At 41.6% G+C, this 110935-nt stretch overlaps 2 protein-coding genes across 2 annotated transcripts; one reads left to right on the plus strand and one right to left on the minus strand.

Annotated features, from left to right (window-relative positions):
• The first annotated feature begins 305 nt into the window (after positions 1 to 305).
• YPEL1 (yippee like 1) lies at positions 306 to 17281 on the plus strand. The gene is made up of 5 exons (XM_032198772.1): positions 306 to 526; positions 3048 to 3330; positions 13687 to 13730; positions 15176 to 15284; positions 16388 to 17281. The coding sequence occupies exons 2-5, from the start codon at positions 3214 to 3216 to the stop codon at positions 16475 to 16477; spliced, it is 360 nt and encodes a 119-aa protein (XP_032054663.1). The 5' UTR covers positions 306 to 526; positions 3048 to 3213; the 3' UTR covers positions 16478 to 17281.
• Positions 17282 to 38168: 20887 nt separating this feature from the next.
• Positions 38169 to 110339, minus strand: PPIL2 (peptidylprolyl isomerase like 2). Its single transcript, XM_032199171.1, has 20 exons — positions 110235 to 110339; positions 110086 to 110135; positions 109285 to 109330; positions 108334 to 108396; positions 108110 to 108161; positions 94002 to 94053; positions 91718 to 91809; positions 91067 to 91156; positions 82572 to 82647; positions 81044 to 81204; positions 79385 to 79460; positions 78055 to 78161; positions 64879 to 64968; positions 62945 to 62978; positions 54095 to 54212; positions 51408 to 51464; positions 42220 to 42292; positions 42009 to 42071; positions 41373 to 41512; positions 38169 to 39558 (listed from the first exon to the last, which is right to left on the minus strand). Exons 1-20 carry the CDS (start codon positions 110264 to 110266, stop codon positions 39465 to 39467), a joined length of 1566 nt encoding a protein of 521 aa, XP_032055062.1. The 5' UTR covers positions 110267 to 110339; the 3' UTR covers positions 38169 to 39464.
• Positions 110340 to 110935: the final 596 nt, after the last annotated feature.

Raw genomic sequence — 110935 nt, forward strand, 5'->3', positions numbered from 1 at the left:
ACGCGCCCAACGGCCCGGCGGGTGGGCGGAGCCACGGGGCCCGCCCTCCGCGTTGACCCCGCCCCTCCCTCCCCCACCAAAGCCGGGGGGGGCGGAGCTCCGCGCTCCCCTCCCCACCACTCAGGGGGCGGGGCGGGCGCGAGGGCGGGCGCGCGCGCGCGGTGATTGGCTGGCGGCGGCGGTGGGAGCGCGTTTAACGGCCGCTGCGCCCCCGGGCCCGGGGAAACACAACAAAGGCGGCGGCGGGCGCGCAGCGCGGCGGGGCCCCCGGCACCATGCCTCGGCCGGGCCTCGGCCCTCAGGCGAGGAGACCCGCGCCCGGCTCCCGGCCCCGCTGATGCCCCTCCGGTTCCCCCGGCGCGCACGCAGCCGCCCCGCTTTGTCGGTCGGTGCCCGTTCGGTGCCCGCTGGACGGTGCTGACCCCCCCCCCCTCACACCGGCTGCACCGCCACCCCGCCTGAGGGAAGGGGCCCGGGGCTGCTGCTCGCGGTCCCGGCTGGGGAGCGGAGCCGGCAGGGCGCAGCGGTGAGTACCCGGAGCGGGCGGGCGGGCGGGGAGCCAGCCCCTCTCCCTCTTTTTTTTTTATATTATTTAATTAATTTATTTATTTTTAACGGCCCCGCGCGGCGCCCCCGGCCCTGGGGGCCGCGGTTTCCTGTGTATGCGTGGGGCCGGAGGGGAGGCGAGGGGAGGGGAAGGGGGGCCGCCGGGGCAAGTCCTTTGGAGGAGGAGGAGGAGGGCTCGGCCGCTATTTATAGCGCCTGGAAGTGACGGCAGCGCTGCCTGCCTGCAGCCCGCCCGGTGCGGGGCGGGGGGCGGCCCCTTACATAACGGGGGGGGGGGGGGGCGCGGCGGGGCCGGGGGTGCCCGCGGGCAGCTCCCTGCTGGGCACGGAGGGGAGGGAGAGCTCCCAGCCCCCCCCCCCCCGGCTGCGAACAGCGGTGTCTGGCCCTGCCGCTGCCTTTCCCCGGGGGCTCCGGGCAGCCCGGCCCCGTCCGGGGGCAGCGAGCGGCGCCGCGAAGGGCTCCCGGGGCTCCTGCAGGCGGCGCGGTGCCGCCCCGCGGGGGGGGAGCCCGGCTGCCCGCGGCCTGCCCCGCGCCGCCCCCCCGGCACGCTCGGTGTTTGTTTACACATCCGGGAGCCGCGCGGGGCGGGGCCGGGCACGCCCCCCGCCGGGCTGCCCCGCCCCCTGTCACCGCCGGCCACGCCCCCCGCGTGACGTCACGGCGCGCCCCCCCCTCCCGGGCGGCGGGCGCGGGTCCCGGCCCCGACTGCGCCGCTTCCTGCAGCCGGGAGTTCGGGCAGGGGGCTTAAGGGGGGGAGCTCTCTGTGCGTGGCTTCCAGGGTTGCATTTCTGCACCTCTTCTCCTTCTCCCACATTTATTTATTCCCCGTAATAAATGCAGCTTAATAGCGAGGTGTTCTACAAAAGCAAGCTGTTTTCTGTATTTGTTCTTCCCTTACAACCCTAATTATACATCCGTCTTCCCAAGATAATGCAATAATTATTAATGCAGTCATTTAAAGAAGTAAGTTTGGCTCTTCATGCTGATATGGTTAATATTTCAAACATATGATGTAAAATCTATATTTTTCTTTCCAGTGACTTGGAAAAGCCTTTCGGGCTTGTAGATACATGCTTTGCTCGGTAGCTAGTTCCTGTTGCTGCTTTACTTTTAGGGCTGCATATGCTCTGCTCCATGTCATGTCTATGTGGCTTACCTCTGCCTGTACAGTCAGACTGATTGTAAGATTAGTAACAATTCTTTTGTGGCAAGTCCTTCAGTTTTCGAGTTCCTTCCACTTCTACTATGACAAGCTAGAGATTCAAACAATAAACCCGTCGGATCTTGCTATGGTCCTCTTCTGTGCAGCTTGCTGTACAGATCACTTTCTCTAGACTTCGTTAGAAGCACAATGACTACTTCCTATAAACAACTCTTAATTTATGTGGCTTTCATTATCTTTGTTTGTGTTACTAGTGTCCTACTGCTATAGTAGTGGTTAACTGCTGCACTGCACACAGTTTACAACTGTGATAAGTATTTTGCATGCTTGTTTGAATAGCTGGATCAAGATAGTGTAAATTCTTTCTATTGGCTCTCGTTTCTGTGCTTGTGCTATTGACCTACTCCGTCTGTCACCTGATGGCTGATGACATAAGTGGCTGTGCAGTGTTCGTGTTTGGATTGCTCATTAGCCTGACACGCAGTGTGGTAGCTGATGGCCTTTGGCAGATCAATAAATGTCGCTCTGAATATTTAGTCTGCAATTTTTAGGGGAAGAAAAGCTTGCTTTCCAGCATAGCAGGAAGGTCTGGCCTTCTGTTTATGCAAGTAGGGTTTCTTAAAGGCAGCCTGGGGATTAAAGCAGTTGTGTATTCCCTGTGTAGAACTTAGCATTTGCTATCTGACTGATTTCAGCAGCATACATTAAAATTATTTTGGTAGAGTAAGGAAGTATCTAATTAGCTTTGATCAGGACAGTAGTCAAAAGGTTTTTGCCTAAAGGCATAATTCCTCTGAGCTGGAAAGAGGAGGATACACAGCCTCTCTAGCAAAGGTGGCAGCATCTTACTTGGTATTCGACTCAAAGCCAGATACGATATAGCTGAAAGCTGCAGTGTAAATACCTGCTGTATGTTTATTGTTGGTCATAGCAAATATCTTCTAAGATGCCTCGTTGTGTATTGTATTGGAACTGACCACTGGAATGTCAAGGAAATAATTCTCTAGTCCCCTGCCTTTATGCTGTAACTTCTGCATGCATTTCATAGAGTATACCTGATACACTGTTGACAGTGATTTTCAAGGAGAAACATTTGAATCTCTGCCTTCATTAGAAACGTGATCAAGTAGAAGCCACTAGTAGAACAAACTGCTTGTTGCTATGTCACGTGGAATTTGAGGGGCTTTACGGAAACAAGTGTACCATAGTACAGCCAGACACTTGCTCTATATAACACCTCATTTTGTGTTTAAGGTTGAATAACAAGTTTATTGTGGCCTTTTAAAGCTGTTAATTTTTCTGTTCTTTTCACCTACAGGTTGTGACTGTTTCTCTTCTGTCATTTGTGTGGAAAGTGCCACACACACTCCAGAACAACAACGGCTTTTGCTTGCATATTCCAGTGTTTCTTTTGTCAGCGAGTTCAGCAAAGTTGTAATTCTTCAAGTGCCAGCCCTGAGCTGAGTGAGGAGCCACCAGCAGAGATGGTAAAAATGACAAAATCAAAAACGTTCCAGGCTTACCTGCCGAACTGTCACCGAACCTACAGCTGTATCCACTGCAGAGCCCATCTAGCCAATCATGATGAATTGATCTCCAAGGCAAGTGGTTTGTTTAGAGACCTCATGAATTATTTCTCAACCAAAATGGTTATCATTGCATCACTGCTCCCAGTAGATAAGGGATGCAAATCCAATGCATACTTCAAAGCGTCTTTCCTGGGTTCGTTCTTGGGTCATAGGCATTGCATAATTAGGACTAGATACATTCTGAAAACTATTAAGTGTGGCATAAAGACTGATCTAATAGTTCCCATGTTTGCAACCTCCATCTATTGTCTGGTAGGTATTATTTGTGAGATTCCATATCTCAAAGTCTGCTAAGGAGAAAGAAAACATCTTGGAGGGTGGGAATTACTCTAGTTATGGTTATTCCATGTAAAGGTTATTTTTGACTACTTGATTGAAAGTCACAAAACTGGTTGTTTCCAGAGTTTTTCACTGATGTTACAGAATCTGTAAATGCACTTTCCTTTCCTGTGTACCAGTCCCTAAAGAATGTGATACATCTGAGATGTTCAAAATGGTTCTGTCTAAATGTAGAGGATGTGTGGATCACTGAAACAGCCTAGGCCTATCCTTACCTGTTGCTGAAAGAAACAGATTTGTGGTGTGTGAAATGCATGGGAAAACTTGAAGTTTGGGGTAAATACTTAGCAAACGGGTTAATTCTTTGCTTCAGAATAAGTTCCTGAGGAATTTGCTCTTAATGGTGTGGTGTGGTGGTGGAGAACAGCTGCTTCTCAAACCTCTTTAATACAAAATTCCTTATATATTAGCTGTTCTGCTGAATAAAAGTTTTTAGTGCCTTTAGCGGTTTTTCTGTTACTGTCTGCTTGTGCTTTCAGCAACAGCACTAAGGTGCTCTTGAGTGCTGAAGAGATGAGGGTGAGAAAGCTGCCACTTAACTGAGGTTTTCTTTGAGTGGAGGGGAAGTATGCTTGCTCACTTATCCTTTAAAGGGCTATGAGAAAATACTGTGCTTTCTCAATACATTTTTTTTTCCAACCATTTAAATCTTTATCTAGATACCAAGAAACATTTTTGACTCAGTAAAATTGATGATTGTTTTTTGGCTATTCTGTATTGCTTGCTTATTCTTCTGCCTTTGCTTTATTCCCCTAAGCAACTGTTTCCCTCAACTTAGTGCATGTTTGGGGCATATCTAAAATGATATGAGGGAAGACTTGTTTTTACTTGTAATAAATGGAAGAAAGTTCCTTGTCTTCTCCATAGTGATTGTACATGTACTTGTTTCTTTTTAAGGTCAACAAAAAGCAAGAGGAACATGCAGATAGTAATATGAATTTGAATTGTTTCCATCTTGACTTAGAGTTTGAATAAAAGGGATCATATTGGCATCATTTGATTGTGAACTACAAGCAGTCTACACAGCTTCATTTACCATGTGTCCTGGGCTAAAAACCAGTAGGAAGGGATTACATATTTCTTGAACTTCAGGTTGTAGGTGTATACAGAAAGAATGAACTCCACTAGCTGTATCTCTTGAGAGAGAAATTCATTGAGGAAATGCAACCTAAGCACACATACCTAAAGGAAGCTGTTCTTTCAGTGGACTTAAATTTTTTTTTTGTATGCTGACAAAAGTGCCACAGTTAGCACTGTGGCAATTGTAAGGCTGCTCTTCTCTGACATCTTGGGAGTTTTGCTCAGAAGAATGTTGAAAGTAATATTGAAGTAAATCATGTGCTCATATTATACTCAAATGTTTGAAATTATTTTTATAGAAATCTAGTAAATGCAAATATTGTAATTTGCTTCTAATTAGGTTGGAAGGGGTTTTAGATATGGATTTTAACTTAATCCTATCTTAATTGTAACTTTCAGTGAGGGCTTACAAATATTTGTATGTGATAATATGCTTATTTGACAGCTGGCCTACATTCTGTGGATTTAAGATTTCTTGTCCATATTTCCTCTGTTTGTGAGACTGAGAAATACATTAAATGTCAGGTATCTATTTTGTATGTTTGTAAAATAAAAGCTATTCTGATCTATTGTACTTTTATTTGGAAAATAGGTTTGGAAAAAAAACAACACCTTCCTGTGAAGTTAATTTGCATCCTTTCCTACTTTCAATAAGTTCTTCTGATAGAAACAAATGTAAAGTAGTAAAGAAAGTTGAATAATAAAATTAACTAGTGATATACAAGGAGGAGGTGGGGAAGACACAAAAATAGATTTATTTTAAAAGAAAACACAGGTTAACCTGGAAAATAAGTGTAAGAATTATGCTAGAGAACGCATAGAAATTCCTCTTGGAACAGTAAGAAGACTAACAGATCCTAAACTGTGTATTCCATGAAGTGTTCTTACTGATACATGGTATGATTAAGGTAGCAATTTATACTACCATCTATGGAGTACTGGTTACCATATTGACTACCCAGCTGCAGCAAAAACACATAAAGCAGCCTAAAGTATAACACATTAATTGTACACAATCTAAAATTAAATGAAAATTGTGCTTTTGAGTTCTTAAACCTGATTTATGCTTATGCTAATGAGTAGTCATATACTGAAAACCCTAGAACACTTCTCCAGTGTTTTGCTCCTTTGGATTTTAAAGAGCATTGACTCTGTTATGGCCCCCTAGATCATATTTTGAAATGGTCTGGGGAAGAAGGAGGTGCAAATCTTCTGCTTATTTGCTATACTGTGTTCCTGTGCTGTTGTGGGTTTATTGATGGAGCAGAGAATTGGACTATTCAACCTGATTTTCTTTCTTCCCTGCCTCACTTCAAGAGTCTAGCTTAAAGCTGAACCTCTGGGAAACTTTCAGTAAATAGTTTTTAGCTATGGATTCCTGCTGTTTTTCCAAAATACTTACTAGGTAGTCTTACTCCAGAACCCTACTGTCACAGCTGTTCTGCAGCAAATACAGGCAAACACTACTTGTTATCTAGCTATAACCACTCTGTTGTGGTTGTTTCCTGCTTTCTTTTTTCTGCATGGCTAGGGGAAAAAAAAGCCAAAATGCATGGTTCATGCTTAAATTAAAGCAGCTACAACATGATCTCAAGTGTGCTTTAGAGTATAAACATTTGTTATACCTGATACTGAAGTGTTTTCAACTTCAAGATGAGAAGACAAGCTGTGCTATGGCATGAGTGGTGTTGGTCTGTCATGGAAAGGCAGAGAGCACTATGTATTTCTGTCAATTGTCCCTTTGATTCTCTGCTTCAAAATACCAGACTTCAGTACAAATTTGCAATTCTCTTCCTTCTGAGAGTTGTTGATGTCAAATGTCTGACAAGGATGGCAGCATACACAATTCACCTTTTCCATTTGATTTCTCTTCTGAGCAGCAGGTTCTTCTTGCCTTAAAGTTAATCATGAAGGTCTATTTTATTGTGCCCTTGCTGATGGTAAAATGGCAACCAAGAGCATTAGCAGTAGCTTAGAAGTAAGAAGGCAAACTACTAAGACAGTATAAAAACGTGGTACCTGTATAAGTGAATTAATCTGTAGTTTCATTTTTCTCTGCCTTTATGAAAGGTTTATCTGTTGGAAGCCACATAGATAGAGAGTAGGGCATACACTTGTAGGTATTTTCTACTCCATAACCTTCTGCCTTCTGTGTCTAAGGGGGGAACTTGGGAAAGGGGAAGGCTGGCTGAAAACAGGAGTCCCAAACCAGGAAGTGGTCATCGGCAGAGGTATTGAAAAACAGTAGTCTGTGCAGCTAAATACGTGTGCACACACAGCAGCTGTCATAACTTATAACCTCTGTCACCCTGGGAAAATGCTGGTTTGGAGGATTGTGTAATAATAGAACAAATAAGTGGATGTAAGTGCCTATTAGACACTGCTTATTTACGTCTTTAACATAAGTATGCTAAGTTTCGTGGTTTTTTTTTTTTTTTTGCTCCTTTAGCGAAGTCTTTAGGGTGAATGGTAAACATTGAGCTTTTCTTTAGGTTTAACAAGGACTTTCTTTAGGATTAACAAGGAATATGTTAATCTCTATCTCTACATGGGAGGAGATTCTGAGGTCGAGGAAGGACGTACAGCTTTTCTTTTATAAAAAAGAAGTAAATGAATGTTTTTTAGACTTGTATCCTGTTACGACTGCACCCGAACACAGGAGAGGTAGCCTCTGTATCAGCCAGCAACCACAGACCTCAGTAAGGAGGAAGGCAAAATTGATGCTGTAAGAGGCACTTCTTGGAGTTGAGATACTTAAATATCACAGAAAGAGGAAAAAAATAAAAACAAACCCAAAAACATAAGTCTTAAGGGAGAGCTTCTAGCAGGCTCTGAAGTCTGGGAGAAGTTGCTACTTGTGTGGCCTCTAAAATGATAAATGTATGCTGCTTTTAAAGCAATTCTAAAATGTATTTTTTCAGTCTTTTTTTTTGCGATTTGTTTGTAAATGGTAGAGAATGGACAGTGGCTAGCAGCAGTAGTTAATCTTTCTAGGAGGCAACATGTTACTTGAATGTAGGCTCTAAAACACTTGAGAAGGGCATGTATCTTCTAAGTTGCAATAATTTCAAAATTCAGACAGGATCCAACAAATTTTGAAGAGATACAAATACCTAGTAGGGACCTTAGAACCTATAGATAAATTGCAATGGATAATACTTTGTTACTCAAGGTTGACCTTCGTGAAAGACTGTTGACTTATTATATGTCTTAATGCTGGCAACGGAAGAAAGTCTGCATTACTTTATATGGATGCCCATATATATACTGTCACTTTCTTCCATCCCATTCATTGCAAACCATATCTAGCCCAGAGGTGGAACGAGTTACATGAAGTCAAAGACAAGGCTACATGGGTCAATATTTTCAAGAGTAATTTCTGCATAAAGGTGTATATGTATATATGTAGCTGTCATTGACTTCACTGGGGAATCTTTGTACCTCGTGGGTAAAAGAAACAAAACAAAAAAAAAAACAAAAAACCACAACAATCTTAGTGATTAAATTCAGTTCTCCAAGTCATTCATCGGGTATGTCTGCTGTGGTGTTATTGATAAGAAGGAAAAGTCTTCAGCTTAAGTAGATACCAAAACAACTTCAGCCTTATTTAGCAATCTCTGTTTTTGTCTCTGCTGTTGTTTAATTGATGAGTTCAAGAGAATTTTTTTTAAGGGTTTATTGTCTTTAAGTGAATGTGCTGCTCTTAGCTTGATTCAATTTGGTAATCTCTCTGTATATGATGTAAGGAGTAATTGGAAAGATAGTTGGGCCTGTCATGTGCTTGGAGGCTGTTTTTGTTCCCTGCTGAAAAGTCTCAAAATGGGTCTAATTTCTCAAATATTCAGGAAAATGTCCGAGACTAGATCTAAGGGCTTAAAAGAGCTGGAGAGTGCACAAGGGAAGTGTTCTGCTCTACAGGTGTTTTGACATAGTTATTTCTGAAATAAATTCAAGATGCTGTATAACTCCGGATAACTTGCCTGACGAAGCCTTCAGTTCTGAAATTACCATTCGCCAAATCTTTGGGAATGCAGTTTTTGGAGTGGATTTTTTTAAGGTTGCTGTCTACATAGTGAATTCCATAACTCTATTAAAATCATTAAACAATTAAATGGAAATGTGTTTTTAAAACTTTTTTTTAATACTGAATTGTAATGGAATCCATTATCCAGGACTTGCCTGGTAAGCAGCTGAACAGCATTGTCTCTTGTTCACAGTATCACAGAATTAGATGTGAGAGAAATAGCAAATGAAACAATTTTTTTTCCTAAAAAAAAATTTTTCATCTGTAGCTTATGCTGAGTTGTTTTCTGAATTTATTTTGCAAATTTTGAAGACGCAAGAGATCATTACAGTCTCTGGTGCATGGTGCTGAGATGATAATTTCAGACATCAGAGCACTTACATATTTCTGGTTTACCTTAAGAATCCCACCTCTAAGAGGTACTGTCTTCTCAATTACTGAGCAATATTTCTCTGAATTGCATGTAAGCTCATAATACTGAGCTTGATCCATCTTCCCTTGTAAGGAGAACTCTACCAGATGACAGGAAATGAGCAAATGAAGCAAACAAACAAGACCCCTGTGGACTTCTTTCATTGCTGTTCTTTAAAACTCCTTTTCAGTGTTAGGAGTCGCTTGTAAGTTGTCCTTAAGGAAGGTACTGATAATGCCATTCTAATTGGCTTGTGCTAATGCCTGCCATACTTTAATACATGCTAAGTTAGTAGTTTCTCTAGATGTTTTCTGTGGAGCATCTAATTAATCCTGCCTGTGAGGAATATTTAATTACATGTTCAGCCCTTCAGTAGCTTCCCTTCCCCCACCCATGCTCTTAGGTATGCCTTAGAGCAGTAAATACGTGTTCTGTTTAACTGGTACTTCCTTTTCTCCTGGGTAAAACAGCTAATCCTGGTATTAGAGCTAATTACTGTTTAACTTAGAAACATAGTTCATATCTAATTCTGTGAGTATGTGCTAGTGTGCAAGTGAAACATTTCTAAAGCTTCTTTACTATAATATTTATTGATAATAGAGTTCTGTCAGATGACTTGAAATTATAACAATACCAAACTACTGTTATAGTTCACCTTAGTTTAGTTCCTAGGCACATTTTAAACAATTTTGGTTATGATATCAGATATTCTAGATGATTCCAGCTGAGCTGGACTGAGAAATAGTTATGGGTCTTACAGATCTGCTGCCTGTAGAACTAGGCAGTCAGTCAGAGATGTCAATTTTCTAGGGAAGAAGTTAACTCATAAATCAATACAAGGTTATTAATTGAGGACCATCAGAAAGCAGACTTAAAGCAAGTTTGTTTTAACAGAATTTCGGTTGAACTGGTAAATTGCTCAGCTCCTAATTAAAAATTCCATTTGCTCTGAGTCATTACTGATGACACTTGGTCACACTTGCTAATGCTTGGTCACTATCTTCTAATTCCTCTAGTGGATAAGACACATTTCAGACTCAGATGGTTGTAATAGAATATTCTGGTTTAGTTATGATTTCTGTGTAGTGCTAGCAGTCTGGTAAGTGCTGAACAAATCTTATGAAGCAAAGGTTTGCATTTGCATAGGTGATGTTTATTCTGCAGAGGAGCAGTTTGTCTGGAGACTGGTTTGAACAGTTATGCCTGTTAGTCCCTGCCATTTAACATGCTCTGCTCTTTTCGTTTCCGTGGAAGAGTTGACACACAAGGCGTTTAACCTGTCAGTCTCTTAAAATTCATATCAATATAACTGAATCATGCAGTGCAGGGTGTGAGAAACTCAGTGCAGGTACAACCAAATGTTTGTTCCGTATTAAATTTTTGTCTGGTTATGCAAAATACGCTTGTAACTTGGCTATATAGAGAGTAGCAAGCAGTTCAAGTGCCACAGTGACTTGTTCTCCCTTTAGTCCCGTTAATAGGATGCATCAGGAAGTACAACTCTGATAATAAACCTTTTTATACCTGTTAGTAGATGGGTGCCCTATGTCAACACTCTAATTTGATGGGTGCCTTAATCAACACTCCTGGGTCAAGACAATGGGTGTGCGACAGATGTATACCTTGTTGTGGGTTTTGAGTACAGTTTTTTTTGGAAAAACAAACTCTTTAGCTATTCATGTAAGCAAGGAAGTGTGGCAGCCAAGCTCTGACAAGTTAAGAAGTTCATTAGACAAGTCAAAAGCCCAGGAATTTTTAAGGATTGATATCCTTGCAGTGCTTTTACTTCAGTCCTGCATATAAAAGTTGTGCATGGATGTATTGCAGACTTGACTGCACAGTGACACGTTGATGTGGTCTGACACTGATTCTAAGGGAAAATGTCACTGAAATGACAAGATGCAAATTCTGTATTGCAGAGCACAGCAGTACAAGTTGTCACAGGTTGCTCTCAAGTTATCTGTGAGTGGTGTAAATGTGGAGGAGCTCACCCTTCCCAGCTGGGCAACAAAGCACTCATTCTATGACATGTAAATACTGAATTTAGCCTCTAAACGTGTTTGCAGATGAGAAAGATTGTATCGAATGAATCAACCACTGCTAACAGAAGTTAGTCTGAAGTTTCTCAGGAGAAACGAACTAGTGGTGCTTGTTTGTTTATTTTATTTTATTTTTTTTAGGGGAGGTGCAAGGATTGCTTTCTCTCAGAGCTGTTCAGATTGTACTGAACTGAGTCTCTCCTCTCAGCGTCATTAGTATTTGAAGTTTTAGCTTTCACTACTACATAACCTTCTTTTTTCCTCACTTTGTTAAAAATAAGACTTGCAGTTCTGGGAAATGGAGAGTGTACTTCTTTTGTCATAGATACAATAAAACAATTCAATTTTTCCAACTTAAAATCCCCATTTATTGATTATTTAAATGGTACTAAAATAAAACATAAATGTTAACTCTATAGGCTGCCCAGTAGAACTTCTCATATTAAGGTGAGATTTTATGAGTAGCTAAGCACTGTATACAACTACACTGCCACTAGTGCTGTGCACAGAAGTCCGGAGTTGTGGATTTCTTTCAAAATTCTTTGGTGCTATATATAATCTGGTTATTGCTGATCAAAAAGTGTTCATTTACATACATGTTTTCATTTTACACTTTTTGCAAACTGTTCTAAGTAGTTAATATATTAGGTCTGGAATACAAGGCCCATGAGGTGCAGCTGAGGGCATTGGGGGTGTTTCCTCTGGAAAGAGGAGGCTCAGGGCAGACCTCATTGCCCTCTACAACTACCCGAAAGAAAGCTGTGGGGAGCTGGGGGTTGGCCTCTTCTCACAGATAACTAGTGATAGGACCAGAGGGAATGGCCTCAAGTTGTGCCAGGGGAGGTCCATGTTGGAAATTAGGAGATGTTTCTTTTCAGAAAGAGCAGTCAGGCACTGGGACGGGTTGCCCGGGGAAGTGGTGGAGTCACCGTCCCTGGGGGTGTTCAAGGAAAGGTTGGATGTGGTGCTTAGGGACATGGTTGACATTGGTAGTAGGGTGATGGTTGGACCAGATATCTTGAAGGTCTTTTCCAACTTTAATGATTCTGTGATTCTGTATTACTGGTATTGATGTTCCATTGCTAATCATTAGACTGGCACAATATCTGTTTTGGCATCAAGTGACTTCTAGTTATATAACTATAAATACATGTCAGAAGAAGCATCCATTGCAGCAAGAGCCTTCGGCCTGTTTTCATGCCTAATGTTAGTAAAACCATTCCAAAGAAAGCATTCAAACATATTCAAGCTGAGATATTCTTTGCAAAAATCTTCCATGTTGATCTAATGCAGCTTTCAGAAAAGTTGGTCTTCGATCTTCAGTACTAGAACTTAAAGGATTCTTAAGATATTTGAGAACAAATGTGCAAAAAATGACTAAGTTTCACTGAAAGTATGTTAGGTAAGGAAAATTGTGGGAGAAAAAATAAGGAAGAAGGTTTAGAGATCTTTTCAATGGAGCTCAGTACTGCAGAAAGAAAGAAAATCTCTAGTGTGATATTCTTTGGGAAATTATTGCTATGTCTAAATTATCAAGTAATTTAATACAGAAGGAACAAATCAACAGATAAAACAGTGATGTGTTATGTAAGATTTGAATGTTTTACCTATGCTTGCGTCTAGTCTGCTTGCAAGTTCTGCAGGCATGCTTGTAGCTCAAGGCTATCTGGTAATGGGTGCCAGCCTCTGTATCTTTATTATTAGCATTTGCAGAGTGCACAGTAGAAGAGCTGCTGGTTTAGTTTGGTGCAGAGGAACAAAGATGTAGTTCACATGCACTGAAACAGCTCTGCAAACCAACCCAACCCTTGGTAAGTGTGGTTAATTAGGGATTTTACTTCAAAATGTGCTACTGCTCTGAAGTAACACATCAACTTAGACCCAGGCAAGAATGTTTTCAGTCATCTTTTGTCCACAATCTATCAGGAATGTGAGAGAAATAAAAGTACATGGTGATAACAGTTGGTGATTAACAGTTTATTAATATAAAGCAAAGCTTATACATTTTTCATGTGTTTCCTGAATAGAGAGTTCAGGTTTTATGCGTGATCCAGAATTGTGTTGGTCTACATCGAATGACAAAATGAAATAAATCGTCTTTTGGGTGTAGCAGGAGAGAAGAAAGGAGTTGGAAATAATACCTTTTGAGTTAAGAGCAGACTATTTTACTTAGTATAAAGGATATCTAGGAACATGAGAATTGGTATGTTGGACAGAGACAAGTTATGAGCATGCTTTGTTTGCATTATGGGCCTCATTTTGAACAATACATAAGACAGTTGCTAAAATCTGAAGGAGGTGAAAATTTGGGTGCAGAAGAGGCTTTACAATAAAGAAAGAATTTATATAAATGTTTGACTTATTGTAACTTGTTCTAAATAATTTATTGTATTAAGTTTATATACTTGTCGATGCACCATTACTTAACTGTTTTTTTTAATAAATGCAATATTTTTTTTTTTTTTGAAATGCAGTCCTTCCAGGGAAGCCAGGGACGAGCCTACCTCTTTAATTCTGTGTAAGTATCTTACTACAGTTTTGCACGCTACCTAAGAGTGTAATTTTTTGGTATGCTCTGTAAGCAGAATTCAGTAGAAATCTATGTAAGGCACTTTAACCTCTTCTTTTAGCAGTGTTTTTACTCACCAGCAATAGTTATTAAAGAGCCACTGAGATGATTTTTTTTTTTTAAGTACCTACACACAGATATTAGTTTACTATACTTCAAATAATTCTGCTAATAGCTGAAAGTTTAGGGGAGGGTGTTAATGAAAAATTCCTCTTCTGTATGTAATGCTAACTATCTTGAGCAAAAGTTGCCACTCCGAGATATTACAGAAGTCAAAGCATTTCACAACTGTAAGTTTGCTTTAGACAACAATGCTGTAGTCTAAAAGAGAATTTTTCCATGTGATAGTTAGATAAATTTACATGGTAGTGTACCAGTATCCTCAGAATATCTTAAGTGACCTTGAATATTGCAAACCTGCTAGATGCAAAAGATTCTTTTGCAATTTTGCAATTTTAGGCACGCCCTTGCCATAACATAAGGCTCGTTCTTTGAATTTGCTTATGGATGTATTTTAAGCTTATACACAAGATTGAATTTTTGTCTTTATTTTTACAGCAGTTGATTGTGTTGCAGCATTTTTGGAAAAAGAAATGAAGTTAAGTGTCTTGGTCTATTTTAGACCAGGATAAGGGAACTATGACTGCAAAGGATTTGATTGCAGATCCTTGAGATTCATTTTATATGTAGTTGTCCAATGAAGACTTGGGATTTCCAGTGTAATTGCAGTACTAAGAAACTGGTAATAAAAGAGCAAAAATGGCAACATTTTGTCCTTCTGTAACACCATCAAAAACATTGTTTAACCTTGCCCGATCTTTTCTGCATAGATTTTTATTCATGAAGAAAATATTTTGATGCAGTACTTCATGGGATAATTTGTTTTTATCTTGCTGTTTGTTCATCATGGCTTAGTCTGCTCTGTAGCAAAGAAATGTTTATGAGGCTTTTTCCCTATTGCTATTTTGGAGTTGGATCTAAATTCAGCTGTTGGTGCTGATGTACTGGTACGGACATGTAGAGGTCACAAATTCTTTTTTGAAGAAAAGCTCCAAACTGAAGAGGCTTCCAGTTACTGCTTAGTGTTCTGTTCTCTGAAAATTTAACTACTTAGTGTGTCTTTGGTGGGAGCCAGTGGGCATAACCAACAGTGTGATGTGTAGTCTTAATAACTTGAAAAACAAAAATAATCCCCCCTTTTTTCTTTCATCCTTCAGCTAAGTGTAACTAAATAAGTTACTTTTACTGCAGTGTATAAGTTCGGCACCTATATTTGATTTTTTAAATTATTATTTTTTTGTGTTCTGGAGTAAAGGTCGGTGGCAGGTAAGAAAGAAAGCAGTCTCATGCAGTTAATTGTTGAGTCATTTCTCTCTCTCTTTCTCATCCCCCAGGGTAAATGTGGGCTGTGGTCCAGCAGAGGAGAGAGTTCTTCTGACAGGTTTACATGCTGTGGCAGATATCTATTGTGAAAACTGTAAAACCACTCTTGGATGGAAATATGTAAGCAATATACTTACATTTTTGATAAGTGTTTGTTTATATGCTGAAGTATGGCTATTTGAGTAGGTCCAGTGGTAGTGATGGTTTAGTTGATGTTAGCTCTAGTGCTTTTGCATACATCAGGCAGTAATGTCGTTTTGCTTTCTTGTATCTGCTGGAGCATTGTAGCAGTTAATAACTTTATTATGAAGACAGCAAAGTTAGCACGAGGCATGGATGCTATTATAGCTAATACTTTTGTAGTATCTCTTTCTGACATTACCAGCCACATACACTAAACCAGATGTAAGGAATTCACAAAATGGGTCTTAATTTTCTTGGTTTCAGAAGTTGTTTCATATAGCAAAAAAACCATGATGAATGGTACTGAGCATGTTTTCACTGCTTACTACTACTGTGAAGTAGATTCTGATGTTTGAAAAGTAGTCTGTGCACTTGCATGGTTGTGTGTAATGCTTGCAACTGTGCTGTGTGATTGACATTTATATTCTCAGTGGTGTATGTAGGATTTTTGTTGATTCGGTATATTTTCTGGTGTGCTATTAGCCTCACATTGTGACTTTAAGACATACAGTTATGTCTAGAAATAAATACAAAAGAAGAGCAAGAAATAAAACTGAGATCAGAATATCTTTAGTGGTTTGGCCCCAGCAACTGCATTGTAGTACATAAAAAAAAAAAAAAAAAAAATCTGATATTAGACCTTGAATCAGGAGTGTATCAATTTTAATGCTGGTTTTCAAAAAAAAAAAAAACAACGTCGCTCTTTCTTTAAACGCTATACATGTATGTTGTTAGGCACTCTAAAGACTGTCTGGGATAGTTACAAAAAATATTTAAGTGAATCCTATATTTAATGCATTTATGATTTTGTTTCATGTTGTGGACTACATATAGGCAATTCAGAGACCAAAATTGTCATCCATTAGAAAACTTGTAGCTCACCCAGGAAAGAGAGAATACACACAGAACACGAACAACTTTAAAAAAAACAAACAAACAAACAAAAAAAATGTTAATGTCTCTAATTTGTCATTTCAATGTAAGGTTGATGTTTAAAATACTTTACTTTCCCAACGTATTTCTTGATTTTTCTCTTCCAGGAACATGCTTTCGAGAGCAGTCAGAAATACAAAGAAGGAAAATTTATCATTGAACTTGCCCACATGATAAAAGACAATGGCTGGGAGTGAATCATAACCTTTTTCCTTCTGTTCGGACAATACTCTGTGGAACATGCTTTACAAAGACTAATGCAAAGTAAAGGAAGAGCTTGGCTAGAGTGGCCCTGAGAATATCACTGAACTCTGAAACCTCACAAATGAGTAGTGTAGTGTAAGTGGCTATTTCAGGCCATGTTTGCCTTTTCTCCTTGTGTAAGTTCCCTCTTTTTGTATGTGTATTATTGTGTGAACAGTTGTTTTGGAACATTTTGGATGACCTTTTTCTAAACTCTCAAACTAGAGAAACAGTTCACTAATTGAAAATGGATTTTACTGGTTAGCATCTATCTCTGACCTATGCCTTTAATGCTACCTTCTGCTGTGCATGCTTCTTGCCTAAACACCTACACTCCAATCCTGTATAAGTTCTATATCTGAGCAGTCTGAAAGAATGTATGGGATGGGGTGCTTTCTTATATGTAGCAATTTCTGACGTATTTGGCAGTGAAGGGGATGCAGTATTGTAGTTCTTAATTTCTCTTTTTTAAATTTGAGTGTACCACAACCTGTGTACATCTTGTAAGTGAATTTGGTTAAAGGTACAGTGCTCAGTTTAAAAATATTTCAATTGTACTGACTGAAATTAGCAGATCTTAAGTTTTTAGGACGAGTTATGCTAGAGGCTTGATATCGTAATGAAATACCCGTGAAGGATTTTAAATTAATAATGCTATAGAATATGTTCAATTAAGACCAACACATCCCCTAAGGAATTTCCAGGATAATAAATTTATAAAAGTATAGCTTGCAAGATAAAAAGACAGAAAAATATATACATCTTCTATTTTGGAAAAAAAAAAAAAATTAGTTGGTGTATTCAAAAAAAAAAAGTTTTGGTACTGTACCTTTGCCAGTAACAGGGACTTGTGCATCAGTGAAGTTTTATGGCTGGTTCCATGTAACTGTATAGTCCTAATGCACTGGACAAAGAGGTTGATATTAAGGAAACTTGCTGAGGTATTCTGCTTCTGCTACATTTGAACAAAAATATTTATTTTTGTGAGAAACGGTCAGAGCCTATGAGATGAAAATTAATATAGTACACATAGAAAAAGGAGGGGTAATAAGAGGGAAGGGAAGTTTGACTAAGTTTTTCATAAAATAACAAGATAGTTTTTAAAATTTGAGGGTGGGGGGGAAGGGGTTTATTGGTTTGCTGGCTAAATCATCCCCAAATACATTTTTATAACAAAAATTTATATGAAACTTACCTTCTCTTTTGATCTCCCACTATTTCTTAACTGGAATGAGTTAATGAGAGAATCATTTAAAAGGTGTATGTACGATGTTAGCTGTTGGTATTTGTGCATGCACATTCTCAGCATCTTTGAACGAAATGCTCTACAAAAATTTGCTAACTTTATTTTCAAATTAAACAGTTTCTGAAGACCTTTTGTATCTTAATCCATTTAATGCTTGAGAACAAGATGCTTGGAAAAAAAAATCCTTAACACTACATCAGTACTATAACTGAACAGTATGAAAGCCTTGCAATGCAAAATCATTTTCTTTCAAAAACAATTCTAATATCATGGCACCTACAAAGGTTAGTCATAGGTGCCATTGCTGCTGTTACGTTTTTGGGAATCTCCGATAGGCTTTCTGAATTCTACTGCACTTTAGAAATTTTGTCATGCATAAAAAAATATGCCAATGGGTAGGGGCAATACAGATCTTTAAAACCAGCTTTCCAGTCTCTTAGGAGTGAGACGAGTTCTCCCACGTGTAAGCATTCTCTGATGCAGGCTGGCTAAACTGCATTCCAGATGTTGTAATGATCTATACCTATGAATTAAATATGTAAAAATTAGAGAAGTGGTTAAAGCTGTTGGGTTTCAGTCCAGAGACCTGAGGTGGTACAGTTGTGTTCAATCTGGATTTTTGTGGCTTACGCTTTATGTTCACAAATAAGATCAAGCTTCAAAGTCTTGTTTTTAACAATGTCATTGATGCAAGATGGGCTTTGGTGTTGCCTGTCTTCTGATCTTTTTGACCTGGAATTCTTGAGATTTATTTTCCTCCATTGTAATGTATTTTGCTGACAAAAAAAAAAGGCACTGAAACTTCTATCAACAACAGTTTGTGCTGGCTTCAAAGTCCAGTTGTAATGTTAACACTTGTGAAAACGCTTATGTAAAGTTTGTGTATCTTTTGGCTTTTCATATTTCCTGACTACAGGCTCATTGAAGAAGTACACTGGACTGAAGACAAAAGTAATAGCTGCTTTTCAGTAGAGAGTTGAAATTAAAGAAAATATGTAAAGTATTAAATACTTTTCTCTATAAAATTGGGGGTTTGGCTCTCTCTTAGTTAATGCTGTCTGTAACAGTCTGATTCTTACTTAGAAATTCAACCTCTTTCTTCAGTGCATTGTTTGTATTTTAAACTGGACATTTTCACCAAAACCTTAATTAACTTTGATGCCAAAGGTTGGGACTTCATCAAGTGCTTAGCGCATAGAGCTTCAGACTGCTGGCATAAAGAGTTAATGACCTATATGTGATGTTTATGGCTTTTAAGAGAACCAAACAAAGCAATATTCTTTTTGGTCTTTTAAGAGTGGATGCTTAGAAGGAGTAGAACTAATACAGAATTGCAATTTCATGCTGCCATGTAACAGTTCTTTAGGCTCATTCTATTGAGGGAATAGGTGAATTTTCTTCCTGTGTTGCTTGGCAGTGTCAATGATTATTTTTTCCCCTTGTAAAGATGTAGAGAATTCTTGTTATTGGTTTTGGTGAAAGTAGAATCCAGATAGCGATGGCTGCTGGCTGATGTGAAGAGGTCAGTCTGGTCACTGAACCCTCCAGCAGTCATTTGAAAGAAAAACAAACTTACTTGAAAAAAAATTTTACTAAAGCATTTTCCCTCTAACCAATTTTTGTAATATATTAAAGATTATATTTAAAGTTTGTATGTGTTTGCTCTGGGCAAGTTTACTTCCCCTCCAACTTGAGCACTTTTGTTACTTGTACTGGTTATTTTTATTGTTGGTCTTAACATTTATTTTGTATTTTGTTTTTTACAACTGTAACAAAAAGCTTTTGTGAACCTTTGTTTCTTGCTGGCTCTTTCTTGGACCAAATGAACTGACTATGAGCTGGCTTAGAAGAAATGTTCATTGGGATGCATAGGAATTTGCTAGCAGAAATGTACATGTATTGAAAGCTTTCTTCCTCTGAACCTCTAAAGCCACACCTGTCCTAAAGTAATTAATCATAATTTTATGTGACTCTGGTAATCTGACCACACATTCTCTGTCTTGGTCCAAAAGAATGGATGTAACAGTGGTATTCCAGAACTAAGTCTACTTCCAGACGGTAGAATTACTCTTTGGCTGGTCGCTCTAACCACCTTTTTGATTAATAAAAGACAATGCTGCCATCTTTTACAATTCTGTTAATCGCAGACTTGCTGTGAAATAAGCTGCAGAATTAGTGAGGGATTGCGGACACGTCAGCTAAGAGTACACTATTGCTGTGTACTCTTAGCAATCTAGTAATTAAATTTTATCTGCCAGCAAAAAAGGGCCATTTGCCCTCATTTGCTGTGAACTATACAATGGCAAACTGTATTAACGAAGTTTGTTACAATTCAGTCTAGTTTCCCCCTAGCAAGGCCTAGTATAACTGTCAACCTGAGGGGTGTGCCCCGCCTGCTTCTGTAGCCTTTAGGAATCTGGGACAGGAGAGGAAATACAATTTATGAAATTTCTTTAAATTAAAATCTGGTCTCAGAGGTGCTGACAAGGTCATCGCTACACCCATAAACCAAATGGTCATCCGTATTTCTTATTGGTCTATCAAGGTGGTTCAAGAGTTTGTTGATGCCAAGTCCTGTTTTTGGCGGACTTGAGGCCTCCCTCTGAATAATGCTCATAAAGAGCTTTTTCTGCATGCTCATCGCAGCAGTCTGGTGGCAGCATCGGTGGCCTAGGGAGTCACAGACTAAATTTCTTACATCTCCATTCTTTGACAATGGAGATAAGTGGAAGAAGCTGTCAAATTGTTTAACTTTTGGACACTTTATTGTACTTCATTTAGACTCATGTTAAGCCAACCAGCAGTATAAACACTGCAAAAGGAACAGACACTTCAGAGGTTTCTTTTAAAAGGACTGTTACAAACGGTTTAAGGCCTAAAGCAGGAGTCAAAAATGGCAGTTGAGTTGTGCCTCATTGTTTCTTAAACTCTTTACAATGCTTTCTTTTACAGGTGACATGGCTGTGTTGCTGTTTTGTCCTAGCAATACTGTACATCATTTGTTGTTTCACTATATTGTATCTACTTGAGGTATCACAATAAAAGCTTTCAATTGTTTTGTTGAGTTACTTGTTATTTTTGTGCTGTCTTGTCTTGTTTTAGGTTCCTATGCTTTTTTTTTTTTTTTTTCTCTCTATCTAATAGGACCAGAGAGAAAAACCCAGAGATCTCAGTTGATCTTAAAAACTTGTAAGGTATGGGTTGAATCTGATTCACTAGGTTCTTGGAAGATTGTCTCTAAACATTTGATTTTTTTTTTTTTTTTTTCCTTTCACTAATCTTTCCAAAGTAAAGATGTATTCCTACTTCTAGAGCTCTAGCCCATTTTGAGCTAATCATGGGTCTTAAGCAAATGAAGTGCTTTTAAAGGGACAGTTGGTCCGTGCACACTCCAACACTAACTTTCAGTGGAATTGTAGGAAGCAGGGGTGTGCTTTCTGTTTTGTTATCTTGGTCATCTGGAGAGCAGAGCACACTGAGCACGGGCATTCAACCTGTTAGTTCTGCACTATCTGGAAGGAACGTCTGTAGTTCCTCTAACCACAGAAACAGTTTTCTCTTGCATTAGTGGAGCTAAAACCCCCACCCAAGTCAATAAGTAGGATGTGATGTGGATTGGTCAATGACAGAGATACTGAACAATATCAGCTTCTGTATTGATCTTCAGGGTACTGTGCTTGTTGGACATTGTGCTATTAATAAGTACCAGCTATTAATTAGTACCAGTAGCTTGGAAGCACTACCAATCTTCAGTGAATCTAATAGTCCATTTATCCAACTGTAATAGGCCACAGACTGCTATGGAAAGTGGTTTCAAGAGTCACTAAAACTAAAGCGTATTGCATCAACCATTCCCCACAGGCAGTTGGTTCATCACCGTGGCAATGATGTTAGTCAGATCTGGTCCATCCTTAAGACAATGTGGATGATTCCTGGTCACTTTCCTGTCCTCCACGTATTTTTGTGCTTCCATGAGCACTATGTGCTCTGAAATTGTCTTCCCTGCCTATCTCAGCAATAAGTCCTTGATGTTATATCCTGAAGATTAAGCTGAAAATGGTCATATTGATCTTAACAGTTATGATTACAAGCACAAAGGTTATCTGTGTCTTATTTATTTTAAAGACTAAATATTTCTTCTCTTAAAATTTCTGAATATTGTAGCATGGGACTATTGCAGTGATTTATTTTCTCCTATATCATGGCAGGTGTAGGACTGTCCTTAATTGCATTAAAGCAGTTCAGTGTAAATAAATTCAAAGAAATGTTTTGCATCAGACTTCCCTACTAGCACAAGTCATACATGTAGGTGTGTGTTATGTAATATTAAAGTGCTAGTGAAATGTTCCTGGAAATTCTGCTTACTCCAAGGAAGGTTAAATTGTGTGGTTGTGATCCTTTGATTATTTTTAGGATGTTAAATCAATAGGGTTTATAGAATGTAAATACAAAACATTAGTTGCTTGAGTTTGAACACTTTGAATGAAGTAAGAAATTGGTAGCAAAGACTCATGCAGTATTTAGGGGAGGAATTTGTTTTTTATTTGGTTTAATTCAATGTTGAGCAATTACTGAACATCGTCAATAGTGCATCTAATATGAGCCCTTTCGACTGACGGAGGTGGAGAATGAAGTCATTCAGTACAGGCTTATTCAGTCTCTTCAATAATCCATCATTTCATCTCACAAAGGGATGGGGATGCTCTACATATGAGATCAAACATAATATTTCCATCTTGAGAAAAACAGAAGATGGCCTGCTATCCTTTCTTTTATTCATGCTCCTATAAGCTGTCATCTCAGATAAACTCTTTTTTTTCTTTTAACCTTTTCTTGGCTTTATTCTTTTAGGGATGAAAAAATTATCTTTCTAGATTGGGGGGGAAAAGTAAGAAGAAAAATGGCATTTTTGAGAGGTGCATGATACTGAATAAAAAACTATTATTTTTTACATGGGTATAATCAAAGTAGTATAGATTTTGTATTCAAAATGTTCATAGTAACAACCCATTAAATTTTGATGAAGCAGAGGGACTGTAAAAACACCAACTACCAGCAATTAGATTACCAGAAGAAATTTGAAAATGTGAATTCCAGTCTTGTTTCTTACCAGCTGGAAAATACCTGGAGGATCTCTGACCTCCAGGTAAACAGAGATGGGCAGATGCCTTGTCAGAAAGTTGGAAATCTTCCACTAGATATTTTTTGTGCCTGTTAAATGTAATTAAGTGGACACCTGTGTTAGCTAAGGGTTCTTCATGCATGTGACACCGTAGTGCTAAGGTTAAGCCATAGTGGGACGTGTAGGTCTCTATTTACAAATCCCAGGTAGCCTAAACAGGAAAACAATCACAACAAAAGCAAGTTTATCCCGTGCTTGTGTTACGTCTAAATAATCTGATTGCTTGGTTATTCTACTTAATTGTAGAAAATACAGATTTTTCAGTTTTTAATGAAATAATACATGGTTTTTGCATGCTCAGATTTCCATATTTTTGTAGTAAATAACTAACTTAACTGCCCTTCTTGCTCAAGTAGGCTTCAGAGCTTTCCAGTTCAAGCAAAGACAATGGCAGGGCCAAAGTAAGCCTTTGTTCAAAACAGAGTTTGAATCCTGACATATATATATATATATGTATATATACACACACACACACACACATGTATACACGCACACATATGTGCAAACTCCATCACAGCATGGCTTGCCCTTTACCCATAAGGAGGGGTGCAAATGTTATTTAACTTTTAGAATACCTTTATGACATCTTTAGAAATAACCATCTGCTTTACTTTATAGCTGAAGAAAGTTAAGTTAGTTTTCCAAAAACATCTATGAGCAAAACCCTACTCCTTGGGACACGGAGCTGAGTCCAGCACTGTTGTATGAGCTTCTGAAAAAAAAATTTCTTGCTCATGTATTTCAAGTTGTGTAGAGACAAGACTTCAGTAGATTAAATAGTGCATTGCTATTTATTTTGCTGACCCTTCTATTTGGTGCAATATATATGTAGAAGCTGTTAGCCATGTATCTCACTGCATAAGGCAGCATGTTGAGGTTATAGTAACAGATAACAGCTGAAAGCATCTTTGAGTTTGGCTACACCCACTACTGAGCACACATTGGCTATCTTTGAGTCATCCTGTTGTTTCTTTGTCCTCAGAAGCGAGAGTTCACCTGTGCAGACAGTACAGTGCCTGTGTTTCCAGGATGAAAGCTCATGGTTCCAGTGAGAGAACAACAAAGGGGCGGGGGGTGGGGAGGGGGGGTGTTACAGACTGGTGAAAGTTTTTGTGTTTTTTTTTCTTTTGTGTGTGTGTGATTTGCATCAGGGAGGGTGAGTGGCATTAATAGTTGCGTTTGAACTGTGATTCAAGTTATTTGTCTGCTTATGAAATCAAACAAGCTGTATTCTGCAGTAAAGGTTGTTTAAAATTTACTGATGAATCATTTAAAAAAAATAAAAATACTCTCCCAGCAGTTGCAACACTTCAAGTGAAAAAAATAAATAAGAGCAGGAGTTCTGTGCATTGGCTGAGCAAACACTTCTTCAGAACTAAAAACCCATTAGAAGTCAGGGATCTTGTGACACAGAGCAGAGCTGCCAAGGGCGAGAAGATCTTATTTTGCAACTGGGCCCGGGTGGATTGCTACATCTGGGAAGCGGATTGCAGATGTAAAACACGTGCTTCTGAGGGCTGGGGGGCTTTTCTAAACAAACATTTCCTAAACAGAGAGATACGAAAGAGAAGAAAACACGAACAGAGAAATTGTTCACCATGCAGATGGGGAACCTGCTGATGTGATTGCAGCGAAGCTGCTGGCCTGTAGTTGCTGTACTCAGGTGGCATAAAGGCCGGGCGGGCAGGGTTTGTAGGCTGGTGGGATGGCGTGGTGGGGTCGGTGCTCAGCAGCCCCCCAAGGGGGCTGCTCCTGGGCAGAGCCACACCAAAGGGACATCTGTTACAGCCCGCCCTGCATCTCAGTGCCTTGCCTCAAGCTGCAAACACAGCAGAGCTGTGTATGTGCCTGGTGTGGGAGGTGGCCCCTGCACCCACACCCAGGCCCAGCTGAAGGTGGTCGGTGCTGGAAGGAGGTGATGCTCCTGCAGGGTGCTGGGCTCTTCTCTGCGCTGCCCCAGCCCCGGCTTGGCTGAGCAAATCGCAGCTCAGCCAACGTCTGCTCTTCGGGGGCAGGCGGCTGTTGCTGTACACATACACCATAATCTCCTTACAGGTCTGAATTAATCATCCGTTTCCCAATGATGCTCAAATAAGCACCGTTTCAGTGGGTGGCACGTTCCACTTCCTTACCTGGTATAGCTGATCTGACTATAAACCTGCTGCTGCTTGTCTGCTTGAATTATCCTCCCTCCCCTTCCTCCTCTTTCTCCCTCCTCAGTTCCCCCCTTTCTAATGAGATCCATAACAGCCCAAATTCTGCATCATTTCACATTTTTCACGGCCATTCCTCTTTGCCCTGAGCCCGCCTTAGCCCGAGGGCAGCCATAATAACCTGTGGCCCAGCACAGGACTGACGCCTCATGGCGGTCAGCGCGGGGCGGCCGCTGCCACCACGTCTCCGTCCTCCCTGCTCTGGTAGCGAGGGCAGAGGACACCAGGCTGCTCTTTGCTATTCCCCTGTCGCTATGCCACTGATTAAACTCCTCCAGCAAGCTTCAGGCCTAAATAATGTTTTTGTTTGTTTGTTTTGTTTTGTTTTGTCACGATACTTGACAGAAAATGTGTGTGTATGAACTGCGTCCCTGTAGTCCTGTGACACCGTGCTTTGTCAGGCTGACATACCAAAACTCCATTTGGTCTGTCAGCTTTTTTCCCATATTTTACCCCCTTTTTGCCTATTTTCTGTGGTGAAAATTTTCTCACAGCACAGAGGCTGCAGACACAAATGAATGCCCTTTAGTTGCCTACCCATAACACACAAAACCAAGAGGGTTTCTCAGCAGTCCTTCAGTGTTTACTAACACACAGACTTTGCTCTGGCAGCCCTCTCCTCCGCCAGCCCAAACTCACGCCGAAGGTTAACAGCTCCCCAAGTTAATGATTATCCTTCCCTGTTTGCGCAGTGTTTCACAGTTAAAACATGTAAATATGACTCCCCCGTGTAATTGCTGTGGTTATCCAGTGATGAGCTCTGCAGAGCACATAAACACAGCTATTAGCAGAGCGAAATGTCATTCCCTCGTCTGGCCTCCCCGAGATCACAGAAGTGTCCGCTGGCCCAGAAAACAGCCCGCGGACGATGAAATCGTTCCGGCTGTCACATGCGGCCCACAATGAAAACCCCCTCTCAAAATAGCAAAGTCTAATCTCTCCCGAGGCCGTTAATCAGGTTTCTAATCTAGCAAAGCTGGATCCATACTGTAACATGCGGCGATTCCCAGGCCTTTATTTCAAACCCAGCTCCATTTACTGGGTCAGGAGACTAAAATGTAAACATTTGCCTGGGAAGAAATCACTGCAAAGCACCTGCTCTGAGGGCTAACCCGTGACAGTGCCGGGTGCCATGACCCGCTGGCACGTTACCGACATCGCTGCCTGGAAGTGCAGCACAACACAGCCTCCTAATCGCATGTTCTCTGAGGGCTGAAGGCTATCTTTGCTTTTCTGAAGACAAACACAAAGGCTGGGCCTGTTAGGTCTCTTCCAAGTTGGGCAGCAATGGATTGAACAGGTGAGATAGAGATTTCTCCTCACAGGAGGAGAGCTTTTGCCCCCGCACCTTGGCCCAGCTCATGTAGTTGCCAGCACTCCCCTGGCTGTGCCGGGCCTGCCCCATGTCTCGGAGGACCCGCAGCCCTGCAGAGGGGGTGAAATGGCCGATGTGTACAGCTTGCGTGGAAGTAATTGTGTGATGGCTGTGGTATTAAGTGGGCTCCCTCCTTCAAAAGGTGCGGTACAAATGAAAGGTCGCACAGAGCTGCAGCACCCTCGTGCAGCACCACACACAATCAGGCTGTGTTAGCGAGCCATGGGCTGGTAAATCCCCTGCTATGGGCTCGGTAAGAGGCTCCTCTGAACCATGAGGCCACTCAGGCGCTGGTTGAAGAGGGTCAGGCTCCCAACCAGGCACAGGGATGGTGCTTGTGGCAACCAGGGAAAGCTGCCCCACTTCTCACTTCTGCAGCAAAGCCTGGGAAAGGAGCAGAGGTGTGTGAGGGCCGAGGCGTGCTGCACAGTGAAGTGGCTGCTGATCTCCAATGCGTGTTTGTGGGGAGGACAATATAGGTGGCGTGTTTTGGTCCTTGACTCAGGGACTTCCCACTGGGAGGCTCCAAGGCCTTGAACTTTGGCTTTTACTGAGCTTGTTGTTTGTCTGCCCGTGTGGATCTGTGTCTATGTGCACAGGGCTGGTCTGGTTCCCTCCCCCGGGCTTCTGCCTTGGTGTTTACTGTTGCTGTTTGTCAATATATTTTAGCCTCCTTTTGCTGTGCCTTTCCTCCCCTCATCTCTTTACTACCACCCTTGAGGCAATGCTCAGGAACTTTCCGATATCCTGTAGGGCCCAAAGACCCTTCTGATTCCCCAAGCCCTCCCTCGTGTCCCACTGGTGCCATGCCCCTCTCTGTGCTGCCATTTGTGCCTTCAGGTCCTGGCCCCAGCCCACTCAGCTCTGGACACCACGTGTTGGCTGGGCTCAAAATATGAGTAGTAAAAGGGGAAAAAATATATTTTCCCAAGCTTAACACAGAGGCAGGGCAGGTGTGGGACTGGCTCTGTCCTTTCCAAAGCTCCTTGCCCGTGCCCCCACACCACAAGTCCCCTTCCCAGGGCACTGGGCTGATGGAAGCTGAATGCTGTGGGGCTCCCCTGAAATACCAGAAGGGATAAAGATATTTCTATTACTGAATGCAGAAGGGTTCAGGTCACAGAGGGTGGGGACAAAGCCTACTTCCAGAGTGATAAGGGGGGGATAAGATGGATTTTGTCCCCATTTTGGGACATGAGCAGTCCTTTAGGCCACACTCTTCCCAGCACCCTGTCAGCAGATTACCCTCAAGGGTACTGGCCATACACAGATCTGCCTTGCTCACACTGCTATTTAATATCCCAATGCGAGATGGGGCAACGGAGGGAAGCACAAAGGGGCTTACAGTGGTGGTGACAAGTCCCCAAGGAGCTGCAGAGGCATCACTCCATGGCAGGCAGGGTGTGAGGACGCGGGCACTGCTACTTCTCTGTGATGGATGGGTGAGCTGCAGGCTGTGGGCACGGCCACTGGTTTAATGCTTTTGTGTGGATCTGTAGCACTGGATGTCATGCTGCTGTGTGCCCAGTTCCCCTTGTGCCCTGCTGTCCCCAGCATCCAGCATCCCCAGGCCCCTTTCCCCGGCTCCGTGCTGCCGGTTGCCATGACAATCCCAGGAGAGATTTCAGATGAGCGCTGAGCGCGTACCGAGCAGTGCTCGGTGCTTGCAAACCCGGAGGTGCAAAGGAATAAAATGCAAAAGCACCACACAGCTCTGGAGCAGGGAAGGGTTTGCTATGTGTGAGGCCTTGGGTGCCGATGTCCACTTGTTTCTCCCTGTGGCAGCAGCAGCTGCTCCTGGATGAAGGCTTCAGGGACCTACCCAGCTACACGAGAGGGTGGGGAGTTTTTTAACATCCCCTCCTCTTCCCTCCCCCCCCCTTTTTTTTTTTTTTCTTTTTCCATTTGATCTATAGAGTTGAAAACTTTATTTCCCATAGAGACAAGCCAGGGGTTCTGGCTGCAGGGCAGGACACAGCCCTGGAGCAGCAGGTGAAGGCTGCCGGTGGGTGCTTTCACTGCACACCCCACCCCAGCCAGGAAAGGTGGGCACCAGGTGCTGCACTCCCCCATTGGATGCTCGGGCACTGGAACCAACATGCTCTCAGCACAGTGACTTTAACCCAAATTGCAGCTGTGCCGATGGGAAGCACGTGGCGGGCACACCCCTTCCTGCCGGCCTGCCTGCACCTCTGACCAGGCCCCTTTGCTTCCCTTTGCACCTCTTAGCTTTAATTTTTCTTTTTCCTTTTTTTTTTTTTGTTTCCCCTTTTTTTTTTTTTTTAATCTTTTTCTTTGTTTTTTTTTTTTTTTTTTTTTTTTTTTTTTTTTTTTTTGGTTTTTTTTTTTTTTTCCCTCTCCTCTCCTTGCCTCTTCCTCCTTTTCGGTTGCTCTAGGTCATGGAGAGCCTGACTGCTGCGATGGGACAAGGGCAGAAAAAACACAAATGCCTCTTTTCTTCAGGGAGTTCAGGAAGAGGTGCAGAGGCATGGTCCAGAGCCTATGCCCAGGCTGCCCAGGAGGGAGCCTCGCCAGCTCCAGGTGCAGATCTGGAGCCCCACAAACTGCCCAGCTGCTGTTCATGCGCCTGTCAGAGTGTGTTCACACCTCATGGCTCCGAAATCCAGCCTTGTAACAAGAGCTGGGGCATTGCCACCACTGCCGGTGTGAAGGGCTTCATGGAAACTTCTCTGGTTTCTGTGGATGTGGGCTCTGAAAAACAAGCTTATCTCCTCCTGGCCCTGGAGTGGGCTCCGACTGAATTATGTACGAGAGGCACTGGCAGCAGAGGAGCTGTGCCTGCAGACACTCCTCACCCCGCACACTGAGAGCAGGTGAAATCTGCGTTGGCATGGCCCAGGTCTGGCTGGGGTTACCCCTTCTCCCCATCTTCTCCCCATTTCCTTGACAGAGCGAGCTGCCCCAGTGCTTGCTGCCAAAAATACACAAACCAGGCCAAACTCTAGCAACACGTAGCTTGCTTTGTTATAGATTAACTGCCTCAATAAACCAAGGGCAATTTTCCTCCCCAGCATCTGAACTGGCCTGTTAACCTACTCTCCCGATGCATTTTTTTTTTCCCAAGACAGATGCACTACAAATCGACAGCTGTGCTTTTATGGGGAGGGCAGGCTTCCCCAGCCTTGCCAAGGGCCTGCAAAAAACCCAGTGATTTGTTCCCAAGAGCTCTGCTGGGCAGAGAACAGACATGCTGATCTTTACATCCAGTCCTAGTTTTATTTTACGTTTTCTTACAGTGGAGGTTGCCAATAATAACACAGCTCCTGGCCCCATAGCCTCTGTTCTGTACCCATTTGCTCTAGGGGTGCCAGTGTGGTTTCTCACCCAACCAATGCCCACCGGATGGTGGGGACAAGGGGCGATACCTGGCCCTTGGTGTGGGTGCATGCCAAAATGCTCCCCCTATGCCAAAATGCTGGCTATGGAAATGCTGCTGGTGGAAACACAAATCCAGCACAGTGAGGGCCCAGGATGGCCACAGGATTCTCCAGGAACACATTTATTCTGGATGTACCATGCCAATTTCCAACCTTTCTTGCATCAGAGGGGTCCTGTAGGTTGGGGCTGGTCCGCTGGGGGGCTTTGTACCAGCACAGGTAAGTGTGGTGTTCACCTTATGGGGGAAAAACTAAAACCTGTGTGCCCCCCCCAGGTTATTCCCTGGATAAATACACTCTCTTAAATAAGCAAAGCTGTTAAAGTTAATTGATGTCTTCCCTGTGGCTCTGCTGCCCTTGCTGAGGATCCCTCAGGTCTGTGGCCTTGAAGAGACCCAGGGACAGGTGGGACACCAGCAGGACCCAGCCATGCTGCTGCCATCTCTGGGCAGAAGAAAGCAGCGTCCCCCTCAGTGCTGCAGCTCAGTGACCCCCTGTCCCCAGCCCCCTCCCCAGGCTGCCCCCATCACCCTCAGCCTCCCTGGCCCAGAAACCCAGACCCGGGCGGTGCGAGAGCTGAGCACTGGGAGGCTGGACCCATGCCAGGGACTTTGATCCGCGGCCATAAAATCCTCCTCCACAATCTGACTTCTCTTGCGAAACACAGCCTGGGGGTGGAAAGGAGGGGGGCTGAGAAAAGGCACGCTGCCCCCGCCTGCACAGCCCTGGGGAAGGAGCTTTACCAGGGGGTCACCTGCAGCTTCTCCCTGTAAATCTGTGGGGTCGGGGCTGGGCAGATGCCTGCTGCTGTACCAAATGTGTACACGTGTGGCCAAAGCCCAGCCATAAACGAAAGGGGCAGACACCTGCTGCTGAAGGGCACGACGATCCGCTGCTGAACGCTTCCTTTTCCCATTTTTGCCATCTTTATTTTAACTCCAACACCACCCAGCCTGCTGGCAAAGCTGGGCGCTTTATGTTATTTGGAGGCAAACATACAAAAGTGGATTTTTCGCAACGCCAGATTGCAGCTCGATGAAATGAAGGCCAAACAGGGGCTGCACAAGTGCAGAGGTGTAAAAAGACGGCAGAGGAGCATCTGCGGCTTCTGATGTGCCGGTCTGGCTGCGCATCCCGCAGAAGTGAGCACAAGCCCTGTCCTGTGGCCTGAAAAGCTCCTACAAGAGGGTGGCGTTTCCCCAGGAAATACTGGGGAAGGGCCAGGGCCAGCCCAGCCACCTGCTGCTTGCCATCCCCACTCCACAGCTAAACCCAGCGTGTCCTGGTCTTGCTCACCACTTTTGTTAGCGTTGCACAATGTCTTATAACATCACCCCCGCCTCCTGCACCCACAGACGCACACATAATTGGGGCTGAGCATCCTGGAGATCCTTTCCTTTGCCCTGTGGTTGGGCTGGACATTGTAATTTTGCAGACTGACCATTCCCTCCCTTCCATGTAGCACCTCGCTGTGTCCCAGTTTTGGGAGCACCCAGCCCCAGCGGCTCCGAGCACCAAGTGGTGGCACCAGGGGTGGGCTCACAGCAGCTGGGGCCGGCCAGCGGAGCAGGGACAGAGCGCAGCAGCTGGAAAACCTCGGCGAGCGTGTGGCTTCTTCCCCAGGGCAGGGAGGGCTTTCTCCAATTCACCAAAAAAATAAATAAATCCCAACCCCAAACGTATTTTTAAGGAGAAACAAAGATCAGAAATACTGTAAGCAGTGGAGACAAAGCACCAAAAATAGCATCTTAAGTTTCCTCTGTGCGCTCTCCCTGTAGGCAGCCTGCACTATATTTGTCTTCACTTGCCATTTCTGCTGCAATCAATTTGCAGTTGCCGCTGGCGAGGAACCCATCTATTAAAAGCTCGGCTGAGATCTGTGGTGAAGATGTCTGTAATACAAAAAATCTGGCCATTTTTGTAAATCAAAACAAACCCAAAACCAAGCACCCTCTGCATGTCTCCTGGCCCTGGCACTGCACTGAGGTCACCGCGTGGGCTCCGGTCGCTCTGCTCCCTCCTGCAGCCCTGGCACCCAGCGCCCAGCCAGGGGGGGTCACATTCTGCCGGTGCTTTGCCAGCCCAGCTTTTGGGGTTCCAGCACCACAGCCCCTGGCCAAGGTGCAGTTTGCTGGCGCTGGAGCACGTAGCAAAGTTTTGGGAGAAAGATTTGCTTTGCGGCTGCTCAGGCGCTTGGAAACATTTGGCGTTTTCTGCCTGGTGGTGCCTTATCTCAGCGATTTGCTGCAGGCCACCCTTGGGAGGCAGACTCCTCGAGGGTCAATTGCTTTTGTGGTAAATACAAATGTTTTCTATCATCATCTCTTTCATCCCGGGATGAAAGCACAGATAGAAATCGCGTGACTCCCCCTGCTCCCTTGGTGGGCTGCTGAGAAGCTGCTCTCGCTGCCCCAAAATGTCTCCATGGGGAGATTTGGGGCTTGGAAAACTGAGGTTGGGGCCGTACCCCTGAAAAATGCAATGGCAGCATTTCCAATAGGGTTTTGCTTCCTGGAGGCCAGCAGGGCCTGTTGGGCTGCACAGCTGGGACCCTCCCACCCATGGGGACACTGCACGGGGAAAACCTTTTTCCCATGGGGTTCTCCCTGCCCATGGTGCAGGCATGCCACTGCACACCAGGCTGGTCCCTGCACTCAGCATCCCTGGGATGCAGCCACCACGCTGCTCTCAGCCAAACCTGGCAAAAACCTCTTGAAAAAGAGGAGCCGAGGGAGGCAGGAGGGCGACGAGGCTGTTTTTAGGAGGCTGGAGGCACACAGCCTGTTTAGCCAAGCAAAACAGCGGCTGAGAGGGGATACAATTGCTGCCTATAAATAGCGCAGGGAAGCAAGCATTAGGGAGGGAAAAAAGCTATTCAAGCTAAAGGACAATGTTGGCACAAAAGCAAATAGATATAATTAGCCATTAATAAATGGAGGCCAAAGATTAGAGAAAGTATCGAATATCAGAAAAGTGAGAGCTTGGAAGGCTTTCCAGGGGGAAGGGTAGAGAACAACTCGACCTGCATTTAAAGCAGACTGTGGCTATTTTTTAAAAGCCATTAAGTTACAGGCTGTCAAATACAGCCTGCCATGATCGCAGATGAGCCTTTTCTTCTGTGCAAAAGGGAAGATTCAGCCTCTCCGTGACGTCAGGAGCACAGAAACCACGCACAACCCAGGGCAGCTGCCCAGTGCACAATGCTCCAGGGCAAAGTGCCGACCCCAGGGGCCCAGCGAGCCTCATCCTGCACCCCCAGCCCAGGGCCCCGCGTGGGCAGCAATGCCCCTGATCTGGAAAATATTGAAGCAAACAGGCTCAAGCTGTGTGTGCCAGCCCCTCTGGAGAGCAGCCCCTGGCCAGCAGCAGAGGAGGAGGCCGGCTGCTCCATGCTGAGCCCACATGGTGGGAGCAGGAGCTCCAGGGGAGGCCTCTGCTTTTCTTTCCTTCTTACGAAATCAGCTGTGAACAAACAAGAAATGAGCTCCGAGCAGCAGCAGGCCTTGAGCTTGCTCTCACCAGCCCCTCTGACCTTTAAACAGCACCCGGCACGAGCAAAGTCAGTGCTGGCATCGCAGCCCAGAGGCTACAGAGCTCCCGTTTGCGCCGGGCACCCAAAGGGTGGCCAATGGAGGCAGTGGTGGCCAGGGCCGGCTGTAGGGCTGATCAGACGAGTGGCTGGGCAGGGGGTGCTGGAGCTGGCCCTGGCAGCAGGACAGGGTTGTCGGTTCCATCCAAGCCCTCCGTGACCACAGGTGGGTGTTTGGGAGTTGCTCGGAAGGTGGAAACCCCACAAAGCATGCTGCAGGATAGGCCATCACCTGCACTTTTTTTTTCCCTCTGCCCTTCAGGGATTAATGCCAAGGAGGATTTAAAAAACAGTCCCAGCACTGTCTCTGGGAGCTGTGTCACTCTTTTACCCCAGTGCACACTTGTTTCTCTACACTCAGCCCCCACTTTCTACACAGGGCAGACGTGCTTGAGGTCTTTGCAGATGGAGCGGTCCGGCCACATCTGCCACAGGAGTGAATGCAGGAGGACAGGCTTCAGAGCCCTGGAGGCAGACAGGGCTGCCTGTGGCTCCACAGAGGTGCTCAGGGCCTCCCTTTCCCTTCCCTTCCCCTTCTCTTGGCCCCAGCCTGACACAGTCTCACATCCTCACACACCCCGGGAGGCTCAGGCCTGGTCTGAAGCTTTGGGGCCGGGACGTGGCTCTGCCTGCTCAGCAGGACCCGCTGCTGTTTGTCTTCGGCTGTTTGGGTGTTTGAAAGAGGAGTTTTGGTACCAAAGGGACGTCAGCTCCCACCACAGGGCTTTCAGGGCGCTGCTGAAGAGGCCTCCCCCAGCTGCCCCCCAGCGCGTGCTGGGCAGGGAGCCGGGCCACGGGCAGCCGCGATGCCTGTCTGTTCGCAGGGGCACGGCTGTGGCAGGGAGACATCTCCCTCCTGGCTGCTATTTTCAGGGGATGAAGTCACCAGGCTGCAAGTGCCCGAGCTCGGCAGTGGTGACTCAGTGCTGGCCTTGCTGAGGCACCAAGCGCAGCCTCCAGCCCAGGCCCTGCCCCACACAGAGCTGCAGCACCCATGGGCTTTGGGGTCTGGGCTTCGCAGTGACAGCATTGGGAACCCCAGTCCCACCGGGGCACTGAGGGGCCCCCAGGCTCTCTCTGTCAGCACCAAGCAGCCGCTTCTCAGAGCCACCCCATGGGTTGTTCCATAGGGACAAACGTCCCCTCAGCAGCAGCACCCCTCACGTGCCACGGGGCAGCCCAGCTCCTCACAGAGCAGAGCGGCTGCACCAGCCCCAGGCACAGCCTCGCCTCCAGCCCCTTCCCCACTGTCACCGCACAGGGCAGTTAAATCCTCTGCTGCCACCTTGATAATATTTATTTCCAAAGAAAGCAGAAGCAAGAAATCCCTGGCCATACTGCATGCTGCAACCCGCTGCCAGGCCGGGGCCAGCAGCAGCCCGCCTCCTTCCTGCTTGGCCAATGCAGTTTGTTTGCCTTCTCCAAAGCAAACAGTGTGGATATTCTGGGGGGTGTTTGGCAAATCCCCCCCCACCCCCCCACCTTGCTTATAAAAGCTGCTTCCTGGCATGAGGTTTCCGGCATCCTGTTCCTTCCAAACACCGTTGGCGAGGGATGGCTGAGGGATCCCGGTAATATTTTAAGCTCCTAACACAGCATCTTGAGTTTATCCCCAGCTGCTCCTGCTGGCTGCGGCTCTGCCACCAGCCACAGGGCCCAACACAGCCCGTGCTGGGGTCACCGTGCCCGGTGGGGCTGCACCCACCAGTGCTGCACTGCCCAGCTGCCTGTGGGACAGCACAGAGCCAGTGGTGCTGACCTGAGGGCATGTGCCTGCTCCAGCACCTTCAGCCTCCCCCCTCCTCTGTTAGCAGCATGACCACAAAACCTGCAGCTGCTCTGAATTGTTTCGGTGTCTCCAAAGGCCGCTTTTACCTTGCTGTCCTGAAAGCCATGGTGACAACAGCGCAATAGCAGCAATTTGCAGCAGACGGCCCGGGCAGCCACAGCATGAAGCCACACCAGACACAGCCTCATTGCTCCCGATTTCCTGTGGGATCATGGGCTCTTCTAAAGGGGATCAAGCAGATGAACAGCAGCTTTTTCTGCTCTTAATTCTGCTTTTCCTGCTAGGCAAGAGCCACAAAGCCTTAGCAGGGGCTCCTGGCCTCAACGCCACCCTTTCAGCCCTCGGTGCAAGGCCAGGCTGTGGGGCCCGGTACCTGCAGGAGCCCGGCCATGACCCAGCAAAAGGGGATTCTGCTTCCTGCTGGCAGCTCTGTGGCCCGCAGGGGTGGCTGCCCCCTGCTCCTTACCAGCAGCTGCACCAAGGCTTGAACCACGGACATCAGGCCAAAGCCCAGGGGAATGAATGGGCACAAACATCTGCTCGCTCGGGCAGGAAAGAAAGTGCTCGCCCAGCTTCTCACCCTAGGGGCGAGCAGCTTGGGCCCTGGAGAGCAGTCACTGCTTGGTCCCTTTCTTGAAAGGAGCCTGAGAGAGAAGCAGGATTTTCCTGGAGAACTCAAAACACAGAGTTTGACTGCAAACTACTCGCACTTCACAGCCCTGCAAGGGATAGGCACCAATTTGATCTTTCCTGGATGCTGAAGCAGAGCAATAGCCTGTCTGAGCTCCTGCTTCCAACAGAGTGGGCTGTAGCAGCCGGAGCCAGTGGGAAACAGGCAAATTTAAAATGAACAATATCCTGGTTTTTTTCCTTTTGGTAAGTATGGAAATAGAGTTGCATCTATTTAGTTTAAAACCCATTAAATTAGCGTGGCTTCCCACACAGACAATACCACAGCAGTCCTCGAAGGGCCTCCTGATGTCACGCCAGAAAAAGCAGAGGTGACAGAGTGCAGCTCCTGCGTGCCCCACGTCTCCGCAGTGGGACGGGAATGAGCAGTCGCAGCTGCCAGCCCCACCACACGCCGCTGCCTTCTCGAGGTGCCCTGTGTTTGTGGCACTTGCTGTGGCAGCGCCAGGCCTCAGGAAGGGATGAGTCCGCCGGTCACCCAGTGCCTCTGCTTTTCAGCAAAATGACTCAGGTGTGGGGCACAGCAAAGTAACAGAGCGCTGGTGCTATTACAGTCAAGGCCAAACAAAAGCTATGTGAAATCCTTATTTTTCCCTCTCCTTCAAGTGCATTGACTGTGATAGTGCCAAAGACACACACAAAAAAATCTGCTTACAAATAGCATAGCAGGACACAGGAGTGTTTTTCTGTAGTAAGGCTACACAATCCCTGCTTGACCCTCAGGCCAGAACTAGAGTTTAGGACGCTGTCCTTGCTGCAGAACCAAGCGATTAAAGGGACAGAAAAGGTTTCAGAAAACATTTCCAGGTAGTGGAAACTGCAAGCCATCCCGCAGTGAGACAGGTTTTGTAAAAAACGAGGGCTACACCACACTGCCCTGCTGTGTACCCACGTTGTGCCCAGCAAGCTCGCTAAACATTTTGACTTGTATTTAAAATAAATAAAAGAGGTTGTGTCACTTTGTCCCTGTGGTTCTGCTGATCAGAAGAAAAGCTGAAGTAAAAAACAAACAAACAAAGAAAACCAAAACCTGACCAACTATGCAAAAGTTGAGGTGTCGGAGGGAGCAGAGAGGTGGGAGCTTGGAACAAGAGCTGGCTGTGTGCTCTGGCTGCTCAAGCCCTGGCGGTGCTCGCTGCGCTGTAAACCCCAGCCCAGCAGCTGACTCAGCACACGGCCTTGGCCAAAACGCTCGGCCCCTGGGGACGGGTCAGAGCCAGCAGCTCCTGGCCGTGAGGGATCGGATACAGAGGGAGGGGGAACCAGGAGAGGCTGGGAAAGCACCAGAGGCCCAGGCAGAGCTGGATTCAGGTCAAGCAGAGACTGAGGAGTTTCACCACGGCTTAGAGCAAAGCTCAAAGGTTACACAGCCTTCCTAGAAGCCAGGAAACTGTGGGTTTTTGTTTGTGCCTGGTGTTTGTTACGGTGGGAAATTGTGACCAGCGCAGTGCAAAGGCAGCGCGTGGAAGGCCAGCAGTCCTGCAGCAAGGCACCGGTCCCTCGCAGACCACAGCACAAAAACTGAAGCAGAAAGGGAAAACTGGTGCTTATCTGCTGCCTGCCGCTGCAAAGGGAAGCTGTCGTTTGTATGTATCAATCTTCAACAAGGACTCGGTGAAACAGGAATCCTTGCCACACCTCTGCTGCTTTCCTCGTAATCAAAAGCTCCTTTCTTTCATACTAATCCCCATTTTAATCCATTACAAAAAAGCATTTTACTCTTATGGATTTCATTAAACTGACTATAACAACTCTAGCAACACTGTGGACTTCGCAACTTCAAAATGTGCTGAAGCAGGAATTAGGTAACGGGGATTTACCAGGAATTAACCAGGAAAAGGCCAGTACAGGAGAAGCATGAAGTTCCAACAAGACAGAAGAAATTCAGCTTGAGGAAAGTACCATCACATCCCGTTCCAGGAATCATGCGTTACTTCCAACTTATACCTTGCAAAACGTTGCAAAACAAAACAAAACCAACTATTATTCTTTCAAATGAGGTTGAACTTCCTATGATTTAACAAAGATGTAATCATATCCGCAAAGATCCCAGAGTTCTTTACAAGCATCTTAAAAAGTAGAAATGAATCATTTCCTTATAAAACAATCAACTCGGTAATGCCGTGGTCTTGGAAATCACAGTTGAACAGTCAGACACAGGCATTCAAAAGAAAATAAAGCATTTAATGCAAAACCTTTTACCAAAAATTTTTACAGCAATTTTTTATAAACGGAGACTTCTCTTAAAACATAGAGCTGCTGATATAAATGTATTGGTTACAGAGGTAATTACAAAACTATCTCCGCAGCCCAATATAGGTAGGGATACTTCTGTCATCTGAAAACACCTAAGATGAGCCGAGAAGTACTGCTCAGGATCTAGTATACTACCTCTAACTGATGGTAACACACATCGTGGTTTTGAATTAAAAATTCCCAGGCTGATACCTCTGTACCCCAGAAGGCCTTTTTTATTTTAAGCATCCTAATAATCTGTGGCTGTGCAAGGAACGTATCTGAGATGCTTGTGAGCTACACTACACGGTTTTCCCTAATAATGAGAGGACTGATATTGGAGCAGAAAAAAATGCATTCCCCTGCAAGGAGCAGGCTTTGGGGATGGTGAATAAAACAAATGCTGCAATTTTGTTTCTGTTCCCACTCAATTGCTCCATGCTGACTTTTCTGGAACCGGAGGGCAGGTTTGAACTGGGGCATCCTGGTCTCTCTGGCTCCCCAGTGGCTCCAGCAAGGCCAGCTACTGGGAGGGGCAAGGGCTGCAGTTACACCAGGCTCCCTGTCCAGTCTCGCTGCTTCCCAGGCTGTTAGACGGGTGCAGACAGAGCTCAATCTGGAGTGAGCAAGGCCCTATGGAGATCAACAGCAGTGAGTCCACCCAGGAGGTGACAGCAAAAGACAGAATTGGTCCTTGTTGAGAACAAGCAAAAGGCAGCTAGAAGGGAAGGGCAGGACAGGCTGGAGCCCTCTCCTCCCCTCCGCAAGGCGCTACAGCAGCACAGGCGCTTCCCCAGCACATTAATTCATTCATTCATTTGGCAGACTCGGCTTGTCTGGAAATGATTACCTGTAAAAGGAGCTCTTTCACCAATGTAGCTGTTCACTGAAGCAGTGTCCTGCAGGGCTGGGCTCTGCCTGGTCTGCTGCCAGCCAAGCAGAGAAAGGCTCCAGCTAATCCCAGCGGAGCTGGGCTGCCTGCTCCCCACTTAGCAAAACAACAACAAAAAGGCCTTCGAGGAAGATGCAGTTGGGGGAATGCAGCTCTGCAGAAGACAAAGCCACATTAACCACTCTTAACAAAGCAAGTTTTCTTCCCCAGTGGAAGGGCAGGCTGGTGCCTTCCCTCCCCAGGACAGATTGTCTTTCGGGCTCTTCAGGGACACGTGGGAGGCCGCCTCTTCTCTTTTGCTGCGCTGCTCCAGTGCTAGGCTCCCCACGCTGCTACCAGGAGCTGAAGTCCCCGAAGCCTGTGCTCTTTTTCTCTTTCTTCGCAGCTGTGCTTGTTGAGGGCCCGTCATCTTCCACACTGCGCTTCCTGGAGCCAAAATGAAAACAACTCTCAGGGACTATTTACTGCTCAGTGGGACCAGGGCAGCTGGCTGCCTTTCCTCTCCCAGAAACAGCTACGCTGCAGCCAGCTCACCCCTTATAAATCAGAAAGAAGCACAAGCTCTGGGCTGGCATGGGACTGCAGGAGGGCTGGGACTGGTGGCTTTTGGTTCACCCAAGCAGAGGGAGAGTGTGTCAGTCTGCGGGGATGGTTCGGTTGGGCCTTGAACACTTTGAGGAATGTGCTCAAGACCCAGCAAGATCTCTAGGTCAGAGCTGAACATTTAACAGCTGCCTTTTTTTTTTTTTTTTTTTTTTTTTTTTTTTTTTTTTTTTTTAATAAAAAAGTGCAGTCACTATGAAAGTTTGAGCCACATCTCACCCGCATTTGTGGCAGTAAAAGAATTTATGGGTAATTAGGTGTAAAGCAGCTGGGCAAGTTTGTGAGATCCTTCTGTTTCTCGAGCATGGCCTGATGCAGTTGCTGCTGCTATTCCCAGCCCCTCTTGAGCAAAGATTATAACCCCATGGAAGTGCTACGTGGCCAGGTCACATACTGGGGTTTTACTGTCAGATAACAGCAGTTGACAGAGAGAAGCCTGAGCCTGCCAAAGGGCTGCTATGGGCCAAACTCCCAGACTCAAGGCAAGCTGCAATGAGTGAAAGACTAGGAAAGAAAACTCTTTTTTATACAGCTTGGCCCTTTCTGCAGAGCTGTTGCAGCTGCAAACTCTGCATGTGTTCTCTCTGTAAGTAACAGTGCAGTATGACAGCAGTTTTAAGCTGAACATGATATTTTAAGGGCCAAGCAGTATTTTGTAACTGAAATATTTAACTGACGTACACATGAAACCATCCTACATGGACTGTCATATTTTTATTCTCACAGTTATGCAAGTGCCTTTACGTCACACAGGCACATACAAGCTGATTAAGTAGTTGTCCAAATCTGTGTACACATAAATACATGCCTTTATGCAGCAGGCAGACAACAGCATTTTTGCAAATGCTTTTACAGAAGTCTGCTAAAAATCAAGTGGAAGGCATTTATTTTAATTTATCCAAAACTCATGCTAATCTTCTGCTGAGGCAGGATTCCGTGCTGTCCTTAGGAAAGCAAGCGATGCTGCCAATCCCAACGGGTGTACAAAGGGTGTCTGGGAGAAGATGCTTTGGGACAAGTCTGTACAACCTGCCAGGCACCCTGGAGCTACTTGCCAGACACCCTGTGCTCCCACAGCAAGCCTGAGAACCTGCTCCCCTTTCTGGCCATTTCAGTTGTGCTGGTGCAACTGTTTGTGTGGCTGCACAGGGAAGCAGATCAGCAGACAGATATGTGTTTCAGGCACCCTTTGCAGGGTAGCAGGGTAGAAGCTGCTAAAAGAAAAAACATCCATGGGACAGAGGCCTTCAAAAATAGCTGCTGAAGGGGAAGAGGCCAGAGTAGAAAGATGGTGGAGGAAGCTGCAGTACAGTTCCTTCTCAAGGACTTCTGCATTGTGGAAATGTATTTATGGTTGTGAAGTCTGCACATGCTGTTAAAGACCATCTCAGACATGTTCAAGTGCAAAAACAAAAGCTCAGTTAACTTTTAATCTTGCAAAACAAGAGAATTAGAGGGAACTCTGACTACTGCATGACAGTATCTTTGCAACCCCTGCTGGCACAAACCAAACATCTGGCCTATTCGAGAGTCTCAGCAGATAGCCCCGAGCCAAGCAACAATACTGGTGAGGGTCACCATCCAGCAGGAAAGGCAACTAAAACACTGAACGAAGATCAGTTGGGCAGGGAACTTACGCTGCAGCCATGTTAATGTATTTTCCAATCCCCTGACGGTAAGTTTTAGGAGTCTGGACCTCTTTCTTTGGTGGGATCACCTCAGCTTTTGTTTTGGCTGCTTCTTCTTCTTGCTGAGCCTTCTCTCTTTCTGCAGCAACCTGTGGGAAACAAAGAGTGCAATCTGTTGCAAGAGCTAGTCCAGAGTAAGTAGGCAATGTCTACAGTTCTTTGAAACTCGAAAGCACTCTAAGACAGCAATCAGCACTGCCCTGATTACAGGGCTGGCTTTAGCAGCCAGACCTCAAGGGCCACTACAAACTGGCTGTCTGCAGCCATTAGAACAAAATTCCTCTCATCTCACCTGCAGCTACTGGCAGCTACTGTGGGTGTTTGGATCGGAAGCCATTGTAAGTGTGATTGATTGGGAGCTGTGCCAGACCCAGCTACAAAGACCTCTCCGCTGAAACAGCAGTGACGATCCTGGCACACGAGGCAGTGCTGAACGGCTGATGTTTAACCTCAGCCTGCACCCATATGGGCCAGGGCGCTCCCACATGCAGAGGGAGGCACAAAGAAAAGGCATGGGAGAAGTGCGGTCTCCACAAGGGACAAGCTGGGATAAAAACTGAAGTGACTAAGCTACAAAGTTCTCACCTGGGCATCCGCCTCTTCATACGGATCAACAAAAACGGTCGTTGACTGAATTCGTATTTCTTCCTGGGAGAAGAAGTGAAGAACAACAACTGAATCTCTGATTAAGTCAAACCACCCCCCCCAGGTTCTGCTTTCTGGGAAGCAGCAGCAGGGTGAACCACACTGCCATGCAGGGCCACACGTTCGCTGCCTCCTGGCACTGCCCAGTTACCTTGGGGCGGTCTGTTTTTGGGTCACTTTCCACATTCTCCATAGCAGTCAGAGTCTCAAAGCCACCGACCACTCTAAAAGAGGAAAGACAATTTCCAGTTGTCACAATACACTTGAAATATTCTTGCTCCCCTACACCTAATATATCTAATTTCTGCCCATTAACAGATTTTTAAACCATTGTGCTCAGGAGAAGGGGGATCAGCAACCATACGAGGAAGACTTGAGATAATGCCATTCACTGTGGACAGTAAGAATTTTTTCCTCAAATCTTGGATTTGAATTCAAAATTAAATGGAACATGAAAAAGTCAAATATTCAGAAGTAAAGCAAAGACAGTTGTCCAAAAACTCAGTAGCCTTTCTAGTGCACACAAACCAGCCAGATGGAAAAAGAGTGACTGTGGGCAGCTGTCTGTGCAAGAAAACACAAGCCCATTTCAAAATGGATTCAACTTGCATGTTACATGTATAAATTTGGAGCTCATTTGTTACTCCCATGAGCTTTGAAAAATAAACCAGACTGGGTCAAGAAAGCAAATGTTTTCATTAACTTCTGATTTTTTACTTGCAGCCATGAACTTGGTCAGGGCTCTGGGAAAGCAGCAGAGCATCAAATCACAGCCACAAGAAAATTCTGGGACACTTTTCATTGCAGGTTTTATTTAGGAGAATGGTAGATCACCAGCCTCTCATCCTTCAAGGCAACATAGCCGAAGACTTGCTTCAAAACGTTTAAGAAAGGCCAAAGGCTTTTTGGTCTGTTATATGGCTTGCACTTAAAAATAAATAAATAAATAAATAAATAAATAAAGCACAGAACAATGGGAAAGTTCCAGAAAAGGATATTTAGAAAAGATAAATGGGGTGACCCAGATAATTATAAGCCTGTCATCCTGGCATCTATCCCAGCAAAATAATGGAATGGCAGAGACAGGACATGATTAAGAAAGAAAGGAAATAAGTAACAGCAATCAACAAGTTTTTTTTTTTTTTGTGGAAAACAGAGTCTGTCAAATCACCTTCTATCGTTGAGCCGACAGATGTGGCTAATAGGGATAACAGTGTCAGTGGAGCAGACTTCTGGAAGGCGGCTGATATTTTGATTGTGAAACCAGAACGATATGAAGTGAACACAGCATACATTAAATAAAAAAACTGGCTGACAGGTGTCAAAATCTAATTTTAAATAGGAACCTCTGAGTCAGTATGTTTCCAAAGGGGTCCTGCTGGGATCCGATCTTGGTCCCAAGGTATTTAATGCTTTTATCCACATCATCATCCCCAATTAAATTTGAAAAAGGCTATACTTAGAAGAGCAGTAAATAAAGACGAAGACAGGTCGCTGATGCTGAGAGATCCAGATCCCTTAGAAAGGCAGGCTGTAGCTGGACAACATCTGTTTTAACAGAGCCAAGCCACATGGCCAGGAACCAAAAATACAGCCCGTATTAATGTCTGTGGGACAATGAGAAGCAGCCACAATTCTGAGAAACACTGCTCCCTTAGCCAGAGGAGCTTGGGTCCGGGAGCTCTACGTGAAGAGGGCACAAGGTGGCCATCAAGGAGCCCAGGACTGCCCCTTACAGTAATTCACTGCAGCCACAAAACAGGGTAAAACAGATGCAAAAGAAGACCAAAAAGACAGACCCAGTTACAGAAATGAAAATGCTCCCAAGTTAGAGAAGATGCTGCTAAGCACTTGCCCTGAACCGAGCTGTCCTTGCAGACAGTTTGTTGCTGTTGCACTGTTCCCCTCTATTCCCCAGGGGTCTGTCAATACTCTGTAATAAAGCTGTGACTTTTAAGAGCAATTAAAAAACACTGATGCAGGCTAAAACAGACTCAATCACTTGGAACTGGAGGTAGTACACTGGGGGAATCTCCCCAGAGCCGCATAGTGCTTGAAAACCCTGCATGAACTTCAGAAAGTTCCTAACAAAAACCCAATTTCAAATTCTTCCTCCAGGCCAATATCAGGTTTGCTTATAATATCAATGATTAACACACAGCCTAAGATACATTCACTGTATTCTAATTGTCCCTAAAGGAAACTTCTGATTTAATATTGGAGGATTTTCTAGCCAACAGCTCCATTCATTATCTGCTCGCATGTTTCCATTTAATTAGGTTCTGATAATTTGAAATAGCCAGATCAGCTATGCACTGACAACCTCATTGAGTAAGCCCTTAGCCCATGGCTAGACCTCCCACGATATTAGCCCTCGTGCATTTTGGCGCTACTCACGAATCTTCATTCGCTGTGCTAATTAAACATTAGTGGGAATATTTTGTTACTTGTACATTTTAAGAGCTGTGATAGACGTGGCATTCACAGGTCAGAAGCAAATTACCTAAATACTGTCTATTTTGAGATGATTATAAAGAGCTATGGGGGAAGAACAACAAGTTGTTACCCTCAAGATGGTTTGGTAGGTTTTAGATCTACCTTTCGGGGCCAAAAATAATACAAGGAGAAATTGCTAGTTAGCACTTTTTGCAGGACCTGTGTTGTTTTAATACCTTCTATCATTTCTGCTGTTGGTGGTAAAGATTGCCTTGACATAAAAGAATCGGCATGACCTGTAGCAAAGTTAAGACATCAAATAAACTCCACTTAAGACTGCAGACGTGTCCTGCAGAGAGGGAGAGAGGTGTTCCAGGGATGCAGCTCTCAGCAGAGTTTCCTTTCATCTGGAGCATCAGCAGTTAGGTAAACGTTTTGGCATTTGGAGCAGGGCATCTCTTTGGTGTCGCTGCCTTCTTCCCACAGTGATAAGATGACCCTTTCATGCCAGCTGATACAAAAAAGTCAGCTCTGGTTCTCCCAGCAGCTTTCCTTAGTTTCAAGTACCATTTCTAGCAAGGGTGCTCCTCACTCCCTGTCAGTGAGGACTGATGACATGATGTCCTTCTCATGTCACTGTATGGGCCTGCAGAAAATATTGTCTTGTCTTAGCTTATTTTCTCTAAAACAGGAAACTCATTTCTTTTACACCCGTCTTCTCTTCTCTAGCACTTTGCACAGAGTATTCCTATGCATATTACAGTTTCAGCACAGTGAGCTCCCAATATAACTTTTTGTCTTTAGATATTGTGATAATACTCAGCGGCCCTGGTGCTAACTTGGGAGCTCAGTAACAACGGGGAGAGAGAAGGGCAGAAACAAGTTTAACCTTTTCCACTGTTTCTGGCTCCATTCCTTTTACAAGGTGCCATGCATGCTTTGTCCTAAATGCAGCAGGCAAGTTCCTGTGAGGTTTAAACAGCCGTTGAGATGACAACCTTCAGTGGAAAGGGTGACACCTTCAAGACACCACTTACATTAGAACAACCGGTGAAACCGAAGCTTTGCTGTGTACTTCCAGTAGATGCTGAAATGGTGATCTCAACTATATATTTAGCTCAGCATCCCTGAGACAGCTTGTTGTATTTTTAGAGGAGCTTGATAAATGTTGCATTACATTTAAGCATGGGCGACAAGGCAGGTACATTTAGATTTTTTTCTGTAAGCATAGCAGTGAAAAGAAAAATTTTGTCCTTACTCATGTAATTCTGTTTTCTTGAAAAGTGAACTAAGCTAGCACTTGAAATCTTTACATCTCAAATTTAAAGATGTTACTTAAAATCCGACTTCCTGTTATAGCTCTTTTATGCAAACTAGTAACCTCGTCTCAGATCGCTGCCAAAGTCTTTGCATGAAGTGTAAGTGAAATATGTGGAGCAAGCTCTATGCATTTGCAATATGCCAGTGCAAGTCTCAGTGCTACATTAGTAAGTACTGCTCCCAAAGAAAACTGCAACTCCTTAACAGACCCACAAACATTCACACATGAACTTCCCAGTTCTCATATTTTTGTTTAGACGAATTACAGGAATTAAGTGTTATGAGTGCTGGGTATGGCCGCAGTCCAAGATGATAGAGCTTCCTGGTCAGAGACGATACAAGAACAATGTCTGGACTTTTTCAAAAAAAAAAAAAAAAAAAAAAAAAGTTTGAAACTAGAAACAGAAAGCAGAAATAAATGTTGTTGTTTTGTAAATACATTCTGCCCTCAAGCTTATTTTTATTAAAAAAAAAAAAAAAGTACATGCATTTATATGCAGACAGAGGACAATATACACATGCACACATGCACAAACACGTACACTCACTCGGGACAAAGTGTTTTCTATGCATACACCCCATCTGAAACAGAGCAAGCAATTCAAACTTGTAACGAGGATGCAGTCAAAACATCTCAATTTCTCATAAGGGCTTAATATAAGAGGTGAGAGACAGCAACAAAGGGCAGCAAAAAAAAATAAAGCAACTTGGAAAAAAGCACTTTGAAACTAGACTCAACAGAAGAACCCGGCACGTAAGGATTTCTCTGCTTTGGCACAGGTTCCTTTGCAGGGGTCATACAACTGTCTTGACAAGCGGCGCCAGCCCTCGTGCAGCTCGGACAGCCCAGCCCTTGTGTGCTGCAGGCGGTCACACCACGGCTCCCTCCTGCTTTTACTTCCCCACCTCGCTCCTGCCCTGCTGCCTGGGAGCAGCCTCTGCAGAGCAGAATTAGGTCAGGCCCCCTGCACAGATTCGACAATGCAATCAGCTCTTCCTCCACTGTCACACAATTTCTCTGTTCCTCAGATGGACTAAAGCAGAAGAGCAACAAAAATGTGTTTTCCAGCTTAGAAACCATTGGGGTTCACTGATTCAAATCATGCAGGGAATGTTACAAATGGAAACAGGTCCTGTGCATTATTTCCCATACCTGGGTAACTGAGTAATGCACTGTAGCAGTTTTACCCAGCCCTCACTTTAAAGGACAACAGTTGCCTTAATCGCTCCATTCTGCAGGATTGCAGTAGGGAGCATTAAACAGCCTAAGGCATATTTAATAGAGTAATGCTAATCCAAGGGAAGAAATCTGTCTACCACAAAAGTATCTGGCAAAGGGAGGAAGGAAGGAAAGAGAAGCCTAAGCTGAGTGAATGTCGGCTACTAACCAGTACTTCACATTTGACTAAGCGTGAAGTTTCCCAAACCATCTCGTTCATATTTCCAGGAACACCAGAACTGAAGAATCAGTGGCAGAAATCTCAAGAGACCATTAAAAGATCTGCGTAAGCAGATACATGCAGCTGTGTATACAGGGAAAAACTGTCCTCCAGATGCTCATCTCTGCTGAGGAGACTCCTCAGTCTCCACATCCTTTTCTCAGACCTTAACAAACACAGGTGGTACTCTGATAAACTTACAGAAACGCTGCACAGATCATTTCCAGCTTTGTCATTCTGACTGAGACTTCTCTTTCTGCTCCCTCTCTTGCCCTTCTTCTTAATCATATCGCATACCTGCAGCCTGCCCTCACTTTCAAGGCCACCATGTCCTGCTTGTCCTAAATCTCACCTACAACTCAGTGAGCAAGTATTTCTCCCCTCCTAATGATCAGAACAGCTCCATCACCCTCCACTAGCATTCCAACCGGGACTTTTTTGTGGGTCCTTTTAGCCTTGGAATGGATTCCCTGAAACAGTCCACAAAGCCATTTCATTTTCCCTGGGGCTTTCTTTTTCCTTGGTGTGAAAGAAAGTGCAAACCTTTGCTGAAAGGTAGCTGAGGGTCACTGTTGTAACTGCCCTGCACCTATAAGCACTCTCTTTTCTACTTACACAGTCAGCTCTCTGGCACAGAGATTATATTTCTATTCCTACTTATAAAGGGCCAAATGGACTAGGTCTCTGAGCCACTGGAGTTATGAGCCATTGCAGTAATAGAAAATAAAATAACACAGATGGGATGTGCTTGCATCTAAATTTCATAAAGCATTCCAGACAAGCACGTAAGCCTATACTGGTGTTTTGGCAGTAATGCCCTTGTAGCCCATGCAGCTCATGGAGCAGTTGAATTCCCAGTTGCGGCATGGGTAAGGGGGAGCTCCCCCCCAGCAGCACAGAGCAGCAGCAGACAGGACCTTCCCCTTGCAGCAGTCACCTGAAAATGTTTATCACCTGCATTACGCAGAGCTAACTCCAGTCTGTTGGTTCACATTATTTGAGTTTCTAAATTAACCCCCTTACCAGCCAGCTAGAAGCAAACAAAAGCCACCAGTTAGTTTTCAAGTTAATTACAGCATTCTCTAAGTCAGGAGAAATGGTAATTACTAGAAATGATAATTACTAAGTTAATCTAGGCAGCTCTGCGGGAGCAGGAAATCCACGCAGTCTGCAACACGCCTCCCAAGGAAGGCTTTCTTCTTTCGCTCTCTGCCTTTGTTTTTGCTCCCCATCCATGCCAAATTATCTCCTTTCGTTTCGGTAACATCTGTCCTCATTACTGCCATGGTGGGCAGCACAACCATGACAAGATGCTCTCCCTATCCTTCAGCTCTAGCCTTCTCCCGAGACTTGGAGATCCCTGTGCACAAAGCCAGCCACGTGCCACCACACAGAAGCCCACTGCCTGCAGCTGGCATGTTTTTCAAACACACTTAACAGCCAAACACACAACTCTTAATAGCTGCTAATATGCAAAAACTGTGCTTCGAACCAGTGGGGGCATGAACAAAATGCAGCTCTCAAGAGAAGGAACCTGTCAATGCTCCATCCCACACAGGACCACAAAAAAAAAAGGGTGGGGAATGGTTGTGCTTTTTCTGTTCTCAGAGGTACAAAATGCCTGCTGAAAAGTTCTGTACAAATTACAAACAGGTCAAATTCCATTCTCAAAGATATATACGTGACACTTATTAACATGAACCAGAGCTGTATAGAGATAGTTGAAGGGACAATTGAGCTCAGAGTATTTAGGTTTTTATATTAATTGAAATAAATAATCCTGAAATCTATGCAAAAGTCACAGCAGGCCAGTAAACATCCAGTTGAGCCAACCCAATTTAACATTGATGGAAACAAAGAAATTTGATTTAATGAGTTCATTCTATTCTTAACCCTAGATATTATATCCAGATATGCTTTCCAGATATTATTGTCCTTTAGAGTCCAAGATCAGATACAGTCACCAAATCCTGGAAACACCCAGGATCTAAAATAGCAGGAGTTTCACTAGAGAGAGAATGTCTCGAATCTTTTGGCTTTTATGGCTTCTAAAAACAAATACAGATAAGAATAGCTGAAGGAATTTGATTACAGAATACAGACCTAAAGAGCTTCATACATCAGGCTTTTGTATTAAATTTGTAAGCAAATCCAATTATTCAAGTATTCAATTTGTAGATATGGGGGAGAACGGAATGCATCTATCCCGGCATCTCTGACATTCTTTGAATTAACCGTCCTCTACATGCAAGAGAGCCCAGAGTAAAATTCACCTGCCCAGTATTCAGATGAAGATGCCACTCAGTTGTTATGCAGGCAGCCAAACATGAATCTAAATCAACATTTTATTGTAAAGGTTATTCTTAGCTGAAATACAAAGGAAATTTGCCGTGCTCTGAAAGCAGCATTACTTCCTTACTCTGGCAACCAAATTCAGATTTCTATAGCAGCAAGCACAAATCAGCAATGAAGAGAGTCTTTGCTAAAATTACCACTGTGTAAATCTCTGCTATATATTTACCCAGTTACCCATACTGAAGTAATTCCTCTCTAATGTACAATGTACAGCATGAAACATTTTAAGCTATTTTGCTCACAAGGTATTCAAGATGTTATGCTTGCTGCAAAGGCTTCTTGGAGCACGTTCCCTGCACTGCAGTGAGCTCAGCCACTCTCCAAATTCTTTTGGGGTGAATTATGGTAAAACTGGAGCACACAGAGAGCACAGTGAAGACACCGGAGGACTACACGGTATGCTCACAGAAGCCGGGTTGCTTCTTCAATCCAAAATTGAAGAACAGTCAAATTTTCAGCTGAGCTGTCCTAACCCAAATACTGCCTGATGAGGTGGCAAGCTCAGGTTAACAGCATTACCATATTAGATTTAATGGGATTTTTGCAAGGAGGACTCACATTGTAGCTTACGTGAAATAGTCTTAAGATATAGGTAATGTAATTCCTCCACAAATATACTCGCTCTCAGCTTTCAGTATTAGAACTTGCTTTATTTATCTGTTTTTACCAAATGACAAAAAACTTGAAATTTTCCTAGGATAAAGTAATATATTTCAAAGAGTGTAATTACTGCAGAATCAGTATCAGAACTAATGGTACTAATGTAATTGTTTAAAATGAAACCAGCTTCTGTCTCAAGAACTTGCAGGCAGAGAAGATGGATTAAATGTATCGCTTTCATTATACAGTAATAATGTATAATATCCAAAGCAATCAACACATGTATTTACTTTCAATTGCTGCCCTTCAAACAGAGAAAACTAGGAAAAGAATAAAACCCAAATCTTCATTTTTAAAAAGACTGTAAAATTCTCAGGAACTACCAGTGAAGCAGGCTAGTAAAATTCCCCTTCCTGCCTTTTGCAGCAAGCCATTTGTTAGAATAGCTATGTGTGACCTGGTATATACCATGTATCTGTACAATTGCCTCTCTACAATATAAGTATTTTGGAATATGTTCTGTAATAAATACCTTCATCTTTATCATGTGATGGCTTGACTGGAAAAGACACCTTCAAAAAGAAAGAAGCTCCCTTGCTGTCTTGGCATGGACAATATCTTATATGTGTATGCATGTACATATACACCCATGGACATAGATTTTATACCAATAATAATCATCAGAAATAAAGGAAGAATAGAATGAAAAAGAATAAGAAGAGTCAGAAGATGTAATGTATGCAGAAGCACTATGTTCTATACCATGATGAAGAGCAGCCTAATGACTAATCTGCTGGTTGACAGCTCCTAAGAGGATGAAAGCAATGTTGAAGAGGTAATCTCTTGTGTCCCGGCAATTAGCGTGCACAAATACTAACACGGTTGGTTACCGGATGATGATTACTTTGTTCTTGACTCCCTGGACAACCACCAAACAAAGGGAAATAAGTCAATTTACAGTGATGGAAAGAGTTAAAGAACAAAACCTAAACCCAAAACAACCCCCCCCCAAAAACACAGCAGAATCTGATGACTGGCACTGAAGAGATGTTGGCCACCTACTCATTACCAAGAGAACTGTATTATGAGCTAGGATGTTGCTCCAGCTCAATTTCAAAAATCAACAGCTTCTCTCTAGGTTTAGACACACTGGGGAGTACATGTGCTTCTCACGATGTGTTTCACATACCTTCCAAACACTGTATGCTTCTTGTCCAGATATGCACAAGAGCGGAATGTGATAAAGCTGGAAGGAATAAAGACATAAGGGTTAGAATATTATCTCATTGAAACTCAGCAATAGCAAGCTATGCTTAAAACCAGAAAATGTATGTAACAGCCCTCTGCAAAGAGACAGATTTCTCTCTTTTCTGGAGTCCAGCTGGCCAAATACCCTTTAACTTCTCTGTTTTGTGGGTTTTGATTTGGATTTGTGGAGTTTGGACTTCTCATTTTTATGCCTTACTAACATCCCCAAACAGTACTCCAAACATGGTGGTTTGCACCATGTCCAAAAATAATCAGAGCATCTGCCTCCTTGGCCGGGCAGGCTTTGGAAAGCTTACTGCAGGACAGTGATACATGGTTCTTGCTTGAGGAGGACATTTCTTGTGCATGACTGGGAGCTTGTATCCAGCAAATGTAGTTATATAACACAACAACCCTCTGCCAGTGTAAACTTTTATCTTTTTGGATATCTACTATTTGCATTTATATATTTTTTCTATTAAATTGAACCATCTATGATCCATCTCTCCACTGGAGAGAGAAAATTTGTGGTTTGTTACAAATATGGCAGAAGAACACTTGAAAGTATCAGAAGCAATGAAAACCTGCACAACTTGGATTCTTAGTTGTGTGTATGTGTGTTATTTTTAAATTTAAACACAGGAACTGAAATAAAAAATCCAAAGTAATCTTTACTACTAAAGCTTTTCTCTAAAGCTTAATGCTTCTTTGGAAGACCTGGACTAGAAGCATATGAGACAGAGGTTTCCACTCTGTGGTCTGCAGACCACGATGGCCCACGTTGGCTGGACATGCAGTACTGGCTCTCCTCCCTGTCTCCATCTGTTATGCTACATTTGAGACGGCTAAAAATATATAAACATTCCAAAAGCACTTTTCCATATAAGCCACTGCCTCAGGAAGTTATATGATTGCAAATAGGAGGGGCTGCAATCTTCTAGTCAATCTATTAAAACGTAGCTTGCCCTAGGAAAGCTTTGAGACGCTGTAAATGCACACTCCCACACAGGGCATACATTACAACTTAGCCTTGTGCATGGATTCTTTGCACCACTTTCCTCTTAGATATCCAAATACGTAGATTAGCAGGTGGTCACTTAAGATAGCATATAGTAATAGATATAGACAGTAACAAAAAAAAAAAAATCTGAGCAGAGGCAAATATTTTGAGAAAGTTCCTCAACCATCACTGCAGTCAAAATAAAATTAAGGACAATGGAATAAATACAACTCAGGGTCATCCAGGGAGAGAAGTCCTCAGCATTACTTGAGCAACCCTTTACACAGGGAACCCAGCTCACTCTGCATTGCAGTGACCACCACCTATGGGGAGAGCACCAGTTCTTAAGGTCACAACAGTTTCCCAAAGTCTCTAAACACTGCCTAGGACGTTTTAAATATACGGGCAGCTGGAGTCTCTCAAGGTCTTCACGTGTAAAGGAATTTCATATTTCATTTGCAAATTTTAGGGAAGCATTTACAGCAGCAGATGATGTGACTCAATATGGCACATCACTCATGAACTGTCTGTGACTCGTTTCTTGAATTCCTCCCCCACCCCCCTTTTTTTTTTTTAAAGCCTCTACTCTTCCCTAATTTAGCACCTGAGTGCTGGCAGTAACATTCAAATCCAAAATAAGCTCTACAGCAACTCAGTCCTGCAAACTGCCCGACACGTGCTTAGCCTTAAGCACGTGAGTAAGCCTATTAAACACCTCGAGACAAGCACTTGTGTTTAATTAAATTTAACCACACTGTTGCACAGCTTACCAGCCATAATAATACAAAGCATCATGAAGACCAACACCAAGAATCCCCTCCCTTGCTACCCAGTCCCAACACACAGCATTGTACACACACACACACACACACTGACTGGGGTCCCCAATAAAGGTACAAGTTTTTTCTTTGCAGTACCTAGAAAGCAACCAAGACAAAGATGGCTCAAAGTGACACCGAGCATTTTCAGAAGTCTGCTGGCAAACATCCGTATTTATGTTAGATATAAAGTAGGTTATTACAACTTTGATGTTTTAAATTTAATTTGTTGTTCTTTCTCCTTCCTTACATAATTCATTTTTTTTCCACATTTTAGTCCTTATTCTGCTTCGCACACTGAAAACCAAGTAATCTTCTATCTCAGATTTTTCACTCTGTCATGCTTGTGTTCTATAAGTTTGTAGAAATCAGAACTGTTCTTATGTATTTAAAAGCAGGCTACTAAAACGAAGCAATGTTTCTAAGGAGTATGGTATGTATTTTATTTCATTAAGTACTCAATAAAAGTTCAATATGGGACTAAATTTAAACAGAGTGCTGAGGTACAATGATTTCACGGGGATAAGAGTGGGGTTACATGAGAAAAAATGGAAACTACAAACCATAAAATAGAAAAGATAAATTAACGATATAATAAACCTACAGGTCTTCTCGACATGCCTCATGGTGCTCTTAGATTGGGTAACAGCAGCTGTAGCAACGCTGTTTTCAATATGCAGCACTTGACAGAATATTTCACTTGACTGAGCTTTAAAGAGTAGCTCATAAAATGTCATTTATTTTCTTAACGGAGCAAGACACAATGTCTAGAGGGAAACAATAAAATACAAAGAGCAAGCGACTACTTACAACTGTGATTTGTTTGTGTTAGGTCCTGAATTGGCCATACTAAGAACACCACGTCCTGTATGGGACAAGTTGGGCTTGAATTCATCTTTAAAAGGTTTTCCCCAGTAAGATTCTCCACCTGATAGAAGAAAAGGCGATAGAAATGATTGCTTTCATTGGCTTCCCACTGCATTCTATAGCAGACACTGACATTAAATTCAAGGTTTCTGGGAGTTCTGATTGCTACATATATAATGTATTCTTACCTCATCCCTACCACTAGGCTAGTATCTGAGCATGCCCTTGAAATCAGATGTTTGCAACCGTCAATACAATTCTGTGCCCCCACACCACTATCAACTGCAACAGATGAGACTGTTTATCAACAGCATTATATATCGTGTGCCAAAGAACTGTCAAGGATTTAATTTTTTACTGCTGGTCCACCACAATTTTTCTTTTTTGAGAACATTAAATCTTTAAAAGTGGCTTCCTCACAAAACAGAGCAAAGAATTACTAGTTTAATTGCACTCTGGATATAGCATTGCTTCCAAAAATAAAATATCAAGGAGATGAAATATGTTCACAGAATCCACAAAGAATAGAGACAATAAGCTCAAAAGCTTATTCCTGGCCAGCCAATGAAGAATGACAATATATATTCCTCCAAACAAAAAAACAAAGCTTAGATATTTTGGACTAGACACCTGGATGATGTAAACACATAAATACAATGAAGTCAAAAGGATGATAAAACTTTGCACCAGTCACAGACCCAGCTCTCCAAGACTGATTTCTTTTCTGTGTCTGTGGATAGAAGGAGGGTCTGTGAGACCTCTCTTCCTGGCTGTCATTTTTACATTATTTATGACAGATCTGACATTTTCATTTGCACTTTCCTCCAGGATCATTCTTAATAAGAAAAATGAAGGCTGAAATGAGTCATAGTTTTACAGTCAAATCCATAATGTTGTTTGACAAACCATGAAAAATATTTCACCTTAGGATAGTATTAAAAATAAAACAAACAAAACTATCCAGACAGGCAGCAAGACTGGTCCATCTGCAGAACTGGCTGGAGAATCCTCTAGAGTAACTGTATCACTTGCAAAGCAGGAGGTCAGTAAAGGATCTGCAATGCTTGCCAGCTATTTGCATATGTAATACAGAAAGGCAATTTGATGATATAGCTGCACAGGCAAGCTGCAAATAAAGCTGAGAAGAGTAAAACTGGCTCCTACTGAAAACTGTATGCAGAAAATCACAAGTGCACGTCAAATGAAAAAAGAGTTTCAGATAATAGCATGAAAACAAAGAATTGCTGGTGGACAGTTGCAAGTGCAAGAGGAACTAAGTAAGCGAGAAATTTTGGAAGAAACTGACCCACTTAAAAACCCAATTAATCATGTTCAAAAGACTTATTAATAGAGTTGCATGTTGCCTGCTCTGCAACTTGACAAGAGACAGCAAAAAGAGACAAACCCTGTAGGGGTTTTCGGTAATCAAGAGTAAAGGAGAAGTGATTACTTCAGCAAATCTTTGGCTGTTAAATATTTTAAGATGAGCTAAATCACATCAGCTGATTCTGTATGACAACCTCTTCCAATAGTGGGTGAAAGGGATATGGTACAGCTGCAGTCTGCTCCATTGCCTTGAAGACGAATCCAAACACCAGCTATTCTAGCCAAATCCAAACTGTTCAACCTATAACAAAATGTTTTACCAGAAGCCAAAAATTTTCTTTGCTAATGAATCTCCTTGTGTGTTCTTTGCTCCAAGAGGTTTACTCGTGTAGTGCCTGTTCCCTGCCTTGTTCAGAAAAGCCATGTTCTGGTAGGTTGTAAATAAACAAGTCAGGATCAGAATGTAGCGGGGCTCCAGGTGCTGCCTGAAACCAGAAACACACCTGCAGAGCCTGCAGGCCCCCATCAGCAGCACCACACTCTGTGTGCTATTTCTCTCTCCCTGTTTGCCTTTTGCAAATTCAGCCTTCCCTTTTGAGGCAGCTGGACATGGACTGGAAGACGTTCTCTCTTCCCACCCTCATTGCTTTGGGCCCTGCACTCCTCTCCTCCACCCCAGACAGAGCTTGTGCACCTCAGTAACCAGCTGCAGTCACATTTCCCTTTGAGAAATATGTAATATTGCTTCAAAGATCTTTTGAAGGAACTCCTCATTATTTGCAAAGCAGATGCACTCACTATCACTCCTAACCCAGAGGACTGTTTGTTGCCTAGAAATTTTCAGATAACATGCAAACATAAGCACGGCCAATTGCGATGGTACACAGCAGCAAGTGGCCAAACCCTCGAGTCTGCTACACCCTTTGACGGCTTTCAGCAGATGCTCGAATTACAGCCTTGTCAAGCTGTTCAAAGAGGGTGGACTCACCCCTGCAGCCTTTGCTGTAAGAAAAATAATTCAAAAGGCAAGAGAAAAACAGCGAGTGACAGAGAGACTCTCTGGCACAACAAGCAACCAGACCTGAGCACTTGCAGACAGGAGCAATGAGCCATGATCTTTAGGTTTTGGAAGTTATTTTTGTATGATTTCACTCCAGCTCGTACACTGAGGGTCAGAATTAATCTCATATATTTGATGGCTAACTTTGGTTCACTCCAGTACTCTTGGAAGTAAGTGCTAACGTTTTAGTAGATAGTTACAGCATCAGATCCAGTCCCTCCCTCCCTCCCTGTCTGCCATACAGCTGTTTCCAAGGCTAATTCTGTCTGCCCGAGAGCTGCAGGCAAGAGCAGAGAATGGCCTGTGCAGCATCCGCCCAAAAGGCCAGACGTCCTGGAAAGGACATAGCTGAAGTGCCTGCGGAGGCCTGGCAGCACGGGCTGGCGAGGGGAGGTGGAGACACAGCACAGAGTGAGCCAGCAATACAGGAAAGATTTTTATTTTTAAAGAATGACAACAAAAAAGTGTTCCCTTTAAATTAAAAATAGCTAGAATGTGCTGTTTGTCAAACTCCTGCTAACCTCTGGAATTGTTCCAAGCTTCAAGTATCTGCTTGAAGCGGGCCCAGACGTAGCAAGCTAGAAGATAATGAGTTAAAAGCATATATATTTTTAATTACTGAAAACCAGAATCGCTTTCTCTCTGAAGATTAAGTACAAATTCCTCATTAGTCTACTGGCATGGCAGCACAGTGCCTAATGTTCAGCCACTGGGGTCTGGAACAGGAACTTTAGACTCTTGCATTTTGCTTTCTACGTAAGAGCTCAGTGTAAACTTGGGAAAACAGCTCCCAGGCTCCAAGCCTACTACTACTAAGTATGAGGCACTCCGAAGTATCTTACAGCTTTTACTGCATTTATGCTCAACACTGCTGGGAGGTGTGGATGTGCCATCTACCTCGCTGTCTGAATGCAGAGTGGATGCAGGCAGACACAGGAGGCGGTGGAACCATCACACTGTCTAGCCTGAGCCCTCTCATGTTACACTCCCTGCGTATTCCATACAGAGAGGAGGCTCCTCCTTTATTCCCCAAATCTTCCTCTGAGAGAGAGCACGGATCACCACTGACTATATATGGAATCACGATGATGCAAAAAACTCACCCCAAAGCTGGCTTACCAGCTTGTGGGCAAAGCCTATGGAAAACAAAAATCGTGTCTGGGTGTTTGATTCACAGCAGGCACCACTGCCTGTCACTCACCTTCCTCTTGGTTTACTCCCAGATAAGATTATTTTCTGTCACAGTGGAACTGTGTGCCTACTGGACCTGAAATGTTTTTGAGATGCTATTACAAGAAGTGCTGTTAAACATTCTGGGAGCTTCTTTACTAAAATCAAGGGGATTTTACATGGGAACAGACACATACCACACAGGTTCTGCTTGCTGGACTGAGGATGGAGTGCAGAATGGATAGGGTTTGGTAACTCTGTACATGTTTTGCATAAAGCTGGAAATGGATTTGGGATTAGCTACCACAATAGACTAGCCTTCTTCTAACAGCAGCATGTATCCTGCACTGTGATTGCACCCTGAAGCATGATTCAGCCTCATATCTGCAACTTGTGCTGATAGTGAAAAACTGAATAGATACCAACCGACACCTGAAGCAATCACGCATTAGCAGCTGTGAGGAAAAAAAAATACACACATTTTCAGATTGCATTTTGAACTAAAAACAAATTTGACAGTCTTTCTTCCTTCTAAAGTTTTTTTTTTTTTTTTTTCCTCAATAAGTAAGTTTTTTTGGTGAATTTACAGAAGTTGTACAACTTTCTTGCAAAGAGCTGAGAGATGCACCTAAAGCTTCAGAAATGTAACATTCCAAAAGCCAGGTGTGGGCTGGGAATAATCATTCATGACAGTTGTGATTTTAAATAAATCCTTCCTTTTTCTGGCATAAAAATTGCTAAGCAGTGGTAAGGAAGTGGGAGGGCTCTGATTCACAAAAATGATGGCTTACTTTCTGTAATTTTCTTCTTGTCATTTGGAACAACGAGGTACATAATAACATCTGACACTTCTATAGAGCTTTCCAAGTGAGATTCTTGAATCATTTTGCAAATATGAAAGCCTTAGCTCATCCAGTAAGTACTTCTCTCCTTTCAGATAAGAGGACACAGTACTTTTAACCCACATAGCAGAGGCTGGATTTTCCGAGGGGCTGCTAGATAAAAAGGTCTTGCTCTTGCCCTTTCACCAAACTTCAATCCTGCCACAAAACTGGTCACATTTTAGGAGCTTTACTTGCTAGGAAATCTCACTGTGGAACTGACCAAGTTTGTCCACAGTGCTCTGTCTCTCTGCTACTGAAGGTTCAGAGGAGGGGGGGGGGAAAGAAAGTGCTTTGCTTTACACCAACCAAAATGGAATATCCACCTACCAGTGGTACTTTATCTTGGACTTTACAGATATTAGATGCCTCCATTGTGCCTTCTTGCATTCAAAAACAGACAGAAGCACACTCAAACCAATTTATTATTCCAACATGATGCAAGCAAGAGTAGCTGAAAAATGCCTGTGCTGCTTTAAAAATGTAATGCCCTGCATATAGTTTTTTTTTTTTTTTTTTTCCTACAAAGGGTTCAGGATATTAATCCTGTTTTTCCTACATGCAAATTTTCTTCTATTATTTGGAACACTGAAAATACAGAGCAGCTGTTCCACTTGCACTACCATGAGCTAGACAGAATTACTCACCATGTTCAACCACTTAGTTGTTATGAACAGCAGGAAAAGAGATACATCACAAATGTAAAATTCATTTTCAAATAATTAATCATTACAAAGAATGACCATGACTCAGCTTATTACTCTGAATACTGCCTCTATGGGTGGTTATTTTGTTAAAGAAACGAAATAAGCTGCTGCAGCACAATAAGATTTCTCCCAGTAGTCTTATGAAACATGAAGTTGATGGCTGCAGAAAATTAGTTTGGTCCTCTAAATTGGTATCAAACCTACAGGACAGTATATCTAACTGCTTTGGCAATGCAGTTCTGCCAGCTAAGCTAAGCTAAAGCTCTATTTCCTCTCTCTTTTCCTAGCATGGTATCTCATTTTTCATATGTCATAATCCACGTTTCTTCCTTCCTCCTGTCCCAAGGTTAACTACTGAGTTCCAGTAGTCAGTTGTCCTTCACACACAAGCTAGGTCTTAGTTACTTTTACAACAGTTTAACAAGAGACTGAAGAAGGACACATCACAATGCCGCATAAAAAAAAAAAAAAATAAGGTTCAGTGCTGCTTACAGACAGAACTGTTCAGCTGGAGGAGCTGTGGAAGCAGACAGTCAGTGACACCCCTCCCAGCTGGGCATTTTACGTCTGTGAAATGCTTCCAAATCTAGGTGAGCTGAGCACACAGTTGCCCTCTGTGTACGTATGACATGTAACCTTCAGTCACGTACTGACTGTGCCCAAACCCACCCCAAAGCTGAGCAGTCCTGGGCTTAGTTAGTAACAGAGTGGGTGATCATCTAAGCGTTGGGGTGTTGCAACCATAAACCTGACACCTGTTGCTGAACATGGGATGAATGTCAGATGACTGAAACCAAATGGTGGGGAGTTTTTTGAATAAGTCTGTCCTAGCTCATGAGTTGATGACAAGGGCTAAGTAAATAAACATAACAAAACAAAAATATATACAGGCTTGATGCACTTTCCATGCATCAGTGTAGAGAAAGTGTTTTGCTTTTGTTTTTTTATTTTAGCCACTAAATTTCAGTTAAAGCAGAAAGAAACAAAGGACATTCCTTTTGTCTCCAGTCTTTAAGAGTCTATAAAAGGCTCCAACAGAAACAATTCTGGCAGTTTAAAATAAAGGAGTTTAAAGGGTAACCCTGAATAGTCTTCACTAATATCAGCTGAAACATCTGAGAAGAAAGCCCTGTTCTAGTCATATACATCCCTGATTTTACAGAAGTCAAATTGTTTACTCTCCCAATAAGCCTCTAAAGACCATTAAATCTCTATGGACTTCTTAGCTTTCAAGATTCATCTTTTCACTGAGAAGTGGTGAATCAAGGAAACACAAATTGCTTCTAGCTACCAGATGAAATCAAAATGGGAATTTATATTACAAATAAAATGCAAGACTCAAATGAAAAAGGTACAAATCACTGAAACCCAGTGCTTCACTCCGAAATTTTCCTGACACAAGTTCTTGTGATTGCATTAATGTTACACAAACTAATGCACCAAAAGTTTTGCATCTTGGGAGCCTGGGAGAGCATCTCTGCTTTTGCCATGTTTCTATACTGCTGCCTAGCCACACTTTCCTCCAGCTGCACTGTGGAGAGAATAAGAAGCCAGAAGGGCTTTGGTAGCTTGAAATACACATGAAATTTCTGCCTTTTACAGAACTCTGAGAAGAACTACAGAGTAAAGCACATTCTTAAACTTACAGGAAATCTATCTGATCTTGTTGATCAGAGATTCCACAAAGCTAAATGAAACGTAAAACCACATCACACAACTGGAGATGTTACAATTAGATCCCAGCACCAAAGACTGGCTAAATTATGCAAACACAATCTCTGTGAAATTATGCTGGCTGGTAGATGCCTCACAGCCAAGTGTGCAGGATCTGTCAGGTAATCAGGAGCACAGACTACTTGCACCATGTGAACCTTCTAAGCTTCATTTAGTAAGTATTAAACACACAGGCATGGGAGTTCAAGAGAAGTCCAGTAGCTTACCAAACTGCCATTTGCAATATTTTTCTTGGGATACTATTATTAGCACATTAGATAAGTGATTATTTTAAACTCAGCTATGTTCAAAACATTAAAACCATTTGGTGACCAGAATGTGAATATCTCCAACTGCCATTCTTATTTGGGTGCAAACTGTCCACTTTATTGGAACTTTAACAGCCCTCACAGTTGTTTGCAAGATACCTTGTCTACAACATATTCATATTTAATTAAGAATGGCAAGGAGGAAAACAAGATGGAAAAGACTAGACATCATTATGCTCTTTTTTTTAAAAAATAAAAGAATATACACAGGAGTTTTTTCTCCAATGGTCTTATTTGCATTTTACTTCCTACTTCCTCTGTCAGGAGAGTCTTGACCTTCAATACAGCTGCACTGCCAGTCCTCTGCCAACTGCTAATTGCGCTGTCTTACACTACTTTTACCATTTGCATTTATAGAGACAAGAATGACACCAGCAAGTTCATTTTCATTTCAGAGCGAGATCTGAACTCCACCCTACAAAAGTCTGAAAGTTGTCTGAGTCAACCCATTAAATTTCTCCAGTCTCCTGACACCTTTCTCATTTTAAACAATGTTCCTTATTATATCTCTTGGCACTTGAACCAAAACTTCCCTTCTAACAAAATAAAATTGTATTTCTTTTATCAGTCCACACATATACAGTAATAAGTCTTGTTAACAGGCTTTTGCCATCAAAATCAGAACATTTAACTAGTCTGTCTTAGAGTATGCAACTGCTGAGGAACATGCAGAAGAAAAGGTGTTGGGCAACTCACACTAATATTATTTACAAAGTAAACAGTGCTAAAGTATTTAACAATTACAAAGGCATCTTTTTTTGGATGGTCTGTGAGCACACAGAGAATACAGTGCTTGTGTATACAAGTGTATACAAGTGACGCATGTATGAACTGGAATAAAAATGCACAGAACTCCACAAGACCAGACAAGGAGCTGTGGAGGCTGGTGACACCTACAAGTGGGTAGATAAAAGGTACAAGTGGATAATGAGCAAATTTGCAGCACCAACTAGGAATATTACATGACATATCAAATGTGGTAGGAAACACTCTGAGGATCCTTCAGCTGCTGTGTCTCCTGACCATTTCTGATATGACTGATTTGCATATCTCCAGCACTTAGGGAGAAGAAACAGGCAGAAGAATCTAGTAACAGTGATACCTAAACACTAGAAAAAAGAGAAGATTGGGCTTTACAAGACAACTAGCTGGGAGAACAGATGGTATCTGGCCATTCCCCAACTCAGAGGCAGGTCTCAAGTATTTCATTAACGCTGAATTTGAAAGTAACTTTGCATGAATGTGTTTCTTCCTTTGTTCTTTGCCCTGGAAGGCCAGCTGTAAAATCATTTTAATTTTCCTTTATTTATATTCTGAAACAAAAAGGAAGCAAAGACCCAACAAGAATTCTATGTGGAAGAATGCCATGTTTTACAATTAGAATATATGGGATGAAATTTTAAGCACAGTAAAGATGGTCATAAAAAATATAACTACAAAACCTGTACTTTAAAGCAGAAATACTCATGAAATACCACAGATCATCATTTAAAGAATTTTAATCTACAAGGTATCTGGATATAAACTACAAGGTATCTGAAAACAAATTAACAACATCGCACATGAAGTGAAAATAAATAGCTTACATAACGAAAACTCAATCTTACCTGTTCCTGTTCCAGTCGGATCACCTCCTTGGATCTGCAGAATTAAAATAAAATCAATACGTTACACACATATCTGTGTGAAAGACATTAAATACAAGCCATAAAAGCCAATTCTACTATTTTTTCTTCCTTCTATACTACGTGATGTTGACAAGTTAGCAACAAGGAAACCATTACTACCTATTTGGAGTTTCTTTTATCAGCTGGCAGTCATCTCCTACATTACTTATCCAAGAGCAAAATGACAGTTTTGTAAAAATAATAGGTCTCTAGGGGGTAAATAAGAAAATAAACAGACTCAAATGGGTTAACCAGATCAGCCTTTCTATTGTGTGTTAGGGTACAACCTGCTTTTTAACTGACGATGCATTGCTTTTGGAACATAAAAGGCTTTATATTTTGCTACCAATCCTCCACATGATGTGAAGGCAAAATGAGAGGATGTAGAATATTTTCTGTATTTGAATCCATGTTTCACAGTATCCTCCTCACTGTCTGCAGCGGGAAAAATCCCCATGTGAAACCAATCTTTTAGCAACAAAATTAATCACTTTATATATATGCAGGGTCTACAGAAATAATATTCCGTAGCTCAACGACAGTAGAGGGAGCGTGACATGACTAGCTACGCAGTAATAGCACACAAGCACAATTTTAATGGTGAGTTGAACTATGAACTGAGATATATAGTGCTGCCAGAATAAAAAAGCTTTTCTTTTCTCTCTCTTTTTTTTTTTTTTTTTTTTTTTTTTTTTTTTTTTTTAGGATGGAATGTAACATTCAGTGATGTCCTCTGAAAGACGTGCACTGCCTTCAGGATCAGGTTGCTAATTTTTTTGAAAGGAACTTACAGTACAGCTACAATATCCTAAGCTGCCTGGACTGTACCTATGTAAATTAAAGGTCATATTTCTAGGCCTTCTGATGGCCTGCAGTAGCAAAAAGACGTCTCAAGGACTCATAACATCTGGCAGTCTTGATATTAAACAAAAAATGCATTAGAAAATCTATTAACTAGGCTGGTAAGTAGCCAAATCTAAGTTTCAATCCTGAGAATTAAACCTTGGAATTCAACACACTTTTTCAGACTACCATGTTATTAGATACATCTCTCCCAGAAAGAGGTAAGGAAAGTAAACCGTTGCTGAAGGATTATATCTTGATATCTTTATAAAAGCTTGATGTAGGCTCAGGCATACAGGAGTATGTATATACTGGCATACTCAACGTTAAGCATATGATTAAAATGACCATCCCGTTTGAATCCAAACTGTTTGTCATTGTAAGAAGGAGCTTCACTTATATGAGAGCATCTCTTGCTTCTTTCTACCAGCTGTGTTCAATAGGATATGAAGGCCAATGATTTACAACTATATATGGAGCTCTCTAATACAAGTTGAAAGCTTAGGTCTTTGACTACTAAAGTCAGCTTTCTGTTTCAAGAAGTGCTCTTTAACTCCTTCACATCCTGGAGCACTCTCAGGAAAAGGTAATGGGACAGTATCCAAGCACCACAACCTGAAACAAAAATTCAGCTGCTTTCTGACATTTCATCTGAATATGATTTCAACAGGCCACACAATTACATATGCAAATTAGCATCTATCCCACCCTCCCCCCCCTTCTGTTCATTAACCACCCACCCACAGCTTGGGGAAGCTGATTGCCTCCTTGCCAAGGCAATGACTCCCAAAGGCTTTGTCCGGAATGCCAGTGAAAACACTACTAAATGCAGTGATACTCCGTGACAGTATTAGTCAGAGACAGCAGTTAGTAAGACCAGTAAAGTACAAATTCAGTAAATTAGGACAATCCTAGTTCTGAAGGTCTATTTTAACATAATTCTATTGCAAGTTGTCATGCATGGAAGAAACTAAATAAATATTTTGAGGACATCATGTATGTGCATTACATGGGATCTGCTCAATACTCACAACAAAATTACGAATTGATCTGTGAAAAATTGTTCCATCATAATAGTTCTTCTTGCACAGTTTGATAAAGTTTTCACACGTTCGGGGTGTCTGAAAGACAAACAGAAGTTTTAATTAAGCAATACCTTTAGCCTATCAAATTGGTCATTACATTATCTACAACAGTTACTTTTCAATCATTCATGACTATTGAAGAGGAATGAACCTCTGTCTACAGAAAAATAAAAAACATACTTTTTAAAATTATACAGGAGATACACATGTTGTGTTAAATAAATTAAACTCAGACCTTCAAATTAACACAAAGAAGTGTTGAACATTAACTCGGACAACGTGAACTCCTGGTAGATAAACTGATAGTGAAATCAGGTAAGCTCAGACTTTCAGATAACTTAGTTTCAATAGTGTACCATAATTCTCTTCCAAATGGGCACAGAAAAAAGTTCATTTCCTAGAGTAAGAAAGAACCTGACTATTCTGCTTTATTATTGCTAAGCGAGTACATTGAAGCTAACTTGAAGAGAAGCATTTGATCCTCTTCACCATTTGGAACTGAAAATGGGACTGACCCCAGAAGTCACTGTTTTGACAACTGGCCCAACACACAAGAAAATAAATAATAATAAAAAAGTCAACTCGTTTTCAAAAATCTGGAAAAAAAAAAAAAGAAAAAAGTAAAAAAAAGATGTTGAATACATTGCCACTTCTAATTTACTTTTACAGTGTAAACTAAAGCTATTTATTTGAATTTACGAGCTTGGGCATTCAAACATTTCCTTTTCAAAACCTTTACCTCTACCTAGTTGTATTCCCATATTAATTGTACAGATACTCTTCTCTATAATATTAAAGTACCTTCACACATACAAATAATATACAAAATATATGCACAAAACCAGTTTTCTGTACTTGGACATGTCTTCCAGCTCCACTATGGAGTATGTGCATAAATCTGTTCCAGCTTTACCAGAATATCGCCAAACAACTAACTAATCTGAGTTGTTACAGACTTTGAAAATGCACTTCTTGTTATATGCACTTGCAAGCAAAGCCCCAGCATGAGTCATGACGTCTGTAAACAAACACATACAGGACTCCAAGCGTTTTTCTGAAAGAGACTGATTCATTTTGAATTGATAAGAGACTATTCTTGGTTGTACCACTAGACTGGGAGCTGAAGAAAGAGAGAGTGAGACTGAGACTTGCAATTTGAAGTGGCTTAAAAAAAAACAACCAAAAAAATAAAGCCCACGGATATATTTTTTAAAAATAAGGCAAGCCCAATTACAATAACTTAAGAGTGAAATAATCTCTATCTTAAAAAAACAAAAAAAAACCAAACACACAAAACAACTACACACACACAAAAAAAAAACAGATCCATGTAATTATTCATACTGAACCATCCAGAAGTTCAATTTTCCATAGTAATTTCTCATCTGAAGCACAATCATTCTCACCACTGTTTAACACTGAAATGTCCCTTAATTATCCAAACAAACATTACCCTCCTACATGGCACCTGAAATTCTTTTATAATGATTCCTTCCTAATTACTCTACAAAGATATAGATGACAGTTGTCAGCTACCATAACTGGGAAAATAAACAGGTTCTAATGCAATCTTACACCAACTATAATCTCAGATTTCCTTTATACTTCATTTCTCAGTTATAACGGTAATGGTTTATGGTAGAACGACACTAAGACATGTACTTTGGTAGCATCCCAAGGGCAACTTGTAAGAAGACATATTCCATAAAATCTGTTTCAAGCAATAGGAGAATTTCCTATTGATTCAATGTTTATATTGCAAATTTGGAAACTTTTATTTGAACTGGACACATATCCATGAAAATAATCTTTGTACATAACTTTTCAAGTAAAATTAAATCCCTGAAGAATCATTTGTCAGTGTGTGTTTCCCTTATAAGACCACATTGTAACAACCTTGATCCTACAGTAGTGCTATTAGTTAGCACTCATGAAAAATGTCAGTAAGGATAAAAATAAGATTAAAAATTTTCTTTATGAATCAGAAATGGAATCAGCAGCTTTTAGCCTAAGGCACTTTATCTCTTGAGAGCCAAACAGTCTTTGCAGAGAGAGACATAGTTAATAAGTTCTCTGGGGGGAATACAGCAACCTGTAATTAATTTTTTAAGAAAAATGAAATCAGGCAAAAGACTAAGTCCCTTAGGGATATATACCAAACTGTTTTAAACTTGCATAAAGTTGATAACCCAATACAGTTTTCCTATTTAATTTCAATACTTGATTTGTAAAATATACATTAAAAAATGGACTTAGTAATGTGTTTTTCCATGCAGGACCTGTGCTGACCCTTCTTTCTAAATTGTTTTCTAGTTATTATATCTTTTCCCAGAAACAGGCTTTTCAAGTGCAACTGCAGAAATATTTTGTGTACATGCAATAATAATTTCACCGCAAGGTTTTCTTTAAATAATTGCCACCAAATTGGTTCCCATGGTCACCTCATGCATCATACAGATACATTTGGCAGGTAAACAGTTCCTTAGCAACATTACCATTACCTTTTGTGGTGCTTTTGAGTAGAGACACAAATAAAAAGGTTTGCATTCAATCAGTAATAAACCCCAGTTTCAGTCATGCAGTCAATCTAGAATATCTGGCTCAGATTATCTGATTTATTCAAAGCATTAATGTTCTTGCCAAATCTCACACTGCCAAGCACATTTCAAGGACTGTTTTAAGCAGCATCCTGTCCAAAGCAGAAGGGCTTGAGGTTCCTGGGGAAGGTGTAGAACGAAGTTGTGTTCTGCACTGACCATGTAAACACAATTGTCTTTGAAGTCTTTGTTCCAACTACAAAGGCCGATGAGAAATATATGTAAACAAACCTGACTTTGTTACACGAGTGTAAGATCTTGCGGAAGATGTCAGACTCACAGTCTTGGAATGCAAACCTGTCTACTTTTTCAGAAACCCTCCACACCACTTGCCTCACACAATTTCTCAAGGAGGAAGGGATGGCCAAGACACCTAGAAATGTGGTAAGTGCAGCAGACAATGCCACTTTTTTGTTGGCTCATTAGTGACAATGGACTCCAGGCTCTCTTTTTACTTCTGGCTGTTCTTGTCTCAAATCAACAGGAACAGTTAGCTTCTCCCTCTATTCCTTTTACATTAATCAGGAAATTACGTACGTTATTTTATTCTCCTATGACTTGGACATATACAGTCAGGGCGAAAACACCACCTTATTTTGTAATATTGTTGATTCAAAAGACAGTAACAGAAAGAAAAGTTAGGTTGTAAATCTACTGCAATGGTTTCTTGGAAGGCTGCAGTGATAGTCCCATGAAGGCAAACAAAAAAATTGCAGAAAGCTGAAGAACATGGCAGGACAACCCTGAGAAATCCTCCTTTTCTTTGGTCAAGATAGGACGACAAAAATAAACATGGCTCTGCATGATGTCCTTCAACTTAAAGACAATTCTATTCTCTACAAGTGACAAACATTAAGAAAAAAAATATTTTTATTCTGTTCCCACTTCTTTTCCCATTTATTTTGAAGATGCCATATAACTGTACTTCAATTGTTGAAAACTCATGCCCAAGACAAACACTAAAATTTTAATAAACCCTTAGAGACAGGAATGCAGAAGAATGCTTATCACACAGGAAGACCCAAATGCTGTGCCTGGCTCACAGACGGGCATATAATGGGGGTAACAACCCAGTGGTTTTCTAGTAATGCTTACATCTTCCTTTAACTAACACACTTAGGGGGGTAACTTGACATGGAAACATCAGCACTCTACCAGTCACTAAACCTAGACAAATTTCGGAATTAAAAAGATTGCTACTCAGAGTGACCATGCAAACACAATAGTGACAAGAGACAGATTGTGAAATCATGGAAAAGGGGAAATAATGAAAAAAGGTATATAAAATTTAAAAAGAAACTCTTCCTTTGCTATAGTTTCCTTTGTGCCAGCAAGGATTGTTACAAACCAGGCAAAATTCACCTCTCCCGCTGCAACCCAAGACCAGAGGGGTAAGACAAACCAAGCCAGATCACTATCTGATTCTCACTTTGCATCCCTCCTTTCTCATCTGTTGAAATGGGTCATCACATTTGTAAAAGTTGGCTTAACTCAGAATTTGTATTGGACAGATGAAAGGCCAACCAGAAGTAGACTAAAAACCTGCGGCACCCCTGTTGCCAAGGTACAGGAGATGGGAAAAAAGAGGAGCTTCTGAGTTGTTGCTATGACTGCAAGGAAGAAGGCTTTACCATGTGAAGAGCTAATCATTTCAAAATGCTTCATCCCTTGAGGATCTGCATGAACCTTACAGAGAAATTTCACACTAAGCATTCAGAAGCTGTCATTTGCACATCTGTATAATTTCCTTGTGCTAATTCCACTTCCCTTTTATTTCTTTTTGTCTCTCTAAATTGGATGAACTGTTGTAGTTGCACTAAAACACAGAGCCTTGTCCATTAACCCTATGCTTCAAAGCAAAAATAATCTGCAATAATGAAAAGCTGATTCCTCATGAATTGAAATTGCATTCTACAGCCTTCATCTTATCACACAAAAGCCAGAATCCTGCTATTAAGAGGCATGAACTAGTGATGGAAATTTCTAAGGCTTCAAACTAAGCTTATTTTATTTTTTCCTTACATAGATCTCCTTTGGCAGATTTTCTGTTGCTTTAGTCCATTTACATACATGCTCTTTAACCTTTTTTTTTTTTAAAAAAAAAAACAACAACAACAACAACAAAAAACCAAAACTCTAAAGCATTTTCACTCTTCATTCTAGCTCTTCTAGAATGAAGATTTCTAATGCATGAACCATAAAGAGTTGATATAGTAAGGCTTAAACTCAGTTCTCCCCATCTCCCCACTCCTCTCAATATGCAATCCCCACAGCCTATCAGTCCCTGAGTAACAAACTCACCCTAATAAAAGCTTGGCTTTATTTAGGGCTTAGTCAGAGACAGCGTTATAACCGTAATAAAGCAGCAGTTTCAGGAATCACCATCTATCAGGTGCAAGCATCTGCTTCCTCCACTAACTCACAGAAAAAAATTGGACATACAAATGGTTTTAGTGCATTTCAATACAAAACACTGTACCAGAAGACAGATTAGGCTACCTACCCCATTTCACTTTCAAATAGACTATGAGCACACTCAATTTGTCTCAGAGCAAGAGGGACAAGAAAATCTAAAACTCCACAGAGCCCGCTGCAAAAGCTTGGGGAGAATTCCAGTGTGGGAACTCAAAACATTTCTCCTGCAGGAGGATTCATGATTGTAGACCCTGATATCACCCCCTGCCACTTCTACTTTCCTTTAAAACACTTCCCCAGCACATGAGAGGGATTGATCTGGTGACAGGTTATGGTGACAAACTACAGCTGCCTGCTGTGGTTCAAATCAAAGAAGATGCTGTTCATGTACGAGAGACCAGTCTTCTCAATCTGATCATGCACTGAGCAAACACATTCAGATCAATTTGTGATCAGAAGAGCACAGATCCAATGAGATAGGAAAGATGAAAGCATCATGGCACTGTGGGGTAAAACACTTGGCTAGACTCGTTAAAAAAAACACTTGGCTAGACTCGTTAAAATTAAAACAAGAATCAGAACAAGCAAAGTATGCCTCAGGTAAAAGATTGTTGACTTCATAGCAATCATTTGCCTATTTCACTACCTCAAAGTTTTCTAAGAACAAACAGCAGAATTCTTGCATTCTCATTATACAGAAACCTACTATAATTTAATTAGCTGTTTAGCAATCTAACAGATTGCTAAATTTCACTTTTCAGAAGCACTTTTCAGTTCTGACATTAATGATACTACTGAAAACTTTTCCAAAGTCTAAGTAAGATGTTTAGCTTAGACAAGATGCCAATAAAAAAATGACATACTCCATTCCCACCTCCTGACTTTTTCGCAAGTAGGGACAATCAATCAGTTTAGCTGAGAACAATTCAAGTTAAACAGGGCATCTAATTCACTCATCTAATTTGTCAACGTTAACTGCTAGCTCTCCAGAGGCAGCGCCGTCATTCCGAGCCGCAGTCATTACTTTCCCTCTAACTTATTTATTGTAGTAGTAGAAAAGAAAACAATCCTTTCCCCCTCAAATTTGTAAGTCACAGGAGGGTTGAGGAGCTTGTCAGACAGTGCAGTGCAAGGCTGGGCACCAGCAAATACGACAGCATCACTAAGTACAGCTAAAATGAGGACCCAACTTTAATTGCTTGAGTAACCTCCAACAGCTGTAAAGTTTGGAGTATCGCAGGTCCCACAGCGGCTCTCTGGCATTTCTTCAGTCTGCAACTGGCACATAAATTCTGCATTTTAAGAAGATGCACCTCATAACCACTTCCACACTAGACGGCAAAGCTCTGGTAGCTGTCAGCCTCCCAAGGTCACCCTGCTCTCATCAGAAGAGCCAAGGTACAAACAAGAAACATGTCACAGGAAGATGAAGAGCAGCAGCTGTGTAACTCCAAACCGCCTACCTCATCCTCAGGTTTGGGATCACTAAGTGGCAGACGCAGCTGGTATGGGACTCCTGCACCGTCAAATGTCAAAAAGCAAAACAGAATCCAATAACGATCAATTCCCTCTACCAGATCCAGCTTGCCAGGGATGCTGGGGAGGTAGAAAGGTCCAAATGTGTAAAACATATTCCCAGTTACCCAAAGGCAGAAGCTGCCAGGAAACCATGCAAAGAAAGCCAACGTCAGCCACGGTGCACAGACAGGTACACAGGGAATTGGATAAACGCCTTCCTCATTTCCACGTTGAATGGCCCATTCTGGCAATGGGGCTCCTATTGCCCTTCACTGCTGCAAAACAGAGCCGAGGAGAAGTGAAAGATGGTAGCACACAGGTAAAGCATTTCCTGTCCGTATCTCACAAGAAAATGTTTCTCCTATTTCACGCATAGGTGTCGTGTCCCTTAAGTTAAGAATAACTTAAATACTAGTTTCTAGCCTCTTAAGAACAACCAAAAAACAATCTGCTAATCAATATTGCTGCACAGGGCCATTCAACTACCAGCCACAAAGAGCACCAGATCTGTCTGCCATTGTAGCACTTTGAGGTAAAAACACACCAGGAAATAAAAACATCCTCTCTAACAAACATTTTTATCTGACTGTTCTACTGGAAGAGGACAGTTTTGTTTGTTTTTAGCTTCTGTTGACTAGAACGTTCAAAGCTGAAACTTGCAGCTCTTTCTACAATGACATATTTTGTTGAAAAAAAAAAGTGAAATAAGCTATTTATAACCATGCCAAAACCACCGTACTTCACCCCTATGAGCATATGACTGAGTGAACATGACACTGGTAAAACAGCAGCCAGATATTTGCCAAAGACAGCTGGCACAAATCGAGTTAGAATGGACATTTAAATTGGAGGGAAAATGAGAGATTCAGGAAGACTGGGGGACCTCGTCATGCAAGAAGGTCAAAGGATTTTTTAAGGAACTCACTTCTTTCCCACTGGAAATGGAAAAGAAGTTTACAGGCTTCTGATCTTTGGATCAGTCCCTCACACAAAAGGACAGATGATTTCAAAGAACAGGGACTAGATTACACATTTATAGATCAGAGACATATTTAATAGGTCAGAGGGCCTCAAAAGATTAAAACATCACTGTCTGTAGAATAATGGCTTCTTCAGATAGTTATGCCAAGACATCATCATTAAGTAGAGTTTGCCAGGTCCTAAAACCTCAAAAAGCATTTGTGGAGCGCTTGACAGAGCTCTGAAACCATCTCACATTCTTCTTTGTTATGCCAACTTGCCCTTAAAACTTAAAGTATTAAATCAGAGAGACACAAGGGAATTAACAAAAACTGCCATGGCAGTTAAGGATTAGTATTCAATTACCTCTATCACATGTGTTTAGCCACCAGATCATTACTGCATCGTGATCATTTGTACGAGAACTTAAAATGGAGAAGGGAGATAGTACACAAAACAACCAAACAATACAATGAAAGTAAAAATAAGTCTCTGTACCCAAATTAGCCACATGACGTAGCCACATCATACAGCACCCCAGTGGCAAAGGCACAGAATTCAGGCTGTTCCAGCTCCTAGTTCTCCAATCTATCTATCACACCACACTGCTTTTCTGTTTCCACTTCCATGTCAGTTTGACTTTTTCTGCAGGATAAAGCTTCCACCCTGGCTTAGGAGGTTGCTTCACCATCTACAAGGCATAACTTCATCAATATAGTCACTAATAGAGCAGAATACAACACAGATGATGTAGATGGCTGTTCCCAGAAGCATCCCAATTAAAACAGCTAAAAGAACTTGAGATTAGAAGAATCACCATAAATAAAATACAATAAATCCAGCCACATTCATTGCCTTTCATCAACTATTTCTTCATCACTTATTTGTCTGGCTGTGTATAAGACAAGAGCTGAAAGAAAAGCACGTTGGATGTGTTAAATCTTCTGTATTAGTCATAACTACTTCTGGCAAGTAGAATTTTGTAAATTTGTTTCCAATTAGTATATACAACAAATGTTGGTTATGCCCAGCTGAACTCAAGCTTCCTGGAAAATGTCCTAACAAATGGCCATCTGATTACGTCCCCATCAGGGGGAACATACTGTATCTGAACAAGACGACTGGGAGAAAAACAAATGGTCATAAAGAGCAACACGCACACCACTGTGGTGCAAAGAGAAGAGAGAGCAGTAGTGCACCTTTGCTCATTTGAGGCAAAAACTCAAACAGATAGGGAAAAAAAAACAAAAAAAAACAAAAAAAAACAAACAAACAAAAAAACCAGCTTATCTTCCAAAGTCTCTATTGCCTTTTTCTCAGGTCAGTGACTTACACCACACATCATCTTTTTGGAACCTAACTGAAGTTTTCCGGTGCTCTGAACAAGTGATTTCAAACACAGAAAATACCTGGATTCCAGTCCTATCTCGTGCTCTTCTTCTGTATCCTGTCACAAGCTAACTGATGACTTCAATCACACTGCAGCACTGATTTCCTACCCTGGATCAATACTAAACTTTTCTTGATTAGACTTTTGGTACTAGGAAGAATCTCATCACTATCAATCTTACTGATTGGTACCTTAAAGTACTAGTGTACGAAGATCCCTCCATTTATTTTTAAACAAAGGTGTCCACATGTACATATAAACCGAACTCCAGACAATTCGTACTGCCACGTCACTCACAAAAAAGGGGAAAACTGCTTCTGCTCCAAAGAGAACTCAGAACAGAAGAACTGGGGACAGAGAGCAGGAATCCAAGGGGCGGTGTACTAAAGACAAAATCGATACTGGGCAGACTTCAGCAGCAGTGCAGACCACTCTGAGGAGAACTGCAAGAATATTTTGTTTAAATAGACACCCCATAGCCATGAAAATACAACTGAAGACTCCAAAGTAGACATCACTCTATGACAGCAAGTATGACACTTGTTGTTCTCTATTTCAGCAAACTTCACCTCAGAAATGTCTATTTAAATCTTGCCCATAAGACTATTTTAAAATGTAATTTGAATGTTATATGCCCTACCTCTGGACAAAGGTATTCATTTATCATATTTATATAGCAACTTCAGAATCAACCTTCCTAAAGCATTTCACAATCATGTATTTGCAGAACTCTGCAATGAAAACCACTGCTAGGATGGCTTCCATAATAACCTGGGCACAGGATGTCATTCAGCAATTACAAGAAGGAACCTGTGGTTAGGTCGAGGCAACAACCAGTCTGAGAGTGCTCAGTTGTTGTTTTTTAACAAAACAAAACAAAACAAAACAAAACAAAAAAAGAAAGAAAAAAAAGAAAAAAAAAAGAAGCTAAGCACCACTATAACATAGCTCATAAATCATACACTTGCTCCTGCACTTGCATTGATTGAGAGAGTGAGAGTAGATACATGAATTCCCCAAACCATACACATTTTGGCTGATTTCAAACAGTAAAGACAGCCTAATACTGCTATCAACTCTCTTATTCCCCCTTGTAGCACAGAATCTCATGTTGAATCCACTGGCCCCAAATCTGCTGATGGTCTGAGAGGGTATCAGTACAGTGCCTTAGGCTGAAATCTGTTCCTCACTCCTTTCCCTTCGGAAAAGCTGAGGTCCTACCCATACCAACTACACTGAAAGATTGCAAAGGCTGAAAAGTCATGCACCAAAAAGCCCATGCAACATTAATTTGGGCAGGCATTATGATACAGTCCAGCTCCCTCAGACTGCATTCAAGGGGCTTAGCTACTTGGTCAGACAGTGCCTTACCAAGACTCTACACTTCTGCAGAAAATTGAAATCCTGCATATGATTTCTTTCCCCTACAGAATTCCAAATTCTTCCCAGAACTGGTTCAGCTTGTGTACTGAATCAGGAAAGAGAGCAGATTAAAAAGACACATCACATGATGAAATAATTAATACTATTGCAGTGCATATTCACAAGCAGAGTGAACTGAGTATTTGAAGGCCTTTCAAATACTTTCAAATACTGGGATTTCCCTATTTTCTGTGTCTGTCCTTGCCATCACAATAGTTCTGCTGTAACTGATCCATATATATGTGTGCAACTTATTTATGTATTATGCATTTGCAAGATGTTTGCTCTATTCTGCACTGTGCTAGCTTACATGCCTAACCTCAGTGTGATTCAGGAAAAACAAAATTAGAAGCACAAGCTCCTTATATAGTAAAGGAAACATCTCCAGGAAGAACTGATTTAATAGACCTCAGATGATGACCTAAAGTGGATGTTGTGAAAAGCTCCTTAAAGCAGCAAGTTTTTCCTACCTATTCTAAATATATATCTTCTTCCTCAGTTAAGCCAAAGGTCTGCTTAATTCACACAGATTTAATCAACACAAAGAAATGAAAGAAACAGATGGCTAGAGACCAATGTTCAAGCAGGTTCGGTAGTGCAAAATACTGCACACTTCCAATATGTACATGAGGAAGCACTGTGAAAGGGAAATGAATAGGGATTTAGCTGGGATAAAAGAGAAAACACAACGGATATCATACAAGAAGCTTTTAATGGGCATTTGAGCCTGGGTCCTCAGGACTGAGTGATACTGTTCACACGTGTGACCAAAGAAACCACGCTGATAAGAATAGCTGCAGCCAGCCTGCACTAGCCAGGAGCCAGTTTCAGAACATATGGCAAAACAAATGAGTCAATGCAATCTGCTCATTCTGCTGCTTCCCCCAAATATTGCTGTATTAACATCCTCTGCTTTTTGCCTTATTACATAGTGTTACTATTTAGGAGCATGGAAAACACCTGTATGGATGACAGAGGTCTACAGAATTAATAGCATGATACATTTTTGTGGAAATTCTCATATTGTTTGCACAGATCAGCTTTAGTTGTTTACATGTACCTTGCTCCTTGCTTTTAGGGAGAAAGGAAGAGAAAGGAAAGCTGGCAGGACTGTCCTCGTTGCTCATTTTCCTTACCCACAGCTGCACACATGGTTAGGCAAAAAGGATGCATTCTCCCAGTGCATCTCTGGATTCCACACTAAGCACCCCAGCTCCCAGCCAGCATCACTGTCTTTAGTTCTGTGAGGTCCATGACAAGAAGATCCACCATTTAAACCCCAAAACATCTACATTCAGACCTATAATTTCTCAAGCTAAAAATCTCAGTAAGCAATTGAAGGTTTGGGATTTTTGCATTAAAAACACTTTCCTTTTATAGATGTGTCTGTACAAAGAAATAACCAAAAACACCAGCAGTGTCTGAGACATCAGTGTTGCCACAACCTGTCTGTCTAGCATGAGTCTTACCATGTTCAGTATTGTAAGAGCCACAGATTTCTTGAAGAATCAAACTGTATTGACTATAAGGAAACTCTAGTACACTGTTTTTTAAATGAATCTCTACCTCTTAAAGGCAAAGGAAAGACATTTGAAAACTTGAACCTTAAATACTGAGACAGCAGGAGATAAAAACATATTGCATGGTTTTTGTTTAAGTTTGTTCTCTAAGGTCCAGGATTTAAAAACAAATCTAAACATTTCTGATGATCTTAACCAGGAGTATTCAAATTGATTGCTCTCAGTTTCACCAAGGTTCTTTTCCTGTTTCTGCCAGTAACCTGCTGTGTAACCTTGGATTATTCTTCCTTCTCCGTACTCTTCCTTCTTTTTTTCCTCTTTGTCTTCCTTATCCAGTTACTGTTTGAGTCCCTATAATCTTGATCTTTTGAAGCTCTCAACAGGTACCATATGTTGTAAATTGCTCCACTAAAACTCATGAGCATGCTTATGCATGCAGTAGTATAATATATAAAATTATACATGTATGTATACATATTACAATAGATAGCCCAGTCCAGACACCTACTGAACACGGATGCAACACAGACATTACACAGAATTCACGTGTTTGAGTAGGTATTGATGAAGCAGAATGGAACAGTTCTATGAAAGAGATCTACGTAATTTGACTTCCATAATTTGATGTACAAATTCTAAACAGATTTTGCCATTTCACTCTTATGAGCTTGTTGAGAGAAAGAGCGGGACTGGCAAAGTGGGGTACTTAAAATTGTACTTGACAGTTGCTAAAATCAAGAAATAAAAAGCTAAAATCATTGAAGCTAGGTTGTTTGCACAAGGGTATAGGTAAGGTACCAGCAAAAGAGATGAGACCACAATGCTGGTCTTGAGTCTCTTTTGTTCTTAAAGAGAACTTCCACTCAAAAACTGAAAGGGAAGCATCCAAAAATCCCTGCTTTACTTAAAAGTGATCCCCTTCCACACCCTCAAAAGATGCAAAATTTGTTCAACCATTTTTTACCCATGAACTTGCAGGAGATAATTTTAAAACTCTTCACATCTACCCCTCAAGAGGTAACCTCTGTTCATTTCATGCCATCTCTTCTAAGTAAACAGCAGCAAAGGAAGTACATCTACTCTTGCAACAATTCCCTGGCTCTCTGAATCTCCTAGAGTATTTTGCTTGAAAGATGAAACTCCAAACACGCCAAAATCACTGTGAGTTAATTACTTACCTGTATCTATTAAAACTACGCACTGCTCCTATCCCTGGACATTTTCATTGCTAGCTCTGACATCTCTCTACATCTAGATGTACATGTACATTAGAAGATTTAGCTTATGGGGCATACAGTACCATGTCACAGTGTAGCTCCAAGTTTAAGTCTCCTTTGTTAGTGTGGAGTCGTACATAGCCCTTCTTCTTCACATATTTGTATCTTACAACATCTTCATCAATAGCAGCTGTAACAATGCAAAAAAGGCAATAATTAGTTCTCTGGAAGTTTATTCACTGATCAGCAAAAAAATTACTAAATTCTACTGTCTAACCTTTTTCCTCTGGAATACTGGGTCTTTGGCGATTGCACTCGACAATTTATTTACGATAATCTCACATTAATCTCTGTGCAAAACACTTTCCATTACAGAAAGCCACCAGCTCCTCGAGAGCCAACAATATCATCTGTATTTTTAAGTCACAAAAACATTCAATATCACATACTATAATTTTCAAGTAATGTCTACCAATCATGAACATTACTTTGAAACCAAACTGGTTCTTGTCAAACTTGGAAGCCAAGCAGGTAGTCATCAGTCAACCACAAATTGCTGACATATGAGAACCTACCCAGATCTGAAAACAAATAAAGCTAAATTACTGGAAACTTTACTGGAAAGTCAAACGAAAGGATCAATCTAGAATGTTTCTACTTCCATTGTGTCAAAATGTCCAGTAAGTCAAATACTTTCAACACCCAAAGATTCACCTGCAAATCATTGCAATTCAACAAGTTAAGGAATTGAACCTGGTAGACATGCAGTTTTGGCAAACACGTTCAATCTTTGCCAAAGTGTGTGACACACTTTTGCATTTTAGTGCCAAAAGACAGATTTCTTTCTTCAACTGGGAATACTAACTGCTCAGCTGTTTAATCAATGTTCAAACTGAATACATTCTACAGATTTATGTTGAGGCTAGAAAATGAAATAAAGACTTTATATTATTAAACTGCATTTTTGTGTAGAAAATAACTTTGAAAAGCAGGAAATCAAAGGCTATCACCACAAAATTTGCCATGATTCTAACCAATACCAGGTTATATCAAAAAGGTAGTAAAGATTTTGTATGAAATTTGAGGAGAGATTATACTTCTCTGCTAACTTAGGTAAGTGGATACACCATTTTGTGGTCCCTGGTCATAGGGGTCATCATCCCCTCATTACTTTCAGTTCAACATAAGTAATTGCCATTCAGAAGATGAAGCCAATTCAAAACTGCTTCGTTATTTTCAGAATGAGCTTATGTGAAAGTACGGATATATCTGCTCAAGGAATACATTTCCAAGGCATTGTTACCGGCCAATTATCAATGCATTCCTTCAGTCCCCATAAATGTATGTGTGCTTGGGAGCACTCATTAAAACTGGAAAGTAAATTAACAGCTTGTAGATAGGTAATTCTGGTACCTGCTTCATGGGTAGTTTCAGGCACCATTGCAGTGGAGGTGAAGGAAGCACTTACTGCTCCAGTGGAATAGTGAGCCTGTTCGCAGAGGAAAAAGCAAGAGAAAAAGATATTAGCTATTACAATTTATCCATTTAAGAAACTAGATAAGCACTAGATACTATATAAGCACTGAAAACACACAAATATCATTTATTTCATCCTTCTGAAGGCAGACTTTCTGCTCTTTCTTCTTCTTACAGGAAGAAACAAATATCCAATGTAGGGATATTTCTCCATCTGTTACCCATAACATTTCCTCGATGAAACTCTAGTTAAGGCTGCCCAGGCACTGAGCTGAAGGGGCTTATTGCCTCCACAATGATTTAATACATTATTATGCAAAGATTTTATTATTAGAATTTATTTGTGTGTCCACAGGTAGAGATATGAAAGCAGTACTGCTGGCAAGACATCTGTAAAATTCTCCAACATTGCTGAGTAAGTGGAAGGAAAATCCAGTGAACCACAGAGACGCTGCAGAGGAAAACAAACCAACCCCCTCCCACACACAGGCCCTTCTGCGTGCAGAGGCACTGTCCTATGGCTCTATTTTGAACTTTGTGATTCTTCTACAGAAAGAAAATGTGAACATTACACGTGGATTTTATAGTAAATTAGAAAGACCTAATAAGCCCAGAGATACTTTTAGTGACTCTGGGGTAATGACTGGTAGAGAATGTATGTCTAAGTCACAGGCCAATGCTCTGTCCATCAGGTTACACCGCATGCTGTGCAAGTTTATAGTTAACCCATCCACACGATTAGCTAATAATCTGACTCTCCAACATATGTAGAGTTCATCATTGCTTCTTATCTCTTTCTTTTTCTCCCGGAATATTTTCTTTTCCTATAATGCTATGCATCCTGAAAATGGGGCAAACGTGATCCTACTCATACGTCACATATGTTCACTAACTAAACTACAAATAAGCCTCCTCATAAAAAGCCATATGCTGCATTACTATTCATTTTCATGTAAGTATAATCAAAGCATGGAGACACATACATCCCAGAATTATTAAAGAAAAATACCCTGTCTTGCTCATTTCAAACATCCTTTGATGTAGGAAATCTAGATGCAGATGAATGCTCCTTTTGACAGCCATGAACACACACTAACGTGCACCTGGAAGAACATTCTTTAAAATATTTCACTAAAAATCCTGCACTACATTGGAAAAAAAGGTGAAGCAGCTGTAGTTGATTTATGTATTTGCCCACACCAGAAATGATTCACTTGCACTGCCCCTAAGGTGTGTTCTCTCTGCCAATAACTGCAGGAAGCAATGATAAACAAATTTAGAGCAAGAGACTGCAACCTGGGAAAAAAGGTTCTGCTAACACATACATCATAACCACATCAGAAAGATTCCTCCTCCTTCTTGTGCTCCATTTCTAAAACATTTAGGTTCATTTATAATGATTTAACAAAGAGAAATTCATTGACACATATAACATATTTCTAAGAATCCCAATGTGATTTTTATACCTTCATCTGTGAAAAACTTCTAGGTAACAGAAATATAAGAAGTGTCTGTTTATACTGTGATATGGCATCCAAGCCAAAAAACATTTATTACTTCTTCAACAGTGCTAAAGTGCAAGTTAAGTCAACTTACTGCATTCAGCTTATCCACTTTCTTCTTTTCAGGAGCCTTCATAGTAGCTGCTAGAATATCATCACCTTTGAACTCCTTATAGAGCTCCAGTAAAGTCTCTCGTGTCTCAGCATTTGTATTTTTCAAATAGTAAGATGGATCTAATTTTGCTTTTTCTTCATCTATATAAGACAAAATCATTCAGAATTAAAAGACAAATTCTATATTGTTCTCATCCCTATTACTACACACCTTGTCATACAAAAATCTTCCAGTTATTTTTACTTTTTCTTTTTTTTTTTTTAATAGTCTAATAACTATGTTTATTCCTGCAGAAACAGTAACAAGTAACAATGCATAACACTAAAGACAGGATAACCTGAAATATGACACAATAAATGCCAATATGATGATATATAAGAAAAGAAAAATCAACTTCAAATCAATTACTGCAAAAATTTATTTGAGACCACTGCAATTGATCCAAGTTCATACAAGTCTAACCAAATTATTTCTATAGAACAATGAAGAGAAGATATAGTTGGGTGCCATATAAATTTCTGTCCTTTGTCTCTGTACTAAATGACCAAGTCTGTGACGCAAAAATCCCAGAATCAGACCTTTAATGAGACATCAAGGATAGGAGGCTGGTGGAGTAGACTGTAGAATTTCATTAATTATATTTTTTAAAGAAGTTTCACTTGTTCTCTGTGTTGGCATGCCTAGTATTTGCTGATAACGAAATATTCCATCTCTGAGATATTACCCTCCAAAAATAAGTGGTTAATACAGTTGCTGGCTTGCAGAATTAGTAGCTTTAAAGAGATGAGCACAGTAAGACTCAGAAAAACACACCATGCTTAGAAACAGCAATTACACCTCACTAGAAACAGTTCTAAAGGAAACCCCAAGGACACTGGACAGATTTTTTCCCTTCGACTACAGAACATTAGCAGATATCATTAAGCATTTAGTTATCAAAGAATCACAAAACGATTGTGAAGCAAATTCCTTAGTTGTGATATCCACAAAGAAAAACAGAAAAGACATTTTTGATTGAAATAATTTGAGAAACATATATATCAATCTTTAACTTGGAAGACATATTGTTATTCAGACAGAAGGATGAACACCACATTGTTGATACAGTTAAATGTATGAAACAGCACCTAGCACACAGCAGATGAGAACAACCTACAAGAAGATGTAGGTTTCTTTGTCTTGGTTCTGGTACTGGCTATTAGATTTTTTGGCAAATTATTTTTTCTCCTCGTCTCAATTCTCTCTCATCTACTTTCTCTTCAAGGACATAGAAAACTTCCTGTGTCTGTGCAGAACCCAGAGACAGTTAATGATTTCTCAAGGAATCATGTCTTTGTTTCAAAATTTATCAACTCTTTTTGATGTGAAAGGGACAATTTGAAAATGTTTCCAAGAAGCTTTCAAAGCTACCATCAGCCTCCAAGGAATACTCATCCATAAAAATGCAGTCTTTAGAATTTGCATATTTGAGCTGGTGTTTTCTCACCTACCTTCAGTTCATCCTTACCTGGATCAATTATTTTTATGTTGTTCTTAACATGAAAGAAGTTAGAGACATTGAATTTATCCAAGTTTGTTGGATCCTGAAAACAACAATTAAAAAAAAAACAAACATCAGAGAGCTTCATGGGCACCCATTTCACACAACAGATAGTTTGAAGGATAGTCACCACCATAATAAACCAACAGGGAGACAGAATAAATACCATATTCTCCAAACCACAGAAAGAATGAAAAAATATACAATTTCTTAAAACAATTAACGCCAACAGGTAACAGCAATGAGCATGTATAGTATGCTCCTCAGAGAGTCTGGAATTCAGTCCCAAACACATTACACACATTTTGCCTACAGAAGTTGCTAACAATCCCAAGATGAGTCTACCCTATACTAGTGAGAAGACAGATTGAGCAGCTGAAATCCCCTGATTCTTTCCTTCATTCTGTGGTTTGGTATAACATCTAAGCAAATTCACATTACCTATCTCCTATTTATAAGCGTGCCTGATTTACACATGCTCTGTGAACTTTTGTAATTTATTTAAAAATACAAATAATAATACAAATAAACTTTTGAGCAAGTCTTTGCAGTCAGACCTGTGGGTTTTTTATAGCGAAATCCGTGCTTACACAATTACTTTAAAATATATACAAAATAATAAAAATGAAAACAAAAGTGCTATTATGAAATCTCTGTTCAATGACCACTCAAGATAAAAAGCAAAAATACACAGCCCATTAATTGTAAATCTTTACACTATCTCTAGGCAAATTTCTACACAACCTTGACCCTTTGTTAGAGAGTGAGAAGAGGAATGCTTACTGGTGATCTAGGTTACATTATACTATTACTAAACAGTTCTTAATCCTTCCTCTTACAGTGACTTCAAGGGCTTTTCCTCGAGTTCCTCTGTGGCACAGAAAGGTCAAAACACCAACTTCGGAATTTCTGGAAGTTTCATTTTTACAGAAAACAATTCAAAATCTAAACTATCTTAATAATATGCTACAGCTGTTAGCTCAAGATAAAAATATTGCAACATGCTATGCATAGGACTAAAATACTGACACAAATAGTATTATCCCAAATAAATTTAACAAAGCATCTCAACCCACCCCTGTTGTTAAGAAGTTCTGACAATTCCATCTCTGCTCAAAGTAATGATTAATACAAGCAGAGCTAGTAGCTTCATCACTTACTAAATGATCTAATTATGCCTTTCATTCATCCCTGAAATTGTATGCTTCCACCAGAGAGTACATTTTTAGTTTTAGTGCTGGTAGTAAAACTAAAACACGTTTATAAAATCAAGCTGCGCTAGTCTGCACCCCAATGATGACCCCCTGGCTTTCTTTTGTTCCCTTTACCAATCACCACGTATGTAATCATTTTCCATTGTTAGCTGCCCCACTATACCCGCTCTGACAGATCTTCATCTAGACACGGGCAGCCAAAAAATGGATATTTTGTCTTGCAGTAGAAACAGATCATCTTTAAATAAATCTACTAAAGAACAGGAAATTTGGACATGTTCCTTCAAGCATTTTTATATCCTCTGAGCATTTTTACATCCTCTGACTACTGCGCTCAGGCATATTTCTTATTTTGTGTCAATAAAAGTAAGCTCACCCTCACATACACTTTTATGTACGTATGAATAGAGATAATTCCAGCCTTGCTCTCTGACAGTAAACGAGATGCACGGAGAAAGTCAGGACAAAGGGCTCAGCGTGTTTCCAGAAGACACAGCCCGCCTCCTCCCAGGCATTCTGCACTAATCACAAACTGCTGCTTCCACTGACAGAAATCATCGCCTTGCACAGAAATGTGCCACCACTAAAGATGAAGAAAAGAAGACTGCTTCTCCTTTCCAGGAAAGTGAGAAAATAATCCACGTATTAATATTAATGCAGACAAATGGATTTATAGCAATCCACATTTCTGCCATTCATGGCAAAGCTGAAGGGCAAGACTGACTCCTGAAAGAGGCTGCTCAGGAGGTACAGACGAGAGGGGAGGGAGGGCAGGAGACAGCAGTAAAGATGAAGCAGATAACAACCGTACTATGTTCCTCTAAATAAAGCTTCTAGATTTACTGATTTATACTTTGTTCAAAAATAAATAAAAGTATACTGTAATTACCACCGCCTTAAGAAACCAAGTGTTTGTGCTCAGGGTAGTGTGACTCAGATTAGTTCAAACTGTTTCACAGCCACAATTCATTCAGATGTTTACTGCTTTAACTAGTCTAATTGCTGGCATTGAGCAACTCAGTAAAAATGTTTATATTCTCCCTCCCTGCAAGGTATTTCTCAGGGCTCTCCAAATCTCCACTGGCCTCTCCACAGGCAACTCGCCCATCGTGGTGAGGGTGCTGAAGCCCACGGCGCAGCCTCCTCTCCTTGCACACCACAGCTGTCCCGCTGGGACACCCGGGACACCCCCAAACCACCATGACAGGACCAAGACCAAGGTCCTAAGCCCTATTCTTCATCACATTCAGATGGGCTGCCACGATAAAAGGTTTGATTCACAGCATTTTCCTTTGTTCTCCTGACTCCACAAACCAGGAGTCTCACCACACGCTGAGAAGGCAGACAGCCCGAATGCCTCTTCCAGAACCAGGTTTGCTCTGTCAGTGGAAAACAAAACACGAAACAGTTCCTCAGGTTGAAATCTGTGTGTCATCTTACAGAGAGCAAGTGGCAGGCTGGCTTCTCCTTCTAAAATACAGCACTGGGATACACTAGAAGCTTAATTACGACTAGACAAATGTGCATACTGAACGTGACAGAACTGCACTAAATGTTAACTTAAACACAAGATACCATTTGCTCCTACTGTCCCCAGGAGCAGAGCACATCTGACCAGCCCAACCTGCCCGCAGGGCTCACAAACCATTTCCTTACTGATAGCAAAGGTTCCTACAACACAAGATATGCATCTTTCAGGTAGCTTTAGATAAATTTGCAAAGTGCACGTTTTTTTCTTCACTCAAGGAAGAAAACCGTCTAAACACTTATAATTAGCCTGCCAAATTCCTCTTGTTGCATCGCTGACAGTTACTGGGCACACGATCACGACAGTCTAAGCATGACTGGCATGCCGACCCCACAGTGATGGCAGCCTGATGTACCTGCCTCGTCAACGCCTTGAGTTCTGCTGAACCAGCGGCCTCTCCTGTTCCTCTCCTGCTCGGTGAGAGGCCAGCCTCACTGGGGACAGAGCTCCCATGATTAAGGCCTAAAAGCCACAGGCCTAAAGAAATAAGTTCTGTGTAAGTGCACAGAAACCAAAAGGTAAGATGAACTTTGAAGAATAAGCTGGCCTACTTTTGTTTGGTTAAAAATACGTACTCAAATTAGCAGGGGAACAGTCCCAGGGTTTTTCTTATTGAGGCTACAAACAATAAACTGAAGTTTAGCAAATTACTAACACAGATCTAGACATCAAAGGGTTGCTAACAATCACAACTATTTAGAATCTCATATTTTATGTCCTCAGAGCTCAGATTTCAGGAAAACAATCTCCAGTTTTATTCCACTGTTTTTTTCTTCTATTATTTTTTGATTTCAATTTATGGAAACAGCTGAAACCCCATCTATCTGAAGCACCATACATACAAGCCCCCAAAAGAGCAGGTCAAAACCAGCACAGTTTTAGATCGTGTGATTTCTTAGAGGCCTGATTCCTCTCTTACCATTCAGCTAGCTACGCCATTTACTGATTTACCACCAGGAATGTTACTGTCAAATGACAAAATTTACAAGTATTAAACCCACATTACCTTCCTTGATAAAGCCAGATTCCAGGCATGTTAAACTTAAGAGAAGCTTTCAACGTGTTTTAATAAAATGGCAAGACTGCTTTCCTAACAATATCCAGGTGTCATTTAAATTTGAAAACTGTGTTTGTGGATAAAGGCATTCAGCCCAAGCAGACAGCATCCCCCTTGGCTGCAAGCAGCCTTGGACACTCAAAGGCTTTGCCTAGACTAGAGAATGAGATGGGAGAACACCTATAGCTTTGGATTTTCACTCCAGATCGGGGCCATATTGACCCTCTTACCCTGTTAGCTATGAACAAGCAGCTCACACAGACCACAGCCCAATGTGCCATGTCACTGCCAGCCACTCTGCACATGCATTCGTGCAGAATTTGTTCTCAAAGAGCCCTCACGCACAAGGGAGAGAAAGGCTGCTCTGACCTTCTGTCACACACAGCGAATGAGAAAGAGCTCAGGAGTGAAATATCAATTAACAGTGTGCAGCTCAGCTACCTCCAACTTAGTTCATTAGTTATGCTTCCTGCCACAAATGCCAATGGTGTTTAACAGCTTGTCAGGAACCTTGTCTTGTCCACGGCTGATTAGGTTGAACAGAAACGGTAAAATCGACATAAGGAAGCATGTAACAGTACTTGCTTTTTCTTGCCTTTTTTTTTTTTTTTTTTTTTTTTAAACCAGGAACAAACCTTAAAGACAATTTCAAGGTGAAATGATGAACAGCAACGTTATCCGAATAGGAAGCAGAAAAGGGAGGTAAGGACACTGCAAACAAGCTTCAACAATACCAGCCTTCCTATCACAGATACCCTGTCCCTACAGATCTCTAATTGCTTTACATCATATCTTACCCATTAAGTAGAACCAATAAGTCTTGAAGTATTTGACCTGTCTATCATCTGAAAGCACATTTATGACATTTGCAAGGAATGCTATGATGTTAGGATAAGCTGATCATCATTGAAGGTAAAAGTACAAATGCATTTAGAGTTAAGAGAAACATGAACAAATTATATCAACAATACTCCATTTAGACAAGAAACGAATAAGTGCATTTGAGAGGAAAAAATATCTGAAATACTGATAGTAAAGGGAAAGAACTCCCAAAAAAGTAACAGCTGCGCTGTAGAAGATGGAAAGCTTGACCAGAGTTTGTGACAAGATCACACACTTAAGAAAAAGAAAATACAGCTTGGGGGCAAAGAGCTTCAGTCTAAAAGAAAAAAAAACACAAAACCAATCATACTAAGCCTGATGGAGTACACGAAGGGTTTCATGTGTAATAATATCATGTGTACTATTGTCTTTGTCAGCAAGATATTAAACCAGAATCCATGACATCTTTTGCCTGAATAACTACGTCCAAGTTTATGTCAGAGTGAATTCCAATTTTGATAATTTATCTTGCACACCAGGATATGGCATTATTCTTTACCTCCTGCCCCGAGCGGCTTGAAAACATTGCCATAGGTTGATGAAAAACTGCCATGCTATGCCCCAGGACATTTGCATTTCAACAGGGAACAAAGCAATTTCTACATTTATAAGTGCAGGAAGCATTCTGGACTCCTTTGCAAACAGAAGTGTATCATAAGATATTGTTTCTGATGATTAAAGATGTGATTTTTAAGTTGCAGATCCAAAATAAGTTGTCTTTTTTAACATGTAAACTTAAAAGCAAAAGGACAAAATAACTACCGGCTAAAAATGAAAGAGTCCAGCTGAGATGCTGCTCACCAATAAAGATAACAGAGATGGGTTGTGATTAGTGTTTGAACAGTCAGAATGGAACAAAAAGAATTTTATGCAATTATCTCTTTTCTGGAAAAAGCTTTTTTTTTTTTTTTTTTTTTTAATTACATACATTAGGAGACAGAGGTCAAGTTTGAGGTCAATTGCTATTCTGGTAACAGAACATCCCTAGCAGCTGTAGGATTGCCCTTTCTGTATTAATAAGGAAAAATGTGATCGCACAAATAATCTGTAAACGTACATTGTTCAGATTTTCCATTTATCAAGTTGTATTTCACTACCAAACACAGGTACCCCATCTGCTTCCTAGGACATTCAGAGTCAGACTCTGGAAATGCTATTTTCTATTGCTAAACACACCTATTACAGACAGTCCTATTCAGCTGTTATTTGCAAAGCAAGGAATGTTTTTATAGCAACTTCCTTTACATCTACCTTTCTGACAAACAGCAGGGTCAGTGTTACCAACTCACTCTCAGTTCCAGCTCTCTCAGATAGCACAATATTCAATTGACATGGGGGAATGGGAAAACAGCAAAGTGATACATTTCAACACAGAATTGAAAGATGTTTTTTTTTTTTTTTTTTCCTTTTTTTTTTTTTTTTTTATATAAAAGCAGGATTTGTTATAGAGCTCTAGAGCCACAAATTGAAACACAACAGATTGCAGTCACGAACTCTGGCTAAGAAACAAAGCCACAGGTGGCAGAGCTTGGCAGTGTGAAGCCACCACACTGCCTACAGTGCCGTCAACAAGAGAACTTAGAAAGGGGACACTGGTCTGTCTTTTAACAATTTATGTGAAGGAAACACTATGAGAAAATAACAACAAGTTCCTACACCATGTATACACAACAATTTTAATGCCCAGGCCAGTCATCCTGCTTTGGGTTGCATTCTGTGCTCAACTAAGCGAGCTGGGGTAGGGCAGCATTTGAGTAGAATGAGGAAAAGATTAGGTATAGCTGCAGGTTTCAGTGGGTGCTGTGAAGTGCTCTAGGAGGCAAAATGGCCAGAATTGCTTCCAGTTCAATCCCAAAGCTGGCGATGGCTTTACTTCTAATCTGATCTGAGAAGAGTATACCACACGATTGTACAATACAGAGGTGTAGTTAACACCAATCTATAACGAGCATTTTACTAGAGATGCACAAATCTATTCATGCTCTACGAGCATCAACCTAAACGAATGTGTGAGAGGTACAGGAACGTGTGGCAGTGACCTCTGTTAGCAGTTAATGGACATATTACTCCAAGCAAAAAGAAACCCAACATGTCAAGAAGTGAATGAAGATGGAAAATATGGATAAAAATGCAAACAAGTAACATCAAAATTTTTGTTAGTTACTGCATTTTGAGACTTAGGGGAGTATAGCTTATGTTTGCTTTTATGAAAAATAAAGCTAGGCATGTAACAGCAACGCACTCTTTATATATACATTCAATTCCAACCCTACAAAGCATACCAAAATATTTTTAAATGAATGCACATTTCAATTATTTGTTCAAAATCATTTGGTTTTCCATACTGATACATAGAAATATTTTTTGTTCACTCATGTTGTCATTTTTCACTGTTCCAAATCCATTAGCAACAAGGCAGTTACATTCAAACAACATTCTGTTGGGAGTTTTCAATATGAAACACTATGTTTTTTGCATTCCTTGGATTAAAAACATTTTACTTTGTAGCATTAGCTTGAACAGTCATAAATCCCAAAGGGAACAGGGGGAAAAATATTTATAAACATGCTGTTCAACACCGGGGAGTAGGGAAGAAGGGATACATTTCATTCACATTTAGACATAAACGAAAAATATTTTTCTATTCAAATTAAAACGTATTAGTCTTGGTTAGTGGCAATTATCTGCTCATGAGGGATGCATACTGACTCATGACTCCAGTAATAATAACACTTTATTTTTTTTCCCTATCTTGAAATCTTGCAAAGTTAAAAATGCTTGCATTTAAACAAGCTTTAGATCCTTTTATACTAAATTTCATCTGTAAATAAGTATTTTTAGATCTCTAAGATACTTCTGTACATTTTTACGTTTACAATGCTGTTTTTCATTTAGGTTATGATATTATTAAAAATCAGTTAAAGACCAACAAAGGAATCTATTAAAAATAAACACACACAAAAACACAACATTCTAAGCAAGCACATAAAATCCTGTGGTTTGTTGCTTAATTACATTTAGGGAAACAGTATGTAAAAAGTGCTTTTCTGATGCTTTGACTGTTTTAGGTATCTTCAGAAGATTTATATGGACAATCAACTTCAGTCCTAATGTAAAGTCTTCTACAAATAAATTTCCTAGAGTCTGTATACACTAAATTATAAAAAAAACGTTTCCTTTGGTAAGGAAGACCATGTAGTGTCATCTGTCTAGAGCCAAAGATGATTTGGGATGTATCTTTCCCTTTCTTCTATTCAGTCTTTTCCTAATGTAATTCTGTTAAGTCTCACTGTAAATCAGTGGTGTCACAACAATTTTTCAGGTAAGATTAGGAGAAAAAAATCCTACTCCACAACCTTATGCATGTTTATATAACCAAAATATATTATATATTCTTGTATTCAGAGACAATGAAACAGTGTGCAACCGCAAAAACATTTGTTAAAATTCACATTTTTACATTGTATCATAGACTTTTTGTGCACCCTTCATTTTTTTCTTCATTTTATAAAGTTTAGCAGTCTACTTATCTACAAGGCACACAGAAATCACTGTAGAGATTAGTCAAGCTTTATGTTATATGGCATCTTTGTGGCTCATCTGGATAACAAAGAAAACAGAGTAATACTTTTTCTACCCTTTTCCAAGCCACAAATACAGAGCAGCATTTCTCTGTTCATTTATTCTATATTCATGCTGTAACACTGGACATAATAGCATTTCATTATCTGAAAAAAAAAAAAAAAGTAGTATGAGACATGTAATGGAGAGAAAAGTTTACCTGCAGTGTCACAATGTCTTGCCGAGTGAAGGGCTCATCAGTCAAGAGATCTTTGTAGCTCTTTGGTTTTATGTTCAGCTGCTCAACTGCCTAATGGCCACGTGAAAGATACAGATATTAAAAACTGAATTATAATGTGTAAATATTACAAGTAAATATATGACACCACTCAAACCTTAAAGGACCATTGAGAAAGAAAACAATTTCATATTAATTCTCAAATGGCAGCTGCAATGTTTTCATTGTATACTTTAACAGATGAAAAGCCATTTAATCCCTACAAAATTTAAACAGCTTTGCATTCTGACTTAATAACAATAATAAAAAAAGAACCTTGCAATCTCAATTTCCTAGGTATACACATGATTTTAACCAAATTCATCATAAAAGTACCATCATAAACTTGCAATATTCTAGGTTAAGTATTTTACAGATGGTATAAGACAGACAGCTTTAACAAGGGGTCAACATCTCCCGCACTGTTACCACAAGTCAGACAACAATTTGTGAAGCTGGTCCATCTCCTAGTACTTAATTTCCTTGGCTGTAAAACAAGAATGAAACCTACCTACCTTTCTAAAGATTTTTGTGATCATCTATGAAATGCATCAAATATAAAATACTAATTGCAAAATGCAACAAACAACTTACCTCATAGGCAAACACATTCCCAGTTGTCTTGATGGCCACAATATGGGAGTTATTGGTGAATACAGTAAACAGCACGGGACAGTGGTATTTACCTGATGGAGAGGAAAAAAGCTTTAATTTAGCATGAAACCTTTGCGATTAGTTTGAAATTGATATTTTCTGTTATTTCTGTGAAGGATATTGACATTCCTTTTTGATATAAAGTGTAAATTCTGTGTGTTTTAATAGTGTTTTAACTACGCTTTGATTTTTCAGTGCCTTTCATTTTTCAGTGAAAATGAACTTTTGAAATCTACTGCCCTTAATATCCCAACACAACTTTGTCCAACATGCTTAGTATCTATGAAGTATCACAATATAATTGTTATTGTTGCAATTAAAGCTCTACTGAGAGCGTGAGCCCTGTACCTTAGGGTGCCCAGTGCTCTACTTTCAGTGTTGTTCACAGGTATACACATTTAGGTTATATCCAACAAAAGTTCACAGCAGCTGCTGTACTTTTAAGAGAGGAGAGCATTTTGTATTCAAATGTGGCAAGCAGAATGCCATTAAATCTGAACACGTTATTCAATAAGGAACGCAGCTTCTGCTCTAATCAAGCTGTGAATTTCCCCAGGAGGGTCAGCATAAATATTAAGCATGTCAACAACAAGCACACTGATGGAAGCCAATGTATGAGGAAAAAGAAAAATGTCTGGATGAACTCAGCAGAAGCAATTAGAAGAAGGTTATTAATACTTGATCAGTTTGCTAGACTTGGGGGTTTGGGTGAGATTTTGAAATAGGTTGAGACTGTTTGGTTCTTTTTTTCCTAATTACCATCTGAAAATCAAAAACAGCAGGGAAACCAGAATAGAGATTGCTCACAGCACTTGCAAAGACAGGAAAGGCAAGGACCTACAGAGTATTTACCAAGCAACTCATTGGCCAGAGGAGGCACTCTGACCAACGTGGAGGTGCAAGTAAAGGATGAGGATGTTTTCTGTTGATATCACTACAGTTGAAAAGGAAAGACATTTTCTTAAGGACCTGAAATTCAGGAGAAAGTTTAGAAAGGAATTTCTAGAAGTGGCATTGGGGTATGGCCTAAATGACGGATGCAGAAACACACTAACAAAATGTGGAGGCTCAATCCAGTTGCACAAAAAAGAGTAAATCAGCACGTTCTCAATTCTAGCAAAAGCAGAGTGGCTGAGGTTACACTTGCTGATCTGAATAAATGGTAGTCCATTAAGGAGGGATCCTTAATTGGAAGGAACTGCAGGATCTGATGACTTTTTTATTGTATGGGTATGAACAGAAAGGTTCTATGTATATAGCAACAGTTCTACATGTTAAGATTTAAAGAAAAACTGGCTGATAGAAATGCAATATTTTAGCCTCTCTTTTACTGCATTTTCCCTCGATTAGTTAGTGACACAGCACGTGCCTTTGTATGGAAAAGAATTCTAAGACTGCATAGCTGCTGTCACCCTGCCCAGCATTATGAACTGGACTTCTTCAAGGAAAGCACAATTATCACAGTATCTTTCAAAAACCTTGGCCACAGTGACTACTGATTGTTTTTTAACATCCTGCTCTTGAGATAGATGGAATACAGAAAGCAGAAGAAATCCATCAACTAGAGTACAGACCTTGTAGTCCATAGACTGGTAAGATAAGGAGACAGACATTCCAGAATTTTATTCCCACCTAATCTTTGCCACCCTCATTTCAAAGAGATCATTACCTGCCTTGCAAACGATAAATTCATCTCTACTCTTCTATTTTATTACTAGCATCCTCTCTTTCGTGGCAGGTTTTATATTGTTAACCCTGCAGAAATAAAACTCGAGGCTGCTTTCTTGTGTGCCACTATTCATAAAATCCCATGTGTTCATTTACAAATGATTCATTTTATAAACAAAAAGTTGCTCAAATCCAAGTGAACAGCAAATAACGTCGTATTATTTGTAACTTGTAACATATTAAATAACTTGTCTGTTTCTGAATTTTTTCCTTAAAGTAAATACTACCTTATTGCAGTAGTAGCTATATTAATAAAAAATAAATAAATAAAAATGCTAAATAATTTACAGTTCCCCAGTACAGGGAAAAACAGAAATGGGGCTAAAAATGTTGATCACAGCAAGCAGTTAATCTACTCAAGAAAATAAAAGCCATGACAAAGAACACAAATTATGTAACTTCACTGTGGGCAAGAAAAAACAGAATTTATTAAAGCACTCATTAAGAAAAAAAAAAAAAAAAGAAAGAAAGAAAAACAGAAAATTAGCGTACTTACCTTCACTGTTTTTAGCAAAATTCAACTTTATAAGTGATTTGGCATCTAGTTTCTAAAGAAAATGAAGCATTAAAAAAATTAATGACAACAGAACCTAACCATGGAAATAACAAGGAACTGTAACATCAGCGCTAGCATTTTAATAGTATATAATTTATTAATAATATATTGCAAGTTGTCTGAATCATCAGAACCCTGGGAATTCAAGTTAGGGAGAGCCCACAAGAACAAGGCTCACAGAGCCTGAGAGCTGGGATACGATTTATTTAGGGTGTTGCAGTCTGACACAGCGCAGGGCTAAACAAACCGAATAAGCTCGTGAGGTCCCACGACTGTCCTAGCACAAACTGAAAGGGGAGTCTGCATGAAAAGCAAGGCAGCAAAGCCTGTCGCTACTCATCAGATGAGACAATGTGGGGAAGATCTCTGATGAGGGTCACAGAGCCAGCAAGTTATTTGGGTAATCAAGCTCACTACCTTTTCCGAGATAACTGCAATTTTACTTTTACATCAGGAAACTCGTTCACATGCCCGAAATGATATTGCTCCTTCAGTGACACGCCGAGGCAGGCCAACACATGCCGGTCATTTGATAGGGTCAGGAGGCGATGTGGGCACAGGACTGGTGTGGCAGGGCACATCCTGACCCCACCATGCCCCCAGCAGCCTGTCAGAGGCACCTGGCCCAGAGACAGCCCCGAGCTTCAAAGCTGAGTTGGGATCTCAGGAAAAAACCCCGCTGATGGTATCAGCTGGCAGAGAACAATTCACTGCCAAATTGATTGTTAAAAGCACACACTGCACAGGCCCTTTAGAAGAAACAATCAGTTCTTTTCTCAAAACACACACCTGAGCAGCTCGGGGAGGTTTTTATAACCCAGACAGCTCTTTATAAACAGATATGAGTGGAGATCTGCCAGCCGTGGGGCCGTCGCTGCTAGCTCCATCGTTACAGCAAACAGTGATAACAGAATCACGGGAAACCAAGTCAGTGGGGTTTTTTTCCTGCCTAATCAAGATTCATACTCTTGGTTCAGAGAGTACATGTTATGACAGCTGGGCTCATTCGTTTACAGGAAGGCACTTCTCAAATTGTTTTTAGCCAACTGGCAGGCTAATTTGCTGCCAGAAAGGTAACCATCTCTCTAATTTATTAGCAAGAAGTGTAATGAGGGCTAGTAGGAATAAGATGGAGAAGGGAAGGGAGAGGCCAGGTTAGGGGATATTTAGTTAGGTACTGCTGCTTTCCTGAAGCAGACTCCCCACAAAACCATCACCACCAAAAAAGCATCACCTGCACACTGCTGGCTTACAAAGAAAGACAGCAAAGGCAACAGCGGGTCTGAAATGACTAAGGGAATGCAGAACTTTATTCATTTACTTATTTATCTTCTTACTAGAACAAAATTGTCAAAGAAGTAGTAGGGGAATAGTAGAGCTGCCAAAATGAACATATGATCCTGGACAGATCTGTTCAACCTAAACAACTTATTAACACAAGGCAGCATCCATCTGTGCACATGTTGTGCAACAGCCCAAAAATTATGTTCCAGAGAAAACTTCTTCAGAAATACCTCCGCAAACAGCAATCATTTAAAGGAAGGCTTTTGAATGATCTTCCTGGCTCACTTGAGCTATCCCAAAAACATGAGCAGATCATCTTTAAACAAAAATGGAAACAGTTTCCTAAGAAACAGCTTAGCATGGTTGAAGACTCAGATTTAAACATTGACAGAAATTTAGCAGAAAAGACAGACTAAACTCCTGTACAGACTTTAAAGGCTGCAAAAGCTGCACTACACTGTTTCATCTGTCAAAGTTAGAGGTGCTGCCAAGTCCTTGGACTCTTACACTGTACCCAGGGAAATCGTACAGTATTTCAGGTCACCTCTCTCCATCATGGAGAACAAGGTTAGCTTTCAGCATCACTTACTCATGCTGTATCAACTCCCCGTGTTGGCATTTGTTCCTCACCAAGACAAGCTCTTATACAGTCTTACATGTCAACAGTAAATAAAAAAAAAGCAATTTTCATGTAAGAGTTGAAACACATGCACTGCCCGGACTCTTTTTTTCCAGGATAAGAGCTTGATATGATGAAGTGCTGCATGGACATCAAAGGCTGATGGCCTTGGACCAGCCTCCTACCAAACCCGTACTAGAGAAGTGGCCTTGGCATGTCAACTCTTGAGCAGCACTGTGCTTCAGCTCAGCTGGCAACAGCTACCCCCTGAGCCCTCCCCTGTATCACGAGGGAACTTCCTCCTACTGATAAAGGACGTTGTTTGTGCAATCTATTTATGGAGAGGCATGGAAACGGGCTGAGCCTTGTCTATGAGAAAACGTGTGAAAAATCTAATCAGGGCAACAGCTCAGAAATATTTTGAGAAGTTGATGAACGCATCTAATGCAAGGAAAGACAGGAAAGAGATTTGTCAAAGGAGATCTTTGGAGCACCAGAACAGCAAAACCAGGCTCTGATTTGCCACAAGAGATTGCCATGGCCTACAGAGGCAGCAGCACTGGGCAACTCTGCACAAAGCACACTCGGAGGGGGAGCCCAGCCCGCAGGACAGGACTTCCAGCAGGTCTGATTCTGAAAGGTGCACACATCACAGAGGAAACTGTGAAAGAACATGAGACACACATCTCTATCTTATCTCCCTTGCCCCACCCCGAGTTCTTTATTTCATTTGAAAACAAGGTTATCTCGCATGTGGGTGAATCTTCTTTTATTTATTCTCCATCAAAAAAAAGCCCAAGCTTCCTAAACACTGCCAGGGTTTGTTGCCATGGAAATGACCATTACACCGTAAACAGGCACCAGCCCTCACGAGAAGAGACAGCAGGAGTGAATGAGCCCTTAAATGAGTTAAAGTACTTGCTTTCCTGAATTCCATATTAGCAATAAAACGTGAGGGAGCTCGAATATTGAATACACTGCTGTTCAGAACTGTTTCTGACCCGAGTTTCCTCCCCATTCATCCAGTTTCAGTCAATTTCCAGAGAAGAAAGGAAGGAAAAAAGCAACGGTTATTAAAAAAACACTTGATCTAATTAAAATTCTAAATTCATAATAAAAAAGAAAGGCCACAAGCATGCGCCACTTCCCCTAACCAGAAACAAGAGCTGTATATTTGCTTCTAAAAATATTTTATGCAGGAATGCTGGAAAGCAGACGCATTTAACGGCATGTAACGCCAGCTGCTCCACAGCAAGGAAGAGCTACAAAACAAACCCAAAACCCATGCGAGCTTTTTCCTCGGCTGACTCCTCTCTCGCAGGCACGCTTCCACATAGGCAGCCAAGGCTACTTTTGGCCGTGACCTACTTTCTGGCAGCGGCGAGAAGCCCCACCGCCCCGCTCTCATCTGTCAGCTGACACCGCTCGGTCCTGCGGGATACCAAAGGGCAGCCTCCTCTCCTGATACCCAGTGCAGAGGTTATTACGAAGCGTAGGTTAGTGGGGCACTGTGGCAGTTAGCAGATGAAGCACGCCGATTGTTTCGAATTAAATCATTCTTTGTCATCGCTGTGTCTCTCATGAAGATATGACCTACAATCCTCGTGCATCAATTAGTTACACTCTCTGAGTCCCTTCGGTCTGTGGCAGCATGTTCTTTTTTGTTAATGAGGCTCTGACCCCGTTGGATACACACCAGCCTGAAAAACAATCAAAATGGGCTCATTTGATTCTCTAACTGCACATGGTTAGAGTTAGTGACGTGCAGCAAGAGTTGTATTTAGTAAATACAGACCTCACCACTCTGTCAACTTTAACAGAGTTCCTAATTACTTCAGAACTGGACACTCTTCCTAATGGCCTCTGGCAGGAACACACAGTAATCCAGTGAAGCTATCCCAGGGAAAAATTAGTGTGTCACACCTGAACTTGTTGACAACACGAGGACAAAATCATCCGGTGCTGGCATGGCTACCTGGGTGGTTCTCATCCCACCAAAACAAGCAATGTGGAGTTAACTCAAATAGAAAAAAAAAAGCCAAACCAAATACTAATACTGAAACACAATGCTGCCTACCAAGTACCAAATTTAACTTCACACAAGCAGATGAATTTTGTATTAAATTCTTTGATTCCTTTAGAGGTGACACTTGTTACTCTCTGCATGCAACTTCCCATTTCAAGAAGCCCTCATATAATTTTTCCTGCTATAAAACCATCAAGAAATATGTTATTATTAATTGAATGTTTGAATATTATTTGAATAACTCCACGTATACTTTTATTTATTTCAGATCTTGTAAATGGATTTAATGATGACAAAAAGTCACTGGAAATTCTCAGCAAGTCTACACTTCATGGGATGGGAAACAGCAGTACTGGTTTAATTAGATAAACTACATCCATGTAGTTCAATGTTTCATGGAAAAATTGGGGTCTGTGGCCAAAAAGACAGAATAGTCTTCTGGTTCAAGCTACGGTTTCTACGTTCAGTTCAACAGCATAAGTGTATTTGTCACATGCACAACACCTACCAAGTACTAAGAAAATACCCTCAATTCACATTCTTGTGTGAAACTGCTGCTTTAACCGTGGCTTTCACCCTGCTACTGAACCGGTATGGAAATGGACATAAAGGATCCTTCGTTACCCACTTCCAGACCACTGAATTTCCATATTTAAATTTTAATTAAACTGACACCATATGGTCACCAAACCCTTGTCCATAGAACCATACAGATACGCTTAATAACACACATGGCTCGCAGATACCAGCAATAATGTTGCTGTATCAAAGAGCACATTAGCAGAAATTACCATGAGATAAAGATGTGCTGTTTCGTGTGTAAGATTAAATCTGCAGTCTTAATGTGCCCAGAAGTCTATCAGTCCAGAGATAAGCAGCCAAATACAACATGGCTTATGGAAAATAAAACTATGCAGAAGGATAGAAAATCTAGTCTCCAATTTTAGTGAAAAATAGGCAAGCAGTGATCTATGGGAACCTCATGCTGCATCTCACTTAAGGCTGAAGTTTCACAGTTGCTAGTTTTTCGAGTGTCACAATCACAAAAACCCATCCAATGTGCACACTTCCACCAAAACAAGGAAAAGAACAAAAAGAGACCATCTGTTCGGTCCGTAAAACCTAGATGTAAATACATTTTTGCTGTAAGGGAAATAATACATTAGAAATAATGCTAGACACATTTATCTGTCTGTGTCCAGAGCTGGCTTACTGGATAAAACACTGCCTACCGCCACCACAATCCCCATTAGCAAGGTGCGAAGGAAGCACAGCAGCTTGGCTGGTGACTCATGACACTGGAGGGTTTTAAACTGCTCCTTTTGATAAAGCACTTGAACAGTAAGTCTGGGCAAATCTTATCTTCTGTGCCCTCACTGTTTCCCAAAGATGTAGGCAACTGAAAAATAAATTCACCTTTCTGGACAGATAAAGGCCAACTAGTAGTGGTGCAGCATGCACTCCTGTAAAACACTGTTCCTCTTCCAAACTTGTATCTCTCAGATATCCACATGTTCAGCAGCAAGGAAGGAGAGGGGGAAAGTTTCAGAAAACCCAAAAAAGAAAAAGGAGTCATCTTTCTGGTTATCTGCCTGAGCAGGACCTTCATCCCCTTGACCCTCCTGTGTTTTATGACCATTTCCAGTTATGACACACGACTTTCTGATTGTTCCTCTGGCAGGAATCATGTCCTAATATGTTTCTATCCAGGGGCCTTGAAAATTTATGGTCACTAGTCAAATATTAACTCATTTAGACTGTTGACTAAAAGCTAATAATTTCTGAAGTAAATGAGGTAAGAAGACATGGTTCAGTTGCTGCATATGGAAGAGTTCATCTCATTTGAAGTGCATTAGAGGCATTTCAGCAGTTTGCTACCCCCACAGACAAAAATGCACCTGGAGAGAGCTGTTCAATGAATCAGGAGAGGAGGCTGTAACCATCCATTTCTGAAAAACCGCTATAGGCCACAGAAATACAGGCAACAGCATCCAACTGGAAACAAAAACAAGAAAAGGGTAAACCACTGCTAATCCTGTCTAACTCTTATGTGTAAATAAGTACCTGCTTCTGAAATGACCCAAGCTATAAAGAGAAAATTGCAACAAATGATCATATTCTGACAGCACCCTTCCTGTCTTAACACCTACTGAGAAAATGTTTTCTGTCTTAAACTATCATCTGAAATATATCAAAGTATTATCAAAGTATTTCGGAAAAAGATTAGAAAATATTCCCAACTCCGTACCAGGCATTCACCCAGCACTTCCTGTGTATGAGTAAGATTACCTAGGTTCAAAGATGAGAAACTAAACAGATGCAGAGAATGACTGTGACCATTTAGGGTACAGAGAACTTAAAGTCTGTCCTGGTTTCAGCTACGATAGAGTTAATTTTCCTCCTAGTAGCTGGTATGGTGCTGTGTTTCGAATTTAGGGTGAGAATAATGCTGATAACACGCTGATGTTTCAGTTGTTGCAGAGCAGTGCTTACATGGAGCCAAGCTCTGTTCAGCTTCCCCTGCTGCCCTGCCAGCAAGGAAGCTGCGGGTGCACAAGAAGCTGGGAGGGGACAGAACCAGGACAGCTGACCCCAAGTGGACAAACGGACATCCCAAACCATGTGGCATCATGCAGGACAATAAAACCAAGGGGCTGGCCAGGGGACTGCTGCTGATGATGATCAGGGACCACTGGGCATCAGTCGGCAGGTGATGAGCAGCTGCACGGTGCATCACTCACTTTGTATATTCTATTATTGTTATTATTTCCCCTTCCTTTTCTGTCCTACTGAACTGCCTTTATCACAGCCCACAAGTTTTACCTCCCCCCCCCCCGCCTTCCCCAAGGCACTGGGGTGGATAGGAGGGGAGCGAGCGAGCGGCTGTGTGGTGCTGAGCTGCCTGCCGGGTTAAACCACAGCAAGGCAAGAAGAACATCTGACAGGAAAATACAAGTCTCAGCAAGAAAATGTCAAGAAAGCATTAAATTCCACTGCACCAGATACACAGCTGTAAACACTAAGAGGGAGAAGCACAGTTCTGGCATCAATACAAACGAGAACAGGCTGGTCAAACCCCAAATTTACAGAAGATATCTATCAGATGAAAAACCGTCAGAAGAACCTCTCAGCAGTCACAGCAGGAAAAAGCAAACACTAGTTCAAGACAGAGCATGCAGTTTGCAAAGCAGATTGCAAGAGAGGTGAAGACCTAAGAGAGTCTTCCAATTTTACGTTGCTGATCACTTCACCCTTCTTTCTGCAACACATGAAAGCCAACTAAGCTGGATTTGTCTGAATCATTTTTCAACAACAAAGCTCCCCTTGGTTTTATTTCTGTAAGCTTTGTTCTCTGCTCTGTAATAAGCTATTACTCACTCAGAACAAAACTGTATTCCCACCACACACTGAAACTTTTCTTACAAACAAACAAGAAAAAAAAACCCTCTCCTTCCTGCATTTGAAATGTACAGGAAAAATATTTTAAGTAAAGAAAAAAGAAGGGGAGCAATTGTCATTTACACCTATGCATTATCTGAAGACCTGAGCTGCATCAGACGAGAGAAATGTACTTTGCATTTCAAAGCTGAATATGTGCTGAGATCTTCTGACATGTATGTGACGAGCGTTCCTAGAGAATTAAAATTGTCATTTATATAGCAGTTATGCTGCAGCCAAATGAGACCTGAAGTTACTGATCCACCTGAATGCCCGCTCATTTTCAAAGTCCCAAGGAGAATATGTAAGAGACTACTAGGTCCTCAGGTACTGTGCTCAGGTTTGGAGGGAAAAAGCATAAAAAAGAAGGATATGTTATTCTCCTAAATTTTTCTAAGTAATGGAAAATACCTTCATTGGCCAAATTATTTTAGTCTTCATTAGACACCAACACTCTAGATATGGAAAACTGACATAGAGATAGCCTGCCTATGGAGGGTTACCAACATTTTCCTCTCAATATTTTCTATCTAGAAAGGAATGAGAATGCTCAGAAAAAGCATATTCTCTTTGGGAACAGTGAGAGAGAAGAAGATTTTAAGAGAAGAAAATTAAGAGCCACAAGAGAAATCTGACTCCTGCTGCTATATGCCGTCTTCAAAATGCCATCAAAATCCTAAGATAGCATCGCCATCACTTTGCAGCAAGGTCCAGACAAGCACCCTGAAAGTGCATCACATTGAACATTACCTACAGCTATTACATTTTCCTGACAAAGTATTTCAACAACAGCTACTGCTACGCCGGCATGAAAGAGGTCACCTTCAAACCACAGACCCTTGTGTGGTGACATCCATTATCTGCCACTCATTATCTGGAAACACACCTGGAATAGCACAATTAAAACAGCAATCTACAGTAAATTACCACACATGCCATATGACTGGAGTTAAAAGCCATTATCACTGTTGATTTGGCCAATACAGGTCACATGAAACTTGAACTTGTCTCTCCCCTGCTCAGGCCAGAAACCTGTTCCACTCAACTCCCCCAGCAGTCCCACAGTGTTGTTTGTGATCTTGATCTTAACACCTCTGACTCAGCAGCCTGTGAAGCTCATGCAACCCACTTACAAGAATCCACTCCTGAAACTCACTGGCTCTGTACTGATTAGCTGATAGAGGTGCAGAGCAATTTGTAGCAAATTAGAAAACCTTGGCTGGAATTTAACCTGTGCTTTAACACCTGTTCCTACAACACAGGATGACTTATTTCGTACATTTGTTTCTTACATGGTGGTGCAGTTTTCATTGTATTGTAAGGCAAGGAAAAACACCCAAGGCCTCTTTCCCATGTTCATTTCTCGGGTGGAGAAACAATTACTAGTGCAGTCTATTTTCTGTATCTGTGTTTTCGAAATATGTAAATGGTAAAAACACTAACTTTACGGAAGTTTCACCTTTGCTCTACTTTCTGCATCCTTTTCAGGCAGGATTTCCCTTATTTAGACAGCCAAAGATGTTTTTAGAGCATAAAAAAAGTGCTGTATGGTTGTTTGTTCATTTTTACACTAGAATTAATACCTTTAGTGGTAACAAATGAATCCTCTCCTTTAATCTGGTCAGCAAGCATCTCTTACCTCAAGACCGGCAACCAATTTCCATGAGATTGACTGAAATTCTCTTAATTACATTGAAAAGAAAACATCCTTTCACAATAAAATTAAGTAACCATAGCCACCAACATCTGAGAGAAGTAGCAGCTACTAAACATATTAAGGAATGTATTTGAGAATGACTTTCCCAAAAATTTAAAATAACAGATTTGGTTGCAATTTTTCTCTTTTGAAGGTAAAGAGTTATTGTTCTCGAAAGTTCCTGTAAATATTCAGGCAAGCATCACGTAACTGACCTTACTTCAAACAAATGATTAAAAAAAAATTAAAAAATGACACTGCCTATGTTCATACATGAGCAGTGCTCGATGTGATGTTCCCTACAACCTCTGTCATTGCCTCAGGGCATTGCAAGGCACAAGCCATGTGTCTCTGGGTGCTTTCAAAGAGACGATCAGGAAGGCTTAGTGCATGAGGCAGGCACCTGTACTGCCTCAATTATTTGATCTTATTAGTCATAATCTCACCCCACATCATTTTTGTTTGGTAAATACAGGATTATGAGTATGGAAGAACAAGAGCAAATATTTATTTTGTGCACAGATCAAGACTTTGAGTTGAGTTCTATCTTTTCTTAATTTTTAGAACTTCCTCATTTACCTAGTAAGCAGCTAAAATCTGACACTTAAGAAAAAGCTCTTTCTGGCCTCTAGATCCAAATCCTAACTTTGCATGAGACAGGGCACAACGCAAATTGTTCTCTGCCTCACTGGGACCAGAAGCATGAACGCTAACCTCACACATCCACAATGCAGTGTCTTCAGTTTGCTTTTTTTTGTTTGCTTGTTTGTTTTAATCTGTAGGCATATGTTAAATGCAAGCTACATTAACTGACTGAATCCTGTTGGCCCTTCAAGACAGATACAAATGTGACAACTACACAGGCACACGTGGCCCTTAACATGAGGACTGCTTCTCTGGGTTATGTAGGATCAGCAGACATATGGATTTTGGTTTGCTCTGAACCATGCAGAAAGACTTCGCATAGATGAGCCCTCTAATATGAGTTTTAAAACAGATGCACTTAAAACAGTCACAAAACTGACTTTGGACCAAAGCCTTAGAAGCAAACTGTGGAGATGAACAGACTTTCAACTGTCCAGAAGAACAAAATTCCTGCAGAAAAGGGGGACAAGGAACAAAGACCTCAGCTATTTCTGAGACAGGGGAAAAGAGATACTTTCCCAAGGTTACAGAGCCAGTCTCAAACAGAGCTGAAGTACAACCACAGTAATCTAGTCTGCCCACGTACAGTTAGAATGTCAGTGAACCAGACTGAAAAAAATAGGTATTTACATCAGAAACATTACAACACGAAGAAGAAAAATAACTCAGCCCACATAAATCTACCCAACAAAGAACTATTTCCCTTGAAATTCCTGTCAAAAGGCATACTGCTACCTTCATGCGGATCTGTCATCTGCTCATATTTGAAATTCCAACAAACCAGATAGGATCTGACCAATCCCATTTCTTGGAAATAGGTACTCCCGAGCCGAGCTGGCTGGCTTGTGTGGGCATGCTGGTCAGTGCTGTCAGAACGCCGCTACATGAAACAACCTGGCAAGCTTGCAGCTATCTGCAAGGCCAAGAAGCCAAAGTGCTGTTGTCAGTAAAAAGGAATGAGCCTGCTACGACTTTCCTGGTTACTCTTTATTTTATGCAATTTTAGTGTAAACATAAGCTAGGGCAGTGTCCTGACGAAGCTGACAGAAAAAGCAAGCGAGCCAACGCCATCTCACAGGCTGTAGTTCAGCTGCAAGAGATGCATCATTTCTTCCAAAATTATTGGTATAATAACAAAAATTTTTACAGCAATGCATTATTAAAAAAAAAAACAACAACAACAACAACAAAAGAATTGTATTATTTATTATTAAAAGAAGAAAAGTTACTGTTTGGAATAGCTCATTGGAAAATCTACACAAAGGTCAACGGCGATTTGTTTCTCCTAAATGGATACTGGTGACAACACTTGCACCTCAGAAGGATGTTCAGAAGAGAAAATAAACCATGAAGAAGTATAGGGAAGGAAAGCAAATTAAACATAGCAAAGAGTGACTGCAATCTTGGCATTGCAAAATTTCTTTAAAAAGGAAGGCTGGTCCAAAAGTTTAGGATTTGGAAGACTGAGAGAAGTCACTGCCTACTTGTAGATCAGTTCACAAACACCCAATTAAGAAAATACTAGCACAGTCCCACCTCGTGAGAGCACTGTGAAGATAAATGTGTTAATGACTGCAAAGCTCTCCTATGCCCCAGTGAGGGCCCACTTCAGAATTAAGACAGCTAGTGAGAATTGGCAATTATCACGTGTGTGCCATTAACAACGCCTTTCTGGGTAGCCTAGTGACTTGTCTAAAACGTTTAGCCTGTAGCAAACCAGAACAACAGAAGGGCAAGACACAAGGGATTTCATTATCATTTTTAACTTGAGGACAAAAAAGGGAAAAATTCTCCAGGGCCTCACCACCAACAACAAATCATCAATCTGCGCAAAGTACTGTCATAAAGCACCTTCTAAAACACAGCACTTCAGCTAGTCTGGCTCAATTCCTCTTCAAACAAACCTAGAGTCTTAAGTTTCCATAAGTCACCAACACATTACAGAAGGTATTTTCTGGCTTCACCAATGAGCAAGCTGTACAAGTAACAAAACATGCACACACAGTTAAATACATTAAATAGAGGGCAGCAAGCACTAAGCCAGGGGGCAGTACATTCTAGAGATGGACAAGATCCACAGACTCCCTCTGCTACCTACCCTACCTCATCCCAGCACCCCCATTCCCTGCCCGCCCTATGCCATCTTCCCCTTTAGAAAGAGAGACTTGGTTCTCTGGGGAGTGAAGACTAAATTACATCCCTTCTCTCAACCCCACTCTTCCCTTTATAGCTCCACAAGGCTATAATCAGCCAGACTGCATGCTGTTATGGACTGCAAGCACCTTCTTTTTCTTCCAAGTGGTCTGGAATGCCTTTGTCTCTGGACAGAGCCGTACAGCACAACTCCACCACTGAAGAAAAGGGAAGAAGAAAGGGGGCTCCCCAAAACAGAGCAACACAGGAAAAAGGAACACACGTAGAGAAGAGCTGCAGGTGCACTGCAGATCAGCCATGGAAGTGTAAGTCCAGGTAAGCTAACAGATGTCAAAGTTAGACTTCATTTGAGCATTTATGGTTCACCAAGAATACTCTGCACATCCTCACTTTCTCTGTATTGCACAGGACCAATAGACACGCTACACTTCTTGCATGCATTTACCAGAAGTAATTTTAAACCACATCATGGTTCACAGAATGAAATGAGAACAGGTGTCATGGAGCTGATCCGAGTTTAAAAAAGATAATAATCTGGCAACACCCCAAACCTCCTAACCAATGCACTGAGCAGCAAGGTAGTAGGAGGCTGGCAAAACTAACTGAAACAGCTGTAATTCCATTCCCTCTAAACATCACATATTGGCCTCTTCATGTGTAAAGAAAGACCTTCAATCATCTCTCCATCATGCAAGCACACCTGCAGTTTGCTATAACTGATGATATTCAGTCTCAGACAGTCTGTTCACGTTTGGATTTTGGAATGCAGCATCTGTATTTAGCTCCTCCTCATATCTGTCTGCTGCGAAAATCTTTAATCAAACACAAGATGTTTCAAAGGTAACCTCATACCACAAAACAATCTGTAAACCAACCAGAAATTCTGTGCAATGGCTGCCACCTAATGCTCAGGAGAGTAACTGCACTTACTGAAGAAAAAAGTTTCAGTAAATCAAGCAACAATTTCTGTTTAAAATATACGTTCTCAGAAAAAAAAAAAATAATAGTCTTTTAACCCACCACAAAAAAAAAATAAAATATTTCCAGTATTTCATATGCATCTGGTGCTCTAGAACTTCACGCTATTACAGAAAGTATTCCTTCATAATTAGTGCTTAAGTGGAAAAAGGGGAGAAAACAGTAAAGCCCTGGTTATAGTGTGAAATCCCAGTCTTACAGTTAACTATCATGACAGAGCCAGGACAGAAACTTTCTGAAATAAATCGTCAAGATAATTCAAAAGATTTTGCACATTAAGCTATCATTCATCAGCACTAATAATAATCTCTTTAACCTGCATGGAACCAAATATCCACTTGGTTAGGAAACACCACTGCAAGTTTTAGTACAGATGGAGAAGTGAGCTAGTCAGCATCTTGCCCTGTGGACTGGAATTCACCTTATACAAAGCAGCAGTACTGACCCTTCCTCATCACCAGCCAGTTAGGCTTTCTGGGCATTGCTAGCAGTAACAAAAGAGTTAGGAGTTACAGAATCACAGAATTTCTAGGTTGGAAGAGACCTCAAGATCATCGAGTCCAACCTCTGACCTAACGCTAACAGTCCCCACTAAACCATATCCCTAAGCTCTACATCTAAACGTCTTTTGAAGACTTCCAGGGATGGTGACTCCACCACTTCCCTGGGCAGCCTGTTCCAATGTGTAACTAGTTCCAACTAGAAAGACTTAAATTATGCCATAAACATAAGATAAGCAAAAAAAAAAAAAAAAAAAAAAGAAAGAAAAGGGGGGGGGGGGAGTGGTGGTGGGGAGTTTGTAAAAATGAATTGCCCATTTCCTCCACAATGTTATTTACAATCTTCTTTTACTGCGGAAAAGAAGAAAATATAACGTTCTTCTCTTTCTTCTGCAAACAGTCAGAGTGTGATTATTTTCTATGATAGAGACCATTAGCAGGATGACAATAAGAGGACACCAGATCTCAAATCCAGAAACGCCCCCAACTTTTTTTTTTTTTTTTACCTTTTTTTTCCTAAAAATAAATCCCTTGTAAGTCTGTGCTTTAATTTTACAAACTTGATGTCAGAAATACCATACTTTATAATAGTACTACCATTCAACTTGTTTTACTTTCACTAAAGCATTTTTAACTCCCACACATTAAATACAAAACCGAACACAATGAAAGCCAACACGGCATATGAATACAACCATCGTTACTTACTTCTCCTGTGATAGGGTTGGTTCCATATTTCTTTATCCAAGGAACAATGCTCCTGAAAAGAGAAGGAAGAAAGTAATAAGATTCAAGCAACAATAGCAACCTCTATTATTTTTTAATAGCCAAGATTATTTCTACCAACTTGCTAAGATCAAATGATGAGTACACAGCTGTAACCAAGCAGTTCAGCAACACAAAAATAAAGCTAAGTACAGACAGTAACTTACAGTATGTCAAAGACTGTCCCATCTGGCGTGCAAACTGGATATTCAAATGGCTGCAGAGACAAACTAGAAAAAAAGTACATGTTTTTAGCAAAATCAGCTGGAAATCATGATGACAGAAGCAAATAACATTTAGCTGAATCACTTGCATATTAAAGGAAGGCCTATACCAGTGAAAATACTGAGTGGCTGCCAATACTCACTACATGATATTCTACATAAATTAGGTTAAAAACAAGATCTCTGAAAGGAACTGATGCAGTTCAGCACCCACTGCCATACAGCCACAGGTGTAGATGCTGTGACACTCCTGAAGCTGCTTCTGTTGCCCCAGCAGGTTCTACCCGCACACAAGATGGTCCAAGCAGACACAGTCTTTGTACTAAACAGGCTAGGGAGTAATTGGCAATTACATTCGGTATCCCTCGTTAGGGATGTTTCCATAATCCGTTCAGCTTTTAGCCAAGCAGCAGTAGTAAGTAGGTGGGGATGGAACCTTCTGGAACTATTTGATTTACTAGACAATATCTAACCCACCTCTACTAACTCCTGTATTTCATTCTAGGACTTCAAGAATGAAACTAAACACAAAAATAGGATAAATATCCCTTCAGTCTATCTAATCACTGCCTCTGAGATACAAATAACTGTCCAACCATATTCTAAGCAGGAAAAAATCGATTCAAGTCCCAATTACACAGATTTCTAAGATTGGAACAAGCACGGTAACTGTTCTGAATTATTTTATCACTTTTAGCCATCAAATTCAATCTCAGCAGACACTAAGGATGGGAAATACTGATATTGTTTCAGTTCTTATTGAAATTTTCTTGCTGCATTGCTATCATAGCAGACACAAGTCAATGAAAGTACCTTGGAAGAACACAGCTTCAGCAATAGCTCAGATGAAGAGACGGGTCATTTAATAATGATAACGTAATTTTATTGCTTTACCTGCAGTGATCAAATGATATACGTCTGAAATTAGTTCGTGGATGGTCTGTTTATGAGAAACAAAGCACAGGATTAATACAAAGTATGCCAGGTAACAAAGAAACATTTGAAGTTACACTGTGCAATCTGTGTGGTAGCAATTTACCAATGACAAGAATAAACACAGTAAGCTCTGCAAACCCATAACTAAAATCAGATTCCCACTGTAGAGCACAAATATGCTCCTCAACGGAAATAACAACCAGAATAAAATGAGCAGAGCTCCGACGGACTGACAGCACTGAATTTAAATTAGATGATTAATTTGTAAGTGCCTTCATGCTCTGCCCTACCGGTAGATGCAGAACTTGCTGAGGGCAAGGAGAGTTCATCTAGACGTCACACCTCCAATTTCAGCATTTTCCATGCTCATCAGTGTCACCAATTTTTGGACCCCCAGTTACAAGGCTCAGCAGTTCCAAAGCCAACCCAGGAAGTGCTCAGACACCCCTGCAGCACCTGCAGGAGCTGTGCTCTAGGAGATCCTTTCACCGGCCACCCCGAGCGACGTGACCCCGTGTCAGAGCCCTCACACCGCTGCTCAAGCAAAGCAAGGGACAGAGCATTTAGAGAAGGAACTCTGCGGAGCTCCAGCAAAGAGGAGACTGGAAACTGGAGTGCGAGCGTGGAGACAAGGCCAAAGGAGAAGGAGAGCAGCCCGGGGGTGCCTGAGGAAGGCAGCCCCAGCCCCGGCGGTGAGCGAGGCGCAGCAGCAGGCCCGGTGCGGGGCAGCAGGGCCGCGGGGAGCCACCGGGCACTCACCTGCCTTCTTGCCGCCGTAGAACTGCGTGTACTCGGCGCAGGTGATGTACCTGCGGGCAGAGCGGGGTCACCACACGGCACACGGCCACACGGCCACCCCCCCGCGCCCCCCGGCCACCCCCCAGCCCCAGCCCGGCCGCCCCGCTCACATCTTGTCCTTCTGGTGCTGCCGCTTCCCCATGGCTGCGGCTCGGCCCCGAGGCCCCGACCGCCGCCGGCACCCGCACGGTTGAGGCCGTGGCGCTTTTCCGGGGCGGGTGCGGCTCCGAAGGGCCCCGCCGGGAAACGCGGGCGGCGAGCGGCGTTCCGGGGCCGGCCCTCAGGAGGCGGCGGAGCGGGAGAGCCTCGGGGGGCGGCTGAGGGGAGTCGAGGGGCGGCCGCGGGCCCTGCCGGGGCCCCTCAGGGGCACGGCGCCACCCGCTCGGCAACGCCGGCCCTCGGGCACGGCTGAAGGCGTGAGGGGCTGAGGGAGGGCAGCTCCCGCTCGTCAGGCGGCCTGGTGGCCGATTCCACAGAAAAAATAGAAAGTAAAAAAAAAAATTGTGCGTTCAACTGGTCCAGATCAGGCTCGAGTGTCGTCCCGCCCCGCCCCCGAAGTGATTCCAGTTCAGCAAAGTGTCCAAATGAACTGGGAGAGCCGATTTGTTTCTGCAGCTGCACAGGCCTCCTTTCCAAAAAGGCACAGCTGGGAAGCATGTAGTTGAAAATGGATAAAACGTAGCTTAAGGCAATGCTACCACCACTATGTTTTTCTGTCATGGTACTATTCAACTCCTGGGAGCAGAGGTCAAGGAAACTGGGGCAGCTCTCCCTAGCTGGAAGGTTGTGTTGCCCCAAGGAACACATCTCT

This window comes from Aythya fuligula, chromosome 17 (genome assembly GCF_009819795.1).
Source record: "Aythya fuligula isolate bAytFul2 chromosome 17, bAytFul2.pri, whole genome shotgun sequence".
Lineage (NCBI taxonomy): Eukaryota > Metazoa > Chordata > Aves > Anseriformes > Anatidae > Aythya > Aythya fuligula.

Bases quoted from the DNA above. Each gene is read 5' to 3' on its own strand.
- YPEL1 (XM_032198772.1), top strand. From the start codon at position 3,214: ATGGTAAAAATGACAAAATCAAAAACGTTCCAGGCTTACCTGCCGAAC. The intron at 3,331-13,686 runs GCAAGTGGTTTG...TTTGAAATGCAG, and splicing joins ATGATGAATTGATCTCCAAG to TCCTTCCAGGGAAGCCAGGG. The intron at 15,285-16,387 runs GTAAGCAATATA...TTTCTCTTCCAG, and splicing joins CCACTCTTGGATGGAAATAT to GAACATGCTTTCGAGAGCAG.
- PPIL2 (XM_032199171.1), bottom strand. From the start codon at position 110,266: ATGGGGAAGCGGCAGCACCAGAAGGACAAGAT. The intron at 110,136-110,234 runs GTGAGCGGGGCG...CTCTGCCCGCAG, and splicing joins CAGCACCAGAAGGACAAGAT to GTACATCACCTGCGCCGAGT. The intron at 51,465-54,094 runs GTAAGTAGTCGC...TATTCCTTCCAG, and splicing joins AACACAAACAAATCACAGTT to CTTTATCACATTCCGCTCTT.